General features: G+C 42.5%; 7 protein-coding genes, 2 long non-coding RNA genes and 1 pseudogene across 13 annotated transcripts; 3 read left to right on the top strand and 7 right to left on the bottom strand.

The window, feature by feature from the left end:
- Positions 1 to 17,923: 17,923 nt before the first annotated feature.
- Positions 17,924 to 19,678, bottom strand: LOC311136122 (frizzled-9-like; the record flags this gene model as incomplete). The annotated part of the gene is made up of 1 exon (XM_084170206.1): positions 17,924 to 19,678. One exon carries the CDS (start codon positions 19,676 to 19,678, stop codon positions 17,924 to 17,926), a length of 1,755 nt encoding a protein of 584 aa, XP_084026332.1.
- A 25,470-nt stretch (positions 19,679 to 45,148) lies between these two features.
- On the bottom strand, positions 45,149 to 60,257 carry LOC311135889 (inactive peptidyl-prolyl cis-trans isomerase FKBP6-like; annotated as a pseudogene). Its single transcript has 8 exons — positions 60,152 to 60,257; positions 49,507 to 49,624; positions 47,191 to 47,280; positions 46,909 to 47,109; positions 46,466 to 46,603; positions 45,930 to 46,100; positions 45,298 to 45,434; positions 45,149 to 45,221 (listed from the first exon to the last, which is right to left on the bottom strand). The product of its transcript is annotated as an inactive peptidyl-prolyl cis-trans isomerase FKBP6-like (transcript).
- LOC311136253 (uncharacterized protein) lies at positions 50,967 to 57,266 on the top strand. 3 transcript variants are annotated; one of them, XR_014613860.1, is made up of 13 exons: positions 50,967 to 51,210; positions 51,316 to 51,437; positions 51,544 to 51,850; positions 51,938 to 52,017; positions 52,292 to 52,344; positions 53,424 to 53,460; positions 53,539 to 53,606; positions 53,729 to 53,818; positions 53,918 to 54,231; positions 54,378 to 54,556; positions 54,786 to 54,958; positions 56,112 to 56,324; positions 56,400 to 57,266. XR_014613860.1 is itself a non-coding variant. In XM_084170385.1 (12 exons), the coding sequence occupies exons 1-12, from the start codon at positions 51,042 to 51,044 to the stop codon at positions 56,194 to 56,196; spliced, it is 1,677 nt and encodes a 558-aa protein (XP_084026511.1). In that variant the 5' UTR covers positions 50,967 to 51,041; the 3' UTR covers positions 56,197 to 57,266. The 3 variants fall into 3 exon arrangements, 1 of the variants encoding a protein (XP_084026511.1); XM_084170385.1 differs by having other exon boundaries at positions 56,112 to 57,266; XR_014613861.1 differs by lacking the exon at positions 54,378 to 54,556 and having other exon boundaries at positions 50,971 to 51,210.
- LOC311136254 lies at positions 57,265 to 58,940 on the bottom strand. The gene is made up of 3 exons (XR_014613862.1): positions 58,155 to 58,940; positions 57,691 to 57,909; positions 57,265 to 57,596 (listed from the first exon to the last, which is right to left on the bottom strand). It is a non-coding gene; the product is annotated as an uncharacterized lncRNA (long non-coding RNA).
- A 2,346-nt stretch (positions 60,258 to 62,603) lies between the features above and the next one.
- Positions 62,604 to 75,038, bottom strand: LOC311136076 (E3 ubiquitin-protein ligase rififylin-like). Its single transcript, XM_084170148.1, has 7 exons — positions 74,933 to 75,038; positions 72,968 to 73,146; positions 66,815 to 66,952; positions 66,138 to 66,461; positions 65,634 to 65,844; positions 65,412 to 65,435; positions 62,604 to 65,144 (listed from the first exon to the last, which is right to left on the bottom strand). Exons 2-7 carry the CDS (start codon positions 73,136 to 73,138, stop codon positions 64,963 to 64,965), a joined length of 1,050 nt encoding a protein of 349 aa, XP_084026274.1. The 5' UTR covers positions 73,139 to 73,146; positions 74,933 to 75,038; the 3' UTR covers positions 62,604 to 64,962.
- LOC311136075 (replication factor C subunit 2) lies at positions 74,219 to 89,911 on the top strand. 2 transcript variants are annotated; one of them, XM_084170147.1, is made up of 11 exons: positions 74,219 to 74,398; positions 80,838 to 80,907; positions 81,005 to 81,046; positions 81,189 to 81,295; positions 83,987 to 84,088; positions 84,176 to 84,276; positions 84,412 to 84,569; positions 86,636 to 86,701; positions 86,819 to 86,899; positions 87,085 to 87,198; positions 89,552 to 89,911. In XM_084170147.1, the coding sequence occupies exons 4-11, from the start codon at positions 81,255 to 81,257 to the stop codon at positions 89,660 to 89,662; spliced, it is 774 nt and encodes a 257-aa protein (XP_084026273.1). In that variant the 5' UTR covers positions 74,219 to 74,398; positions 80,838 to 80,907; positions 81,005 to 81,046; positions 81,189 to 81,254; the 3' UTR covers positions 89,663 to 89,911. The 2 variants fall into 2 exon arrangements, with proteins under 2 accessions (XP_084026273.1, XP_084026272.1); XM_084170146.1 differs by lacking the exon at positions 74,219 to 74,398 and adding an exon at positions 76,299 to 76,439.
- A 258-nt stretch (positions 89,912 to 90,169) lies between these two features.
- On the bottom strand, positions 90,170 to 104,390 carry LOC311136077 (uncharacterized protein). The gene is made up of 12 exons (XM_084170149.1): positions 104,355 to 104,390; positions 94,538 to 94,642; positions 94,248 to 94,290; positions 93,936 to 93,979; positions 93,623 to 93,668; positions 93,175 to 93,191; positions 92,421 to 92,462; positions 92,220 to 92,250; positions 92,042 to 92,100; positions 91,502 to 91,558; positions 91,292 to 91,351; positions 90,170 to 91,154 (listed from the first exon to the last, which is right to left on the bottom strand). The coding sequence occupies exons 2-12, from the start codon at positions 94,638 to 94,640 to the stop codon at positions 91,123 to 91,125; spliced, it is 534 nt and encodes a 177-aa protein (XP_084026275.1). The 5' UTR covers positions 94,641 to 94,642; positions 104,355 to 104,390; the 3' UTR covers positions 90,170 to 91,122.
- A 9,749-nt stretch (positions 104,391 to 114,139) lies between these two features.
- On the top strand, positions 114,140 to 118,358 carry LOC311135962. Its single transcript, XR_014613834.1, has 3 exons — positions 114,140 to 114,403; positions 116,009 to 116,065; positions 117,947 to 118,358. It is a non-coding gene; the product is annotated as an uncharacterized lncRNA (long non-coding RNA).
- Positions 118,359 to 121,469: 3,111 nt separating this feature from the next.
- LOC311136271 (thread biopolymer filament subunit alpha-like) lies at positions 121,470 to 127,828 on the bottom strand (the record flags this gene model as incomplete). Its single annotated transcript, XM_084170401.1, has 10 exons — positions 121,470 to 121,567; positions 122,248 to 122,696; positions 122,819 to 122,925; positions 123,048 to 123,161; positions 123,362 to 123,487; positions 123,865 to 124,041; positions 124,789 to 124,884; positions 124,996 to 125,056; positions 125,809 to 126,020; positions 127,247 to 127,828. The coding sequence occupies 10 exons, from the start codon at positions 127,826 to 127,828 to the stop codon at positions 121,470 to 121,472; spliced, it is 2,022 nt and encodes a 673-aa protein (XP_084026527.1).
- A 2,988-nt stretch (positions 127,829 to 130,816) lies between these two features.
- LOC311135640 (uncharacterized protein C11orf87 homolog) lies at positions 130,817 to 131,302 on the bottom strand (the record flags this gene model as incomplete). Its single annotated transcript, XM_084169667.1, has 1 exon — positions 130,817 to 131,302. The coding sequence occupies one exon, from the start codon at positions 131,300 to 131,302 to the stop codon at positions 130,817 to 130,819; it is 486 nt and encodes a 161-aa protein (XP_084025793.1).
- Between the last annotated feature and the right edge of the window lie 12,877 nt (positions 131,303 to 144,179).

Here is a 144,179-nt window from a genome sequence, read left to right as displayed (position 1 = left end):
GATAGGTGGAGCCAGGTACTCAGACCCTGCTGGCTAAGGTCTGTCACAGAGAATAAATGTCTATGTACTCAACTTCCAGTTTACTGTGAATGAAGCTCCAATTAATCTGAGCAAACAGGGAGTTAAGTAATTCCAATTTGGATCCATGTACTGTATTGTTTAGATTTTGCCTAGCTACAAAAATTGCTTGCTCTGGCCAAACGCTACGCCATGCCCATGGACATTAGTTTCTTCTCCGCAGTGAGTCTGGATTTGAGTACCTGCCCGAAGATTTCTAGAACGCAAACACATTCTAACCGTTCTGATTGGTCCCAGAAACCGGTGGGTTGGGCCAGAGCCAAAATTCATAATTCACTTTGCTACTCTGATTGGTTATAGATGATCCAATCGCTGATGACTTTGTTTTGTACAACACCACTCATTTTGACGTCACCACAAAAACTTCAACAATGGCAGTCTCAGTCTGAAGTATGTAGCGAACATAGAGCAGCGGAAGAATTCAGTTTGAGTTGTCAGGCAAGTTTTGATTCAAGTTCAGCTCATATTACACCCTGGTTTTTATAATTCTCAAAGGTTTTTGCTGACACTTGACCACCTCAGTTTTCCTAATGCTTTGGCTTAAATGATTCAGGATTGTCAGCCATAACAAACAGCCATAAAGTCCTGATAAACACAACTTATAAACAGACTGCAGAACAATACAGAGTGCCTGAAAGCAGCTTTGCAGAATATGCTGAGGTATAAAATGTGAGACTGGGACCATGTATGCCTAATTAAGCTAGTAAAACACAAAATATTTCTGCCCTGGTCGGTACGTGCTGTATCTTTTCCTTGTCCCGCTTTTCCCAATAACTCAGCATTCTTGGTGAGCCAGGCTGGGGTAGAGGGGAAACCACATCCTCTTGGCTGGGCACCTCCTGGAGCCAACACCTGGGAGGGAGTCCTATCACCTCTCCCCCTTTGTCCCTCCACCGGCCCACACGGCTGCCAGCAAGGGTTGGACTAGACTGGCTACATACTTTCCCATTCTGCTTTTCGTGCAATTACAAAAAAAATATTAATTTACTGTAAACACATATTGTATAGTACACACACATAAACACAGACACACATACCCTTGCAGGCACATGAACACACTCACTGTCTTAGTCAGACATACAGTTGAAGTCGGAAGTTTACATACACTTAGGTTGGTGTCATTAAAACTCGTTTTTCAACCACTCCACAAATTTCTTGTTAACAAACTATAGTTTTGGCAAGTCGGTTAAGACATCTACTTTGTGCATGACACAAGTCATTTTTCCTACAATTGTTTACTGACAGATTACTTCACTTATAATTCACTGTATCACAATTCCAGTGGGTCAGAAGTTTACATTCACTAAGTTGACTGTGCCTTTAAACAGCTTGCAAAATTCCAGAAAATGATGTCATGGCTTTAGAAGCTCCTGAGGCTAATTGACATAATTTGAGTCAATTGGAGGTGTACCTGTGGATGTATTTCAAGGCTTACCTTCAAACTCAGTGCCTCTTTGCTTGACATCAATGGAAAATCAAAAGAAATCAGCCGAGACCTCAGAAAGAAAATTGTAGACCTCCACAAGTCTGGTTCATCCTTGGGAGCAATTTCCAAACGCCACGTGACCATGCAGCCGTCATACCGCTCAGGAAGGAGACGCGTTCTGTCTCCTAGAGATGAACGTACTTTGTTGCGAAAAGTGCAAATCAATCACAGAACAACTGCAGAGGACCTTGTGGAGATGCTGGAGTAAACAGGTGAAAAAGTATCTATATACACAGTAAAACGAGTCCTATATCGACATAACCTGAAAGGCCGCTCAGCAAGGAAGAAACCACTGCTCCAAAATCGCCATAAAAAAGCCAGACTACGGTTTGCAACTGCACATGGGGACAAAGATCTATTTGCCCATAATGACCATCGTTATGTTTGGAAGAAAAAGGGGGAAGCCTTGCAAGCCGAAGAACACCATCCCAACCGTGAAGCACGGGGGTGGCAGCATCATGCTGTGGGGGTGCTTTGCTGCAAGAGGGACTGGTGCACTTCACAAAATAGATGGCATCATGAGGAAGGAAAATTATGTGGATTTATTGAAGCAACATCTCAAGACATCAGTCAGGAAGTTAAAGGTTGGTCGCAAATGGGTCTTCCAAATGGACAATGACCCCAAGCATACTTCCAAAGTTGTGCCAAAATGGCTGAAGGACAACAAAGTCAAGGTATTGGAGTGGCCATCACAAAGCCCTGACCTCAATCCTATAGAACATTTGTGGGCAGAACTGAAAAAGCATGTGTGAGCAAGGAGGCCTACAAACCTGACTCAGTTACACCAGCTCTGTTAGGAGGAATGGGCCAACATTCACCCAACTTATTGTGGGAAGCTTGTGGAAGGCTCCCCGAAATGTTTGACCCCTTTAAACAATTTAAAGGCAATGCTACCAAATACTGATTGAGTGTATGTAAACTTCTGACCCACTGGGAATGTGATGAAAGAAATGAAAACTGAAATAAATAATTCTCTCTACTATTATTCTGACATTTCACATTCTTCAAATAAAGTGGTGATCCTAACTGACCTAAGACAGGGAATTTTTACTAGGATTAAATGTCAGGAATTGTGAAAAACTGAGTTTAAATGTATTTGGCTAAGGTGTATGTAAACTTCCGACTTCAACTGTAGTTACTCAATGATAAGAGCACACTCATACAAAAGTTTGTGTCAACTTACACACATGCACGTTTACAGTATGTATGATTAACTGGCCTAGAAGTGGGTTAGGCATTGTAATGGGATTGTGTAAGCCGCATCATACCGTACCCTCTCATTTGAGGTAAAACAATTCTCAGAGTGCAGGACACCAAATGTACCTCAGGCCAAAAGAGAGACTGAGACCGTTCCTGACTGACTTTTCTGACAAACTACTAATCCCAACTGACAACGTTTCTCTCATAACTTCGAGGTGACTGTAGGGCTTTCAGTACGATTCGATAACAGGAAACGGAGGGGAAAAAGTTGCCTCGCCAAAGTCGCAAGCCACATCATAACACCCCACCGCCTTCAATCAACTTACCGTTCCAATTTATAGAAAAGAAAACACACTATATCAGTGGAGGTAAATGGAAGGCAGGTTTTCCGGGTAGGTGTGAGTCTAGCTATGTAACAGAGAACCTCGATGGCGATGGAGATCTTAATGGCAAACAGACTGAGAGCGAGCAGATCGCAGTCTCACAGATCCATAAAGGCTCCTTTGAGTGGCGGGCAGAGCGTCAGGCCTGGTAATGCAGCGCAGATGGGAGAGAGGTATTGTAAGACTAGATTAGCTCCTGGGCTGAGCGAATGGCCTTCACGGGCCAGCCAGAGCGAGCAGGAGAAGCCACAAATGTTGGTGCACAACCCAGGTTTGGGATGGTTTGGGTTCCAGACAATGTGATTTGCTCTCGTGTCTGACACGGTCTCGTTGGGCTTTGTTTTTGCTGTACAGGCTATATGTCAGACAGGTATGGATGTCTGTGATGTGCAGACATGGTGAGGTGGTCGTCTATTTATGGGAACTGTTATTGGGTCTGGGAGAATGAGAGCAGCCCTGAATTATTCCAGTTAAACTCGATGCTTCCTGATGGGCCTAAAATTGACCATTTTGGTGCCTGTTAGGGCTGGTTTCCTTTGCACACAGTATGCTAATACTTTAATCTGCGAATCCAGAGACTTGGTTTGAAGTCTTTTATACAAATAATTACAAAGTGAGATGGCATGAAGTTATCAAAAGTCAGATGCTGATTAAAGCACACCTGTCTGTGACCATACTGATTCATGTGAACTGAAAACTATATTTGAATAAATAAAAGTCACTTAGTTTTGTTTTGATTGCTAAGTCTATGATTTACAATACACTGTCATACGGTCTGGTTGAGCAAATCCAGGTCGATAACACAGCACCATAAGGACTGATTTAGGGGTTTCAGATCAAAACAAAGTTAAGATGCTGAGCTTGTCCATAGAACAATTCTCAATGTCTTGGGGAAGCAGAATGACGGACCACAGATGTCATGTGGGTTTGGCCAGTGTCAGAGCTGCTGTCTCCACAAGCTGTGTTGTAATAGTGAGTGGACCGCGGTGAGCCAAGGGGGTGGGCAAGGAAAACAATAGCCACATTCTATCACCCAAGGTGCTCCAGATGGAGGGAAGCGAGTGCTAGAAGAAAAAGAAAGGCAAACAAAAACAAGGGAGAGTTTTTCACACCATCAGCATCTCTAAGGCCCCGGTGCTCTACCCTCCGCTGCAGGGAAACAAAAAACCCTTTCTCATTCCCAGTCCCAGCCAGGCAGCATCAATTTCATTCCGTCTTTTCATTTTCATCCTGTGTTTTCTCTGCCTGACCATTATTGGTTTTATATTGACGCAGTGTTTGTAGAGAAAATGGAGATGTATGTTACAATACACAAACGCAAGTGTAACTTCAGATTATGCATTAAAGTAAAATACTTGACTCCAATGTGCAAAAGCCTGTTCGTCAGACATCTTGATTCTGTTCCAATTTTTTATGCATTTGGAAATGTTTAATAGAATGCTCTATTAATGGCTCTATTCAATGTATTCCCCCAGTAACCTCCCTCTTTTCCCACAGTATCACAAGGACAGCAAGCAAGAAACACAGGTCTGGATCTAATTAAACAGCCATAAAGTGTGTTCTTAACTTTGTACAACAAATGATTGACTGAGGAAATACTACTACTACAGGGGGAATACATTGAATAGAGCCATTAATAGAGAATTCTATTAAACATTTCCAAATGCATGAAAAATTGGAACAGAATCAAAAGGTCCTCAGATCCTCAAAAGGTTCTACAGCTGCACCATCGAGAGCATCCTGACTGGTTGCATCACTGCCTGCTCGACCTCCGACCGCAAGGTACTACTTAGGGTAGTGAGTACGGCCCAGTACATCACCAGGCGGTGTCAGAGGAAGGCCCTAAAAATTGTCAAAGACTCCAACCACCCTAGTCATAGACTGTTCTTTCTGCTACCGCACGGCAAGCGGTACCGGAGCGCCAAGTCTAGGTCCAAGAGGCTTCTAAACATCTTCTACCCCCAACCCAAAAGACTCCTAAACATCTAATCAAATGGCTACCCAGACTATTTGCGTTAGGCAGGAGTAGCAGGATTTTGTGAAACAGCACCACTGTTCGCCCCAGCACCTTTGTTATTGTTTTGGTTTTGTTGATGAGCGTCTGGCAGCATGGGAAAAAATTGTTTTTCCGCAGTACATATTCTAGTGTTCTATCACGTGTGCAATGATGTCAAAGGGGGAAAAAAACAGTGTTCGTTGTTTGCAGTAACTTCTTTGTTGTTGTAATATCCCAAACAGACGTGGCAGTTTTACCAAGTGCGGATTCCAGCTTTAAACGCACATTATTAACTGTTTTTGAAATGGTACTTGATAGTTTCGCTTACTTTTGTAAGAAAAAAATTATATTTTTCCCACAAACCAATTAGCTCACTAGTTATAGAAAGGTTAACTGGCACCTCACTGGAATTTGTCCTCACTCAACATTAGACTGACTATGACCACTTTCACACTCAAGGACCTATTTTTCAGCCAGCACCCTGAAACTGTTACATTACAAATATAGATAATGACTACACCTCAACCATCATCCACAATTTAATCACCTGCCCCATTACTCTCTAACCGTGGAAAATCTCACCGCAGCGAACTCTCACAAAACGGCTTCCGCTCTAACGTTCAGACACCATAATTTCCCTTACGTGCCTCTTCCTGGAACCGATGCCAGCCAACCAGTTGTCTGGCCAAGCGGTGGGCAGTTAAACTGACATGGGACATTGCTAGCACTTTAAACAATCATACCCCCGACTCATCATCTGAGCTGGCGCTCCAGGGGATGCTACGCTGGGTGCCAGCAGAACCGGTCCCACTTTGCGTGAGCACGGCTAATGGGCTACATATGGCCTAGCAGGATTTTTTTTTTACTACAACACCGGTGGGTCTGGACTCACTAATAAGAGTAACACTGACACAACCCCCCCATGGGAAGTAGTGTTTACGAGGTTCTGTGTTTTTGTATACACAGGCCCAGACATAACACACACAATAATATGGTCTCTAATGAGGTTAGAGATTTCCATGCTGTTGCTAGAGTCTATAATATATTGACAGAGGACCTTATTTGGCTCCTGTCTAAAGTGGATGGGAAAGACACATCTGAGGCTGACAGTTAGGTTATCAACTGCTGATACGTTTCTGATAACTTCTTCTGTATTGTGATACTTCCGCTCCAAATGGACAAGAGCTCCTGTAAATTGTAACCCTGTTACATTTCTGGGTGTGTTGTGTTGTGTGGACCAGAGCCAGATTCGTATGTGTAATACTCAGTGGCCTGTTGTCTGGCCTTTATAACATGTCACCCCTGTGCATTGATGTGCCCAGTAATTAAAGAGTGAAGTGGGGGCAGGGGCCAGACCTGGCAGCATCTGGCTGCTTCAAGGTTTTCACTCCCCTGGTGGACCTCACTCTCCCTCTTTCTCCCTCTCAGTACAAAGCCCACTCTGTGCTACCCATCTCAGCCCAGAGCAATGGCCCTTTGTAAAGGGCGGCCGATGTCTCTGGGTTTTGAGGGTTGCCTAAATTATACATGCCTCTCAACCACTGTCAACTTATCAGCACAGCCTCAAGCCCAATGTTTGTCTCGGGCCCTACTTGGTCTGAATTTGGTCGTAATCTGCACAAACAACGTCCCACTGGCAGCTGCCACAAGCACAAAGTTCCTTTCTAAGAGGAGCAAGGCCATGGACACAACCTTGGATATATCTGAACTCTATGGCAATTATATATGACATACTCCTACATCACTCAACAGGTGCAGACCTAACTTGTATGGTATCTAATGGATCTACAGCCATTGACATCATTCCTAGACTTGGAGGGCCAGTGTCTGCGCGCTTTCTTGTCTAACAGACTCTCAATTGATCACTTAATGTCAGTGATCAGTCCACTCCTTTGGTCTCCCAAGTCTATGCCTACACAGTGCTCATTGTACATAGCACTGTACTGTAGTACAGTTTACTACCTAAGTGATCAACATTGCACAACTCTCTGGTGAAATACAACTCTCCCTAAATCTAAAACATATCTTTCAATGAGAATGTCATTTTGCACACCAAGAGGGGGGAATGTCAAGGGGGGCACGAATACAATAACTGTCTGTTAATACTTAGGCCAACGCAGCAATGCAAGTGAGTCAAGTGGCCGACCCAAAACAAACTCAGTGAGAATTGAGTCTTTATCCCAAATATGTTTCAGTTTGTTGATTCCTTATATACTGTATGTGTGCTCCTTGGTTAGTCCATTCCTGAATAAATTCTGTTTGTTTTATTTGGTCCGACTTCTGGGAGGACAAACAGAAAAATGGAGACGAGGGTGTTATCTAGCGCAGTTGAAGGACAACAGTGTTTGCTCACAGGGTTGCCAAATTCAAAGGCTAAACATAGAAAGTGAGAAATGATACACTACATGAAGAGAAAACTCCATACATAAAAGCAGACATTGATATATGCTTGTCATTATTGCATTTGCAATTGCATATGTACTGTATACATACAGTGGCTTCACAAAGTATTCATACCCCTTGAATTATTCCACATTTTGTTGTGTTATAGCCTGAATTCAAAATTATTAAACATACATTTTTTCTCACCCATCTACACACAATATCCCATAATGACAAAGTAAAAAAGAAATGTTTAATGTTTGCACATTTCTTGAAAATGAAATACAGAAATATCTAATTTACATAAGTATTCACACCCCTGAGGCAATACATGTTAGAATCACCTTTGGTAGTGATTACAGCTGTGAGTGGTTCTGGATAAGTATCTAAGAGCTTTCCACACCTGGATTGTGCAACATTTGCCCATTATTATTTTCAAAATTCTTCAAGCTCTGTCACATTGGCTGTTGATCACTGCTAGAAAACTATTTTAAGTTCTTGCCATAGATTTTCAAGTAGATTTAAGTCAAAACTGTAACTCGGCCACTAATTAACATTCACTGTCTTCTTGGTAAGCAACTCCAGTGTAGATTTGGTCTTGTATTTTAGGTTATTGTCATGCTGAAAGGGTAATTCATCTCCCAGGGTCTGGTGGAAAGCAGACTGAACCAGGTTTTCCTCTAGGCCTGTGCTTAGCTCCATTCCATTTATTTTTTATCCTGAAAAACTCCCCAGTCCTTAACTATTACAATCATACCCATAACATGATGCAGCCACCACCATGCTTGAAAATATGGAGAGTGGTACTCAGTAATGTGTTGTATTGGATTTGCCCCAAACATAACACTTTGTGTATTCAGGACAAAAAGTAAATTGCTTAGCCACATTTTTTGCAGTATTACTTTAGTGCCTTGTTGCAAACAGGATGCATGTTTTGGAATATTTTGACTCTGTACAGGCTTCCTTCTTTTCACTCTGTTAATTAGGTTAGTATCTTGGAGTAACTACAATGTTGTTGATCATCCTCAGTGTTCTCCTATCACAGCCATTAAACTCTAACTGTTTTAAGGCCTCATAGTGAAATTCCTGAGCGGTTTCCTTCTTCTCCGGCAACTGAGTTAGGAAGTACGCCTGTATCTTTGTAGTGACTGGGTGTATTGATACACCTCCAAGTGTAATTAATAACTTCACTATGCTCAAAGGGATATTCAATGTCTGCTTTTTTTTTTTTTTTATCCATCTACCAATAGATGCCCTTTGCGAGGCATTGGAAAACAGTTAGACTGAGGGGACCTTACAGACAGTTGTATGTGTGGGGTACAGAGATGAGGTAGTCATTCAAAAATCATGTTAAACACTATTATTGCACACAGATTGAGTCCATGCAATTTATTATGTGACTTGTTAAGCACATTTTTACTAATGAACTTATTTAGGCTTGCCATAACAAAGGGGTTGAATACTTATTCACTCAAGACATTTCAGCTAGTGACACATTTCAGCCAATTACACAAAAATCAGGCTGTAACACAACAAAATATGGAGAAAGTCAAGGGGTGTGAATACTTTCTGAAGGCACTGTACATACTGAAGTATAAACATTGACTGAGAGCCTGGTGCTGTCACGATCGTCAGGGAGAGACCAATGCGCAGCGTGTTGAACGAACATGGTGAACTTTATTATCTTTAGTGATAATCTACACAATAAACAAAACAAGAAACGACTCGTGAAGTCCACGGTGACAATGACCGAACACGGAACAAAAACCCACCAACACAAAGGGAAAACATACAGTTTAAATATGGCTCCCAATCAGAGACAACCAGCCAACAGCTGACACTCGTTGCCTCTCTCTCTCACTCGTCACTCAGGCAAAACATAGAAATAGACGAACTAGAACCCCCAACATAGAAACACACCACATAGAACAAACACACCCTGGCTCAACAACTAGAGTCCCATAGCCAGGGTGTGACAGTACCCCCCCCTAAAGGCGCGGACTGCAACCGCGCCTCAAAAAGAGCAAAACAGGGGAGGGCTGGGTGGGCATACCTCCTCGGCGGCGGTTCTGGCTCCGGGCTTGCCCACCACCCTCCAACAAACCCCCCATAGCGCCCCTGGTCCAGTCTGGCCCCGCTGGCTGGAGCTGGACTGGATGTAGCAGGAGCGGTTAGCTTCAACTCCGTAGTGGAGCCGTTGACCGGTACCTGGTTAGGCACCGGTGACCCAGGCACGGGTTGTGCCGGACAGACGACGCGCACCCCTGGCTTGGTGCGTGAGGCAGGAAAGGACCGGACCTGGCTGACGATGCGCACCCCTGGCTTGGTGCGTGGAGCAGCAACGGGCCGGACCGGGCTGACGATACGCACCCCTGGCTTGGTGCGTGGAGCCGGAACGGGCCTCACCGGACTGACGACTCGCACCCCTGGCTTGGTGCCTGGAGCAGCAACGGGCCGGACCGGGCTGACGATGCGCACCCCTGGCTTGGTGCGTGGAGCCGGAACGGGCCTCACCGGACTGACGACTCGCACCCCTGGCTTGGTGCGTGGAGCAGCGACGGGCCGGACCGGGCTGACGATGCGCACCCCTGGCTTGGTGCGTGGAGCCGGAACGGGCCTCACCGGACTGACGACTCGCACCCCTGGCTTGGTGCGAGTGGCAGGAACAGGCCGGGCCGGGCTGGCGACGCGCACCGTAGACTTGGTGCGAGTGGCAGGAACAGGCCGGGCCGGGCTGGCGACGCGCACCGTAGGCTTGGTGCGTGGAGCAGGGACAGGCCGGGCTGGGCTGGCGACACACACCGTAGGCCTGGTGCGTGGAGCAGGGACAGGCCGGGCTGGGCTGGCGACGCACACCGTAGGCTTGGTGCGTGGAGCAGGGACAGGCCGGGCTGGGCTGGCGACGCACACCGTAGGCTTGGTGCGTGGAGCAGGGACAGGCCGGGCTGGGCTGGCGACGCACACCGTAGGCTTGGTGCGTGGAGCAGGGACAGGCCGGGCTGGGCTGGCGACGCACACCGTAGGCTTGGTGCGTGGAGCAGGGACAGGCCGGGCCAGGCTGGCGACGCGCACCGTACACTTAGTGCGGGAAGCAGGAACGGGCCGGGCCGGGCCGGCGACGCACACCGTAGGTTTGGTGCGAGGGGCAGGAACAGGCCGGGCCGGGCTGGCGACGCACACCGTAGGCTTGGTGCGAGGGACAGGAACAGGCCGGGCTGGGCTGGCGACGTGCACCGTACACTTAGTGCGGGAAGCAGGAACGGGCCGGACCGGACTGGTGACGCACACCACTTGCTTGGTGTGAGGAGCGGGACTGGGTTTCATCATAACCCTCCGCTCCCTCAGCTGCCTACCGAGTTCCTCTCGCCGTGCCTCATTTCTCACCCTTTCCCTTATCGCCTCCAATAGCTCCATCCTCTGCAACACTAACTCCTGCTCCCTCTGGGCCAGTAGCCCCCTTAACCTGGTGGCCTCCTCACCTAATCGCCCTGTGGCAGCCTCCTGCTGCCCAGTCGCCCCTGCCGTGTGCCCCCCCCTAAAAAATTTTTTGGGTTGCCTCTCGACCGTCTGACGCTGACACTGCTTACGCCGTTGCTCCTCTCTCCGTCGCCTCTCAACTGTCTCACTCCATGGCCGGCGATCCATCCCGGCCAGGATCTCCTCCCAGGTCCAGGACCCTTTCCCGTCCAATATCTCCTCCCATGTCCAGGCTGCCTGCTCCTGGACACGCTGCTTGGTCCTGGTAGGGTGGGTTTTTCTGTCAGGGAGAGACCAATGCGCAGCGTGTTGAACGAACATGGTGAACTTTATTATCTTTAGTGATAATCTACACAATAAACAAAACAAGAAACGACTCGTGAAGTCCACGGTGACAATGACCGAACACGGAACAAAAACCCACCAACACAAAGGGAAAACATACAGTTTAAATATGGCTCCCAATCAGAGACAACCAGCCAACAGCTGACACTCGTTGCCTCTGATTGGGAGTCACTCAGGCAAAACATAGAAATAGACGAACTAGAACCCCCAACATAGAAACACACCACATAGAACAAACACACCCTGGCTCAACAACTAGAGTCCCATAGCCAGGGTGTGACAGGTGCATTCCTTTAACAAGCACACACACACACATGCATGCATGCACACACACGCCAAATTTAGATTAAAACAGAAAATAAGATAAAAATAAACTACAGAATCCATACACACTGTAGAGAATAAAACAAACATGTAATCCACCCTCAGAAATATAATAAATAAATAAGATTCTAACCAGGAAAAACATAACAAAAAATTAGAGAGGAGAGGCAGAGGAACTGGCTTCATAAGAGGCAGAGAGAGCCCAGAGGGACAGCTTTTGAGATCAAAGAAGTGTGTGTGTGTGTGTGTGTGTGTGTGTGTGTGTGTGTGTGTTCAACTCTCCTGCAGAAACCTTAGTCAGGTTATCCTATAGCCTGATGCATGTACCTGTCCAAAGACTCCACCTGGTGTGTGTGTGTGTGTGTGTGTGTGTGTGTGTGTTCATATAAGGAAATCAGTCAATTGAAATAAATGTATTAGACCCTAATCTATTGATTTCACATGACTGGGAATAAAAAGGTAGGGGCGTGGATCAGAAAACCAGTCCGTATCTGGTGTGACCACCATTTGCCTCATGCAGCGCGACACAACTCCTTCACATAGAGTTGATCAGGCTGTTGTTTGTGGCCTGTGGAATGTTGTCCCATTCTTCTTCAATGGCTGTGCGAAGTTACTGGATATTGGCAGGAACGAGCCAGAGCATCCCAAACATCCTCAATTGGGGACATGTCTGGTGAGTATGCAGGCCATGGAAGAACTGGGACATTTTCAGCTTCCAGGAGTTGTGTACAGATCCTTGTGACATGTGGCCATGCATTATCATGGTGAAACCTGAGGTGATGGTGGCGGATGAATGGCACGACAATGGGCCTCAGGATCTCGTCACGGTCTCTGTGCATTCAAATTGCCATCGATCCATTTGTGTTCGTTGTCCATAGCTTATGCCTGCCCATAACATAACCCCACAATTGGGCACTCTGTTCACAACGTTGACATCAGGAAACTGCTCACCTACACGACGCCATACACGTGGTCTGCGGCTGTGACGCCGGTTGGACGTACTACCAAATTCTCTAGAACGACGTTGCAGGCGGCTTATGGTAGAGAAATGAATATTACATTCTCTGGCAACAGCTCTGGTGGACATTCCTGCAGTCAGCATGCCAATTGCACGCTGCCTCAAAACTTGAAACATCTGTGGCATTGTGTTGTGTGACAGAACTGCACATTTTAGAGTGGCCTTTTATTGTTCCCAGCACAAGGTGCACCTGTGTAATGATCGTGCTGTTTAATCAGCTTCTTGATATGCCACACCTGTCAGGTGGATGGATTATTTTGGCAGAGGAGAAATGCTCACTAACAGAGATGTAAACAAATTTGTGCACAGAATTTGAGAGAAATAAGCTTTTTGTGCGTATGGAAAATTTCTGGGATCTTTTATTTCAGCTCATGAAATATGGGACCAACACTTTACATATTGCGTTTATATTTTGATTCAGTGTATATGAGGAATAGATACCCCAGTGAAATAAACACAGAAGTATGACATCAAATACTCTGCAACATTAGAGTATAAAAGACAGACAGTTGTTGGCCTGAATGTCGAGAACCAGGCTTCCCTAAGGCATGACAACGATGTGATTTTGGAGGTATGGCAACATGAGACTAGGCCAAATGTGATATCTAGTAACAATAAGGAGTGGCATAGGAAATCAGAATGTCCAAGCCACAGCAACAGCATATTGTACTAACAAAATGAATGATGGAGGTGTTTGAAAGGTGGGTTACAATGACTCAGTAATCAGTCCACAGAGAAACTACAGTCTATGCTTCACTATACCACTCCCCTAATCTGAGTTTAAAGAGATGTTCAATGTTACCGCATACTTCAACAACTTGGTGAGTCTTGGCGGATACAAGTAACACAAGGGGTGCTCAGCTCAGCAGGTGGGACGTGGCCAAGCCAGTGGCACAGATGGCTCGGGGGGACACATTTCAGTGGGACACCCTTTCTGAGAGGCTGCAGCTTTTCAATGGGCTTTTTCAATAGACTCATTTCCACATCAAAACCAGCGCAGGAAAGGGATACTGCCTGGGGGAGGGGAGTAATGAGGAGCTCTTTTTCCCTCCCTTTCTCTATTTTTCTTGCATTTGTTTAAAGAGGGGGGAGAAGCCCTGATGCTTTAATGATCTCCTTTAATCAAATGTATGGGCTAACATAGCCTTTTCCTTTCAGAGTGCACACAATTACACAGATACTCTATATTGTCCGCTCTCCTACAATGCCGTTAGGAATCTCTATTACAGTGGTGTCTCCCAAAGGGTTTCTGTCTTTGTAAATGATTTGGCTAAGATACAGTGGGGGAAAAAAGTATTTAGTCAGCCACCAATTGTGCAAGTTCTCCCACTTAAAAAGATGAGAGAGGCCTGTAATTTTCATCATAGGTACACGTCAACTATGACAGACAAATTGAGAAAAAAAATCCAGAAAATCACATTGTAGGATTTTTTATGAATTTATTTGCAAATTATGGTGGAAAATAAGTATTTGGTCACCTACAAACAAGCAAGATTTCTGGCTCTCACAGACCTGTAACTTCTTCTTTAAGAGGCTCCTCTGTCCTCCACTCGTTACCTGTATTAATGGCACATGTTTGAACTTGTTATCAGTATAAAAGACACCTGTCCACAACCTCAAACAGTCACACTCCAAACTCCACTATGGCCAAGACCAAAGAGCTGTCAAAGGATACCAGAAACAAAATTGTAGACCTGCACCAGGCTGGGAAGACTGAATCTGCAATAGGTAAGCAGCTTGGTTTGAAGAAATCAACTGTGGGAGCAATTATTAGGAAATGGAAGACATAAAAGACCACTGATAATCTCCCTCGATCTGGGGCTCCACGCAAGATTTCACCCCGTGGGGTCAAAATGATCACAAGAACGGTGAGCAAAAATCCCAGAACCACACGGGGGGACCTAGTGAATGACCTGCAGAGAGCTGGGACCAAAGTAACAAAGCCTACCATCAGTAACACACTACGCTGCCAGGGACTCAAATCCTGCAGTGCCAGACGTGTCCCTCTGCTTAAGCCAGTACATGTCCAGGCCCGTCTGAAGTTTGCTAGAGTACATTTGGATGATCCAGAAGAGGATTGGGAGAATGTCATATGGTCAGATGAAACCAAAATATAACTTTTTGGTAAAAACTCAACTCGTCGTGTTTGGAGGACAAAGAATGCTGAGTTGCATCCAAAGAACACCATACCTACTGTGAAGCATGGGGGTGGAAACATCATGCTTTGGGGCTGTTTTTCTGCAAAGGGACCAGGACGACTGATCCGTGTAAAGGAAAGAATGAATGGGGCCATGTATCGTGAGATTTTGAGTGAAAACCTCCTTCCATCAGCAAGGGCATTGAAGATGAAACGTGGCTGGGTCTTTCAGCATGACAATGATCCCAAACACACCGCCCAGGCAACGAAGGAGTGGCTTCGTAAGCATTTCAAGGTCCTGGAGTGGCCTAGCCAGTCTCCAGATCTCAACCCCATAGAAAATCTTTGGAGGGAGTTGAAAGTCCGTGTTGCCCAGCGACAGCACCAAAACATCACTGCACTAGAGGAGATCTGCATGGAGGAATGGGCCAAAATACCAGCAACAGTGTGTGAAAACCTTGTGAAGACTTACAGAAAACGTTTGACCTGTGTCATTGCCAACAACGGGTATATAACAAAGTATTGAGAAACTTTTGTTATTGACCAAATACTTATTTTCCACCATAATTTGCAAATAAATTCATTAAAAATCCTACAATGTGATTTTCTGGATTATTTTTTTCTAATTTTGTCTGTCATAGTTGACGTGTACCTATGATGAAAATTACAGGCCTCTCTCATCTTTTTAAGTGGGAGAACTTGCACAATTGGTGGCTGACTAAATACTTTTTTCCCCCACTGTATGCCTAAAAGCTAGGACGTGAATGTGGCACATTTCAGTAGTTTTGATTGGTTTAATTAAGACTGCTGTTAAGAACCACCCACGTTTGACTTGACAAACCCTCGGAAAGAGCAATTCCACATTCATAGTCTGAGAATTTTACTTTATGTCTGGGGAGGTACTATAAACATTACCAATGCCATTTCTCCAATTTCTTAATTAACTTTTGAAAGACTCCACGTACAGTATGTGAATTACAATGTAATTGTCAATTCCTGTTAGCAATTTGCAGTGAATTTGAATTACATGAATTCTTACATAATTCTAAATTACTTATTTGTAAAAAGTTGGTTGGCTGCAGATCTTTGGCTTTTCCATTTTATTTCAATGCAAATAAAGGCTTATAAACCAGCTTACCATCTTGTTTTTTGCTATTGAATGCTCTTTCTGCCCCAATAATGTTTTTTATGTACCTAATATGCCCTTACCACAAAACCAGGAGCAGGGGGCTTTAGCAAGGGGATTTATCAGTTGCAATGGCTGATGCAGAGCAGACTGTTAGTGTTATGAGAACCAAGTGTTTATGCATGTCGCCCATGTATAAACTTGAAAGCTGGCGCGCATTAATTGCGCTTTATTGTGACTGGTACATGTGGTTTACGCACCGCAGCGGTGTCCCAGCATGCAGCTCCAAGACAAACACAGCTTTTTATGGAGAAATGTAACAGTGGTTTCAGCTCCAGGGGGAGATGTGCTGCCAAGCCATGGACAATGTCTGCGGAGGCAGGAGGCAGGCACCAGCAACTTGGGAGAGGGGATATAACAATTTTAGGATATGCTGGTGGGCAGGACCAGCCCAAAATCTAAATATCATCATTGTTAAAGGCCTAATATGAAATGATGGTGTAAAATAGGTCTACAACACAGTAGCAGAAATTTGATAGACCTATTAAAAAGGGATAAGGTCATGTATGCTTTAGCTTTAGAGAAACTGAACTTATGAAAAGCCTGACATTTTGACTGCCTGTGTTATATTTGGGAAACGCAGAGAAAAATGTTCTTAAAGGCAGTGTCATGACTCATTATTAAAACTCTGTCTCTCTCTTTCTCTCACCATGGAATGCTGTCACCCCATGTAAGTTATTATTGCTGGAGCTGATGTTTCAATAGAAAACAGAAAGTTGAGCATATCTTCACAAACATGGGCAGGCAGAGAGGCCTGGAGGCGCTGACCGTTTTCCGCCTCAACCGAGGCTGCAGGTTAGAAAAATATTAACGCTTTTGTCAACTAACCAGAAATTTGCTGCGAGGCTCAACTGCGTGGAACAAACAGCTTTTTGTTCGTAGTTTCCTCAAGCAGTTTGAATTCCTCAAATGTGACAGAACACTGATGCAATGCAAGGACAGAGTTATACATGAAAGGGCATATACAATTAACAGCTGATGTCACTTGGGAAAATATGACTAGTTTTGCCAGTGAGCGCTTCATACAGTAGGTGGATCCACAAGGTAATCAGTCTACTGAAAAATAAACTTAAATGAATACTTTTAAAATGTCACCTGAAGCTAATGATGTCTATTTAATTTATACAATATATTATTGCATCTTAAAAGGTACCATCTTAGATCATTATTAGCTCAAGTAAATGACCACTGTCAATTTGAAGAGGCACTGTAGCAAAATGTTTCAGGTACAAATGAATATTTTCTTAAACCAAAAAAATAGTTTGACTATTGTAGGATGTCTTTGCTTTGCTTGTGTTTATGACCACTACACTTAATTTTACATGTATTGTAAAGTAATGAATAGAGTAAAGTCATCAGTGAAAATATATAAATATGTTTTATTAATGTCCATTTTTTTGAAAAATATGCATTTTCAAAGGCACTTATACATCTCAACAGGCCCTATATTCAGAACTCATAACTCTTTAGTACATGTGCTTTTATATACAATATACAAAACCGTAGGAAACACCATGAAGAACCTGCAATTAAATATACAACACAATAAATACATTTACAGGGAGAGAACACTAAACAAAATGTTGATAATATCCATGCAAGTTCTATTTTGCATTCATGTTCAGTTGGTTAACCAGAAACATCCAACTAACTCTATGGCATGCAATACAAGAAATGTTCCCTTTAGAAGCATATCTGATTCTGCTTGCGCACCGAACTATGTGAGGTTTAACTGAAAGCAATGTGGATCATCTGTCACCAAACGAAAGCACAACCACTGTTACGTTCAGGTATTGCTACTAATCGAACATTAGATGCAGTCCAACCTGAGCTTTTCAAATTATCATATAACAAAATAGCATTCTTTGGCATTGTCAATACAAGACACTGTGAGAAGTGCTACTTGAAATGTCAGACATGTGTGGGGCTCTCTAGGTAAGAGTCTGTTTTGGACATGTGGAGCACCACGGCTGGGGACTTGTAGTGACAGTGGGAGCTGCTGCAGCTGACGCTGCCACAAGGCTTCCTGCTAGTCCGCACCGACAGCTTCCTGTTGCACAGGACCTGCCAGGTCTGCAGGGTCTTGGAGCACCAAACCCACACACCGCTGGTGATGCCAACCACCAGAGACATGAAGATCTTCAGCATAAACACCGCCACGGTGGGCACCGACTCCTCCAGGGAGCAGTCCTCATTCCGGCGCCCGGGGAACGACACACACTTGTTCTCCAGCGCCTGGAACTTCCAGTACCCCATGTTGAGCCTCTCGTAGAAGTAGCATATGATGACGCAGGTGGCAGGCACCGTGTACAGGATGGAGAACACACCAATCTTCACCATGAGCTTCTCCAGCTTCTCTGTGTTGGTGCCGCCCGTCTTCATTATCTTGCGGATGTGGAAGAGCGCCACGAAGCCCGTGAGGATGAAGGAGGTGCCGATGACCAGGTAGCAGGACAGAGGGATGAGCACAAAGCCGGTCAGTGCGTTAACGTCCATGCTGCCCACATAACACAGCCCCGTCAGCTCGTCCCCGGCCACCTTCCTCATGGTGAGGATGACGATGGTCTTCATGGCTGGGATGCCCCAGGCGGCCATGTGGAAGTAGCTGCTGTGGGCCTCGATGGCCTCGTGGCCCCACTTCTTGCCAGCGGCCAGGAACCAGGTGAGTGTGAGGATGACCCACCAGATAGATGAAGCCATACCAAAGTAGTAGAGGATGAGGAAGACGATGGTGCAGCCCGTGGACTCCAGCCCCTCCTGGATGATGTAGAGCTCGCCATTCTCCCGGTCGCAGGCGATGTTCTCGGCCCCGGCCACCGAGCGGATGACGAAGGCCACAGAGTAGACGTTGTAACACATGGAGAGGAAGATGATGGGCCGCTCTGGGTACTGGAAGCGCTGCGGGTCCAGCAGGAAGGTGAGGACGGTGAAGGCGGTGGAGATGAAGCAGAGTGTGGACCACACCGCCATCCAGATGAAGGCAAAGTCCTTATCCTGCCGCGACCAGAACACGTCTACCACCGAGGAGCAGCGTGGGGCACACGACTGGCTCTTTTCCACGTACTGGAACTTCTCTGGGTTCTCGCAGGAGCCCAGGCTGGTGCCCGAGCGCCCGCTGGTACCCGAGCCGGGCTGCCTGGGTCTGGGGGGCACCGGGAGCATGCCCTCCCCCTTCTTGGTCTCCTGCTTGGTGTCATTCTCAGGCGCCTCCATGCACAGCGAGTTGGGGTTGTTTTTAGTGGGCAGCTTGGAGCAGTCCAGTGAGTCAGGCCAGCCGAAGCTGAATTTCTCCATGATGGGAGAGCACTTCTGCCTGGCCTGCTCACACATTGGTCGGCAGGCAGGGATGGTGGTGGACACTTTGTCAGTGCACATGGGGACGTAGAGGGAGCAGAGGAAAAAGCGCAGGTGCACATCACAGCCGTATTCCACTAGAGGGGCAAACTCATTCAGTTTTATGCTGGCCTCTGCTTGGCTTTCATATTTCATGAAGTTGGGCATTCTTGTCATATTGTAGCCAATGCCCTGGCACATGGGGATGGTGATGGCTTCACATTTTGCAGGTCTGCCCCTCTCTATATCATATGCTCCGATATCCAAGCTGGATGCAGCAATAACAAGTTGGCACCACAGTAAAATGACAATCCTCAAATGGAAAATATCCATGGTGATATCAGGAAAGTTAATGTATCACAAAGTACTTATTGTTTTAGAATAGAAAAGTAAAATAGAAAGGAACAGTGGTTGTAATAATTCCAGACTGATGAGTTGGTGCCCAAAATGTGTGCATTTCCCCACTGTCAATTCTGATAGTTCCAAGGTGAGTTCATTTAGTACCCGACCATAAGGCTTTCCTATGGTCAAAATTCTAAATTCAAAACGTCTTGTTTTCCCTGAAAACAGTATCCGAATTACAAAAGGAATACAAATACGCTTGTCGTTACAGTTCCAAATCCAGTCGGATATGTTTAAGCACGATACGCTTCACATGTTTAACAAAGTGACGGCAACATGCTGTGAACGTTCGAATGGTAAACAATTAGTCTATACCATCCGTAGCACGCGTATTAAAATATCCAGCCAGACAGTTGCGTTGAGCCGTTATTTACCGTAATAAGCCTCAGTAAAGTCCTTATTTTCCGAACTGATTTTAAGATGATATGCTATTCAAAATCACATTTTAGTTGGCTCCTGTTTGTAACCACACCAGCACACAACACGCTGGGTTTTTGGATCGTTTAAAAAGACTAAAGTCGTCCAGCTCTGTCTGTCTTGCTCTCCCTCCATCGCTTGAGTGCATTAACTTTCTCTGCGCTCTGCTCTCTGCCTCTTCAATAAAGGGGTGGGAGTTGGGTGACGAATTTGTTGCGCCCCGCCTTAAATCATTCTCAAATGTTTTTTTCTTACCGAGGTAAAATATATTTTATATTACATATTCTGTTCTCTCGTTAATAGCTATTAAAACAAGCATTGTCATCCATGACTGTGAAAATTGTATATTTTGAATCAGTTGTGGACGGAGAACAATCCACACTTTTTCTGTTTGTCAAGTCACATACTGTTGAGTTGATTGAACATTTTATTTGAGAAAGTGATAGATGAGATGGCAATTAAGCACAAAATATTTACATATTCATACAATGGAGCTCTTATGCTACAGTTAGGTTAACTAAAGCCATTGAGCAATGACTAGTGGAAGCCTGACTCTCCTCTGTCTTCTACAGCATGTCTGCAATGCACTATGGATGGATGCTGTGTGGAAAGTGACCACTAGATGGGAACAATAGTCTATCAGGCCTTCAACATTACTGTCACTGCTCAATGATTGCGTTACACACAAGGTAAACTTTGTTATATATATATATATATATTTATATATATATATATATATATATATATTTTTTTTTTTGGGGGGGGGGGGGGGGGGGGTGGATCAGCTTAATATTGCAGATAGATTGTATCTTCTATCAATGTAATTGTCTGCATCACTTCCAATCCCCCATGTTTTTTATATATATACACTCCCCTTTATTACTTTTCAACCCCGCCATCCTTTCCCTACTTGGAGTAAATTAGTGAACAACAATGCCCAGGCCTCTACTTCGATCTATACTTACTATCTACACCTTATGGACAGAGTTAATTTTACAATAATTATATTATATATATATATTATTTATTTATTTTTTGCTCCTGAACTTCTTCTACTCTCAACCTCTCCGATCATTTTCATGATGTCCATCCGGTTTGCTTCTATATGCCATATCTTTCTAACTGTGCTCTTTCCCAAAAGCTCCCAACATACAACCTATATACTTATTATGGACACAGTATGCTTACATTATTAGCTATCTTTGTTATTATTTGTTGTTATTTGTTATTAGTCCCATCCTTCAACTCTATTCAATACTTCCCATCTATCTCTTAACACCATCCATATAGGATTTCTATTTGCCATTTATATTTCAACCGTACTGTGATGTTTTACAAAAGTTCTGAACCTTTCTATTCTCATTGCTTCTACAGATTGTGAATTAAAATTAAACATTTTTGCTAAAAGTATTATTATATTATTGATTGATTGACTATGACTTTTCAGATCACCCAGTAATGCTATCTGCAAGGTTAGTTCCAGGTAAATATTGCAATCCTTTAGCCATTCCTGGACCTGTGTCCAAAAACAAGCTACAAATGGACAGAACCAAAACAAATGATCTAATGATTCTGTCTCTTCACAGCAAAATCTGCAGAGCTGGGAAGAGTGTATCCCCCATATAAATAACATTCTATTGGTAGCAAGAATTTTATATAATAATTTAAATTGAAAGATTCTAATTTTTGAATCCGGTGTCGTTTTGCGTGTCAGTTCATAAACACTATGCCATGGGATCGGTACGTCAAAGATCTCTTCCCAACTATTTTGCAATCTATATGGGACGGCTGTCAATCCTTTGGTCCTTAAGTGAAACTGATATACTTTTTTATTTATCACTAACTAACTTTGTTATATATTAGATATTCGGATGGATATTAGTTTTTTTCTCCTGAATAGCTAATGAACCAAGCATGCCATGACTATGAAAATTGTATATTCTGAATCGGGGTGGATGGAGAACAATCCATGGCTTTTTTTGTTTGTTGAAATGTAATTAAAATGTTGTTGTCAGTCAGAACACCCTCACATCTTTTCCTCCCCGAGCCATACAACAGGGGCGAATGGGACAAAAATTCAGCCCTGGCATTTTAGCCACACTAGCACACATACCCTCGCACGTGTGACGTTACCCATCCTAGTGGTGAATGAATGGACTCATATTAGACAAAGAAGAAAATCACTGAATAAATGCCTTATAGATGACCATTGGCTTATATATATATATATATATATATATATATATATATATATATATATATATACCTGCAAATAGTCCGGGAGGCCATTTAGTTAATTGTTCAGCAATCTTATGGCTTCGTGGTAGAAGTTGTTAAGGAGCCATTTGGACCTTGCGGTAGCAGAGAGAACAGTCTATGACTTGAGTAACTGGAGTCTTTGACAACACCGCCTAGTATATAGGTCCTGGATGGCAGGAAGCTTGGCCCCAGTGATGTACTGGGCTGTAAGCACTACCCTCTGTAGCGACTTACGGTCAGATGTCGAGCAGTTGCCATACCAGGCGATGATGCAACCGGTCAGGATGCTCTCGATGGTGCAGCTGTAGAACTTTTTGAGGATCTGGGGACCCATGCCAAATCTTTTCAGTCTCCTGAGGGGGAAAAGGCATTTTCGTGCCCTCTTCACGACTTTCTTGGTGTGTTTGGACCATGATAGTTTGTTGGTGACGTGGACACCAAGAAACTTGAAACTCTCGTCCAGCTCCACTAAAGCCCAATCGATGTGAATGTGGGCGTGTTCGGCCCTCCTTTTCCTGTAGTCCACGATCATCTCCTTTGTCTTGCTCACGTTGAGGGAGAGGTTGTTGTCCTGGCACCAAACTGCCAGGTCTCTGACCTCCTCCCTATAGGCTGTCTCAAAGTTGTCGGTGATCAGGCCTACCACTGTTGTGTCGTCAGCAAACTTAATGATGGTGTTGGAGTCATGTCGTGGGTGAACAGGGAGTACAGGAGGGGACTAAGCACACACCCCTGAGGGGCCCCCGTGTTGAGGATCAGCATGGCAGATGTGTTGTTACCTACTCTTACCACCTGGGGGCGGCCCGTCAGGAAGTCCAGGATCCAGTTGCAGAGGGAGGTGTTTAGTCCCAGGGTCCTTAGCTTAGTGATGAACTTTGTGGGCACTATGGTGTTGAATGCTGAGCTGTAGTCAATGAACAGCATTCTCACGTAAGTGTTCCTTTTGTCCAGGTGGGAAAGGGCAGTGTGGAGTGCGATTGAGATTGCATCATCTATGGATCTGTTGGGGCGTTATGCAGATTGGAGTGGGTCTAGGGTTTCCGGGATGATGGTGTCAATGTGAGCCATGACCAGCCTTTCAAAGCACTTCATGGCTACCGACGCGAGTGCTACGGGGCGGTAGTTATTTAGGCAGGTTACCTTCGCTTTCTTGGGCACAGGGACTATGGTGGTCTGCTTGAAACATGAAGGTATTAGACTCGGTCAGGGAGAGGTTGAAAATGTCAGTGAAGACACTTGCCAGTTGGTAAGCGCATGCTCTGAGTACACCTCCTGGTAATCCGTCTGGCCCCGCGGCCTTGTGAATGTTGACCTGTTTAAAGGTCTTGCTCACATCGGCAATGGAGAGCGTGATCACACAGTTGTCCGGAACAGCTGGTGCTCTCATGCATGCTTCAGTGTTGCTTGCCTTGAAGCAACACTCTCCCTCTCGCTCTGTTTTCTTCTATTGAATTCAATATACAACCTTCTGTGTTTGTCATAGAACGATGCCGGGACTAGTTTATGTGGATGCGGATAGATTTTTAGCGTTGTGCTTCGTTTGACACATTAATAAACCATTTACTAATCATTAATAGTATTTTTTTCTACCAAGAAGTGACTGTCCTTTCAGCAAATTAAATAAGTGGGAGATAGGTGGGACTTTCCAGTCTTCAGTGGCGGTGGCCATGTAATGTAAGCTGACACCAGAGTCACTTGTTGCAACAGCTCATAAACCCACTCGCTGGGCTGAAGAGACAGAATCAGAAGTGAATAAACATTGATAAAATAATTAAAATACAGAGACAGTCCCCAAATTGATCTTTAATAAAAAGCACTGTATAAATGTCTAGCAGATGGCTATTGCCTTACCTACAGTGCATTCAGAAAGTATTCAGACCCCTTGACTTTTTCCAAATTTTGTTACGTTACAGCCTTATTCCTAAATTGATTAAATCTACACACAATACCCCATAATGACAAAGCAAAAACAGGTTTTTAGAAATGTTAGCAATTTTTTACTTCTTTTAAACACAAAAATGAAATATGACATTTACATAAGTATTCAGACCCTTTACTCAGTACTTTGTTGAAGCACCTTTGGCAGCGATTACAGCTTCAAGTCTGGGTATGACGCTACAAGCTGCAGATCCTCTCAAGCTCTGTCAGGTTGGATGGGGAGCATCGCTGCACAGCTATTTTCAGGTCTCTCCAGAGATGTTAGATCGGGTTCAAGTCCGGGCTCTGGCTGGGCCACTCAAGGACATTCAGAGACGTGTCCCGAAGCCACTCATACGTTGTCTTGGCCGTGTGCTTAGGGTCGTTGTCCTGTTGGAAGGTGAACCTTCGCCGCAGTCTGAGGTCCTGAGCGCTCTGGAGCGGGTTTTCATCAAGGATCTCTCTGTACTTTGCTCCATTCATCTTTCCCTCGATCCTGACTAGTCTCCCAGTCCTTGCCGCTGAAAAACATCCCCACAGCATGATGCTGGCACCACCATGCTTCACCGTAGGGATGGTGCCAGGTTTCCTCCAGACCTGACGCTTGGCATTCAGGCCTAAGAGTTCAATCTTGGTTCCATCAGACCAGAGAATCTTGTTTCTCATGGTCTGAGAGTCCTTTAGGTGCCCTTTGGCAAACTCCAAGCGGGTTGCCATGTGCCTTTTACTGAGGCGTGGCTTCCGTCTGGCCACTCTACCACAAAGGCCTGATTGGTGGAGTGCTGCAGAGATGGTTGTCCTTCTGGAAGGTTCTCCCATCTCCACAGAGGAACTCTGGAGCTCTGTCAGAGTGACCATCGGGTTCTTGGTGACCTCCCTGACCAAGGCCCTTCTCCCCCGATTGCTCAGTTTGGCCGGAAGGCCAGCTCTAGGAAGAGTCTTGGCGGTTCCAAACTTCTTCCATTTAAGAATGATGGAGGCCACTGTGTTCTTGGGGACCTTCAATGCTGAAAACATTGTTGGTACCCTTCCCCAGATCTGTGCCTCGACACAATCCTGTCTCAGAGATCTACAGACAATTCCTTCGACCTCATGGCTTGGTTTTTGCTCTGACATGCACTGTCAACTGTGGAACCTTATATAGACAGGTGTGTGCCTTTCCAAATCATGTCCAACCAATTGAATTTACCACAGGTGGACTCCAATCAAGTTGTAGAAACATCTCAAGGATGATCAATGGAAACAGGATGCACCTGAGCTCAATTTCGAGTCTCATAGCAAAGGATCTGAATACTTATGTAAATAAGGTATCTGTTTTTTATTTTAAATAAATGTGCAAAAAAAACAACTGTTTTCACTTTGTCATTTTGGGGTATTGTGTGTAGATCGATGAGGAAAAAAAAAAGATGTAATCCATTTTAGAATAAGGCTGTAAACGTAACAAAATGTGAAGGGGTCTGAATATTTTCCAAATGCACTGTATATGTCTTATAAAAGCTAATCTAACAACTTGTTAGGCTAAATTGCAAGTAGCCTAGTGTCCAAATGTTCCCCCGAATCCACCCAATTCCCTAATTAGCCTACTATACAGCCAGATATTAGGCCTAACTGGCAGCAGTAGGCTACATGATCTGTATCAGTGTGCATGAGTGTCTTTCTCTGTTTTCAGATCAGCAGCTGATCTGTCATTTCTCACAGACATAGCACTCGGACCAGCAGAACCAGACTTTTTAACAGATAAGTATGTCAATTTCACACATTTACCAACATCGGCCTCAAGAGCCCTTTTTTTGGTCTCTAACTTTTTCGGCACCACCTTTCTATTTGTCTATTCTGACTGAGTGACTGACAAAGCTTCAGAGCGGGTCTCACGCTCTTTGATGATGCGCGTTTGACTTTGAATGTGAATTCGCGCCACCTCAGCTCAGCCAATCAGAAAACGGGCCGGTCGTTGCCCACTGGGCAGTCAAATGCTCAATATAGATTATTGTAACAGAGAAATTGAGCAAACATAATACAAAAACAAGCCCATGGGCCGATGGCCGTGTCATTTAATTTTGTTGATAGATTATTATTTTTAATTTCGACCAGCCCACCACAATACAAGATCGTCCGGCCCTTCTGGCATTTGCCAGAATTGCCAGATGGCCAATCCGCCCATGGCCTACAGCCTTGTGTTTTGACAGATTCCAATCAATGGTACAGTAACAAAACCTAAAGGTCCTTCTATACACAGGGTTGTTAGATTGTCCGTTTTGTTTGGAGAAAATCACTAGGGCCATGTTTCCCATTTGAAAACCCAGGGGCGCAACTTTGGTTTTAGAAGTGGGGGGGGGGGGGCATTTTTTTAAAAATCTAGTCGGATAAACACTCCAAACAGCCTACCCAACGCTTGGAGGCGTCCGCATGGTCCTAAAGCACACAGTGCCACGTTTTGTATCACATTCCAATGATAAAACTGGGGAGGACAAATATGCAATTTCAGAATGTGGGGGGGGAGGACATGTCCCCCTCGTCCCTATTAAAGTTGCGCCCCTGTGAAAACCTTTCCCTCCATCTCTGGGCCTAGGCCTAAACAAGGCAGGGTACCTCTATTAGGTTAACCCATATTGATTCCCCTCTTGGCCAAACTGTGGGTCGGAGGGGTGATGAGAGCGGCACCTGCTTCCAAGAGCCCATCTCCCAGCTCCATTGTCATGCTAAGCAGCCTTGCATAGGAGAATACACTCTGAGTGCCAGAGCGAGACTCCCCAAAAACTGCCCGGTTCCAGAAGGCACTTAGGGAAGGAAGCAGGCCCACTTGTCACGTTCCCACAGACTACGGGATCGGTTCACCACTCACTCGCTTCTTGTTTTTTTCTCTTTCTCCGACGGGTCAATTTCCTGCTCATATAAATGAAATGGGATTATTTTTGGCGGCTGTTTTTGTTTTGGCTGAGAAAGCTGTTTAAGCAGCGCTTTCCATTTTCCACGTCCTCCTTCAGCCTTCCATGAAAGGTGCTATTCTTTGCGCTCCCTGAATTAGTAGAAAATAAAGGGAAACCGCAGCTACAAGGGCAATCAGTCAATGTTACAATTGCAGGCATCAGGATGGGGAAGAGCTTTTCCACGAACTTCACCATTAGCTAACTTATTTAAAACTAACAGGCTGCTGCACTGACATAAAGGGAGTGTGTGTGTTTCAGAGGACTAATCTACCATGTTAGTCAGAGGCACATAGTGATTCTGTAGTTTAAGATAAGCTTGGGTTATATATGCAGAAAATGCAAAATAAAAACATGTATATTTTGATGTGATGCTAGAGCCAGGGTCAGACACCACAGTGTGGCGAAATCCTGCACGGATCCTCTCTAACAATACGGCTACAACATGTATTCAACTCTGATCCATACTAATCCAATTACAAAACCTAATCATTTTCTACAGTAATGTTGGCCCAGACTCACTCAATGCGCCGATTTGCATACTTTAATATCATGGGTACATTTTCAGTTTCCGTTTTGGAGCTGTAAAATATCCTGTTCTAAGACATACATAAATATTTATGTGGTATTGTGATTACTGCTATCATTCTTATGGTGAAGTGTTACGATTGGTATGTTTGCCTTTATGGTTGTGGTTGAGTTAAGAAATATGACACACAGAATCCATACATGAGGGAGGATATTTTTTTATTTTTATATAATGTCCAAATTACATGACATGCTTAATTTATACTGATAAAAAATATAAACGCAACATGCAACAATTTCAAAGATTTTACTGAGTTACAGTTCATATAAGGACATCAGTCAATTGAAATAAAGTCATTAGGCCCTAATCTATGGATTTCACATGACTGAAAATACAGATATGCATCTGTTGGTCACAGATACCTTTAAAAAAAAGTAGGGGCATGGATCAGAAAACCAATCAGTATCTGGTGTGACCACTATTTGCCTCATGCAGCGCAACACACCTCCTTCGCATAGAGTTAATCAGGCTGTTAATTGTGGCCTGTGGAATGATGTCCCATTCCTCTTCAATGGCTGTGCGAAGTTGCTGGATATTGGCGGGAACTGGAACACGCTGTCGTACACATCGATCCAGAGCAGCCCAAACATGCTCAATTGGTGACATGTCTGGTGAGTATGCAGGCCATGGAAGAACTGGGACATTTGCAGCTTCCAGGAATTGTGTACAGATCCTTGCGACATGGGGCCGTGCATTATCATGCTGAAACATGAGCTGATGGCGGCGGATGAATGGCACGACAATGGGCCTAAGGAACTCGTCACGGTATGTCTGTACATTCAAATTGCCATCGATAAAATGCAATTGTGTTCGTTGTCCGTAGCTTATGCCTGCCCATACCATAATCCTACCGCCACCATGGGGCACTCTGTTCACAAAGTTGACATCACCAAACCGCTTGGACGCACTGCCAAATTCTCTAAAACAACATTGGTAGAGAAATTAACATTAAATTCTCTGGCAACCGCTCTGGTGGACATTCCTGCAGTCAGCATACCAATTGCACGCTCCCTCAAAACATGAGACATCTGTGGCATTGTGTTGTGTGACAAAACTGCACATTTTAGAGTGGCCTTTTAGAGTGGCCCCAGCACAAGGTAGGCCACACCTGTCAGGTCGATGGATTATCTTGGCAAAGGAGAAATGCTCACTAACAGGGATGCAAACAAATTTGTACACAACATTTGAGAGAAATAAGCTTTTTGTGCGTATGGAACATTTCTGTGATCTTTTATTTCAACTCATGAAACATGGGTTTATATTTTTGTTCAGTGTAAATGAAAGAATTCCTACATCTACACTTCATAAACCCACAGTGTGGGAAGAAAATAAAACTTGAGGAGTGGCAGTTGGCACCATAACTTTTTTTTAAGCCTAGAGAAATGTGACAATCTAATTGATCAACACCCGTGGTAGCCACTTGGATTTCAAGGGTTAATCTCTTCACCACCCCATTACCCATCTGCCAGCTGTCATACACACTAACTCTAAAACACAAGTGTACTCACAGCAGAGCACAACGCTGCCCTCACAAAAAACCTACTGTCTAGTCGTAGGAGGTGGAATTATTTACAAGACAGGTTATTGGTCAGATTCATGAGGTAGAGGGACATGCTCTGTATACTATTCTATGCCAAATCTTGGTGAAACAAGGCTATATTGTTGTATGAGAGATTATGGGTACATACATGAATATGAATTAAGAGAACCAAGAGTAGCCCAGTCATTTAACTTATTAAACTACTTGGCTGGAGATTCAAAGCCAGTGTTGCACAATTAGCCCTGACCACATTTTGTCCAGGTTTCAGAAGATGAAGGTTTCCCACAGTTTCAAGCAAAAAAAAAATGGAACCAGGGACATACGGGAAATATTTGGCAATGGCTAATTAATCTGTTCAGAACCCCTCCTACTTAGGAAGGCCAGTCCACCCAACAGAGACCACATTTCAACAAGGTAGTTTCCATCTTGGCTCTGTGAAAACTCAATACCGGTATTCTTACTTTTTATTTTTACAAGGTGTCTCCAGACAGACCTGCCTTTTACAACATGTGTGGTGTCTTTCCCCTGCTACTTGTTTTCATTAAGTAAGAGGGTGTTTGTGTAGCGTCTCGCGCTAAACGCTTCGCACATAAAGTCATCCATTTCCCTATTGAGTGACAGGCCACAAAAGCGGCCAATTCTTTAGCTTGCCAAAACACATCTGCCTTCTCAATCAGACTTGGTGTGGCACCACAGTGACCTGCATGGCTTTAGGGTGCAGATGGAGTAGAGAGAGGGTGACTCGTGAATGTGCCTATTTCAACCACTGGCCAGGACGACATGGTGCTTGCGGTCTTCTGCTGGCCTCTGTCCTGAAATAGAGCCACTCTGGCAGAGACCGCACGCGCTTTGGCCTCCTCAGAACTATGAACAGAATGCAGGATGCCAAGGAAAGCAAATACTTTGAGGAATTTGAACAGAAATGGGCAGAAGGAGTCTGGGCTCTGGATGCAGCAGACTCCATAAAATAGTCCCCCTCTTGTTACTGGAGAAATCAGATGTCGGAGGGAAAAATAAAAAAAATATGAGATCTTTACCAGCACAGTGTGGCATATACAGCCTCTCTCTTCTTCCCATTTGCTACAAGCACAGTTTAGGTGAATGGGAGGGGGGAGGGCAAAAGGTCTCAGCCCAAGAGGTCTATACTCTTGGTTTTGAGAAGCCCAGCTTTCTAAGCAAACACACACTCACTCTCATCCCCCACCGGAACCTGAGGGATGGAAACACACACGTCTGTGTAGCCGCAGCAGCAGTTAGCCAGACCGTGGGGAGGTTCGGGAGGAGGGGAAAGAGGGCACAAGGCAGCACTGAGTGCATAGTGAAGATGCCTGGCAGTCTTTGGAGACCTCATATTTCTATGCGCTCTCATGGGTTGGCCTGGCGTACGTCTGCCCTCTTGGCATGGAGGAGAGACATGTTCCCAGATTGTACATGCTCCACAGGGAGGCCATGTTCATTGACTCGGGGCATGGTGACTCTGACCTTTCGGTCGGGGGGGGGGGGGGGGGCCAGGAAGTCAACCCTGTTCTGGCTCTTCCCAGGAGGCCCTGGTTGAGCTGAGGCTGAAAGAGCCAATCAGAGTACTGACAGAGAGATGAGATGACTGTTGGGGGTGGGTCTGTTTTTTCTCTGTCACCTTTCATACAATTGATCTGTTATTGGGATGAGTGTATAAAAGCATGTTCACGTTTGTCTACAAGAAGTTCTTGTTTACTGTTAGGCCTACTTGTAAGCACTCGTGAGGTCTTCAGAGCTACAGTTTATCACCTGGTTCAGACAGACCATAAGCTGTAGCTCTAAAGACCTCACGAGTGTTTCCAAGTAGGCCTAACAGTAAACAATAACTTCTTGTAGACATACAGAACTAGTCAAAAGTTTGGACAAACCTACTCATTCCAGGGTTTTTCTTTATTTTTGCTATTTTCTACATTGTATAATAATAGTGAAGACATCAAAACTATGAAATAGCACATATGTAATCATGTAGTTACCAAAAAAGTGTTAAACAAATCAAAATATATGTTATATGAGATTCTTCAAAGTAGCCACCCTTTGCCTTGATGAAAGCTTTGCACACTCTTGGCATTCTCTCAACTAGCTTCATGAGGTAGTCACCTGGAATGCATTTCAATTAACAGGTGTGCCTTGTTAAAAGTTAATTTGTGGAATTTATTTCCTTCTTAATGCGTTTCAGCCAATCAGTTGTGTTGTGACAAGGTAGGGGTGATATACAGAAGATTTGATAAAAGACCAAGTCCATATTATGGCAAGAACAGCTCAAATAAGCAAAGAGAAACGACAGTCCATCATTACTTTAAGATATGAAGGTCAGTCAATACGGAACATTTCAAGAACTTTTAAAGTTTCTTCAAGTGCAGTCACAAAAACCATCAAGCTCTATGATGAAACTGGCTCTCATGAGGACCGCCACAGGAAAGGAAGACCCAGAGTTACCTCTGCTGCAGAGGATACGTTCATTAGAGTTAACTGCACCTCAGATTGCAGCCCAAATAAATGCTTCACTGAGTTCAAGTAACAGACACATCTCAACATCAACTGTTCAGAGGAGACTGCGTGAATCAGGCCTTCATGGTCAAATTGCTGCAAAGAAACCACTACTAAAGGACACCAAAAAGAAGAGACTTGCTTGGGCCAAGAAATACGAGCAACGGACATTAGACCGGTGGAAATCTGTCCTTTGGTCTGATGAGTATAAATTTGAGATTTTGGGTTCCAACCGCCTTGTCTTTGTGAGACACAGAGTAGGTGAACGGATGATCTCCGCATGTGTGTTTCCCACCGTGAAGCATGGAGGAGGTGGTGTGATGGTGCTTTGCTGGTGACACTGTCAGTGATTTATTTAGAATTCAAGGCACACTTAACCAGCATGGCTACCACAGCATTCTGCAGCGATACACCATTCCATCTGGTTTGCACTTAGTGGGACTATCATTTGTTTTTCAACAGGACAATGACCCAAAACACACCTCCAGGCGGTGTAAGGGCTATTTGACCAAGAAGGGTGATGGAGTGCTGCATCAGATAACCTGGCCTCCACACTCACCTGACCTCAAACCAATTGAGATGATTTGGGATGAGTTGGACCGCAGAGTGAAGGAAAAGCAGCCAACAAGTGCTCAGCATATGTGGGAACTCCTTCAAGACTGTTGGAAAAGCATTCCACATGAAGCTGGTTGAGAGAATGCCAAGAGTGTGCAAAGCTGTCATCAAGGCAAAGGGTGGCTACTTTGAAGAATCTCAAATATATTTTGATTTGTTTAACACTTTTTTGGTTACTACATACTTCATAGTTTTGATGTCTTCACTATTATTCTACAATGTAGAAAAATAAGAAAAACCCTTAAATTAGTAGGTGTGTCCAAACTTTTCACTGGTACTGTACGTGAACATACTTTTGTACGCTCATCCCAATAACAGATCAATTATATGAATACTGTAGCCCTTGCAGCTTATATTAAGAGTACACACCTTAGATCTATTGTTCTTACAGAGGGACGATACATGTGGATCCTATTCAAAGCCTTCTTATGGGGAGCTCTGCAGCCATTAATGACTATGTCTAGCATTGTGTTGAGAGGCAAGAGACCTGACAAGCCCTTGCAGGGCCTAGAACAGGCTAGGGCCCAAAAAGCAATAATCCAGCAAGCGTGTCCATCGTTAAATCATCCCCCCCCCCCACTGTCAGAACCATAAATAGTTGACAAATCGGTCCAATTAACGGGAAAATATCTAGAATGGGTGCCTCCGCCTCACCCGTCACCGCCTCTGGGGCTGTCTCTTTACTCAAGGGCAGTGTTTTTACAGGACACACACAGTCACACACACACAGTCACACAGTCACACAGTCCCGTCTCTCATGCCTGAACAGACAGCAGATATTTATATCATAGCCACGGGAATACATTTAGATCATGAGCCTGGCCTGTCGACTCCATAGAGGGGCTACAGATACTGGACATGTGAGCTGTACGCTCTGGAGCGGTGTGTACACGGCAAAGGTGTTCTTGAGAACAACCTGAAATAAATAAAACAGTGTAGATCAGCTGACTGAGCATGCCCGTGCAAGCTCACTTAACAGAGATGATAAAGTACTCCGATAATTATCATCATATCTAAAGTGTAACCTTGTCCATAATAATCAACAATAAGCCACATCCCACCATCAATGTTGAGACAATCGGTAAAACAGAGCTGTAAACTCCTTAGCCCTAAATTGATATTATGCACTTGTCCTATTGTGTTATTCAGCTTGCGGCCCAGTGGAGGATAAAGACGAGAGCAGAGGTGAGAACAGGGGCTGTGGTGACAGGGGGGGCTATATTAGCCCCAGCTGAAGGAAAGGAAAGGCCAATGGGACTGACTGCTGGAGGACAAGAGAAGCCTGACAGGACGGCAGCTATCTTTTACTGGCAGATTAAAATACATAGCCCTCCTCCTCCTCCCCCTCTGCTCTGGCTCCCCTGTTTTCTCCCGCTCCCATCCCCTCCTAATCCCATCACCCCCCTCCCCAGCTTGGGTTACCAGCAAGGCAGGCGCGCCAAACAAGTCCTATTAATACAGTGTGGACGGACAGAGGGGTCAGGTGGCATCTCCGTGGCTGGCAGTGTGGCTAGGCCAGGGCGTGGCAGGCAGCAGGGCCCACTGAGGGGGTGGATGGTGACAGGGGGGCCAGGCTAAGTACAGGCCCGCCGCTCAGTCACTGGGATGTGACATTTACGACAGAGAGAGGGGTAACTGGGTAGAGGCCTAGACCCCCACGGAGAGGGGAGAGACATACACAGTATAGTCAGTACATAGGCCAATATCAACTCAATCTCAATATGTTGTCCAAGCTAACAGAGTCATTCAAATTAAAAGGATAAACATGAATACATCTAAAGCTAAGTGTACATTAATTTCAACTGATAAAATTGTGATAGGCAAAATCGAACTCAATCTATCAATTCAAACACTTTCAAATAATGGGGTGAATGTTTCATCTTACCTACACATTGAAAAACTGATGGACACATGCACACACTGTACACACACACCAACGCAGACAGAGTACAGTAGAACCATTGGATGTGGCCAGTAGTTTCCCACTCCTACTACAGTACTCCTCTCAATGATGTCTTTGACTTGAACCTCGGCGCCATCCCCCCTGCTCTCATGGTGTTTTCCTTGGAGCTGGAGGCTCCAACACACCGCTCCAGGTTCCCAATGTCCTGTCACTCAAATAAGTATCTCTCTCCCCCACCTCCTCTCTCATTTTCCCTCCCTTTTTCTCCCTTCCTAAACGCTCTGTCCCTTCGTCTCACCTTCCTTCCTCTCCTAATGCGCTGTTCCCCCTTGTTCCCCCTTGTTCCCCCTCTACCGGTGTTCTTGCATAAACACCAGGCCCTCGCTCGCATAAACCTTTGATTCTTCTCCTCCGTGTTGGAAAGAGGGGAGAGAATGAGAAAAAGAAAAACATATGGTAATATTTGGCATGGGATGGTGGGGCCATACAATGTCACCCCTTGTTCTCGGGAATTGTTGCCATACTTTCTGGAGAATGATGAAGTGGTGGAATGGAGTCTACATGGCCTGCTAAACCTTTATAAAGGTTTACAGTATAATTGTTTTGCTTCCCATTTGTTTTGGAGCAGGACACATTTGACTTTCTGAACACCTCGAGGGCAGCTGTGCCTTAAACAGATATTATTATGTTTTCATGGTGGACGTATGGGACAAGCAGTAGAAAAATAGGGGGTTATGTTGAAATTGAGGCCATACCTCCAGTATTGAGTTTTGAGTTACATAAGTTGGGAATTCTCAAAAATTACTTAAAACTGTGAAACTACGCCATTATCGATGCCTTGTACCCTTGGCCAATACCTCGTACCCTGCACATTGACTCTGTACAGGTACTCCTTTTATATAGCCTCATTATTATTTTGGCACTATTTCCTTTTTTATTTAGCAATATTTGTCTTACTTTTTAACTCAGCATTGTTGGGAATGGGCTCGTAAGTAAGCGTTTCACTGTAAAGTCTACACCTGTTGTATTCGGTGCATGTGATCAATAAATGTTGATTTCATTGGCCGAATAAAAATCCTCCTTACTTAGTTGATCAATTAATTCACACTGGATTGCCAGTCAGAAACTGCCAGAACACCAAAGGCAACACGGCTTTGAGGACACACATTCAAGCACTGCACAGGTCTTTCCTCAGTTCTGTCTTGGCTAAGCTAGGCTACCATGTCTGAACATGCCTGTGATGACACTGATAACAGCCTGCTTCAGATAAAAGAAAATAAGCATCTCATACCCAGATCCTTTCCCTTCCCAAACGGTGCCAACATCCCTGTCCCCATTATTGGGCACCTTCATGGACAACAGTGTCATGCATATTGGAATTCAGGAGGTACAGTACAATATGCCCCCTTGGTTTCATCCAGTTGTAGCTTCGAGCTACACACCGTACAAAGATATCAAACGTATTTACGGTAACACTGATATTTACCGAAATACATTATTTTGCCTGCAGGTATTGTGTATTGTTCAAATCTTACACAGTTCTGACCGACAAGTCATAATTTGTGTGGGGGTTTAAAAAACACTGATGCCAAGAAAGGTCATTTGAAATAAAACCACAGCCTTGCAGGTCACTACAAGTGGACACGAGATTGGAACAATTATTTCTCTTTTTATTAAGTGGCCCCTTTTTATAGGTTTATTGAATACAAAGCGTGTATTCAGTTGGAGCCAGCAGAAATGGGGCATATATACTGCAGGGGGCATGTAAAAACAGAAACTTGTGTTTCTCTGGTAATTGTCCTAAATGCTGGGGACTAGAGTGGGCATTTAAGGGAGAATTGAGCAGCAAACATTGGAAACAGACCTGGGGCTATATTTCGCCATGCTGCTTGCTACGTATCCAATGAGAAAATGTTGCATTTTGATGTGTCCACACTGAGGCTGGAGCTGCATCAAGTGGTCTCAGATGGCCAAGGAAAGCTGTGCGGGGTAGCTTTGGCATGTGGAATAATGACCTCTCAGTAGGCCAATCAAGAGGTTGAGATGAGGACCATCTACTGTATTTTACTGCCCTGAGGTGTACATTTAAGCCCCCCCATGAATTTTTTGCTTAAAACCTAGGACGCTTAGCCTTAGGACAAAGATACTGAACATGCCAAAGCAACAATATTCTATCATTGTTCGCAATTTCACAACAACAAAACTATTAAACTCCTTGATACTATTGGTGATTTTCAAAATTGACAGTGGGATTGCAAATAGGCCCCTCAAATTTTCTTTGTTCTGTCCATCTCATCAACCTTCTCCTCCTCCTGTATCAATCCTTGCCTGCGCAACCCAACCCTGCTATGCCAGAATAAACAGCTAATCAAACCACAGAGCCGGCAGCATCATTTTCAAAGGCCCTCTGTGCCCAACAAGGTGTCCATGTCGGAATTCGTCTGCCCAAAAACCAATCACCCGTTTGAAAAATGAGCGTTCAAGGTGAAAATGTTGCAGTCTTTGGAAGAACTTGCTTCAGCTCCATTTGAAATCCTTCAAGAAAAACATTGGGGGGGGAAAGCTGAGCTGTCAAATCTGCAAGTAATTATAGAGTGTCCGAGAAAAGAAAGGGCCCTCCGCTTTATATGTGAGGAAAGAGGCCTGAACAAAAACACCACTGTTTTTATGACATCCCCCTGAAGGTTACTCTGCCCCTCGACACATAGGCCTACATATACTTGACCCCCAACAAAGGAGCCCTCATTCCCTGCTGGTGGTGGCAGGAACTGAATCTCCGAGATATGGCGATAAGCAATCGGCTCCTTGACAAAGCCACTGCTGTATTGGAGGAGAAGAGAAAGGCAACATCCACCTTTCATCCCGTCCTCCTCCTCACTCTCTCCACTCTATATTTAGAGCACTGCTATTCCAAGTGGCAGGGAGTGTGTTTAATCAGAGGTGGGAGAGCAGCGAGAGGAAAAGAAAACACAACCTTTTTCCTAAACCTGAAAAGAATGGGGGGATGGAAGCACCACCAGATGTTATGAATAGGACATTGATCCGCCAAAAGAGGTTGAGAGGAAGTGGTCGAATATACGCAAATGGCCTAGGAGTGTTTTCATAAATTATTACTTGTGAATCATAATGCCAGGCAGAGTTGATTTAAGAGTAGGGTGTGTTTCTTCTTTCTCATCAGCTTGTTCCCTATGCGCCTGGTTAGACATGTTTCGGAGGCTTCTCTATAGCGTGGCTGTCTTCTTGGCCATGATACTGGCTGGGGCTGAATTGGATGGCTGACTTGGCTGGTTCTCTCACCCTGTGAGTGCCACAAACCCTAATGCTCTCTCTGGCTCATACACTCCAGGGGAGTGAGGGTTGACACACACAACAGTGAGAGCTCGCACATCTCAAAGGCCACGTTTCTGTCAGCACCACTGGTATATTAAAGTAGACCCAGCAGAACAGGCGCGGTAGAGTGCCTGTGCCGCTCTGGTCATCCAATTCCCAGGACACAGCTAATCTTAGCCGTTTCTTGGAGCTGTTTGATGTGCCATCATCACCGGAGTGATTTTGACCTTATCTCTACGTACTCCAGGAGAGCATCGGCACCCATGGGATGTGTCACTAAAAGCATAGGTCATCAATCACTTCTGATGTTGCTGTAGGTTTGGGAGTGTTTTTTCAACTATCTATCTACTAACCCTAGCTCTAACCCTAACCTTAACCCTTATCCTAACCCTAAACTTAACCATTACCCTAACCTTAGAAAGCAGTTGCTTATCAACAGATAGCTTGTTGATAGTATGACCATCTGTAGAGCATCTATCCAAATAAAGTGTGACCGTGTTTTTAACCCACTGTATCCTCTTCATCTTTAAGTACATACAAACTGTCAAGTGCGTCAAGCCCCTAACGCCACGTCTCAGCTCGGTGCGGTCTCCCTCACCCAGAGAGTGAATGGTATCCCAGTCTCTGATAGTGTCTTCAATGTTGTTGGGTGGCTCCGCTGGTCCTGCCTCTCTGCAGACTCCATGGCAGCGCTATCTTATCTGGCTGGCCTTCCTCTATGGTCGCTCATTGGGTTCAATAGTCTCCTCCTCAGGAACAAACTAGAGCTCAGGCTGATCCCTTTGTATTGACCTTATCAGCTTGTTCCATCTGAAGGCGCTATCTGTTCTGAGTCCTGTGAACACAAACAGATCAGGCCCTGTTATTTCCGCAATGCCACCTTCTAGACATGCAATTGGCTTGCGTTGTGGTAGGTCCAAAACTTAAGAAGGCTTTTGATATTCATTATCAATACAGTTTTTCCGTTTCATCGCCATACATATAAATGACACTTATCATATAAATATTATACCCGGAGACTACTATCTGTAACACACACCTAGGGTATCCAAGTTAGACAATTGAGATGCACCTTTAGTTGCACACTAACCTGTGTAATTAGTGTATAACTTAGATGTAAGCACACTCAGTGGATAAAACATGCATGATAGACAGACCAACCCTTTGACAGGGTGTCTGCCTGGAGAGAATAACTGTATCAAGTCAAAAACACACTGCTCTATGCAGCCAACCATTGGCACCAAAGAAAAAAAAAAAAAAAAACGGCCCTTTGGGACTGAGTTAGATAGATGTGGATGGGGTGAGAGTTCCAGCGCATTCTCCAGCTTTCAGGGGGGCTTTACATACAAACCCTCAGTGTATTTAACTCATTTGAATGGCAGTCTGTTTCTCAACTTAAAGGGGAACTTATTAGGGGAGTAATTGACTTTGACAATTCTTGGATGATAGGTCAGTAACTTGATGGAGCGTCTCGAACGTTTGAAAACAAATCTAGCCAGTGGTTAGATATACACTACATGACCAAATGTATGTGGACACCTGCTCGTCAAACATCTCATTCCAAAATCATGGACATTAATATTGAGTTGGTCCCCCCTTTGCTACTATAACAGTTTCCAATCTTCTGAGAAGGCTTTCCCCTAGATGTTGGAAAGTTGCTGCGGGGACAAGAGCATTAGTGAGGTCGGGTACTGATGTTGGGCGACTAGGCCTGGCTCGCAGTCGGCGTTCCAATTCATCCCAAAGGTGTTAGATGGGATTGAGGTCAGGGCTTTGTGCAGGCCAGTCAAGTTCTTCCATACTGATCTCGACAAACCATTTCTGTATGGACTATGCATTGGGGCAGGTAGCGTTCTCCTGGCATCCGCCAAACCCAGATTCGTCTTTCGGACTGCCAGATGGTGAAGCATGATTCATCACTCCAGAGAACGCATTTCCACGGCTCCAGAGTTCAATGATGGCGAGCTTTACACCACTCCAGCCGACGCTTGGCAATGTGCATAGTGATCTTAGGCTTGTGTGCAGCTCCTCGGCCATGGAAACCCATTTCATGAAGCTCCAGACTAACAGTTCTTGTATTGACGTTGCTTCCAGAGGCAGTTTGGAACTCGGTAGTGAGTGTTGCAACCGAGGACAGACGATTGTTACGCGCTATGCGCTTCAGCACTCAGCGGTTCTGTTCTGTGAGCTTGTGTGGCCTACCACGTCACGGCTGAGCCGTTGTTGCTCCTAGACGTTTCCACTTCACAAAAACAGCACTTACAGTTGACCGGGGCAGCTCTAGCAGGGCAGAAATTTGACAAACTGACTTGTTGGAAAGGTGGTATCCTATGACGGTGCCACGTTGAAAGTCACTGAGCTCTTCGGTAAGGCCATTCTACTGCCAATGTTTGTCTATGGAGATTGCATGGCTGTGTGCTCGATTGTATATACCTGTCAACAACGGGAGTGGCTGAAATAGCCGAGTCCACTAATTTGAAGGGGTGTCCACATACTTTTGTATATATAGTGTACATAGGCACTTAGCCTTTTGCACAGGAGGAAGTCTACCGAGAATGAGGTGAAAACTGCATTTGTACAACATTACATTAGGTTATTTGTCAACTTAAATTAGAATATGTATTTACTGGAAATTATATCCAAAGACATAGTATATCAGTAGTTTAAAAATCTGAAAACGAGCACATACGGAATGTTGCTGATATAATATTGTGGGTGTTGATTTATGCCTTTCATGTGGACAGGGTGAGAGGGTACAGAAAGTGGAAGGGTACACATTTTACCTTCGTCGGATGCCAACAAAGAAAACAAAACCCCTCCATTCATTCAACAAGCCTAAAATATCCTGTATTTAATTTCAATTAAATGCAATTACGACCCAAGGAAAACAGGGTTCGGTTCAAATCAGCTTCAGAACCCTGAATAAGACAAGCTTTCCCTTCAGCCCTCTGCAAAACTGCCTTTTAGGAACTGAAGAGGGGCTTGTCTGACTGGGTTTACAACGATCACCTCTAATTCTGGTGTGTGTGAGTGAGTGAGTGAGTGAGTGAGTGAGTGAGTGAGTGAGTGAGTGAGTGAGTGAGTGAGTGAGTGAGTGAGAAGGGGGGAAGAGTGTCCACAGTTCATAAAGGCAGCCTTATATGGTCTGACCTCTTTCTGAACTTGTCAGAATGGACACTGTCACAACCCATGCATGACTGTAGAGCAACCTAAATGAGAGTGGTTTCACACCACCACAGGCTAATGTAATGGATGCAAATATATTCACAACTGACTAAAAACTCTCCACCCACAAAATACCCAAATCCAAAGCCTTTCAAGTTCCAAAGACGAGAGTACAAAGCCTAGTGTTCCGTCTTGATCACTCAAAGACAAGCGCTTCAGATACTTTAGAGGAAATGTTAATGGTTAGACTTCCCAAATCTCTAACTAATCCCCAAAATCCTACCTCGACAACACTCCTCCTCTGTTCATTACTCCGACTATTCTCACCAAACAGAAAGTATTCATCAACCCAAAGGAATTACTCTAACCCATTATTTGGTATAAAATACAGTAAATTAACAGAAAGTCCAAATATTGCACTTTCCATACAATGTAAATGGATAGATTCAGTGCACTCCACTGCATTTTAGATGCTGATTGAATCCCGTCATTTTTTATTAAAGACTATCCTGTAAACATAGATTACTCAACAGCATTCATGGATTATAAATAAATGTGGTTTCTCACCCTCTAGCATAAATACATCTTAAAATAGAATAACTTTGCAATTGACAGACTTTTGAAAGTCAGGCTAAAGTGAATTTGGATGTCCTGATTCAAATATAAGCCTGCACTCCTCCTTTTAAAGTCAATAGGACAGGCTCACAGGGGGGATGACAACTAAAATGACAGGCAGAATATATCCCTGAAATGTAACTGAGTAACTGTTACTGAACAGTAAGAGAGTGAGAAAAAAGGGTTGACGTTTTTTGTAGCTCCAAGCCTGAGACATGTGGACCATACCAACAGCATAGCACTGAACCCCGGCCTTCTGTCCTCACAGATAGGCCCATACCTGTGCATGAGCTGAGCAGGATTGTGAACAGATCTGCATTGTCTCTGTCTTGCATCTGTGTATGATACCGCGACGCAACAGAAAATATACATCAATATTGAATTTGCGAGTGCTGGAAGTCTATTGTTGAAAGGTGAAAATGTAACTGGCAACACCCATTCCACATTTAGCCAGAAGTTTTCAGAGCACATTTTACAAAGCATCAACTACATTTAAATGATCTCATCCTAGTTAGTGTTGTTGAGAATCTAACCGACAGAGAGGAGAGTGGCTCTCCACAACATCTTCCCACCCTACTTCAAATGCCTGATTACATTATAAAACGGGTTGTCTCAAACCTGCACCAATGACTATAGACCTAGACATTATAAAATGAGCGGCTCTAGCCTTTTAGACAAGACTTCATTGACTTAACTCCTTTAGCAGTAAAAACATAATGGTTTCCCTTCCAATCATAATATAGAGTAATTGGAATGGCTCTGGGTCCACTATAATGATGGAGCCATCTCACGATCAGCAACCACTTTAAACAAACACTGGGTGGGAGAGTTTCTCTGCTTAACGTGGTTAAAAGCCAAACACTTTTTTGCCGAAGGTCTCCGACAAAGATCCTTGCTGAGGCACACTCACTAAACACACATGGCACGCTCGCTTCTGGACGACGATGGTAGACGGAAGCCACATTGTCCGCAGAGCACCCAGCAATCATGCCCCACGGTCAGCCTAGCGGAACAGGTGAACATTTAATGTGGCTTCCTCCCTTTTTTCCCCCCACTCCACACAGATCTGAAAACACAGATTAAAGCAATATGGTGGATAACCTACAGGAATGTGCATGCACTTGTCCAGTTCTTTCACACCAGTGTAAATTAAGGAAACACCATGAGGAGAGGAAGGTAGGTAGACACTTCAGACGACTTTTGAGACGCACCCTTCAAGTTCCTCAGCGCTTGGGAAGTGGGTACTGCCAAGGCACACTGCATGGCAAGGAGTGGAGAGAGTAAAAGGGGTCCTAGTGAAAGGCCTAGCCCTGGGCTATAGGATGTGAAGGGCTAAATAACCGTAGACACAGATTCCATTTTACACTGCACATACATCTTACCCAAAAGAACCACCAAGACTCTTTCGGACTGTCAGATTGTAAACAATTAAATAAAACATCCACCAGGCCACCGTCCAATCAAAGCACCACAACTCTTCCCAAAACCCGATATGATGTTAGAAAAAGGCACACATGTAAATTGTAGTCAGCTTAAAGAAATTCCTCGTTTATGGCTTCTGAAACCGTAAGGCTAATTTGGTAGATGAAGTGATAATGCTCAGCCATGGTCAATGCCCAGAGTTGTGTCATTCTTTCCAGTGCTCACATACTGGGAACACTGGATGTAAACCGACAGAGCTGAGTGAAGAGACTCACTGGCCACCATGGCAAACAAGTTCTACCAATAGTTGGATTTAAATTTAATACAAATATATGGATGTGTGTCTGGATTTATGGGAGTTTCTAGAAGTACATTTTCTTGCCCCCAACACTAAATACATCATTAACTTGTCAGAGTACAGGAGAGTATTATGATTGATTAAGAGCCGAATACAATCAGGCATATGATCCAAATATGGTTTTAAGAGTTTGGTTATGAGTGTCAAAACCAGACTGTTTTAATGCATAATGAAACAGCAAATCAATAATTGTAACATTGAATTTGTTGAACAAGAATGCCTAAAAGCTACTCCTAGTGTGGGTGAAGAGTTTGCCAATGGTATCAAGAGATTTAAATAAAAATCTGCCTTGTAAAACCAGCATGTTATTTCAACTGGCTTCCATGAACAAAGTCCTCCAATTCAGGTTTCCCCATGAATACTTTGTATTGATAATTTTTCTGAGAATTCCTTGAATCACTGGGAGAAAATGCTTATTCGGACAAGTAAGACAAGATAACGGTATGTTTTGGAAAGAGGCTTTACTTCTTGAATATATCTCAATAAACAACCGTGGCCCCTGAAAATGTTGTAAGAAGATGAACACAAAAATACATTTTTCATTATGAAGTAATTTCAGTGTCCCAACTGCAGTTGGATTTGGTGTACAGAACAGCTTTGTACATTTGGGTACATTCCCCTTACACCATCACCTGCAACAGAATGAGTCCAAAATGTAGCTCCAGACACCTATCTTTTCACACATGCACACACTTCTGGTACGCAAACAGGGCAGATCCCACCTTGTGATACAGGGAGGATACCTCAGCAGAACTGGAGTGTGCTAAAGCTCTTTGAAGAGCACCCAGAGCATGTAGTTAACATGATTCCCAAATTACCCTCTGAAGCCTTTGATCTTGAGAGAGCGCTGTCACTTGAAGCTGAAAGAGCAAGCAGAGGCCTTTCTGCACTGCAGCCATTTTCTGCTGCGCCGGGCATTTTATGTACAAGTGTCTGGAACATATGCATATTTATGTACCCCCGGAAAAAACATGTTCCGACAAATCACACTCAAGATTCAGTCTGTCATCGGGTTGAGTATAGATAACTGCAATATCTCTTTATGTGAGCTGCCAGTGGATCTCATGTTGCATCTTCCAATTCCACATGAGCTCTCTCTAAGCCCATAGCACACTATCATGGCCATTACGCTTCTTAGCACCATTAACTCGCTTCTCACTAGAAATGATCGCTGTAAATATCCATACCCTAAAAACAAGGTGGATGTCTAATAGTCTACACATTGAGATATAAAATAAAATTTTTGACATTGTGTTTTACAAAATGTACATTAGGGTTTTAGGTTTTGTTTCTGGGTTTCATGTTTTGGTGGGGGTATTTCAGCTTGGGCGCACAGTGAATATCTATCGTGCATGATCAGATACTAAATCAGGATAGAATTCCAATGCAATACAGGGAATGGCATCTGTGCCAAGCACTACAGACCAACACATGGTACTGAAAATCACTGAAAATTATACAAATCAAATTCAAATATATTGCCCTAAAGCCTGTAATAATGGGCATCTAATTTAATTAAAAATAGACAAAAACTGTATACAGCCAGGAACATGGAAATATGACTATACAAATACGACATTAAAAACCGCTAGAGGGTTGAGTTGTCTTAGATGGGCACATTATCTCTTACTAAAACAGAGTGAAAAGGGGCAACTATGTGAACTGGATACCAATAATTAGAAATGTACTGTATGTGGCAAACATCAATCAATGCTTTTGGATTGCACTGTTCATACAGCGCCCTCCTGTGGCTAGCACAGAAATAACTACCACAGAGCGTCAGGGAAACGGATAGATGCATTTTCATGACAAAGGACACACTTAATAACAAACATGTCACCTTCACTTCTTCACAAAGTCTGCAAACATCTTGGAGCACATCTCTTTCTCTTTGTCCAAACAGTCCTTGTAGCGTCTGCAAAAATAACAATAATTTAGTTGAGTCATGTGTCGCTAGGGAAAAAACCCGAATGTCAGAACTATTATCTTACATGGCAAGCTTCCTCAGGAGATTGTTGATATCGATGTCAAAAGCTTTGTTGGCCTGAGCCATCGTGATGTAATCCTGGGCTTTCTCATAGTCAAACAACTCCAAATAGGCCTGAGGAAAACCCTCTGGTTGAAACATCTGTGGGAAGATCTCAATTGCTACACCTCGCGTCCTCTCCTCGTCTCCTTCTCAAAACCCATTGGAGGAGAAGGTCAGAGGGGCGGGACCTCTGGCTTTCTCCTGCAATGGGTTTTGAGAATGAGATGAGGCGAGAGGATGCGAGGAGAATACAATTGAGATCTTTCCTGTGACTGATTCTTTCCACAAGTGAGCTTGCAAAACTCAAATGTGTGAAAATGGGAACATGTACGTTTTAGGATCATTTTGAGACGCTATTAATTACATGCAGTGGTTATCCATTAAACATATGGTCATATGGTCATAGTAAATGCACCACCTGAAATATTTGTTTTCTTACTAAATAAAGATAACATTTGTGTGTGGATCCCCTTTAGCTCACCTCATATCCATAGCACAAACCATGGTGCCAAAAACAATCACATATACTGTAGGCACACACATGAACCCAGCTTATTGACAAGAATATGACTTCCCCCACCCTGAGGGTCTGACCTGACCACAGTGGAAAAGGGCCTTGGTGTTGTTGGGGTTGATTTCCAGGGCCTTGTGGCCGTACTCCATGGCTTTCAGGTGCCTGTCCAGGCGGACCTGGGTCAACGACAGGTTGAGGTAGATGGGCAGCTGCACCGCCACGATGCTCCTCTTCTCGTCCTCGCCCTTCGCCTGGCCAGACACAAGGAGAGGTTATACGTATAAATCAATACAGAAACTCTTTCTATCACATGCACACATACACTTGTATGTGGACACAGTAGTGCGTGTACACACTATTCGCACTCACACACACGACAGTGTGCTTGTCAAATATCACACACACGACAGTGTGCTTGTCAAATATCACACACACGACAGTGTGCTTATGAAACTCAACACTTATGACAGGGAACCAAAATGTAAGCATCACAATCACCATCATTCCTCTCATTTATTCACATACATGGAAAGTTGAAGTGATGCTTCATCATAAAATAATGCTGAAACTAAAATGAAGGGGTTCATTTGAGGACATAACATTTACGACATAAGACTTGTTTTGCTGACGCTACCTGCTTGTAGCGATCTTTGGCATCCTCGAAGCGACTCTGGTTGAAGCAGTGGTTGCCAAATCTGCGCTCTGTGTCAACCACGTTGAGGAGCATGGACAGAGGAACAGTGTTGTGCTCCACCTGGCGGGAGAGAGGGGTTTGGGAATGGCAGCCAACAAAGTCACAACTAATCCCCAGTAAGCAGAGATGCATGACCAGAAATAGTCACTTCAGTCCACGTAAAATGGCACACCACAACATGTTTTTGCATCTCTATTTAACCCAATAATATATATTAGCTACTTCCACTAGGTAGGTTGACATTATCTGTTACAAAAATTCCCTGGTCCTGGAGGTTATCACCACCAAACTTGACGGAACTCTAACTAGTTTTGATTGAGTTGTGAGATACAGCCCTGACTAAATAAGGCCCCTAGTGTCCTCACCACACTCATTGAGAAGAACTCATCCACTTGGGCTGAGTCGAGGAAGTCGAGGACCTGCACCTCGTAGAGCACAGTGGCTACAGGAGGAATGTGTGGAGGGCAGCCCATCGCTCCATAGGCGTACTCAGGCAGGAAGAGAAAACAAGAGAACTCTCCCTTCCTCATGGTCAGAATACCCAGCTCCAGGCCACACAGTCACGTCTGTAAGGTAAGGTGTATTCATTGTTTATGAAGCCACATATGAAAACCAGTTATCTTAGAGTGCCATAGGCTACATCTTACCTCTTCCAAGCTTCATAATTCAAGGGTACTTCAGATGGCTGGTGGTCTCAAATGGTCGGTCAGAGTACTCCAGAAATCCAGAGAAATGGACTGTGAAGGAATATTAGCAGGGGTTCAAATTGGCACATAAAACACGTGGTGTGTCCCTAAGGTGTAATTGATTGCATTATGTCTGAATAAATATGCAATACATACAGTGAGGGAAAAAAGTATTTGATCCCCTGCTGATTTTGTACGTTTGCCCACTGACAAAGAAATGATCAGTCTATAATTTTAATGGTAGGTTTATTTGAACACTGAGAGACAGAATAACAACAACAAAAATCCAGAAAAATGCATGTGAAAAATGTTATAAATTGATTTGCATTTTAATGAGGGAAATAAGTATTTGACCCCCTCTCAATCAGAAAGATTTCTGGCTCCCAGGTGTCTTTTATACAGGTAACGAGCTGAGATTAGGAGCACACTCTTAAAGGGAGTGCTCCTAATCTCAGTTTGTTACCTGTATAAAAGACACCTGTCCACAGAAGCAATCAATCAATCAGATTCCAAACTCTCCACCATGGCCAAGACCAAAGAGCTCTCCAAGGATGTCAGGGACAAGATTATAGACCTACACAAGGCTGGAATGGGCTACAAGACCATCGCCAAGCAGCTTGGTGAGAAGGTGACAACAGTTGGTGCGATTATTCGCAAATGGAAGAAACACAAAAGAACTGTCAATCTCCCTCGGCCTGGGGCTCCATGCAAGATCTCACCTCGTGGAGTTGCAATGATCATGAGAACGGTGAGGAATCAGCCCAGAACTACACGGGAGGATCTTGTCAATGATCTCAAGGCAGCTGGGACCATAGTCACCAAGAAAACAATTGGTAACACACTACGCCGTGAAGGACTGAAATCCTGCAGCGCCCGCAAGGTCCCCCTGCTCAAGAAAGAACATATACAGGGCCATCTGAAGTTTGCCAATGAACATCTGAATGATTCAGAGGAGAACTGGGTAAAAGTGTTGTGGTCAGATGAGACCAAAATCGAGCTCTTTGGCATCAACTCAACTCGCCGTGTTTGGAGGAGGAGGAATGCTGCCTATGACCCCAAGAACACCATCCCCACCGTCAAACATGGAGGTGGAAACATTATGCTTTGGGGGTGTTTTTCTGCTAAGGGGACAGGACAACTTCACCGCATCAAAGGGACGATCGACGGGGCCATGTACCGTTAAATCTTGGGTGAGAACCTCCTTCCCTCAGCCAGGGCATTGAAAATGGGTTGTGGATGGGTATTCCAGCATGACAATGACCCAAAACACACGGCCAAGGCAACAAAGGAGTGGCTCAAGAAGAAGCACATTAAGGTCCTGGAGTGGCCTAGCCAGTCTCCAGACCTTGATCCCATAGAAAATCTGTGGAGGGAGCTGAAGGTTCGAGTTGCCAAACGTCAGCCTTGAAACCTTAATGACTTGGAGAAGATCTGCAAAGAGGAGTGGGACAAAATCCCTCCTGAGATGTATGCAAACCTGGTGGCCAACTACAAGAAACGTCTGACCTCTGTCATTGCCAACAAGGGTTTTGCCACCAAGTACTAAGTGATGTTTTGTAGAGGGGTCAAATACTTATTTCCCTCATTAAAATGCAAATCAATTTATAACATTTTTGACATGCGTTTTTCTGGATTTTTGTGTTGTTATTCTGTCTCTCACTGTTCAAATAAACCTACCATTAACATTATAGACTGATCATGTCTTTGTCAGTGGGCAAACATACAAAATCAGCAGGGGATCAAATACTTTTTTCCCTCACTGTATGCTTTAGGCTACATTGTAAGGCAGAGGTCTCCAACCTTTTCTAGCATGAGGGCTTCTTTGAAAAAATTTAACATGTTATGAGCTACAATAAAATGTCTAACTTTCAATTAGGCACATTCTTCTTCTCTTCTCATCTCCCCTGCAACTCTTCCCTGGGTCAGTAGTGAACAAGAGAAAGTAGTGCACTATGTTTTCTGTTTTATATTTTCCCAAATTATGTTCTCTCAGTTTTATCTTTCCAGGTTTTAGATACTTTTGTTAAACTCTCAAAATTACAATTGTTCATGGAGAAACAACGAAATTGGAAGTTCTGAGTCCATGTCATGGGGAACACTGGATTAGATCGTAGCTGGGAGCTTGCAGTGTCTGATACTGGTCAAATTGCATGTACTTTCAGAATTGTTTGGCGAGCTACTCATAGGTGGGCTGCGGGCTACTGGTAGCTTACGATTGACCTGTTGGAGACCCCTGTCGTAAGGGAACCTAAAGAATGCAGTATTCTATGAAGGTGCTTGACACAAATGTATCTCTTCGCACTGGTGGGCCTTCTCCAGGTTGGACCACTTCCTTCAGGATCTCTCCATCGCCCAAGATGTCCTGCATCTGCTGGCCCAGGTGGTGGAAAGGGCTCTGACAACAATAGACAAAAGTTTTAAAGTTAACACCATCACTGACCTTTAGTTAATTGTTTTCAACCCTTAAAATTGTTTAACAAAGGGCACAGAGAAACCAAGTAGTCAAAACACAGTTTTATATTTTAGATAGCTAGTTAGTTGAAAATAAATTCTGCAAGGTGGCACATTGAGCAAAAATAATTTTGCATGACAGCGATCAAGCTCGTAAGGCTGCAGCAGCACAGTATCTTTGGCTAGTCTTTGCTAGTTAGCTAGCTAGCGAGCAAACTATGCACACAGATTTGTATACATTTATGTTATGCAACTTAAAGTGTAACCAATTAGCAATAGATTGGTGTATGAAACCTCCCTATTAATATGAAGGTGTGAAGTTTAGCAAATAAGTGTTAAAATGTTGACATCACATGATGTAGCTAACGTTAACTCGCTGGAGATAATTAGCGCTAGCCAGAGCCATATATTTAGATACAAATAAAGAAACTCAGCAAAAAAAGAAACGTCCTCTCACTGTCAACTGCTTTTTATTTATTTTCAGCAAACTTAACATGTGTACATATTTGTATGAACATAACAAGATTCAACAACAGACATAAACTGAACAAGTTCCACAGACATGTGACTAACAGAAATTGAATAATGTGTCCCTGAACAAAGGGGGGGGGTCAAAAGTAACAGTCAGTATCTGGTGTGGCCACCAGCTGCATTAAGTACTGCAGTGCATCTCCTCCTCATGGAATGCACCATATTTGCCAGTTCTTGCTGTGAGATGTTACCCCACTCTTCCACCAAGGCACCTGCAAGTTCCCAGACATTTCTGCGGGGAATGGCCCTAGCCCTCACCCTCCGATCCAACAGGTCCCAGACGTGCTCAATGGGATTGAGATCCGGGCTCTTCGCTGGCCATGGCAGATCACTGACAGGAAATCACGCACAGAATGAGCAGTATGGCTGGTGGCATTGTCATGCTGGAGGGTCATGTCAGGATGAGCCTGCAGGAAGGGTACCACATGAGGGAGGAGGATGTCTTCCCTGTAACGCACAGCGTTGAGATTGCCTTTAATACAGTGGCCGGGAAGTGCAAAGCAACATTACAAAGAATGAAACACTTTTACAAAGCTCGAGACAAATTTACATTTTGGAAAACAAATTTACATTTTGGAAAACACATTTACATTTTGGAAAACAAATTTACATTTTATAAAACAAATTTACATTTTAGAAAACAAATTTACATTTTAGAAAACAAATTAACAAGACGCAAAACACTTTTACCAGTCCCGAAACAAATTTACAAACGACAGATTCGTCACGGAAAGGGAATGTACCATATACCGGAAGTGACGAGCGTGGTCTTTTCGTGTTTTTGTTGTGGAGTTTATGGCGTCAAAGAAGTTTATGGTGACCGCCCGAACATGGACTGCGGCCGAGGGATGTTTTGCCCGTTTTGTGGCAAACACATGAACAGCTTAACGCGGTTTTGCTTTACGTGTGGTCGGTGTTTGGAGTTTTTAAAGGACGCGGACAAGACGGAAACATTGGAAACACAGGGGACGTCTCGACAGCCGGACAGTGCTATGCAAAGTAAGTTTAGCAAAACCAAAACGCTAGCTATCTAAGGACAGTAACGCTAATGATTTTTTGAGCGGCTTCTAACTTTCTGTTTCGGAACTCTGTCCATTTCTGCAGAACAACCATGCCCATCATACAAACAGTTCATGGAGTACAGAAGCTCGAAATCAAAAGAACGACAGTCTTTTAACTATGGGCCAAAAGGAAGATATAGGCCTAAAGAAAGAAAACACGTCCAGGTAAGGTGTACTGACCGTCCTATACAATTTTGCAATGCTCTATATGTATTTGTGTGTATTTATTTTACCTATGTATACATTAATTATATCTTTGTTATTTTACTAGATAAACGTAGGATTGATGGTGCCAAGTGGAACTGATTTAAAACCTCTAAGAGGGAAAACACTACAGTTATTTACAGACCCAGAGGTAGCAGCACCTGATCTACTGAAACAAGCTGTCCAGAAAATGACAACATTTAACAAGGACATGCACGAAGGACCTTATGTCCTTTTGTATCCAGACTGCTCAGAGGTGGTTCATGTGCCTGGGTCAGAAAGGCCATTCAAATTGGCAGAATATAAAAAGGAAATAGGAAAGGCATATTCCAGGATCACTTTTTTCATTTGCCTAGAAAAACACTATAAAAGAGGTTAGTGGATCTCATGATTCAATATTTTTACATATTTAGATACTCTGCTGGAGGATAGATAATGGTTGTTTGAATTATTTTTTTCAGTGGATGATACCTCAGACTCTGATTCTGAAATTGTCATCACAACAAGGAGCACAGCTGAACTCAATCGTGCTGACACTTTGGTACATCAGTTATTTCTCTTTTTTAAAATGTTTATGTATGTTTGTATTTATTCATTTTCATATAATTTATTAATTAGATGTACATTGGATTTTAAGCATAAAATCAATGTCCTGGTCAATATTTTAGTGGAAAAAGGCTTGTTTTGATTATTTTGCAGTAACTATTATACAGTAACACAGACAACCATTCAGCATTGATATATACTGTATGTGGTAATGGAAAAATAATGGAACCTGTTGAAAGTTGTTGATCATTTTATCCGTTTCCTCTCAGGTTTTTGAACCACAAAATCGAAGTACTCCCAAACACAAGCTGGACGATGAAAGGTAGGTGTTGCACACTTGGACACAAAGGAATTTTCACACGTGGAATAATAATTCATATTTTGTTGGGCTACAGTGCTTTCACTACCAGGTAAAGTGCAATTTCACCTTTTTTTTTTTATTTAACTCACAAAACTGATAAAACTACTAGCAGATATTTCACTACTTATTCACATACACATTATACATACATTTATATTGCTGCACATAAGCTCAACGTTGCTACATGCTATCAGCTGTTTCTGTAACTGACTGCGGTGCCCCCTCGCTCCCTACCTAAAGGACCCACAGCTGCCTGTGTGAGCAGAGCTTTACAGAATAAACCCACTGAAATACAGTTGCTCTTGCAGTTGAATAAACAAAAATTAACCAAACCATTAAAAAAAACACGTGAGAATGAAGTGGGGGGTATCCACTGTCCATTCATATGTCCCACATCACTGTCGATCCTGCATAGGTACTATAGGCCTTTACTGAAGTGGCACGGTCATCCAGAACCAACTTAAAGAACTCCAACACGTTTCGGCATCTAGCCTTTGTCAGGGAGTCAAATAGATGTAATGAGAGACACTGGGTTTTTTCTAGTGGTAATCCACCAATAGGAAACATGGGACACATCCATATACATAATGTTTACATGATTTGACTATTGTAGGCCTGAAGGACACCTACTGGTTTTAAGATGTCTACAACACCTACTCTAGCCCAGAACACCTTGGACACTAGAAAAGACCCATTGTCTCTCATTTCATCTGTTTGACTCGCTGACGAAGGCTAGATGCAAAAACGCATTAAAGTTCTTTTAAATTGGTTCTGTATGGCTTGGCCACTTGCAATACAAGCATTTTAATAGTTAAAAAATAGTAGTTTGAGCTTTCTTTTATTTTATACCTTTTCCATTAAAAAAGAAACTCAAACTAACTCAGATTTGAGTCCAGGAAACGCTCCTATCCACATGTTCTCAAAATAATCTTTTTTTTAAATACATCTTTCTGTTCCCTCTACTACTACATGCTACTCAAAGCTACATTATAGCCTTTATCATGGAGCTAATCATTTTAATATGTTTTATCATGTTTCAGAGATGCACCAGGACAATCAACAATTCAGCCTGGACAGGTAATAAGGCAGAGTGTGGCAGCATGACATTTCTTGCTTTCAGTGTTGTTGTTTCAGACATTTTAATCTTTTTTTCAGATAGTAATATCTGATGCTGAGGATCTGGATCCACCGGAAGCAAATCCAGAAAAAATTTCTTGCTACAGGTAAGTAAAAAAGAAAAGAAAAGATAATGACTGACATAATTTAAATGTATTGAACTGATTACATGGGGAAGACATTTTTGTTTGTAAGATGTTTTAACATGGAAATGGCAATTTCCCAACAGTAAATACACAGACCTGTATTCACCAAATGTTGAGCAGGAGGACGAAGAGCCGGTTGCTGTCAATGTGAAGAATTTCCAACACACAGCAATGTAATATGCTTTTGACTATAGCACTCCAGTTTTTTCACTGTACAATAGTTCTTGTATATCTGGAATATCCACAAATGAATTAACTTTTTGTCATTACAGGGAGGAGACGGACATTGCATTACCTGACATCGTAGCAAACCTGTCTCTTCCTATTGATCATAAAAAAGTCAGCCGGTTTAACATCTCAAGGGATAATGTTTGGGATGGGGCAGTCAGAGGTTTCAAGCGTACAACATATTCTGAAACCTGTGACATGCTGGTGAAATTTACTGATGATACTGGTGTTCTGGAAGAGGGAATTGACACTGGTGGTCCAAGACGAGAGTTTTTAACTCTACTGATGAAACACCTAAAAGACCGGCCCATTTTTGATGGACCAGAAGGACATCGGTTCTTGGTCTACAATGCAAAGGGTATGCATATTGGTTGGATGTGTACTATAGGCTACTAATGGTTGGTTAATGCTCATTGACCAGATATATCACATGACATATGCTTGCATATTACAGTATATACAGTAATGCATTGTTTTAATTTTGCAATATGAATTCATTCACAGCTGTTAGGGAGGATGAATACTACTTGGCAGGAAAGATGATTGCTGTGTCAGTTGTGCATGGAGGTCCAGGACCCCATTTCCTGTCAGAAGATCTTGTACATTATCTTGCAGGCCAGCCTTCATTCAAAGCAACAAATAATTTAATAACTGATGAAGAAATAGGGAAAGCTTTGCAAGAGGTGAGAATAGCATAAGGGTATGGTAGGGCAGAGTTTTTCATACTTACTGCAGTGTTTTTGAGACAATGTTTACTTCCTATATCACGTGCGGAATATATTTAATTAATTTATTAGTTTTTGATAGTGTAAGATTACACCTTGCTATGTACGTTATTAAAAAAATAGGCAAGGAGATACAGTGTATACAGTTATTGACTGGGGTGTTTTTGCCCATTTTCATGTCTTTCAGATTGAGAATGCTGCTTCATTGGATGCTCTGCAAGAATGTATGATGAGACACAGCACAATGTTACAGACAGCAGGTTGTCTGAGACATGTGGCTACTGTGGAAGAAAATAAAGAAATCGTGTCAGACTACCTCCAATGGTATATCATTGACCGCAACTCATCTGTAATTGACAGGTAAGATGATATTTGTAGTGATGAGATTTTTATTTATTTATGTATGAATTTTTTGTTTGAAATGCCTCATGGTCCCCATCTTTGGTTTATGCAAGTATGTATATCTGTTATCAATTTGTCCTTAATCAGAATTTGTACCTTAGTGTATTTCAACGGATATGTGATGTCACTTCATTCTGTGTCAAACTACAGTGCCTTCATTAAGTCTGCACACCTTTATAGATTCAATTTAAAATATATTTAAATCCTTTTCCTCATCAATCTACACACAATACATCATAATGACAAAGCAAAAACAGAAATTAGATCTTAGGTTTCTCCTCCTGACTAACTCTTCCATAGAGGAAAATCAGTCCAGTTACCCCTTAAAGTGATCCATCCACCTCTGCTGCACATCTGGCAGCAGAGTGATGGTTTGAGGCTCACTTTACCCATCAAACCCTTGATGACTTGCTGCTGTTTATCCAACCACCTGCTCCATACTGTAGCAGTGTCATTTACATATGGATCTATTTCTGCCCTCAGTTCTCATAAAGATCCTGACATGCAGAGAGGTTTTAGTATCTCTTGTAAATGTCCTTGAAAATCAGATATAAAGAGTGTGGTGATGTTGTGTGTAAAGCCTGTAGCTTCATACACGAGGAATCCAGGCTGGAATTACTTCCAAAGGTGCTTCAACAGTGTACTGAGAAAATGGTTAATTAACTTGTGCGAATGTGATATTCCAGTTTTAAATTTTTATTAAATTTGCTACAATTTCTAAAAACTTGTTTTTGCTTTGTCATTATGATGTATTGTGTGTAGGCTGATGAGGAAAAATATTAATATTACTATTTTAAATTGAATCTATAACGAAACAAAGTTGTGAAAAAGTGCAATGGGTGTGTAGACTTTCTGAAGGCATCGTGTGAGTGCTCAAGCCACCCATCCGTCTGTGTCATTCCAGTCTTTTGTTTCTGTGTGTTATACTTACAGTTTGTAACAATTAACGTTTAATGTGCAATGCAAAAATAGGGTTTTTGAAATCAATTTTCAACAATGTTAAGGTGGATAGTAATTGTAGAGAAGAGAATATTTAATAGTTTTCTTTAGATAATTTTAAATTCAATTGGCACTACACAGCAGTGAAACAATGTTTGTGTTCACTCTGTAGATTCAGATGGTCTTTCAACCCTGGAGTTTTTGACTGCACTACAGCAACACCCTACTTTGCTGGCCCCTGTCATGTGCCACTCTGAAAGGCGATTCACTGCTTTTGAACTTGAAAGACTCTTCAAACCTGACCTCAGTCCTTCGGGGAGTAATCGAAGACTTAAAGAAAGTCAAACCATGGCCTACTGGGCAGACTATCTCCTTGATTGTGAAGGTTTGTTAGTTTGTTTTTTATAACTAGTTAAGAAAACACATGGCAGTGATGTATCTGAATTGTTTTTCTTTGCAGAAGGCCAGGCTGCTGTGTCTGTGGAAGATGTTTTGATGTTTGCTACTGGGCTGTCTTCACTTCCCCCATCTGGCTTGGAACCACTGCCTCAAATAGAGTTCCTGGAGGACTCTGCGTTCCCAATGGCAAATACATGTTCAAACTCCTTGAGATTACCACTCCTAGACTCATACACTTTGTTTAAGTCACAAATGGACTTTGGAATTCAAAATAGTCCAGGATTCGGCTGTTTCTAAGCTATATGATGGATGACCCCTAGAGTTAAGACTCTGAAAAAGTTGTTGTTGTTAAAGGTTAGGGTTGGGCATCATTTAGATTTTAACGATTCTGATTCCAATTCCGATTCTTCCTTTTGATTCCGGTTCTTATCGATTCTCGATTCCGATTCTTTGAGTGGTGGAGTTGAAACGGGTCACATGCTTATTTCACAAATAAGAGGAAAGTTTTATTTTGATTCAAAGGTGGGTTGCAGTTTGACGGGGCTTTTTCAATGTAAAATAAAGCCACACTAGAGCACCGCTTACTGTGCTCCATGGCTGCAACACAACAAGCACCTGGCCGCTACAGAAACCAAAACTTGCGCATGTTAAATTTGGAACCCATGATCAGATTTGAAACCCAATCCTCCAAAACGATTCCAATAAAGAAACAATTCCGATGGAATCGTAATTTTTTAAACTATTCCAAGTAGGAATTGGTTCTTGATGCCCAACCCTATTAAAGGTGCACTTTTAAAGTGCAGTTGCCAAAGTTGTTTTTATAATGTTACTGTATGTGAGCATGTTCTTTTCTCACAGTAAACATTTTGAAAATGTTTTAGATCCATTACTCTCAATACTACAAAAGTGTAATAAATACTGATTACTATTTTTGATTAATTTACTTCACACTTAAAAACAATTAAGCTTTGGGTGACAGATTCATAAATATTGTGTTCAGACAGACAGCAGTATTCCACCACTACAAAAAACCCTCCCTTTTTGATCATTTCATAGCTGAGCCATTTCTTTTAGTTTCATGTACAGTTCGGATGCAGACTCCCAGTTGTCTGGCTTCTGTAACTGATTGTGTTCCATGGCAAAGTCCAAGTACTCCTGCATGTTTGGGTCCCCACAAGGAGTCATTGACAGGCTAGCCTCAGGAAGGGCATCCAGTTCAGCTTGTTCACTTTGAAATCCGCAGTCTCTGGAGCCAAACCTATGTTAAATAGAATACATAATTGCATTTATTTTCATTTAAGCTAAAACGTTACATTAATGCTTTTATCTGTTTATTATCACCAATGTATCACCTGTGTGGTAAGTAGTAGAGTTCATTGGGCACTCCTCCTGGACATGCTGCTGTTCTGGAAGGGCGAATCCTGTGGCTGTTCCACAGTCTCACACACTCATCCAAGTCCTTCTGAATAACATCACCAAAGCAATATCTCAATAGGCATTGATGCTCATGACTCCCGTTGAAGTATCCGGCATCTCTAAGGTCGGCAAATAACTCCATCCAGAACTGAGACCTATAGAAATGGATACAAATGTTTAGTTATACTATAAATAATAAAGGTTAGTTATAATGAAATGTATGGTCTGTGCATCTTTTGGTCATTCGATTTGCTTTTCAGGAACAGCTACTTTTCCTGACGGGCAGGATTTGCTTTACAAATTTGTATTGATAATTATTGTGCTCGTTTTTCATTAATCGTTCCTGAGAAGAAAATCGAATGACCAAAAGATGCAATGACCCTTTATGAAGACAACTCACCTTCCCTTTCTAAATATAGACCACCAGGACTCAATACGCTGGTTATTTATAGATGAGCCGTACATGTGGCTGGACGCTCCAGAGTAGTAGTCACTGTGATGGTGGCGTAGGGTACATTGAATTGCAGCCATTATGCCGTTCTCAGTGCCGCAATCAGTCCTCAGTCTCATGGGGATGACACCGAGGTTTCGCACACATGACATGAAATAGTGAGCAATCACTGTTGGGTTATTATTTGTTGGTCCACATTGAAGCCACAATACTTTACGTGAAAATCCATCTATGCATCCCGAAATGGCCAAACCGAATGGCTTAAGTTTGTCATAACCATCTGCGTGCCACATATAGTTAGGTCCCATTGAGTAGTTGTCCAGGTCCACGAAGTTCAAATCTGATGGCGTTACTCACGGCGTTTGGCGAGGAATAATCCTTTCTGCGGTACAACCCGGCTTCGTTCAGTTTACTTTTAAGAGTCCTCAAGCTGATGTTTACACCGTGTAGACTTGACATCATGTCCACGATTACAGCGTACGAGTGACCCTCGTTAAAATATTGAACGCAATAATGCAGTATGTCTGGTGTTTCCGTCTGGTCCGCGTCCTTTAAAAACTCCAAACACCGACCACACGTAAAGCAAAACCGCGTTAAGCTGTTCATGTGTTTGCCACAAAACGGGCAAAACATCCCTCGGCCGCAGTCCATGTTCGGGCGGTCACCATAAACTTCTTTGACGCCATAAACTCCACAACAAAAACACGAAAAGACCACGCTCGTCACTTCCGGTATATGGTACATTCCCTTTCCGTGACGAATCTGTCGTTTGTAAATTTGTTTCGGGACTGGTAAAAGTGTTTTGCGTCTTGTTAATTTGTTTTCTAAAATGTAAATTTGTTTTCTAAAATGTAAATTTGTTTTATAAAATTTAAATTTGTTTTCCAAAATGTAAATTTGTTTTCCAAAATGTAAATTTGTTTTCCAAAATGTAAATTTGTCTCGAGCTTTGTAAAAGTGTTTCATTCTTTGTAATGTTGCTTTGCACTTCCCGGCCACCGTACTTTAATGATAACAAGCTCAGTCCGATGATAAACCGCCCCAGACCATGACGGACCCTCCACCTCCAAATCGATCCCGCTCCAGAGTACAGGCCTCGGTGTAACGCTCATTCCTTTGACGATAAACGCGAATCCGACCATCACCCCTGGTGAGACAAAACCGCGACTCGTCAGTGAAGAGCACTTTTTGCCAGTCCTGTCTGGTCCAGCGACGGTGGGTTTGTGCCCATAGGCGACGTTGTTGCCGGTGATGTCTGGTGAGGACCTGCCTTACAACAGGTCTACAAGCCCTCAGTCCAGCCTCTCTCAGCCTATTGCAGACAGTCTGAGCACTGATGGAGGGATTGTGCGTTCCTGTTGTAACTCGGGCAGTTGTTGTTGCCATCCTGTACCTGTCCCGCAGGTGTGATGTTCGGATGTACCGATCCTGTGCAGGTGTTGTTAAACGTGGTCTGTCACTGCGAAGACGATCAGCTGTCCGTCCTGTCTCCCTGTAGCGTTGTATTAGGCGTCTCACAGTACGGACATTGCAATTTATTGCCCTGGCCACATCTGCAGTCCTAATGCCTCCTTGCAGCATGCCTTAGGCACTTTCACGCAGATGAGCAGGGACCCTGGCATCTTTCTTTTGGAGTTTTTCAGAGTCAGTAGAAAGAGGCTAAGTTTTCATAACTGTGACCTTAAATGCCTACCGTCTGTAAGCTGTTAGTGTCTTAACGACGTTCCACAGGTGCATGTTCATTAATTGTTTATTGTTCATTGAACAAGCATGGGAAACAGTGTTTAAAGCCTTTACAATGAAGATCTGTGAAGTTATTTGGATTTTTACAAATTATCTTTGAAAGACAGGGTACTGAAAAAGGGACGTTTCTTTTTTTTATGAGGAGTTACATGGCTCTGACACTGGCTAGCCTCCCATTCATCTCTTTACTCGAGTAACGTTACGTGCGCGTGGGGATCCAAAAACTGCTGAATTCTGGTCGACAGTCCACTTGCTGACATAATTTTCATTGAAAGATGATTGTAAATTTAAATTACCCTGTGTTAGCATTCAATTCTATAAATGAATTCTAGACAGAATTCCCACGGCGAATGTAGCCAGAAGGTCATTAGGGTCACCCCACGTGAGGCGCAACAGAGATTCTGGTCACAGAGTTTCTAAACCCAGAGGCGTAACATCCCATGACTATCTCGAAATATAAAGGCACAACCTATATTTGATGTCTTAAGTAGTTGAACATGGTATTACTCCAACCTTGTGAAAATGACAAACTGACACGTTTGCATTTTAGTCAAAAACAACTTGGAGTACGAGACGGTGCGAGACGACCTTTAGACCGAATGACGTGATTCTACGCATGAGCTTAGCTTGCCAACGTCGCCGTGATTTGCCTACAAGTGTGATCTGGGATTTCTTCAAACTGTACTGTCTTTGTTATGGTCTTCCTCTTTGGGTGAACTGATGGTCATTGCTATCTGGGATCCTTGGGACGTCACCTCATTGAAGTTGACGGTTTTAGGGTAGGGACGTCCCAAGGATCACTGACCTTTTGACATTATTCAATCACATCCGGAAACCCATTAAGCGGTCAACGTCTCCTTTTGCACAATTCTTATTTTTCTGTTTTTTCATAGGCTTAATTATAGCCTATGGTCATAGAAAAGCCCAAAGTCTGTTGGAGTACTTTATTATATTTTTATCAATATAAAAAATGTCCAACAAAATATATGCACAAGAACATCAATATGTTTAATAAATTTTCAAAAATATATGTTTTTCTGATTTATAAATCCTATTAGCTTCCATTGTAGTTAAGAACTGATCCAGCATTTAGCTCATTTAGCCAATACTGCTGAATACATATTTAAAAACTACAACAAAGGCAATAGTCCATGCTGGTAATTTGACAAATGTACAACACACTCAATAATATTTAAAATGATACTGTGGCATGGGATTATTCTATACATTTTCAGTTGTTGAACATAAAGTGAAATCAGAGTATACAAAACAAATAATTATCCAGTTATGAGTCATTCCAAGTGTTTTCAAACTGACTTTTGCCAGACAGTATTCCTTTTTTTTTTTTTTAAAGAATGCATGCAAATATTTCCATTAAAGTTTAACTTCATATGCTAATAATGAACCTTTTTTCCTCTGGGGTGGGATAGTGCAGACTAATTTCCCTGTTCTAATCTAAAAACTGGTGGAGGTCTTGTTAAACGTGTTTAGAGCAACTCTCCATAGCAAGGCATTTGCTAAAGATAAAACTCACTGTTAAAGCATCAAAGATATGATAGATTGTCTGATTTTTCAAAATACGTCCAACATTTCACAATAGTAGATTGATTAGTATTCCAAATTACCTCAATTTTAAAGTCACCAAATCACAAATTCACATGAATATCTAGGTCCTCAGACAGCAATAAGAACTACAGGACTCTCGGGGTAGACTAGGGACACCAACATCCCACACACGCATTATATTAAGATTATATCTTGTGCCTTTTGAGGCCAAAGTTCAAGTTTACATTTAAATACCACCAGGAAGAAGGCATTATTTAGAAGGCATTTCTTTAAATACTCTAATTAGTAGTTTGTTACATATTTTACATACTGTTAAAGGCTCAGTGCAGTCAAAAACTATATTTCCACACTGAGGTTGGAATAATGCCATTTTAGTGTAAGAGCTGTTTGAAAAGACTGCCTGAAATGTTAGCCTGTTTTTGTGGGAGTTTTGGCCTTCTATGGTGTCATCACCATGGGGCAAATTAGTTAATAGTTCCAAACCTCTGCCAATAATAAAACATTTTCAGTTTCCCCCTCCCCACACAAAACCACTCCCAGACAGTCCTAGCAAAATTCTTGCTTGAGAAATTGCTCTATGCTAAAAAGCTATTTTTGTTTATTTTCGACAAATTTAAATGAAAACAATCAGTCAGGTCCTTAAATTGTTACCCAGAAATTCTTTGATAAATAAAACACGTCTGCATTGGACCTTTAACAGACCTTGCCTTTAAAATCAGGTACTCAAGCAGCATTACTACCTATGTGGAAAATATGAGCTTTCTTTGTTGAAGAGTGTTCTGTTAAGGTAAATTCTATTGTATGGAATGTTTAGATCTTGGGTTGGGTTTAGCTAAATGTATGCACACGTTTTCACATGCACAGAAAACACTCCTCAGAGAGAAGGAGTGACTTGACTGATGGCCTGGCTTGTATAAACTGATGTCCAGGGTAAAAACAAGATGGGTGACGAGATGTTTGTGAAAAGATCCAGATCTAGTCTCACGACACTGACATATCTTATTTCACCTGCTCTCTGCAAACTACACATGTGAGATGATTCATATTGTTCTTGCATGATATTAGCATAGTTATTGACAACAGACATATCAAACGGACCAGTGTAAAATCTATTTGCGATATTGGCAATTTGGCAGTCACAGTAAGAAATGGTTTTGTTATTGTAAACAACTTAAACCAGTTACATTCAGTTCAGGCAGACCAAGTATCTGGGATAAACGGAGTCTATCCCAGCAGATATGCATTCCCTAAAACAGACACATGAATTAGTATAAGTGCATTTTCCTCATATGAGCAGTTTTATGGTACATTCATTAGCTATAAAACAAGATGTACAGTAGAAAGACCATTTAAAAGTGAACCGTTATGTTTCTGTATGATTTTAAAACAACATGTTCAATCAACATTAGTTGCAGAGAAGGCTGCCAAACCATTTCAATTCCAGGCAATTTGAGAAATGCATTGTAATTGCCTCTAATTTCATATAAATTCAATCTCAATCCATTTACTGAATTGCCTAGAGTTGGAATAGAATTAACCCAGATCCTCCTTAAAGCTAGAATCCTTAGTTGCTACATCCATTTAATGAATATTATATACCCATTGATTCTTGAAGAATATAACTTATAAATGCTTCATGAGCTTAGTTTAACTTGTCGTACCCCATGAGAACCCAAAATATAAGCTTGTTTTACTTCAATGTTTGTAAACAATGTAAATGTAAACAAACACTGTATAGCCTCAAAACATGGTTAAAACTATAACTTTGATATCATGGATGGTCAGTCCTTAGCTCTGTCTATGAATCTGAGAGTGGTTACATTTCTCCAGGCCCATCCCTCAGCTTTATACTGAAACAGAGGCAGGGTGTCGCTTTGTTATTGGTTCAATTAAGGATTCTAGCTTTAAAAACACCCCCACAAACAAAGTAAATTTGCAGAAAACTGTGATGTTCTGATAAACTAGTAGTTAAAACAGTTCATCAACTTGCCATTAGGAAATGAGTGCATTCAGTACACTACGTCAGCTAAGTCAATGAGCACTCTGTTCTGGGGCACTTGCTGATAAGAGAGAGGTTGTGAGAGCCTTGGAATGGAGACATTCTGCTAAACGAGGTCAGTTCTCTTCACCCCAAACCTAATTTGGGGTAAGGTCATGGAACCAACTTCAAACAACAGCAAACAATTTATGATATACAGAGAATTTTAAAAAATGCATATCTACTGTGTATGGTTTACATTTCAGAAAATGTCCCCATTGTGGCTCATTTACAGAACTATTAACTGTCTATTACTGTCAAGTCAATATGTGTTCTGTTCCTGTTTTTATACAATATCTGCAAGTTAAAGAGTAGTTTGACCATAAAAGGGCGAATTAAACCAAGCATTATCCCCTCCTTGACCCTCCTCAAATACTTTCAGTGAGCTACAAGCAGACACTTGTGTTTAAACCATCACACAGCTCTGTGTCTGAAGGATAGCCAATAAGACAGATAAGGCCTGGGTTCTATGCTTAGCAAGTGCACTGCAACCTCAAGATAGCTCTCTGGACCACAAAACCAATTAAAAGAACAGCTGGGTTGCAGGTAATGAACTCGGAGTGTGACAATTGGAGGGCGCAAAACAGACCTTATCACTTCAAGTATTCCGTGCGGCACCTAATGCACAAATTACACACACTAATGCCGCTTATTTGCAAGGTCAAAATGGGGCCCTGAGTGTTGCTTACCATTGGTCAAGTAGCACCATTTTGGCCATTCTCTCTGTTTTGTTATGAGTGTTGTTCATCACTGGTCAAATAGCACCATTCTGGCCACTCTGTCTGTTTTGCTATTGATATGAACAGAGTAGCCTAACATGTTCCCTCTCTTACCAGGATTCAGCATTTCATTCATTGCTAGAACAAATACTTTTGAGTGAGCACATTGCTTGTTATTCGATGCCCTCTCTAGTAAGGCCCTCTGTTTCTCAGCTATGGAACTTAGTTGTGTTTCTCCATGCACACAAATGCAAAGACAGAAAAATGCAATATAACCTTGCCTGTGTGTGGGGTTGAAAGAAACATGATCTCTACCCAATAACCTCAGTATTTGAAAAGGTACTGCTGCCCTCCCATGCAAAGTGCCAATATAGTTTGGTGTTTGACTGGCACCAATGTGAATACATGATACCTAACTCTTTTGAACAACAAAGTTATTGTACTGAAATATTGAGTTCTTGTAAAATGCTGATAGTGCAGAAATAATAGGTTCAGGTGGAGTAGAAAAACAGAGAACCCAGAAAAGTGGAGACATGTTATTTCTCTGGAATGCCAGTAAGAGGAAGACTGATTGAATGAGTGAGAGTGTGCATTATAGAGTGTATTCTTGTAAGATATACCATCTCTGAGCAGTAGTGGCAGCAATGCCATTTTGTCCTTTGTCCACTGTGTCCCTCCTTGTGGCCATGCATCAGGACCTGAAGACGTGCACCGCCCGTACCACGTACTGCCTGCAGATGGGGCACTCGCTCATGCGCTTGCCACACTTGCTGCAGGTGACCATGTGGCCGCACTCCAGCAGCACACAGTCAATGGGAGAGTCCATGCAGATCCGACAGATGTTCTCCTCCTGGCTCTTGGGAGCCGCTGGGTCTATGGCACAACGACAGGGGAAAGAGGAGAGGTCTCTATTGAGTGGGTTCTAAATAACTCTATTTGGGTCATTTTTCATTGTTTCATATTTGGCAGGTTGCCCATAACGGGATACATTTCAGCAGTGTGGGACCACATTTTTACTTCGGATCAGTGCTTGATTTACATGAACTTCAAGTGTTTCTCAAATTGTGTTCCAGCCCTTTGGCAGTAAAATGCTGTTGATCACGATTCTCTTGTATTTTGAACTTGAAACAAGACCCTTACCTTCTTCATTTTTTGTATTTGAAACTGGAAAAAAGAAACAACAAATCAGTCATCCCCAGATATAATACAGTATACGCCATTTAGCAGACACTTACAGTAGCCTACAGTGAGTGCATACTTTTTAATACATGTGACCCCAGCAGGAAATCGCATCCACTTCCCTGGGATTGGTAGCGCTTTTACCAAATGAGCCTCACAGGACCACATCCTGGAAATGCTCACCTAGGTTCTGGAGGTCCTTCTGGTCATTGTAGAGGCGGGTGACCCTCTCCATCAGCTCCCACTTCTCGCAGCAGCCTTTGTAGTTGACAAAGTTGCGGGCCAAGATCTCCTTAAGCTGGCGCACGCTCAGGCCCTCGATGTCCTCCACGCGGCTCAGGTCAGACAGAGAGGCCCTGCGGCCGGGCATCAGGGTCTCCTCGCTGTCCGATGACTGCAGGAACAGGACAACAATGGAGGTGGGTCAGAATAATAATTTGAATTTTGTCTGGTTTTACTTTTGTTTGGCCAGTGTATATTTTGTTGCGTCTTTGAGTTTGTCAACAACAGTGGTTTGCTAAATTAAAAACAGGGACAACTTGATGAATCATAATAACATTGTATTTTGTCTGGTCTTTGCGTCTGTTTCTGCTGCTGTCTGACATTATCCCCTTGGTGGTCATAAGCATCCATCCATCGAACAGCTACTGATTAAATCTATTCCAAAACCTTGAACTTAGAGTTTACCTCTTCATCATCGTCCTCCTCTTCTTCTTCATCATCCTCCTCCTCAGAGATCTGCTCTGACTCCGGCTCTGCCTCAGGGGCTGATTGTTCTGGCTGCTCTGGGCTCAATGTGTCGGGGCTAGTAGGGCCCTGTGTCTGGGGAGGGGACGGTGTGTCTGAGGAGGGGATGTTGTTGTGAGCCCCGGGCTGGGAGGATACAGTCTCACTGCTTCTGCTCGTGCTGGGGGTCTGCTGGCCCAGGACCAGCTCAACCAGCTCCTCCTTTTCTCTGCACGTCTGGGTGGGCACCTCGTGCAGGTGGAGGTAGTCGCGCAGCTCCCGCACCTAGTTGTTGGGGTTATTGTTGAATTTCATCTGACGCACACTATTTACATTTTTCCTACTCCTTGTGTAATTACAAAAAAAGCTCAACTATATTACTATACGTATAATGCAGTTACTAAAGTACTTACGTAACAACATCATGTCATCTTGACAACATCTTAATACAATTTAGTAACTAGAGTAATTAAAGTGTTATTACACAGATATAAGAGTAACAGAATGAAAAGTGTTACTGCTTCAGCTTTCACCTGACTTAGCTACAATATATATAGTTTGACATGTAGCTTAACCTAATGCATTTGTCCTTATTTGGCTATTTTTTTTATATACACAAAAAAAGAGCAGCGGCACACCTTGAGTCGCATCAACTGGGCGCGGTCGAAGAGGGTTCCATGAAAGCGCTGACATGTGTGGCAGAGGCGCGGGCGTGGCGGCTCCAGCTGCACCGAGCAGCGGCCACAGAAGTTCTTCTTGCAGTCCACACAGACATGCTGGGGTAGAGAGAGGGGAGGACAAGACACGGTGAGGGTGAAACTCTTACCAAGGAATGAACGGTCACATTAAGGGTTGCGACAGAATAACACTCAGTGTGTGTACACCACACAGGCTTTTGTTCCAGCTGAGCACTAGACTAGAACCTTATTGTTGAGAAGTTGAATCAAAAGTGTTAGCCATAGACGCGGTAAAGAGGTCAACGGAACTCGACCAAAACAATGGAAATGCCATGGAAACGCATGGGGGAAAGATCCGGAATCTCCTCATTGCCCCCCAACAAAATTAGCCTCCATTTAGGCTATTGTTTATACAGTATGTGTATTTCACACTATGTTGAGTCAAAAATCAGAGTACAATGCTTGTATGGTTGTCAACCTCAATAAAATGTTCATGTCATCGTCACCAATCAACTGCATTACAGTTAAATACGACTTTGACTACCACCACCAATTTCTCTATGCTAGCTATGCTACCAGCTTATACGAACGGGAGTTAGCATTTACCAGTCACTTCTTCTAAACCTGAAAATGGACTACTTCTAAATGTTATGCAGCAAAAACAGCCAACATATCCAAATCGGACTTTAGTAACCACATTATGGGCCTGTTACAATCCATCAATCTTGACGGATTTGACGAATATTCACTTTGTCAGATCAGATTTGTTGAATGTATGCCAATCTGGCGTCCTCCTATCCCCCACGGTCTGCGTTCCAATGACCTCTTTACCGCATCTATACTGTACTAAAACTTATTCAAACACTTCTCACAGAAATAATTGTAACCTCTGGCCCACAGCTCTTGGCAAATGTATAGCAAAGATGAGATCTTACTTCCATGTAAACTGGCAGTTCCATGTAAACTGGTGATGTAAGTAGGGCTGACCCCAATTAGTCGACTGGCCGATTATTTGGTCGATAGATTTTTTTTTGTCAAGCAGTAGCAAATACACTACCGGTCAAAAGTTTTAGAACACCTACTCATTCAAGGGTTTTTCTTTATTTGTAATATTTTCTACATTGTAGAATAATAGTGAAGACATCAAAACTATGAATAACACATATGGAATCATGTAGTAACCAAAAGTGTTAAACAAATCAATATATATTTTATATTTGGTACGCTTCAAAGTAGCCACCCTTTGCATTCTCTCAACCAGCTTCACCTGGAATGCTTTTCCAACAGTCTTGAAGGAGTTCCCACATATGCTGAGCACTTGTTGGCTGCTTTTCTTTCACTCTGCGGTCCGATTCATCCCAAACCATCTCAATTTGGTTGAGGTCGGGGGATTGTGGAGGCCAGGTCATCTGATGCAGCACTCAATCACTCTCCTTCTTGGTAAAATAGCCCTTACCACAGCCTGGAGGTGTGTTGGGTCATTGTCCTGTTGAAAAACAAATGATAGTCCCACTAAGCCCAAACCAGATGGGATGGCATATCGCTGCAGAACGCTGTGGTAGCCATGCTGGTTTAGTGAGCCTTGAATTCTAAATAAGTCACAGACAGTGTCACCTGCAAAGCACCCCCACACCATAACATCTCCTCCTCCATGCTATACGGTGGGAAATACACATGCAGAGATCATCCGTTCACCAACACCAACAAGCAAGTCTCTTCTTCTTATTGGTGTCCTTTAGTAGTGGTTTCTTTGCAGCAAATCGACCATGAAGGCCTGATTCACACAGTCTCCTCTGAACAGTTGATGTTGAGATGTGTCTGTTACTTGAACTCTGTGAAGCATTTATTTGGGCTGCAATTTCTGAGGCTGGTAACTCTAATGAACTTATCCTCTGCAGCAGAGGTAACTCTGGGTCTTCCATTCCTGTGGCGGTCCTCATGAGAGCCAGTTTCATCATAGTGCTTGATGGTTTTTGCGACTGCACTTGAAGAAACTTTAAAAGTTCTTGAAATGTTCCATATTGACTGACCTTCATGTCTTAAAGTAATGATGGACCGTCGTTTCTCTTTGCTTATTTGAGCTGTTCTTACCATAATATGGACTTGGTATTCTAAAACGTTTGACCGGTAGTGTATATATATAAAACATTTTATTGCACACGAGACACCTGTCTGATTCGCGCCCATCTCAGTGAACTAATCCATTGCGGAGGCTGACACTAATCCATTGCGGAGGCTGAGTGTCACGCCCTGACTCAGGGGACTCGTATTTGTTGAGTCAGGGTGTGTATTTTCTGTGTTGTGTTTTGCTATGTTGATTTTCTATGTTTAGATCTAGAATGTGTAGATCTATGTTGGCCGGGATGGTTCCCAATCAGAGGCAGCTGTAGCTCGTTGTCTCTGATTGGGGACCATACTTAGGCAGCCTATTGGCACTAGTGGGTTGTGGGATCTTGTTCCGTGTAGGTATGTTGTTTGTATGCTACCTTGGACTTCACGTTTCGTTTCATTTGTTATTTTGTCGTTGTGGTGTTTATTCTATATAAATAAACATGTACGCATATCACGCTGCGCCTTGGTCCTTCCTGTCTATAAAAACGAACGTGACACTGAGACTATTCCATTGCGGAGGCCGCGTCGATGGCACAGTCCAAGAAGAAGGGGAGTGTGGCTAAAATGCACGTCTCTCTCCAGAATGCACTCTCCCTGCCAATTTGTGCACATTCATTGTTTCATAACTTAATTGAGTGAATTGTTTGCCTTGATTGTTAGTGTCTATCAATTCCCCATGACATATATCACCAGTAGTAGCCTACATTTACCATGAATTCCTAAATCTACAATGTTTGTTTGGTTATGGTAATTTCTGTTAATGCATTCAATATATTATTATTCCAGTCTTTTACTGTTCTCATTGTCAGAGTGGACACGTTGTTTGCAGAACCCACAACCTATGCTACACTTGTGAGAAACAAGTTTTGGTTTATTTCATTCCATTTACGAGTTTTGTCAATTTAGTCTGTCTTTTGTTTGGAGCGCTACTGTCAATGTTGAGTAAGGACGCACACCTGATTACACATAGAAGTAGGCCTATAGGCTGCCTGGACTGCAAGCAAATGTAGGCATAGAAGTGTTCCCATTTGGGGATGTGATAGTATTTCTGATTGGCTTAACGCACCACCACTAATGAGCTGTGGAGCTACTCAAAGTAATGTTTTCTTCACCTCAAACAGCAAGCAAACGAAGTCTGTTTTTAAATCCATTGAGAATGACAATAGTTCCTCAATGTATTTCAAAAATCTTTCCAGCTCTCCCTTTTGATAACCCCTTGGCATGAAAGGGAAAAATGACATGCTCTGATCGAGTGGAAACGTCATAAAATAGGTCTACCTGATGAGTTCTTATCCCTTGCACAAAATAGCTGACAGCTGTGTCTGTCCCGAGCTCACTGGTGCAGGAAATTCTGAAGGCCCAAAATATTTTATACAATGTTGCAAGTTTGCTAGCATGAGCTTCGGGCTGGACCCAAGTTGATAGTTGATACAATGTTTCAAGTTCGTTGCAGACAGGCCATGTGTAGCCAATGTGATTTACAGTGGCTTGCGAAAGGATTCACCCCCCTTGGCATTTTTCCATATTTTGTTGCCTTACAACCTAGAATTAAAATATAAGATGCAAAATATATTTTTTTATTATTGTGAAACAAACAAGAAATAAGACAAAAAAACAGAGAACTTGAGCGTGCTTAACTATTCACCCCCCCCCCCAAAGTCAATACTTTGTAGAGCCACCTTTTGCAGCAATTACAGCTGCAAGTCTCTTGGGGTATGTCTCTATAAGCTTGGCCCATTCTTCAAGGCAAAACTGCTCCAGTTCCTTCAAGTTGGATGGGTTCCGCTGGTGTACAGCAATCTTTAAGTCATACCACAGATTCTCAATTGAATTGAGGTCTGGGCTTTGACTAGACCATTCCAAGACATTTAAATGTTTCCCCTTAAACCACTCAAGTGTTGCTTTAACAGTATGCTTAGGGTCATTATCCTGCTGGAAGGTGAACCTCCGTCCCAGTCTCAAATCTCTGGAAGACTGAAACAGGTTTCCCTCAAGAATTTCCCTGTATTTAGCACCATCCATCATTCCTTCAATTCTGACCAGTTTCCCAGTCCCTGCCGATGAAAAACATCCCCACAGCATGATGCTGCCACCACCATGCTTCACTGTTGTGATGGTGTTCTCGGGGTGATGAGAGGTGTTGGGTTTGCGCCAGACATAGCGTTTTCCTTGATGGCCAAAAAGCTCAATTTTAGTCTCATCTGACCAGAGTACCTTCTTCCATATGTTTGGGGAGTCTCCCACATGCCTTTTGGCGAACACCAAACGTGTTTGCTTATTTCTTTCTTTAAGCAATGGCTTTTTTCTGGTCACTCTTCCGTAAAGCCCAGCTCTGTGGAGTGTACGGCTTAAAGTGGTCCTATGGACAGATACGCCAATCTCCGCTGTGGAGCTTTGCAGCTCCTTCAGGGTTATCTTTGGTCTCTTTGTTGACTCTCTGATGAATGCCCTCCTTGCCTGGTCCATGAGTTTTGGTGGGCAGCCCTCTCTTGGCAGGTTTGTTGTGGTGCCATATTCTTTCAAAAAAAATTATAATGGATTTAAAATGGTGCTCCGTGGGATGTTCAAAGTTTAAGATATTTTTTTATAACCCAACCCTGATCTGTACTTCTCCACAACTTTGTCCCTGACCTGTTTGGAGAGCTCTTTGGTCTTCATAGCAAAGGAGGTGAATACATATGCACGCACCACTTTTCCTTTATTTCTTTTTTTGAAACAAGTTATTTTTTTCATTTCACTTCACCAATTTGGACTATTTTGTGTATGTCCATTACATGAAATCCAAATAAAAATCAATTTAAATTACAGGTTGTAATGCAACAAAATAGAAAAAACGCCAAGGGGGATGAATACTTTTGCAAGGCACTGTATAGGATATTTATTTTTATCAGGATATTTTCTACCTGCAGGCTGCAATGTTTTTATTTGTTGGCTTTATGTAGGCTATTTTTACTTATTTGGCAATGGCAATACTTTTTAGGTTTATCATTTTCATTTAGATTTTGATAGAATTTTGATTAACCACATGACAATGATTTTGAGATTCGAAAGTGTTATTATAAATTCAATTAAACTGTTCCACGAAAAGCTGCATATGAATACCATAAGTGGCACGCAGATCGGTAGAAATTGTAAGATAAATTGGCATTCCACATGAGAAAGATTGCTGACTCCTCGTGTAGCCTATTACCGGCAACTTCAGGAGAGTAACGGCAGAATCTGCAAAAGCCAGCAGGAGGAGGATGGTCGGTCAGGTTTTTCTCTTCTGGTTATCTTGATCTCTGGCTCCCTCTTGAGTAATTTGTGTCTTATTTCATCAAACAGCATCAGACAAGCATATAGTTGATTTTATTAAAACACATAGGGTGTGTATACATATCGAAAAATACACCTTTCAAAATTTCGACCAATCGATTGGTCAAAAGAACAGACGGCTTTCGGTCGACCAAGATTTTTTTCAGTCCGGGACTGCCCTAGATGTAAGTACAGTAATAAGTTATATAACAGGCAATTAAACACGTGGCTGTTGTTTACTTTGCAGGTGAGCTTGTGTTTGGCAACTGGCAGGCAAACATGTCAGGAGGGCAAGGCCTGTTGGAGGAGAAATCCCCAACCTACATTTGCTAGTGATTTAAACAGCCCTCAACTTCCTGCTTTGATTGACTCAGAAATACAGTCTCTATTCTAGAAGTGTAGTCCACTGCTGTATTGCACATTCCAGAATGTGAGCATCACTGTGTTTTAAGACTGACTAGTACAGGCCCAGTTACTGATATCGTGAATCTGTGAATCATAGAAGTCTAAATTCTAGTAACTCTGTTGACAAGGAAATCTGTTACTTTGGAGTCTGTAGCAGCACATCTTTATCAAATCCTCTTGGGTCTATGCTGTTCCAGAGTTTCAAGTCTCACTCTGCTACCCACATTCCAGACGAGAGCTGGCCAGCCGGCCCTCCTTTACAATATTAATCAGGGTTTTACCCATTGGTTCAGTGCCTCTTACCTTTATAGCGATGGTGTCAAAATGGCCCCCGCAGGCCTTGCACAAATGTTCGGGAGAGGTCGGGGATTGGCTGTTGCCCGAGTTTGTGTAGGCCTGGCGCCATGAGCTGCCGTTTTCATCCACTGTGGCGGTGGGTTCCAAACAGGACCAGCTACAACAGGATGTCCACATGCTCCTGTCTGTTCACACAAAATACATACACAGGAAATTACATCACTTTCTCATGGAGAGACTTGCACATGGAATTAGAATCTTAATTCTAATTCTATGGACTTATTACATCACAAAGGCGCATAGAAAAACAGAGTTGCCTAGTAGGGAAATTGAAATGCAGAATAGTGTAGCATTGCTTTCAGATGAATTATGTAGATATGCATATACTGTAATTCAATCCTGTAACACCTGCACTGTTTGTATTTGGAACAATCAACATTGAAGGGGCAATACTTCACTCTCTAAATAAATAATATAATCAAACAGCCAAACCCAAGATTATAAAGACTTTGTATTACATTCCTTTTGCTGCAATCAAGTGCAGGAGATTATATCAGTGGTGTGCAAGGGAATTATTGTAATCAAATAGGACAGAGCTAAGAAACCTTCAGCCATCATTTCAGAATTTAAAGTAAAGCACAACCTGAAATGAAAGCAACCGATACCCTGTAGACTTGAATTCACTGAAAAACCTCACAATTTCAACAACTCTTAGCTACATTCAGAGCTGTTTCCATAATGGCCTATAATTTTCTCCTACGCTCAACTGAACCACAGTAGGAGCAAATAGGAACAAATGTATTATCAGATCTGTGGCCAACTGAGTTCAGGAACAATGAGGGTGCTGTGTGTCATTGTTATCAGGGCTAGAATTATGCAGGAAAATGCCAGAGACTCTCCCTCAGTTAAAAGGGGCCAAATGGGGAAGTCTGAAAATCGAGACTTCTTAACTGTTAAAACGTATGTGTGAGGAGAGTGAATGCTGATAGCTACATTTTACACTGTATGTATAGGCTGCTGTACAACATGTACTGTAGCCTTACCCAATTCATAGATGCTAACTGCTTTAGCGCCTATTGACGATAGTATCTTCTGGTCAGGGGCGTTTTGTTAAGATCCCTGGCCCTAGATCTGATCGTTAAAACGCATCGCTTGCAGTAGGGGTTTGAAAACATAACGAATGTATCTTTCATATCAGTGAGAAATCATAATAATAATAATAAAAAGTTAAATGACACCACACCTTTATAGGGTTAGGGTTCCTACAAGGACATATCTCCATGTTGCATCGCTTGTTTACGAAAGACAGACGGAAGGCCTGTGCTAATTAGCTATCTAGTTTGTTCTGAACACCTGTGTATAAGGGTAACTGGGGAGAAAGTGTAGTTCTACAAATGGAGGCACACACAGCCTGTGGATCTGTGCAAAACTGCTACAGTAAGTATATCTTTATTTGAAATATTATTTATTGCTGATATGAAAGATAAGGGGCATATCAGCATGTTTCTAAACCCGGTTTGAACGCGATGATTAACGTTCTAAACATTAAAACACTGTCGGAATTGTAGTTCACATGAAGTCAACAGTGGGCGAATGCAACAGCTGAAAACCCTACATACGGAGAAGGGTTTTCGAGAGCTATGGTAGCCTAAGCCTACAGTATGTTGTCATATTAAAATATACTTTGGCCCATTGCCTCTAATCATAGATCCTACTCTCTTGTTACAACTTAATCCCCCTTCCTGGATTTTATTTACAACCCGTACTACCTGTATTTGTGATCTTAACGCTAAAACTTATGTGGAAGTTACGGTGATGCGCCTGCAGTTAAAGTTTCTGGCAATAGGTTGAAGTTATATTCCTGGTATGAAAATGCAGTATGTTGGTTGCCAACTGAACTGTAGCAATGTATCAACTCTGTGGCTCTCTAAAAGAAACCTGTCGACAAGTTTATTACGTGAAAATTCTTACCTGTCGACAGGTAGGCCTACGCACAGAAAATTGTCGTGTGGCCCTATTTAGAAAAGTCTACGAGAAATGCAGGCAACCAAGAGACTTTTCGGTAACAGCAAACTCCAGGAAGAAACCAACACAACAACCCTCCCCAGCGCTTCCTCTCCCGGCTTAGCCTATCATCAACTCCTGTTGCCAACCTTGCAAGAAGCACACGCCCGGTATTTGAAATTGCACCAAGAAAAAGTAGCAGCGCACCTGTGAGTCACAAACTAGTCTGTCTAGTAGTTCTTACGAATTGTGAAATGGTGGATCAGGGCAAAAATAATGAACTAGTAAATCAAATAAAAAATGTTCATGCTCAGAATGAAAAAATATTTTAGTAGACTATCATTATTTTAAGGCAATTAACGCGTCATTATTTTGTATTGAAATCGTCATACATTAATCTAATGAATAATGCGGGGTATTCTGGCTATGTCTTCTATACCGGTGTCTGTTGTACATGGCATCTTATTGAGAGAAACTAAAATGAAATATTCTAAAAACACAACAATGAATAGGCCTATAGGCTTCTTACCTAGCCTATTTTCTAAATACAGTAGGCTACTTCTCTCCCACTTAGGATCGATTTAGGCTAAATATACTGTACAGCAGGTGTTGATTTAATACAATCTATAATAATTGCTGTTTTAATTAGACTACAATGTGCCTCTGTAGTGGTGAAGCCTACAATAACTTGGACAGTGGTGAGTAGGCACTTTTCAAAATGCTAATCAAACCATCATCACTTGATTTTTGTATTTATTCCAAAATAATAGATACATAAGTGCATGCACAATACAGAGAGATACATAGCCTACATTTAACTATCCCTGTGCATGACGCAAGGGCGTGTGATCATCTCTTTAGGAATGGTCCTGATGCTGCATGATGTTTCATTACACCCAGCCATTTCGAATGGGATATCCCAGATCCTTGCCAAGAGCGTGGGACAAAAATTAGGGGTGGCATCTTGGAAAAAATATTGGGGGTATGCCTCCATTTTGTCATGAATTGACACCATGCAACAACTAACTGAGATTTTGAAATACCTCACTCAAACTGGCTTGACAGATCACGGTGATGCGCAAGCGACCTTACCTGGGTGACCCGGAGCAAATCCTCTTTGTAACGGCCATCTCGTATTGCTGAGTTCAGTTTGGCATCAATGTTGAATCAATCACACACATGCGATGTCTCAAAGCCAGGTTTTTGGCGTATGTTTGGTCCACTGTGTTGTTCGATGTCTGGCCATACAACTGGTTGGCAAAAAATCTACTGATGGAGGACGGCTCGCATCGTCAAGGAAATGACGTCAGTTTAGCGCCAGCAGTTTGGTTTCTGTCGTGGCGGGAAGAACTGCAGCCGAAAACATGGACGTGGCGATGAATGAGGCAGATTCTGACCAAATTCAAACAGAAGTTCAACTGAAGAAAGATGAGGCCACTGCGAAAGTGTCTAGCAATGGATATGAGCTGCCATGGTAAGGTTTAAAAGCTATTTAGTTGCAGTATATTTGTATTTATTAGCCGACTCAAATGGCTCATCACGGCTAGCTAGTAGTGCTAATGGTTATTTGAGTACAGATAGGTGGTGGGCAGGATCAAGCTAACGTTAGCTATTTTAGTTTTCGAGCTCTGTCGAGGGAAGAGATGGTTTTTACATATTGTGTATATTTATTTATTCTAAACACTTCTGTTTGTTGGCAATGTAAATTCTAGCATTCTTTTCAAAATACTTGTTTTTATGTTCGCTAGTTGGACAGGCAAACGCCACCGACTACTAAACTGTAAACCAATCAAAACTCGTGTAATATCCATGGTAGTATCTCTGTTGATCACGTCTGCCAATCACGTTATCCATATCGAAGGTAGTAGACAGCAGGTGGCATCTCGAGAAACTGCTATCAGGTAGGTCATTTTTATTTATTTGTAATTAACTATTTACACTGAACAAAAATATAAACGCAGCATGTTAAGTGTTGGCCCCATATTTCATGAGCTGAAATAACAAATCCCAGAAATTTTCCATTCACACAAAAAGCTTATTTCTCTAAACTGTTGTGCACAAATCTGTTTACATCCCTGTTAGTGAGTATTTCTCCATTGCCAAAATTATCCATCCACCTGACAGGTGTGGCATATCAAGAAGCTGATTAAACAGCATGATCATTACACAGGTGCACCTTGTGTTGGGGACAATAAAAGGCCACTCTAAAATGTGCAGTTTTGTCACACAACACAATGCCACAGATATCTCAAGTTTTGAGGGAGCGTACAATTGGCATGCTGACTGCAGGAATGTCCACCCTAGCCGTTGCCAGAGAATTGAATGTTAATTCAAACGTCGTTTTAGAGAATTTCAGTACGTCCAACCGGCTTCATAACCGCAGACCACGTGTAACCACGCCAACCCAGGACCTCCACATCCGGCTTCTTCACCTGTGGGATCGTCTGAGACAAGCCACCCGGACAGCTGATGAAACTGTGGGTTAGCACAACGAAATAAACAGTCTCAGGGAAGTTCATCTGCGTGCTCGTCGTCCTGACTGCAGTTAGGCGTCGTAACCGACTTCAGTGGGCAAATGCTCACCTTCGATGGCTGCTGGAGAAGTGTCCTCTTCACGGATGAATCCTGGTTTCAACTGCCCCGGGCAGATGACAGACAGCGTGTATGGTGTTGTGTGGGCGAGCGGTTTGCTGATGTCAACGTTGTGAACAGAGCGCCCCATGGTGGGGTTATGGTATGGGCAGGCATAAGCTACGGACAACGAACACAATTGCATTTTATCGATGGCAATTTGAATGCAGAGATACCGTGACGAGATCCTGTACCGTTCATCCGTAGCCATCACCTCATGTTTCAGCATGATAATGCACGGCCACATGTCGCAAGGATCTGTAGACAATTATTGGAAGCTGAAAATGTCCCAGTTCATCCATGGCCTGGATACTCACCAGACATGTCACCCATTGAGCATGTTTGGGATGCTCTGGATCGACGTGTACGATAGCGTGTTCCAGTTCCCGCCAATATCCAGAAACTTCGTACAGCCATTGACGAGTGGGACAACATTCCACAGGCCACAATCAACAGCCTGATCAACTCTATGCGAAGGAGATGTCGCACTGCATGAGGCAAATGGTGGTCACACCAGATACTGACTTTTTTTGGTCCACACCCCTACCTTTTTTTTTTAAGGTGTCTGTGACCAACAGATGCATATCTGTATTCTCAGTCATGTGAAATCCATAGATTAGGGCCTAATACATTTATTTAAATTGACTGATTTCCTTATATGAACTGTAAACTCAGTAAAATCTTTGAAATTGTTTCATGTTGCGTTTTTATATTTAATAATGTAGCTAGCTTGCAAGTTACAACAAGTAGATGTGTTGCTAGCTAGTGGGAGCAGAGAGCTTTATCACTAGCTAGCATGTCATTCCGGGACAAGGAGCGTTTTATCTTTCCGTTTATTACAAGTAATAATTTAAGACTACAAAAATCTGTAGGACAAGTAGTGTAAATCTACTACAGTCACCAAGGCAGGACCCACTCATTTCATTCATACTGACAAATATGAAATGCCACATTATCCCTGTCAATGGTTGGAGTAGGATGATTGCAGAGCAGCAGACTGTCAGGATGTTCATTTTCTAGCTCACAAACTACTTTCCTTTGCTGTGATGATTTCTTTCATTCATTCTTGTCTCTCACTTTTGTCTCACATGATCTATTCAGCTCTCCCGTATCCTACTCCCAAAGATCAACCAAGTGCTATTCACCAAGCATGGGCTGATTCATTCACCTGTGAAGAGAGCCATCCTACTGCAGTTTGAACTAGCCCTGCCGTCACTATTTAAACATTGAGACCACATGCATTTGCCTGTTTCGAATCCCCAAGCCAACTAGGTGAAACATCTGTCTGTGCCTTAGTTCCACCTGTAAATCGCTCTGGATAAGAGCGTCTGCTAAATGACTCAAATGTAATGTAAGTCTTTCTCTACATCGGTGAACTACATTGGTGACCAGGGTGGAATCCTTTCGATATGCCTATGGGACCTGGGCACACACAAGCTCCTAGAGCATGTGTTTATGACAGGCTCCATCAGAGGCCTAGGCTTTTGGCATAGATCATAAAGTTCTCATTTCTGGACTGCAACATTGTAAGATTGTGCCCTCTACGACAATTGATTGATTGGTTGGCTACACTATATTTAGAGACTTCAAATACTGTCTGAGACACATTTTGCTATTTGTCTCTGCACTCAATAAATGGTGAAAGACTATTTGTGATGGTGGTCTTTGTTCGTAGATGCATTTGTATGTATATGCATGAAACATGCATTACGGAAAACATGTCTCACACTCAGTCATAGTTAGTAGAATAATGAATGGATTGGCAAGATTTTGGCACGTACCGTTAACTTTTAGAAGGTTAGTAGGAAAGTTAATAATCTAAACCAGGGTTTCCCAAACTCTGTCCTGGGGCCCTCCCTGGGTGCACGTTTTGGTTTTTGCCCTAGCACTACACAGCTGATGCAAATAACCAACTCGCCATCAAGCTTTGATTATTTGAATCAGCTGTGTAATGCTAGGGCAAAAACCAAAACGTGCACCCGGGGAGGGGAGGTCGGGAAACCCTGATCGACACCACTTAAATATACTCACATTTCACTGAACATTTAGTATTTGAAACTAAAACATTCATTTCCCAACTGCTTTTACAGTATATAATCCTACAGGCTCTTTATCATTCTCCATACCTTATATTCCAATGCATCCAACATTATGCATGCCCACGATGGTATTGGGCAGCTGCTATTTGAGAACTCATCTGGTTTAGAAATCAAACGAAGATTGGATTGCAAGATATGTTATATTTCTAGGCTATACCATATGTATTGACTGATATGCATATGCAGCTGTCGTTTTTAAACCTCCATTCTAGCATGCATCTATCTACATGCTTTTATTTGGGTTTCTATGCAAAGTATATGATTTAATGTTTCTTTAAGCCTGCAGCTAGCTACTTGAAATGAGACGTATAATCATGCCAAAACATGACTCAACCATTTAATTCACTGATAGAGCGATGGCTAATGAAACACAAATTGACATTCACAATAGCTACTAGTCTGTAACATTGGCTAACTTTCATGAAATTGGCTAAATGGTCAACGGAATTACCTCTTCATATGATCAAGACAATTCGTATTGCATGCTGCATATTTCAAGTGCACTCAAACAAATATTTATCTTATTTCAGTCTGGGAGCTAGCTAGCAATCGGTGTTTCTGTTTAGACAGCAGCTTGTGTTTTCACAAGCGGCTGTTTACATTGTAGATAGAAGCAGGCCATTGGCTGCCTTCATCACAAGGGGTATGTAGGGGAGTTCTGATTGGTTCCAAGTTTAGCAGTTCGGCAAATTTGCCTGAGCAGCCGTGTTGAAATACACTTATTATGAGAAAATGTGCAAGAATTGAAGGTGCCAACAAATGTTATAGTCATCATAAAAATGTTTTACTGTCATATACAAAAAATCAGCTCTTCCCTCGACGGGGATCGATTAACTTCACGTTTCAAGTCTTAGTTCCACCACCTAAGATCCTAGCATTGTAGCTAGCTAATAGCTATGTAATGAATATTAGCTATGAAAACAAACCGATTCTGCATGCCTCTCAAAAATTAACCAGATAGCTAAAGTTAGCTATGTAATGTTATGTTCTAAGCATTTCATTGGAGCAACAGCTAGCGCTACTAGTGCAAGTAATTGTGTAAATCACTATGAATTGCTTGTTGATTAGCTTTGGTGGCAACTAAGCGAGTCTGTTGGGACATAATGTTGCTGATAGCTATGCTTGTTCTGAATGTCTCACAGGGTTGAAAAATACAGACCATTTAAGTTGAACGAAATAGTAGGCAACGAGGAGACTGTTAGCAGATTGGAGGTAAAGTATCCTCAATATTTTAAGTTACATAGTTTCAATACATTTCTTGCTAAATAATAGCCAACTGTATGATTTGTTTTTCCCTTCTCTCTTACAGGTGTTTGCCAGAGAGGGAAATGTACCCAACATCATTATTGCAGTGAGTGACTGACACAATTCATTCTTTCATCATAACTATTTGATATTACAAACTGACATGTTGGTGCAGCGGAGTAATTGTATGCAAGTTATGCCATCTTTCATATGGGACCTCTTTTTAAACATAACTATTGTTATTTTAGGGTCCCCCCGGTACAGGAAAGACCACCAGTATTCTGTGTTTGGCGCGAGCTCTTCTAGGCCCAGCCATGAAAGATGCTGTCCTGGAACTGAATGCTTCCAATGACAGGTGAGAGCAAGTGATGTCTGCCATGAAAAATGTCACACTGGCATACTTAAAGGAAAGATTCACCCATTTTGAATGTTATATCGTATTTGTGCACATCTGAGCGATGTTCTATATATTCCAGGGGTCATTTCATGTTTTTATGTGTATCTGAGCTATTCTCGGTTCAAGCAGGTAGAAATACAGCCGGGATGGTGCGTTTTTCATCATTATACTAGCTGTATTTCTGCCTGGTTGAACGGCGAATAGCTGATACACGTAAAACCATGAAATGACCCCGGGAATCAATAGAACATCGCTCAGAGATCAAATCAAAGTGTATTGGTCGCGTACATAGATTTGCAGATGTTATCTCAGGTGCAGCGAAATGCTTGTGTTTCTAGCTCCAACAGTGTAGTACTAATACTAGTGCTAGTAGTGTCTTGTAATCCTATATGGGCTTAAATAAATCATATCAATCAAAAATGAATACCTAGCAATACAAAACAATGCACATATAATCCAAAAAGTTAAAATAAATGTCCGAACGAATCCAATCAACAACACAAATAGCACTGTAACAGTAATCCAAATGCAATCTATACGTATCTACACCGAATGAATTTACACAAGATTTACTAGGAATTATATGTACAGCGGTATATATAGGCCGTCATTGTAAATAAGAATTTGTTCTTAACTGGCTTGCCTAGTTAAATTAAATAAATATATTAGTGAGCCATGTCAAAAATCCAGTATATCAATAAATATGCGGTGTGTGTGTGTGTATAAACAGTGTAACTAAAATGCAATGTAGAGTAGTAGAAATATTAGAATGAGCTTTCGAGAATACAGTATATAAATACACAGTACAAAACCCCATAGCAAAATGGATGGAACTGCAGGAATTAGCTTAAGGACCTTTTCATGACAGACTGACCAGATAAATCCAGGTGAAAGCTATGATCCCTTATTGATGTCACTTGTTAAATCCACTTCAGTCAGTGTAGATGAAGTGGAGGAGACAGGTTAAATAATTATTTTTAAGCCTTGAGACAATTGAGACATGGATTGTGTATGTCTGTCATTCAGAGGGTGAATGGGCAAGACAAAAAATGTAAGTGCCTTTGAACGGAGTATGGTAGCAGGTGCCAGGCGCACCGGTTTGTGTCAAGAACTGCAACGCTGCTGGGTTTTTCATGCTCAACAGTTTCCCGTGTGTAACAAGAATGGTCCACCACCCAAAGGACATCCAGCCAACTGGGAAGCATTGGAGTCAACATGGGCCAACATCCCTGTGAAATGCTTTCAACACCTTGTAGAGTCCATGCCCTGACAAATTTAGGCTGTTCTGAGGGCAAAAGGGGGTGCAACTCAAGATTAGGAATGTGTTCCCAATGTTTTGTGCATTCGGTGTATGTGAATGGTGTGTATGGACATTATGTGAATAGAAAGGGTGTGTGTATAGCAGTAGGTATATAGGATGAGCCATGACTTGAATACAGTATACAAATAAAGTGGGTAAAACAGTATGTAAACATTATTAATGAGACCAGTGTTCAATGACTTTGTACATAGGGCTGCGGTCTCTAAGGTGCAGGGTAGAGTACCGGGTGGTAGCTGTGTAGTGACAGTGTCTGAAGTTCAGGGCAGGGCACACTGGGCGGAGGCCGGCTAGTGGTGACTGTTTAACAAATTGATGGCCTGGAGATAGCCTCGGTCACAGCTTTGATGCACCTGTACTGTCTCTACTTTCTAGATGGTAGTGGGGTGAACAGGCCTAGACTTGGGTGGCTGAGGTCCTTGATGATCTTCTTGGCCTTCCTGTGACACTGGGTGCTGTAGATGTCCTGGAGGGCAGGCAGTGTGCCCCTGACGATGCGTTGGGCTGACCGCACCACCCTCTGGAGAGCCCTGCAGTTGCGGACGGTGCAATTGCCGTACCAGGCGGCGATACAGCCCGACAGGATGCTCTCAATAGTGCCTTGCTAGAGGTCGTGAGGGTCTTAGGGGCCAAGCGGAATTGGCGCTGTTGTACCTTCTTCACTATCTGTGTGAAGGGACCATTTCAGTTCGTCAGTGATATGCACGCCGTGGAACTTGAAGCTTTTGACGCTCTCCACTGAGGCCCCGTGGATGTGGATGGTCCACGATCAGCTCCTTCCTTTTTGTTGTCGTTGAGGGAGAGGTTATTTTCCTGGCAGCACTCCGCCAAAGCACTCACCTCCTCCCTGTAGGCTGTTTTGTCGTTGGTAATCAGCCAGGCCTACCACTGTTGTGTCGTCAGCAAACTTGATGATTTGAGTTGGAGACGTGCGTGGCCACACAGTCATGGGTGAACAGGGAGTATAGCAGGCAGCTGGGCACGCGCCCCCATGTTGAGAATCAGCTTGGTGGAGGTGTTGTTGCCTACCTTCACCACTTGGGGCCGGCCCGTCAGGAAGTCCAGGATCCAGTTGCACAGGGAGGGGTTCAGACCCAGGGACCTGAGCTTAGTGATGAGCTTGGTGGGAACAATGGTGTTGAAGGCTGAGCTATAGTTGATGAACAGCATTCTTACATAGGGATGCACAAATACGATATAAAATAAAATAAATGGGCGAGTCTTTCCTTTAAGTGCACCTGTGATTCCAGGAGCCGCATTTTGGGTTAAAATCACATTGTTGCTTTAGAAAGTGAAGCCTACACTAACACATTGTCATCAATCTTCCTCAGAGGCATCGATGTAGTTCGAAACAAGATCAAGATGTTTGCCCAGCAAAAAGTCACCCTCCCTAAAGGCAGACACAAGATCATCATCCTGGATGAGGCTGACAGGTAAGACCCACTGAGGGTCATGACAGCTAAGCTGATCTAGTGTACCTATAATGGCTGTGTCTGTAAAGGCTGTGCTTGTGTCTCCAGCATGACAGACGGAGCCCAGCAGGCCTTGAGGAGGACCATGGAGATCTACTCTAAAACCACACGCTTCGCTCTGGCGTGCAACGCCTCCGACAAGATCATCGGTGAGGGTCCTACAATACAATGATGCTGTCGTATTGAATAGGGACCCAAATGTAAGCGATGGTCACATTACAAAACCAACTTGTCTTTTCTCTGTCCTGATGGTCCTCCATGTTGCTGTGCCCCCTCCTTCATAGAGCCCATCCAGTCACGTTGTGCGGTCCTTCGCTACACCAAGCTGAGGGACGAGCAGATCATGATGCGTCTGCTGGAGGTAGTGGAGAGGGAGAACCTGGTCACCAGCAACGACGGCCTGGAGGCCATCATCTTCACTGCCCAGGGAGACATGAGACAGGTTGGGAAAAGGGCCAACTGTCCTCCAATCCTCCATGTTGACACTAAAGGTTCCATGAGAATAGCGTTCTTGTTCCCATTACGACTAGATTGGGAATGACTTAGGAAGTTTTGGTGTCAACAAGTTACCCATTTAAAATATCAAGTTTGTTGAACACTATATCTATCCATGGGAGGGTTTGCGGCTTGTTGCCGGACAAATTGACCAGGAGAAAAAAACAACCCCATTGCAAAATAATGCTTTTTATTCATTGATGGAAATATCAGTCAATGTAAATACATTTCACTGTCAAGCTTATCGGTCAATTGATTAATAAGCAACATTTGGCGGAATTAAATTGGGGCGTGTTTATTTTCGTTAGTTGTCATGCATCTTATTTATCACACACGGACAGCATACAGAGCGGAATATCACTTGTCAGAAAGCACTAGAGCTGCAGCGCCTCAGCTCCTTGCTGCTTTTTTCAAATCAAATGTTATTTGTCACATACACGTGTTTAGCAGATGTTATAGCGGGTGTAGTGAAATGCTTGTGCTTCTACCTCCGTCAGTGCAGTAATATCTAACAAGTAATATCGAACAATTTCACAACATATACCCAATACACACAAATCTAGTAGGGAATGGAATTTAAGAATATATACATATATGGACAAGCAATGACAGAGTGGCATGGACTAAGACACAGTAGAATATTATAGAATAGAATACAGTATATACATATGAGATGAGTAGTGCAAGATATGTAATGTAAACATTATTAGAGTGACTAGTGTTCCATTTCTTAAAGTGGCCAGTGATTTTCAAATAGGCAGCAGCAGCCTCTAATGTGCTAGTGATGGCTATTTAACAGTCTGATGGCCTTGAGATAGAAGCTGTTTTTCATTCTCTCGGTCCCAGCTTTGATGCACCTGTACTGACCTCGCCTTCTGGATGATAGCGTGGTGAACAGGCAGTGGCTCGGGTGGTTGATGTCCTTGATGATATTTTTGGCCTTCCTGTGACATCGGGTGCTGTAGGTGTCCTGGAGGGCGGGTAGTTTGCCCCCGGTAATGCGTTCGGCAGACCGCACCACCCTCTGGAGAGCCCTGCGGTTGCAGGCGGTGCAGTTGCCGTACCAGGTGGTGATACAGCCCGACAGAATGCTCTCCATTGTGCATCTGTAAAGGTTTGTGAGGGTTTTAGGTGCTGGAGTGAAACATGCTTTTATCAGCCCCGTTATTGTGCAACAATTCTAAATGTATGTTAAAAACAGTTTTGATGACCACGATTAAATAGCTACTATTTTTCTTTCCCAACTGGTAATTGAAGCGCGCCTCCCATTCACCATTCAGGTGCATAGGCAACGGTAGGCAGGATATCAGCACATCACCCACCACTTTACAACTTGAGCTGGAGGCAGTATGCATTTTGAAAATGTATACTTAATTGATTGAAACCTGAACGTTTTACTTCATATTATGAGGCATGTCTTACCTTGCTTCAATCCGACCATAGAAACGTGGAGGCAATTATTTTATTGACTTCCTCATATGCCATTGAAACCAGCATTTCTCTCCTGTTCTATTGGTTTTCATAACTTTCTTTCGTCCAGAAGCCAAAGGCACAATCGTAGTCATATTAGCAACCCATCCTAGTTGTTGCATCTTTAGAGTCCCCCTCTTTCTAAGTTTCTAATGGAGATTTTCATCTGTCACATATGGAACCGCTTGCATAAGGTGCGCTGTTGAGGATGGTGTTTTCCTGCGAAATGCATTTTGGCAAATGTTTGAAAATGACATTTTATTAGCTGCTTCATTAAAGGATGTTAAGATGAATTACCATAATCTAAATGTGATTTCTGTCATTCTGAGCACAGTGGGTGGACACCCTAATGAGCGGTAAATTTCAAATGGCCGGTAAATTAAAACCTTCCCGGTCACGTTGTCCAGCGCCACATTTTCCTAACGGAAACCCTGATCCATGGCTCCTCATTGTGGCTGTACTTTCTGGGGGGCCAATTCAAGTTTGGCTGAGATGTGTGAAACTATATATATAACTTGAGCTGTCTTTTTTTTGCATCATCAGGCACTGAATAACCTACAATCCACAAATTCTGGTTTTGGCTACATCAACAGCGAAAATGTGTTCAAGGTACGGTTCTGTTACCTAACCTGTCTTTTTCAGTCATTTTAGAAGGAAGAAGAAATTGACAATGCGTAGGTCTGTTTCAAAGGAAAGACGAGTAAAGCATTGTTGGTTTTTGTTCAGGTGTGCGATGAGCCACACCCGCTGTTGGTGAAAAGCATGCTGGAACACTGTGTCAACGCCAACATAGATGAGGCTTACAAGGTATTGCAATCCACTTTCAATAACAATCAAGACAGAATAAGTATAATTATATTCCTGTCAATGAATAACACTTATTTCTCTAGCCTTTAAACATGGTTCTTAATTAAAGTGATCAATAACTGCTCAGTTTATAATATATAGTATAATCATATAGCTGATAATATTAATGTGTACCTCTCCCTTAGATTATTGATCAGCTGTGGGCCCTGGGTTACTCCCCTGAGGACATAATCGGTAACATCTTCAGAGTTTGTAAGACTTTCCAGATGCCTGAGTATCTCAAGTTGGAGTTCATCAAGGTAAGAGACATGGTAAAACATTTGCAGTTGTACAGTGAGCTCAAAAATAAAATGCTAATCTCCCCTGTTATTGAATGGTGAGAGGTTAGCATGTCTTGGGAGTATGATACAGTGGGGGAAAAAAAGTATTTAGTCAGCCACCAATTGTGCAAGTTCTCCCACTTAAAAAGATGAGAGGCCTGTAATTTTCATCATAGGTACACGTCAACTATGACAGACAAATTGAGAAAAAAAATCCAGAAAATCACATTGTAGGATTTTTAATGAATTTATTTGCAAATTATGGTGGAAAATAAGTATTTGGTCACCTAGAAACAAGCAAGATTTCTGGCTCTCACAGACCTGTAACTTCTTCTTTAAGAGGCTCCTATGTCCTCCACTCGTTACCTGTATTAATGGAAGCCATGTTTGAACTTGTTATCAGTATAAAATACACCTCTCCACAACCTCAAACAGTCACACTCCAAACTCCACTATGGCCAAGACCAAAGAGCGTCAAAGGACACCAGAAACAACATTGTAGACCTGCACCAGGCTGGGAAGACTGAATCTGCAATAGGTAAGCAGCTTGGTTTGAAGAAATCAACAGTGGGAGCAACTATTAGGAAATGGAAGACATACAAGACCACTGATAATCTCCCTCGATCTGGGGCTCCACGTAAGATCTCACCCCGTGGGGTCAAAATGATCACAAGAACGGTGAGCAAAAATCCCAGAACCACACGGGGGGACCTAGTGAATGACCTGCAGAGAGCTGGGACCAAAGTAACAAAGCCTACCATTAGTAACACACTACGCCGCCAGGGACTCAAATCCTGCAGTGCCAGATGTGTCCCCCTGCTTAAGCCAGTACATGTCCAGGCCCGTCTGAAGTTTGCTAGAGTGCATTTGGATGATCCAGAAGAGGATTGGGAGAATGTCATATGGTCAGATGAAACCAAAATAGAACTTTTTAGTAAAAACTCAACTCGTCGTGTTTGGAGGACAAAGAATGCTGAGTTGCATCCAAAGAACACCATACCTACTGTGAAGCATGGGGGTGGAAACATCATGCTTTGGGGCTGTTTTTCTGCAAAGGGAACAGGACGACTGATCCGTGTAAAGGAAAGAATGAATGGGGCCATGTATCGTGAGATTTTGAGTGAAAACCTCCTTCCATCAGCAAGGACATTGAAGATGAAACGTGGCTGGGTCTTTCAGCATGACAATGATCCCAAACACACCGCCCGGGCAACGAAGGAGTGGCTTCGTAAGAAGCATTTCAAGGTCCTGGAGTGGCCTAGCCAGTCTCCAGATCTCATCCCCATAGAAAATCTTTGGAGGGAGTTGAAAGTCCGTGTTGCCCAGCGACAGCCCTAAAACATCACTGCTCTAGAGGAGATCTGCATGGAGGAATGGGCCAAAATACCAGCAACAGTGTGTGAAAACCTTGTGAAGACTTACAGAAAACGTTTGACCTGTGTCATTGCCAACAAAGGGTATATAAAAGTATTGAGAAACTTTAGTTATTGACCAAATACTTATTTTCCACCATAATTTGCAAATAAATTCATTAAAAATCCTACAATGTGATTTTCTGGATTTTTTTTTCTCATTTTGTCTGTCATAGTTGACGTGTACCTATGATGAAAATTACAGGCCTCTCTTATCTTTTTAAGTGGGAGAACTTGCACAATTGGTGGCTGACTAAATACTTTTTTCCCCACTGTATTTGTGCATCTTTCTCACTCATCATTATTCACATTTCATTCAGGATTATCCGTAATCATGGTAGCATCCACATTAATGTAAAGTGTTTAGAAACATTCAATTCTTATTTACAATAAGTGATTCCGAAATGAGACAATACATTTACCATTCATTTCTATTGGGCACAAAGTAATCTGAAACACAAACAGCAAATGCATCCAACAAATTGTAGAGTCACAAGCTTGATGTATGTGGGACCAAATACTGAACTTTTTACTACTTTAATAGACAAGTGAATTTCTCCCCTAAAATGCGACTATGTACAAAAAGTGCTGTAATTTCTAAACGGTTCACCCAATATGAATGAAAATACCCTCAAATTAAAGCTGACAGTCTGCACTTTAACCTCAAATCCAAAGTGCTGGAGTATAGAGCCAAAACCAACAACTGTCCCAATACTTTTGTTGCTCACTGTACATTATGTACATGTCTGGTTATGTCAGATCCTTTTCTATGTTTCCTCATGTTCCTCATCTTAGTTGGGTATAACAGAATGGCAGAAAAGTGCCAAACTTGGCATAGGAAAGTAAGCCACACCATAATATTAATCAATTTTGCCTCGGCATCGCTCTCCTTGTTTACTTGGTATTGTTCCTTTTCTCAGGAGATAGGATACACCCACATGAAGGTGGCGGAGGGCGTGAACTCACTACTGCAGATGGCAGGCCTCCTGGGTCGACTGTGCAGCAAGACGGCCACCCCTGATCCCAGCTAACACCGCACCCATGCTTCCACCCGTCATCTCAGCACTGTCTCTCCTCCCTCCCTCCTGTCTGTCTCTCCTCCCGTCTGTCTGTCTCTCCTCCCTCCCTCCCTTCTGTCTGTCTCTCCTCCCGTCTGTCTGTCTCTCCTCCCTCCCTCCTGTCTCTCTCCTCTCTGTCTCTTTCTCTCCTGGGTTGTGTTCATTAGGAAAACAAAACATTTTGTAACAGAAAACATAAATGAGCGTTACGTATTGAGCATGTCCAGGTTGTCCTTCCCTGTTTCAGTGCAGTTTCTTGCATTTCGTTCCTGAACACCACACTGCTTCCACCAATCTGAGTGACGCCCCCATAATTACTCTGACTCAGAGTCCTGGGGAGTTGTTTGATGTTGAAACATTTCTGGATTAAATACATTTGTATTTTATAATGTAAATACTACTCACTTTTGTAATAAATCAATGTTTCATTATGACTTGACTTACCGAACACATTGGTCTATAAAGAGGTTGTACATTTAAAGGTTTTGTAGTAAGGATTTATTAATACAGACAGATGTTATCTACATTTTTAAAAACATTCTGAGCTGTCTCTTGTATTAATTTTGTACCACTAGATGGTGACAGTTACACAGTAACACTCAAACAATGAAAAATACTCTACATCAGGGATGGTCAACATTGATGGGGGTCGGGGCCACAAAAATCGGAACTCCTCACGAGGGGCTGCTGTGGCTCGCCGGGTCTGTGTACCCACCACACATGTAGTCCGAGCCGGCCCTAGCCTTTTTGGGTGCGTAAGCAACATTTTGTTGCGCCCCTCCCCCCACCTTGTGAGCAAAAATGTTTTGCCCCACCTTGACAGAACGGGGACAAATTACGTTTTAGAGTTAATTTCATGTTATTCTACTAATTTTTCCATGGGGGGGGGGGGGCGAAAAAGTAGCCGTTTTCATGCGAATTTTCTGCAATTCTACACATTTTGCCATAGGGTAGAGACATTTTAATATGATAACTGATTATCAATGGGGGCCCAAGTCAGTAATTCGAACATGATTACTACATGTTTAGATGGCTGGCCGCTAGTCTAATTTACCAATCTAAAAAATGTTAGCTGACATGAGCTAATTGAGTGACTGACATAACTGGTGATGCACAACTGCACATTTCGAAAGTGCACCTTGTGTATTCTGCTATTCTCTCAACTGTAAATTGAGACCCCGACTGAGTTTTGGAAATTGATCCGTGGGCTGCCAGTTGCCCATCCCTGCTGTACATGGTTCCTCACATTTTTTGACTCAAGGGAATTCATGATGAAGTAATAACATTTTGGGTGTTTACCCTAAAATGGCATTGCTCTGTTATAGCACATTGACATACATATTATCACTTAACATTTATCCAAGCATCTCAGCAAAGATCGTGAGAAAGTCCATTCCCATAGACATCTACTCGTAGAGCATGTAGTTTCCATATCAGTCAGTGTCGTTCACATAATCTGGTTCATCTGTGACGAGAGTAGAAGTCTCAATTCCTAGTTCATTACATTTTAGTCATTTATCCATAGCGACTTACAATTAGTGCATTCATCCTACGTTCATAGCAGAAGTGTTCTCTTCGTTATAAAGCATTATGGTGACTTACCATCCTCTAACCCCATCTTCACTTGCGCCAGGAATTCAGAGTTCTCGTAATCTGATCCATCTGTTGTGAGGTGGGGGAAAATAATCTTAGTTCAACATAAAATAAGAAATCTACTCCAAGTAGGCAATTAACTTTTCTAAAAACAAAATGATCTTCATAAATTACTATTTTCAAAGGAAGGATTACATTTATTCATTTTAAAGTACATACCAGAGTCACGGCTGATTGTATCAATAGATGGAAAAACATTCTCATATTGATCACCATCTAGAAAGTAGAAATGTGTTTTTATCAAATTATACTTACATTTCTGGCAAGTGACAATCAGAACACATACGAATAAGTTACTACGCTTGTCTTGAGGGGATGTTAGATTGTGTGACTGTATGTAGACTGCCATGTATTGTTGCCTGTACCTTTTGATAATGTGGTTTTAGCTGAAGCGTGACATTACTTTCAACTGCAACAGATTACATTATTTGAGTGGATATCAACCCCCGTCCCTCTCTGCCTTTTTTTTGTTTTGTTTTTTACAGTAAATGGCTACTGATCAAAATGCATCAATGGTGGGGCTTCCCATCTTTCTTTTCCTTATGTTTTGGGTTAATAAAAAGGGAGTGGGCGAGAGGGACGGGGGTTGTTTATTTGTTCGTTTTGAGTTTTTCTTTTTTATTCCATCTGGTTCTGTCTGATAAACCATAGACATATGCCTACATACTGTATTCACATCATTGGATAAATCATACTTACCCGTTTCTGCATTTGTACTCTCATTAACATTCTGGTACACTAACGCTGGGATTGGATCTCTGTAAAAACAATAAGCACATGTATTATTTTTCACAGAAACTAAAATACAGATTAATTGTAAGTAGACTATACAGAATATTATGTTTTAAATGGAAATCAAGCATTGATAGATACTTACACATATGTTGGTTCAATGCTTCCCATCTGAGCTAATATAACACAATTGAAAAGTCTTAGTTAGTGCTGAGGAATTTGGTGCAGGCTGAAGCTGTAGTGAATTAGTGATACTGTTTCCACATTGAAAGGTCTCAGTGTTTCCAAAATGGAAATGTTTGGCATTCATATATACCTAATACAATTACTAACAGATCATATTTACCTGTTACAACATTTTGATATTTCGCTTGCTCCTCATTCACAACTGTAAAGATACACACATACAGTACACCTACAGGTAACTGCCAAAATAATGGAAACACTTGAGGAAATGAGGGATACAAAGTAGGTGGTTCCACACAGGTGTGGTTCCTACGTTAATTAAGCAATTAACATCCCATCATGCTTAGGGTCATGTAAAAAAATGATGGGCAGCCCATTATTTTGGCTACCATGGCTATGCCCCCATAGGATGACAATCCCCCCATCCACAGGGCACGAGTGGTCACTCACTGAACGGTTTGATGAGCAATGCATGAAAACGATGTAAACCATATGCCATGGCCGTCTCAGTCACCAGATCTCAACCCAATTGAACAGTTATGGGAGATTCTGGTGTGGCACCTGTGACAGTGTCATCCACCACTATAAACAAAACACCAAATGATGGAATTTATTGTGGAAGACTGGCGTCACATCCCTCCAATATACTGTAGTTCCTGACACTTGTATCTATGACAAGGTGCATTGAAGCTGTTCTGGCTCGTGGGAGCCTAACGCCCTATTAAGACACTTTATGTTGGTGTTTCCCTTTTTTGGGAAGTTACCTGTATGTTGAAACATCTGTAATCTGTTCAAATTCTGGGTCCAGATGGTTCAGTTTTGTTTATAAGCTTTGTCTACAGATTCTTTAGGCACTGACCCCATGTAAGTGGATGGAAAGGTCTGCTGGACATTAAGAATTAAATAAAACCTACCTTGTGGTGTTTTTTCCCTGTAAAAATAAATTACATTTAAATTATTTATTGTGAGTGTTGCATATCTGTTGGGCCACCTAAGGAAGAAACAGACCATAGACAATATGTGGTCAGGGAGTAAGTCCCCACTGGGCACAGACGTCAATTCAATGTCTATTCCATGTTGGTTCAACGTAATTTTGTTGAAATGAGTGGAAACAACATTGATTCAACCAGTGTGTGCCCAGTGGGTCTGTGGTCATTACATCACACATGACAACCAACAGGTGTGAGCTGGAAGTTAAAAACTAAACTCCAATGCTCTTTTAGATTTTCTCCAACTGTAGAAACTCTTGTTTGCTTGTATAAAATATTTATACAAGTATATATTTTGTTACCCAGCTGTCGTGTTGGAACAAGACAAAAGCAGGATGGGCATAAGACCTAAATGTATGAGTAGCCTACTTACACTGGTGTTGGAGGCAGGTCTCTTACAATCTGGTTGGGTCGTGTGACTAGAAAAGCCCAAGAGATTCAAGAAGGATTCAGTAGTGAGAACATATCATTTACTGTTGATCAGCACACGATAGCCATAAAGAACAACCATCACCATATTAAATAGATTCATTCAGTCATTCACTATGAGAAGAGAATTCACAATAATGAAGCCACTTGTGAAATCCTTTTTGAATTTTTTATTCTGTATTAATTAAAGTAGAATAAGGCTAGTTCTGTCCGGGAATCCGCCCCAAAGGGTATGATGAATCACAATGTAAGTTTACCTGTTTTAGATCGCATTACTGCAAATCTGCTACCTTCGCGATGGCTGTGGAGTGGGCAGAGTTACGTGATGAAAATTTATATTGTCATATAGTAGCCAATAGTGAGGTTAAATTGTTTTACAACATGGGTTAAAACTGTAATGTTAGGATAGAAACGGCTATTTTATGAATTATAGAACATTACAATTGTACATTAGGAATTACATACAGTATTATACCATTCATCTATAATACTCTTCACCACATCGATAAGATCATGCTTGGTCTTACAGTGCATCAATTATTTAATATCTATGTTAATGTTATACTTACAATATTTGAGGGTCATAAATTTGATTCTCTTCATGTATTATTTCTACAGCCAAGGAAAAGGGGGACACTTTTATTGAATGGAACACACTACTGATTGATTTTGTACAATTATTTCACAAGTCAACCTAGCAAATGAAGTATATTAATTTAGCTTAAGTGCTACATGACAAATATATTTTTACTTTAAGAGGATTTCATGATATTTGAGTAGATGTACAGGTTGATTAGTGTGACATGTAGCCTAGGAAATATGTAATAAATGTCATAATTTGTAATACAGTGCCACTCACTGGTTTTCCTCCTGCACCACAGACAGAAAGTGAAGAAGACACTGAGAGATGCCACAGACACAATGGCCAGGACAGCTCCTTGTAGGCTGAAGATGGTTATCATACCTAAGGGAAAATTAAACAACAATGCATTTGCCTTTGGAATGATCTAATTTACACTACCATTCAAACGTTTGGGGTCACTTCGAAATGTCCTTGTTTTCGAAGGAAAAGCTTTTTTTTTTACCATTAAAATAACATCAAATTGATCAGAAATACAGTGTAGACATTATTCATGTTGGAAACGGCTGATTTTTAATGGAATATCTACATAGGCTTACAGAGGCCCATTATCAGCAACCATCAGTCCTGTGTTCTAATGGCACGTTGTGTTTGCTAATCCAAGTTTAGCATTTTAAAAGGCTAATTGATCATTAGAAACCCCTTTTGCAATTAGCACAACAGTTTTCAGCTGTTACTTGTTCGGCCATTAGAACACAGGACTGATGGTTGCTGATAATGGGCCTCTGTACGCCTATGTAGATATTCCATTAAAAATATGCCGTTTCCAGCTACAATAGCCATTTACAACATTAACAATGTCTACACTGTATTTCTGATTAATTTGATGTTATTTTAATGGACAAAAAAAGCAGCTTTTCTTTGGAAAACAAGGACATTTCTAAGTGACCCCAAACTTTTGAACGGTAGTGTAAATCCTCCATAGTTTTCTTCTGTATAAGTAATTCACCAAGAATAGTTGCTTACTGCTGTTTTTCACTTTACTAAATAGAACTTCTCTCTTTCACAGGTGTTGGCCAAACTTGTTACTTGTTCGGCTGTAACAGCACAAATCTCCTGCTCATCCAATGTTGTCATGAAAATACCTTAAGTTCATCAGATACTGACCAAGGGTGTAATGATTACTTACATATCATCTCTATAGGCACCAAAACTAAGTGAAACAAAAGACTAAACTGTAGGAAATAAACCCCACGCTTGGTAGAAATTGCTAATGTGTTCCTGTAAACAACCTAAGCCTACAGCTACCCACAGGATGTGCGTGGTCGTCACAGCGCTACAGTGAGGGGAAAAAGTATTTGATCCCCTGCTTGTACGTTTGCCCACTGACAAAGAAATGATCAGTCTATAATTTTAATGGTAGGTTTATTTGAACAGTGAGAGACAGAATAGCAACAAAAAAATCCAGAAAAACACATGTCAAAAATGTTATAAATTGATTTGCATTTTAATGAGGGAAATAAGTATTTGACCCCCTCTCAATCAGATAGATTTCTGGCTCCCAGGTGTCTTTTATACAGGTAACGAGCTGAGATTAGGAGCACACTCTTAAAGGGATTGCTCCTAATCTCAGCTTGTTACCTGTATAAAAGACACCTGTCCACAGAAGAAATCAATCAATCAGATTCCAAACTCTCCACCATGGCCAAGACCAAAGAGCTCTCCAAGGATGTCAGGGACAAGATTGTAGACCTACACAAGGCTGGAATGGGCTACAAGACCATCGCCAAGCAGCTTGGTGAGAAGGTGACAACAGTTGGTACGATTATTCGCAAATGGAAGAAACACAAAATAACTGTCAATCTCCCTCGGCCTGGGGCTCCATGCAAGATCTCACCTCGTGGAGTTGCAATGATCATGAGAACGGTGAGGAATCAGCCCAGAACTACACGGGAGGATCTTATCAATGACCTCAAGGCATCTGGGACCATAGTCACCAAGAAAACAATTGGTAACACACTACGCCGTGAAGGACTGAAATCCTGCAGCGCCCGCAAGGTCCCCCTGCTCATGAAAGCACATATACATGCCCTTCTGAAGTTTGCCAATGAACATCTGAATGATTCAGAGGAGAACTGGGTGAAAGTGTTGTGGTCAGATGAGACCAAAATGGAGCTCTTTGGCATCAACTCAACTCGCCGTGTTTGGAGGAGGAGGAATGCTGCCTATGACCCCAAGAACACCATCCCCACCGTCAAACATGGAGGTGGAAACATTATCTTTGGGGTGTTTTTCTGCTAAGGGGACAGGACAACTTCACCGCATCAAAGGGACGATGGACGGGGCCATGTACCGTCAAATCTTGGGTGAGAACCTCCTTCCCTCAGCCAGGGCATTGAAAATGGGTCATGGATGTGTATTCCAGCATGACAATGACCCAAAACACACGGCCAAGGCAACAAAGGAGTGAATCAAGAAGAAGCACATTAAGGTCCTGGAGTGGCCTAGCCAGTCTCCAGACCTTAATCCCATAGAAAATCTGTGGAGTGAGCTGAAGGTTCGAGTTGCCAAACGTCAGCCTTGAAACCTTAATGACTTGGAGAAGATCTGCAAAGAGGAGTGGGACAAAATCCCTCCTGAGATGTGTGCAAACCTGGTGGCCAACTACAAGAAACGTCTGACCTCTGTGATTGCCAACAAGGGTTTTACCACCAAGTACTAAATCATGTTTTGCAGAGGGGTCAAATACTTATTTCCCTCATTAAAATGCTAATCAATTTATAACATTTTTGACATGCATTTTTCTGGATTTTGTTGTTGTTATTCTGTCTCTCACTGTTCAAATAAACCTACCATTAAAATTATAGACTGATCATTTCTTTGTCAGTAGGCAAACGTACAAAATCAGCAGGGGATCAAATACTTTTTTCCCACACTGTATAGCCAAACGCCATTGTGTAATGTCTTGATTCCCCTCAGTGAGGAGTGACATTAACTTGAAATGTCCACTAAATTTTCAAAGAAGAATTATGTTGGTATTGTATTGAATACCCATGTTGGTTCAGTGATACAGTATCTGCATCAGAAGATACAGTGAGGGAAAAACGTATTTGATCCCCTGCTGATTTTGTACGTTTTCCCACTGACAAAGAAATGATCAGTCTATAATTTTAATAGTACAGTGGGGAAAAAAAGTATTTAGTCAGCCACCAATTGTGCAAGTTCTCCCACTTAAAAAGATGAGAGAGGCCTGTAATTTTCATCATAGGTACACGTCAACTATGACAGACAAAATGAGAGAAAAAAATCCAGAAAATCACATTGTAGGATTTTTAATGAATTTATTTGCAAATTATGGTGGAAAATAAGTATTTGGTCAATAACAAAAGTTTCTCAATACTTTGTTATATACCCTTTGTTGGCAATGACACAGGTCAAACGTTTTCTGTAAGTCTTCACAAGGTTTTCATACACTGTTGCTGGTATTTTGGCCCATTCTGTCACACCCTGGCTCTGGGGACTCTATATGTTGAGCCAGGGTGTGTAGATTCTATGTGTTTGTGTTCTGTGTTATAGTTCTAGTTGTTTCATTTCTATGTTGGCCAGTGTGGTTCTCAATCAGAGGCAACGAGTGTCAGCTGTTGCTGGTTGTCTCTGATTGGGAACCACATTTAAACAGGCTGTTTTCCCACAGTAGTTGTGGGATCTTGTTCCTTTTGGTTTGTTCCGTGTTGGTTGTTTAACCTAGGACGTCACGTTGTTCGTTTATTGTTTTGTTCGCATTATCACTAAAGATAATAAAGTATGTTCGCTCATCACGCTGCGCCTTGGTCTACTCCGTTCAACGATCGTGACACATTCCTCCATGCAGATCTCCTCTAGAGCAGTGATGTTTTGGGGCTGTCGCTGGGCAACACAGACTTTCAACTCCCTCCAAAGATTTTCTATGGGGTTGAGATCTGGAGACTGGCTAGGCCACTCCAGGACCTTGAAATGCTACTTACGAAGCCACTCCTTCGTTGCCCGGGCGGTGTGTTTGGGATCATTGTCATGCTGAAAGACCCAGCCACGTTTCATCTTCAATGCCCTTGCTGATGGAAGGAGGTTTTCACTCAAAATCTCACGATACATGGCCCCATTCATTCTTTCCTTTACACGGATCAGTCGTCCTGGTCCCTTTGCAGAAAAACAGCCCCAAAGCATGATGTTTCCACCCCCATGCTTCACAGTAGGTATGGTGTTATTTGGATGCAACTCAGCATTCTTTGTCCTCCAAACACGACGAGTTGAGTTTTTACCAAAAAGTTATATTTTGGTTTCATCTGACCATATGACATTCTCCCAATCCTCTTCTGGATCATCAAAATGCACTCTAGCAAACTTCAGACGGGCCTGGACATGTACTGGCTTAAGCAGGGGGACACGTCTGGCACTGCAGGATTTGAGTCCCTGGCGGCGTAGTGTGTTACTGATGGTAGGCTTTGTTACTTTGGTCCCAGCTCTCTGCAGGTCATTCACTAGGTCCCCCTGTGTGGTTCTGGGATTTTTGCTCACCGTTCTTGTGATCATTTTGACCCCACGGGGTGAGATCTTGCGTGGAGCCCCAGATCGAGGGAGATTATCAGTGGTCTTGTATGTCTTCCATTTCCAAATAATTGCTCCCACTGTTGATTTCTTCAAACCAAGCTGCTTACCTATTGCAGATTCAGTCTTCCCAGCCTGGTGCAGGTCTACAATTTTGTTTCTGGTGTCCTTTGATAGCTCTTTGGTCTTGGCCATAGTGGAGTTTGGAGTGTGACTGTTTGAGGTTTTGGACAGGTGTCTTTTATACTGATAACAAGTTAAAACAGGTGCCATTAATACAGGTAACGAGTGGAGGACAGAGGATCCTCTTAAAGAAGAAGTTACAGGTTGTCACGCCCTGGCTCTGGGGACACTGTTATGTTGAGCCAGGGTGTGTAATTCTATGTTTGTATTTCTATGTTGGCCTGAGTGACTCCCAATCAGAGGCAACGAGTGTCAGCTGGTTGTCTCTGATTGGGAGCCATATTTAACTGTCTGTCTTTCACTTTGTGTTTGTGGTTTCTTGTTCTTGTTCGGTTTGTGTTAAACCGTAGACATCACGTTATCGTCCGTTGTTTTGATCGTGTGATCATTCTATTAATAAATATGTACGCATTCAACGCTGCGCCTTGGTCTCTCCCTGACGTTCGTGACACAGGTCTGTGAGAGCCAGAAATCTTGCTTGTTTGTAGGTGACCAAATACTTATTTTCCACCATAATTTGCAAATAAATTCATAATAAATCCTCCAATGTGATTTTCTGGATTTTATTTTCTAAATTTGTCTGTCATAGTTGACGTGTACCTATGATGAAAATTACAGGCCTCTCTCATCTTTTTAAGTGGGAGAACTTGCACAATTGGTGGCTGACTAAATACTTTTTTTCCCCACTGTAGGTTTATTTGAACAGTGAGAGACAGAACAACAACAAAAAAATCCAGAAAAAAACGCATATAAAAAATGTTATAAATTGATTTGCATTTTAATGAGGGAAATAAGTATTTGACCCCTCTGCAAAACATTACTTAGTACTTGGTGGCAAAACCCTTGTTGGCAATCACAGAGGTCAGACGTTTCTTGGAGTTGGCCACCAGGTTTGCACACATCTCAGGAGGGATTTTGTTCCACTCCTCTTTGCAGATCTTCTCCAAGTCATTAAGGTTTCGAGGCTGACGTTTGGCAACTCGAACCTTCAGCTCACTCCACAGATTTTCTATGGGATTAAGGTCTGGAGACTGGCTAGACCACTCCAGGACCTTAATGTGCTTCTTCTTGAGCCACTCCTTTGTTGCCTTGGCCGTGTGATTGGGTCATTGTCATGCTGGAATACCCATCCACGGCCCATTTTCAATGCCCTGGCTGAGGGAAGGAGGTTCTCACCCAAGATTTGACGGTACATGGCCCCGTCCATCATCCCTTTGATGCGGTGAAGTTGTCCTGTCCCCTTAGCAGAAAAACACCCCCAAAGCATAATGTTTCCACCTCCATGTTTGACGGTGGGGATGGGGTTCTTGGGGTCATAGGCAGCATTTCTCCTCCCATCAAACACGGCGAGTTGAGTTGATGCCAAAGAGCTCCATTTTGGTCTCATCTGACCACAACACTTTCACCCAGTTCTCCTCTGAATCATTCAGATGTTCATTGGCAAACTTCAGACGGCCATGTATATGTGCTTTCTTGAGCAGGGGGACCTTGCGGGCGCTGCAGGATTTCAGTCCTTCACGGCGTAGTGTGTTACCAATTGTTTTCTTGGTGACTATGGTCCCAGCTGCTTTGAGATCATTGACAAGATTCTCCCGTGTAGTTCTGGGCTGATTCCTCACCGTTCTCATGATCATTGCAACTCCACGAGGTGAGATCTTGCATGGAGCCCCAAAATAGTTAGGTAGTAGGGGGTAACTAGCCCCCTGTGGTACTTTTTTTCAATATACAAGTAGGAAAGCCTTAAGATAAATAATCCACTTGTTTAGAGAGAATAATTTAGATAATTTTTGAGTAAAGTAGTAATATGTTGGATGAGTGTGTTGGGGGCAACTACCCCCCTACTATGGGGTAACTGGCCCCTGGGGGCTAGTTACCCCTTTATGGTTAAGAATGTGTTTCTACCTGTTATTTAGACAATGACTAGCCCAGTTAGCGCTAGTTTTTGCAAACTTTCTAGCTAGCAACTTCACTAGCAGTAAATGCTAGCCAGCTCGCTAGTTAGCATAAGCTGCTAGGAGTGTTAGCTAGCAACCTTACTACCAGATCGTCTGAGGTAAAATACATAAAAAAAGTGAAACTTAATTTCAGTTTTAAATGTTTCCACTAGTGACTGATAGCTTTACTGTTAATGCAACTTTATAGCCTTTTAGCAATTTTTCACAGCATTTGATGTCATATAGCTAGATAGCTATCTACGTTTTTAAGAGAGAGCTTTTCAATTGGCATCTCTCCCTCTGTTTTCAGTCACAGGTGGGGACTGGATTAGGTGTAAGCAGTACAGGAGGTGGGTTCATGAGTTGTGCTCCAATTTTACTGGGGATAGCTTTATTTGTGACCTACAGGTACAAATTAGAATCGTGCAATAGCAGATCATAAGAGAGTTGCCACATCAATGTTACACTGAGTTAATTAGTTAAGTTATTGTTATTAAATGTTATATTCTAATGTTATTTAATGTTATGTCGGAAGTTTACATACAATTTAGCCAAATACATTTAAACAATTCCTGACATTTAATACTAGTCAAAATGATCTGCCTTAGGTCAGTTAGGATCACCACTTTATTTTAAGAATGTGAAATGTCAGAATAATAGTAGAAATAATGATTTATTTCAGCTTTTATTTCTTTCATCACATTCCCAGTGGGTCAGAAGTTTACATACTCTCAATTAGTATTTGGTAGCATTGCCTTTAACTTGGGTCAAACGTTTCGGGTAGCCTTCCACAAGCTTCCCACAATAAGTTTGGTGAATTTTGGCCCATTCCTCCTGACAGAGCTGGTGTAACTGAGTCAGGTTTGTAGGCCTCCTTGCTCGCACACGCTTTTTCAGTTCTGCACACATTTTCTATAGGATTGAGGTCAGGGTTTTGTGATGGCCACTCCAATACTTTGACTTTGTTGTCCTTAAGCCATTTTGCCACAACTTTGGAAGTATGTTTGGGGTCATTGTTCATTTGGAAGACCATTTGCGACCAAGCTTTAACTTCCTGACTGATGTCTTGAGATGTTGCTTCAATATATCCACATAATATTCCTTCCTCATGATGCCATCTATTTTGTGAAGTGCACCAGTCCCTCCTGCAGCAAAGCACCCCACAGCATGGTGCTGCCACCCCCGTGCTTCACGGTTGGGATGGTGTTCTTCGGCTTGCAAGCTTCCCCCTTTTTCCTCCAAACATAACGATGGTCATAATCATCAGACCAGAGGACATTTCTCCAAAAAGTACGATCTTTGTCCCCATGTGCAGTTGCAAACCGTAGTCTGGCTTTTTTATGGCGGTTTTGGAGCAGTGGCTTCTTCCTTGCTGAGCGGCCTTTCAGGTTATGTCGATACAGGACTCGTTTTACTGTGGATATAGATACTTTTGTACCGGTTTCCTCCAGCATCTTCACAAGGTCCTTTGCTGTTGTTCTGGGATTGATTTGCACTTTTCGCACCAAAGTACGTTCATCTCTAGGAGACAGAACGCGTCTCCTTCCTGAGCGGTATGACGGCTGCGTGGTCCCATGATGTTTATACTTGCGTACTATTGTTTGTACAGATGAACGTGGTACCTTCTGCCGTTTGGAAATTGCTCCCAAGGATGAACCAGACTTGTGGAGGTCTACAATTATTTTTCTGAAGTCTTGGCTGATTTCTTTTGATTTTCCCATGATGTCAAGCAAAGAGGCACTGAGTTTGAAGGTAGGCCTTGAAATACATCCACAGGTACACCTCCAATTGACTCAAATTATGTCAAATAGCCTATCAGAAGCTTCTAAAGCCATGACATCATTTTCTGGAATTTTCCAAGCTGTTTAAAGGCACAGTCAACTTAGTGTATGTAAACTTCTGACCCACTGGAATTGTGATACAGTGAATCATAAGTGAAATAATCTGTCTGTAAACAATTGTTGGAAAAATTACTTGTGTCATGCACAAAGTAGATGTCCTAACCGACTTGCCAAAACTATAGTTTATAAAATAAATAATATGCCATTTAGCAGACGCTTTTATCCAAAGCGACTTACAAGTCATGCGTGCATACATTTTTGTGTATGGGTGGTCCCGGGGATTGAACCCACTACCCTGGCGTTACAAGCGCCGTGCTCTACCAGCTGAGCTACAGAGGACCAGTTTGTTAACAAGACATTTGTGGAGAGGTTGAAAAACAAGTTTTAATGACACCAACCTAAGTGTATGTAAACTTCCGACTTCAACTGTATATTCCATTCCAATATTATATTCCAATGAATATTGTTTTAATGAATTTAAAACAACTATTGAAAACCTTTTGCTCCTGAATGTCATTTTAAAGACTGCTGGGATTTATTATTTTTTAGTGCAATTGTACATAATGGATTGCATGGAAAAGGAACAACAAAAATTAATGTACAGGTGAGTTAAAAAGAGGGACTTTACATCAAATCTCCTCATAGTGCGGATATTAATGCTGACATGTGCAACACCATTTCCCCCCTATATTTTATTTAAATCATTCAAATATGACAACTATTACTTAGCTTTTAAGTATTACTTATAAAATAATTTCTAAAAAACGGATTAAATGGATTTTAACACACTTGTGTGAAACCCTATGCCATAATCTTCTACTGACCCCCCTGGTCTTTATTAGTATTAGTGATGTAGATCATATTAGGTTACTAGTGGGTAACTAGCCCCCCTAAGAACAACGTCTAATTGCTGACACAAAAAAGCAACATTTTGAGAAAAAATGTGGTATGTTGATGAAGGTCATGCTTAGGCGAATAAACTATAAAGGGAAATAAATGACTAGAGTTTACACTTTTTTTGTTATTTCATGAAATGTTGTTTTTAGAAAAGTACTGAGGTACTTTTTTTTAAATGCCCCTTTTCTAGTTTATTCGCCTAATCATGACCTTCATCGACATACCATTTTTTTTCTCCAAATGTTGCTTTTTTTGTGTCAGCAATTAGACATTGTTCTTAGGGGGGCTAGTTACCCCCTAGTACCTAACTATGATCTACATCACTAATACTAATAAAGACTAATAAAGTATTAATGAACAGTCTATAATTAATATACCAAAGAGAAGAGATTTGAAACATATATGAGTATACAGTTCAACAGAATTGGTTACATTGTTTTAATTGTTCAAAACCTTAGCATCAAACTCTTTTTTGCAATGTTCTAAAAAATGCAATGTAATTTTTTTACACACTCAGCTGAACTTCATCATACCAAATACATTGGTGGACTGAACAAGGGGACTCCATGATTGCTGGTAGATTTTTTTGACATTTCAAAGCAGACTCCTGAAGTGGTACATTATTGAAAGCGAATATAATTAAAATTAAGTCTTTACCTTGGTGTGAGGATGACAATAACACAACATGATGCGTCTCTGAAATTGAACCCCTTCAAATAGTCTATCTATCCCCAACCAAGCTGCTCCTACACTCTTGAACATGAGACAATAGAAATACATGTATTTTGCTGTTCTCACCTTTAGTAAAGCCTCTTCAGGCCACAACCATCTAGCTGACAGCTCCACTTACAGACAGGCTGCTGTGACAAAGCTGTGAAGGGGGAGAGCAGAAAGAGCTTCCTGTTTCTAACTGAACTCCTTACCACATCCGTCCTGATCCACGGGCTGGACAGAGAATCTACCACCTCTAAAGGGTGCCCTACATCCCTGTGGTTTAACGAGGGTGCAAGAAATGACACCTTTCAGTGCCTGCTTTAGGGACAGTGCCCATGCACATAGAACATGGTTTTTAAATGGACTTTGTAATTTGCTTTGTTGTAACTGTAAACATATTTCAGTGTTCTTCGCTACTGGTCCTAGGGCGTCCTCACATTGCAGGTGCTGTTGTGTGGCCTTCCGGGACCAGGGATGAAAAACTATACAATGCAATACAGCATGAGAAACACCTGTTGCTGTAGCTTAATAAAAAGTATGTGGAGAAAACATAATTTTTTAAAGATAATCCAAATGGATGCCCTTATAATGTGATTAGGTTATTATTACACAGGTGTAAGCCAGCTGGCATAGCCTATGCCTACTCCAATATGTTTGGGAAATTCTGCCCTGGCTCTTTCTTAATTAAAAGGCAATTCTGCCACTTTTTAACCTCATAATTATTATCTCCAGCACTAAACCAGTGTCTACATATGTGAAAACAATGCGTTTCTGTGATCTGTGGTTAAAAAGATAAGAAGAAAAGTCCTAAAAAATGCTTCTCTGTGACATCACAGGGTAAGATTAAAAGTCAAACAAAACAGTGATTTTCGAAGCTCATAGTGTTTGAAAAGCACTGTTTTAAAAATGTTTAAACTTTTGATGATGTCATCGAGTAGAACTTTTTAACTTAATATTTTTTTCTACAAAACATAGAAATGCACCATTTTCACATATACTGGTATTGTGCTGGAGTTAATGAAAATGAGTTTGAAAAGTGGTGGAATTGCCCTTTAAGTGAATATTCTTAAAGTATGAAAAGCCCCCAAAATAGTCTGTGAATCTGTGAATATGACCAAATGTATATTTTGCTTTGTAGGACACAGTGGTGGAAAAAGTACCCAATTGTCATACTTCAGTAAAAGTAGATACAGTGGGGAAAAAAAGTATTTATTCAGCCACCAATTGTGCAAGTTCTCCCACTTAAAAAGATGAGAGAGGCCTGTAATTACAATCATAGGTACACGTCAACTATGACAGACAAATTTAGATTTTTTTTTCCAGAAAATCACATTGTAGGATTTTTAATGAATTTATTTGCAAATTATGGTGGAAAATAAGTATTTGGTCACCTACAAACAAGCAAGATTTCTGGCTCTCACAGACCTGTAACTTATTCTTGAAGAGGCTCCTCTGTCCTCCACTCGTTACCTGTATTAATTGCACCTGTTTGAACTTGTTATCAGTATAAAAGACACCTGTCCACAACCTCAAACAGTCACACTCCAAACTCCACTATGGCCAAGACCAAAGAGCTGTCAAAGGACAGCAGAAACAACATTGTAGACCTGCACCAGGCTGGGAAGACTGAATCTGCAATAGGTAAGCAACTTGGTTTGAAGAAATCAACTGTGGGAGCAATTATTTGGAAATGGAAGACATACAAGACCACTGATAATCTCCCTCGATCTGGGGCTCCACGCAAGATCTCACCCGTGGGGTCAAAATTATCACAAGAACGGTGAGCAAAAATCCCAGACCACACGGGGGGACCTAGTGAATGACCTGCAGAGAGCTGGGACCAAAGTAACAAAGTCTACCATCAGTAACACACTACGGCGCCAGGGACTCAAATCCTGCAGTGCCAGACGTGTCCCCCTGCTTAGGCCAGTACATGTCCAGGCCCGTCTGAAGTTTGCTAGAGTGCATTTGGATGATCCAGAAGAGGATTGGGAGAATGTCATATGGTCAGATGAAACCAAAATATAACTTTTTGGTAAAAACTCAACTCGTCGTGTTTGGAGGACAAAGAATGCTGAGTTGCATCCAAAGAACACCATACCTACTGTGAAGCATGGGGGTGGAAACATCATGCTTTGGGGCTGTTTTTCTGCAAAGGGACCAGGACGACTGATCCGTGTAAAGGAAAGAATGAATGGGGCCATGTATCGTGAGATTTTGAGTGAAAACCTCCTTCCATCAGCAAGGGCATTGAAGATGAAACGTGGCTGGGTCTTTCAGCATGACAATGATCCCAAACACACCGCCCGGGCAACGAAGGAGTGGCTTCGTAAGAAGCATTTCAAGGTCCTGGAGTGGCCTAGCCAGTCTCCAGATCTCAACCCCATAGAAAATCTTTGGAGGGAGTTGAAAGTCCGTGTTGCCCAGCGACAGCCCCAAAACATCACTGCTCTAGAGGAGATCTGCATGGAGGAATGGGCCAAAATACCAGCAACAGTGTGTGAAAACCTTGTGAAGACTTACGGAAAACGTTTGACCTGTGTCATTGCCAACAAAGGGTATATAACAAAGTATTGAGAAACTTTTGTTATTGACCAAATACTTATTTTCCACCATAATTTGCAAATAAATTCATTAAAAATCCTACAATGTGATTTTCTGGATTTTTTTCTCTCATTTTGTCTGTCATAGTTGACGTGTACCTATGATGAAAATTACAGGCCTCTCTCATCTTTTTAAGTGGGAGAACTTGCACAATTGGTGGCTGACTAAATACTTTTTTTCCCCACTGTACATTACATGGCCAAAAGTATGCTCGTCGAACATCTCATTCCAAAATCATGGGCATTCATATGGAGTTGGTCCCCCCTTTGCTGCTACAACAGCCTCCACTCTTCTGGGAAGGCTTTCCACTAGATGTTGGAACATTGCTGTGGGGACTTGCTTCCATTAAGCCACAAGAGCATTAGTGAGGTAAGGCATTGATGTTGGGCGATTAGGCCTGGCTTGCATTCTGCGTTCCAATTCATCCCAAAGGTGTTCGATGGGGTGCAGGCCAGTCAAGTTCTTCCACACCGATCTCGACAAACAATTTCTGTGTGGACCTCGCTTTGTGCACGGGGGCATTGTCATGCTGAAACATGAAAGGGCCTTCCACAAACTGTTGCCACAAAGTTGTGGGGTTAAGATTTCCCTTCACTGGAACTAAGGGACCTAGCCCAAAAAACAGCCACAGACCATTATTCCTCCTCCACCAAACTTTACAGTTGTCACTATGCATTGGGTCAGGTGGTGTTGTCCTGGCATACGCCTAACCCAAATTAGTCCGTCGGACTGCTAGATGGTGAAGCGTGATTCATCACTCCAGAGAACACGTTTCCACTACTCCAGAGTCCAATGGCGGCGAGCTTTACACCACTCCAGCCGACGCTTGGCATTGCGCATGGTGATCTTAGGCTTGTGTGCGGCTGCTCGGCCATGGAAACCCATTTCATGAAGCTCCCGACGCTGACGTTGCTTCAAGAGGCAGTTTGGAACTCGGTAGTGAGTGTTGCAACCGAGGACAGACGTTCTGTGAGCATGTGTGGCCTACCACTTTGTGGCTGAGCCTTTGTTGCACCTAGACTTTAAAACTTCACAATAGCAGCTCTTACAGTTGACCGGGGCATCTCTAGCAGGGCAGAAATTTGACGAACTGACTTGTTGGAAAGGTGGCATCCTATGACGGTGCCATGTTGAAAGTCACTGAGCTCGTCAGTAAGGCCATTCTACTGCCAATGTTTGTCTATGGAGATTGCATGGCTGTGTGCTCAATTATATACACCTGTCAGCAACGGATGTGGCTGAAATAGCCGAATCCACTAATTTGAAGGGGTGTCCACATACTTTTGTATATATAGTGTACCTTAATAGAAAATGACTCAAGTAAAAGTGAAAGTCACCCAGTAAAATACTACTTGAGTAAAAGTCTAGAAGTATTTGGTTTTAAATATACTTAAGTATCAAAATAAAATGTAATTGCTAAAATATACTTAAGTATCAAAAGTAAAAATATTTTCACATTCCTTATACTAAGCAAAATCAGAATGCACAATGTTCTTGTTTTTTTTATTTAAGGATAGCCAGGGGCACACTTCAACACTGACAATCATTTACAAATGAAGCATTTGTGTTTAGTGAGTCAGCCAGATCAGAGGCAGTATATGGATGACCAGAGCTGTTCTCCAGATAAGTGTGAATTGGACCATTTTCCTGCCCTGCTAAGCATTTGAAATGTAACGAGTACTTTTGGGTGTCAGGGAAAATGTATAAATAAAAAGTACATTGTTTTCTTTAGGAATGTAGTGGAGAAAAAGTAAAAGTTGTCAAAAATATAAATAGTAAAGTATTTAAGTAGTACTTTAAAGTATTTTTACTTAAGTACTTTACACCACTGACAAATGTTACATGAGGGCAAAGATTGTATGATGAGGCAGACAAAATCAGCATACCAGTGTTGTCTACAAAGAGCACTGACAAAAGTATGGAGGTAAAGGATGGATCATGTCTAGATTGGATACAATGTTTGTCAAATTGACGTCAAAAATATATGTTTTATTATATTTGAGCTAATCCTAAATCTTTTGCTAATTTGACAAAAAATCAAATCTGACAAAAACTGTATCCTGTCTAGTCTTAACCCAAGCCGAGCCAGTTACCTGCTTTTGTCTAAAAGGAATACAGCCTTTGACAAAATAGATTTTTCGTATCAGGTTCGGATAATTTACGCAGCAGGTTAAGACAATTGACGTAGGTGGTTAGGAAAGGGGTTAGGGTTAGCTCAAATGCACACAAAATCTATTTTTGACTTCCGTTCAACCCGGAAGAAGTACTTGATTTTTAGCTGTTGGGGTCACGCAAGCTTCTCTCGGGTCATGGCTAAAAGCACAGATTATCCAATATATCTATCGAATACTCTAGTGGGCGCTCTAACAATGAAAAGAAAAGTCTTCAAAAATTGATGGCAGTCGGGAGGAGGCAAGATCAGTTGGGACCATTCTAGCCAATGAGAGGACAGATACGCGTGTGAACAACAGGCAAAACGGTTCCACTAGTTACCAAAGCCACAAAGTCAAAATTGGCTATATCGTAGAAATTAATGAAAACAAAAACAAAATTTGGGGGTCTTAATTTAAGGTTAGGGTTAGGCATAAGGTTAGCTGTGTGGTTAAGGTTAGGTTTAAAATCCCATTTTAAGAAGATACATTGTAAAAATGGGCGGGGTTTATGACTTTGTGGCTGGGGTAAGTAGGGACGACCATTCACAACTCTTTTTATAAAGTGTTTTTTCTCAATGTTGCCGGGATGTCACGTGTCCCACTTATATCAGTACAATCGTAACAACCTACTTACTACGAAACTTCAATTCGATCAAATAAGCCACACGTAGCAAATAAGTCATATTTTTTGTTAACCAAATTCGACACTTTCCATGACCTCCATACAAAAACTCCCCGCTTGGTGATCGAATAAAAAAATAAAACGCCACCTGCTGGAGAAGATAGATTTTGGCCCCAGATATGCCTCGCTTGGCCTTTTCCTCTGTACTAAAAGCGATACAGCTTTTGTCAAAAAAAATGAAAGGTTTTTTTTTTTTTTTTTTTTTTACATTTTAGCTAATCCTATTCGTTTTCCCAAACTTCATCTAATTATCCTAACCTGCTACGTAAATTCTCCTAACCTGGTAAGAAAAGTCAAATCTGGCAAAAGCTGTATCCCGTCTAGACAAAACCCTTCTCTCGCCACTGCAATACATGTAGACATGGGGCAGATAGAAAATGAACCAGTGCGACCGAAAATGGATGCCAAGGGTATTCTCCAACAGAACCGCGAGTTCCTGGACTTCTTCTGAGATATCGCTAAACCTGAACAAGAGATACGGCTGAAAGCCATTGAAAATCTCATACAATATCTAAAGACCAGTGAAAGGGTTGGTGTTTTTGGGACAGCTCTCAGTTGCTAGCTGGCTACGGAGTTAGCTCGCTAATTAACATGTTTTTTATTTATTTTGTATTTCACCTTTATTTAACCAGGTAAGCCAGTTGAGAACAAGTTCTCATTTACAACTGCGACCTGGCCAAGATAAAGCAAAGCAGTGCGATAAAGCTGTGCGATGAGCTCCTGAGTGGCGCAGTGGTCTAAGGCACTGCATCGCAGTGCAAAACTGTGCCACTAGATCCTGGTTCGAATCCAGGCTCTGTCGCAGCCGGCCGCGACCGGGAGACTCATGGGCGGCGCACAATTGGCCCAGCGTCGTCCAGGGTAGGGGAGGGAATGGCCGGCAGGGATGTAGCTCAGTTGATAGAGCATGGTGTTTGCAACGCCAGGGTTGTGGGTTCGATTCCCACAGGGGGCCAGTATAAAAATAAATAATAATATGTAAGTCGCTCTGGATAAGAGCGTCTGCTAAATGACTAAAATGTAAATGTAAATGTATAAAAACAACAACACAGAGTTACATATGGAATAAACAAAAACAAAACGTACAGTCAATAACACAATAGAAAATCTATATACAGTGTGTGCAAATGTAGTAAGTTATGGAGGTAAGGCAATAAATAGGCCATAGTGCAAAATAATTACAATTTAGTATTAACACTGGAGTGATAGATGTGCAGAAGATGATGTGCAAATAGAGATACTGGGGTGCAAATGAGCAAAATAGATAATGTAAATAACAATATGGGGTCTCCTGAGTGGCGCAGTGGTCTAAGGCACTGCATCGCAGTGCTAACTGTGCCACTAGAGATCCTGGTTCGAATCCAGGCTCTGTCGCAGCCGGCCGCGACCGGGAGACTCATGGGTGGCGCACAATTGGCCCAGCGTCGTCCAGGGTAGGGGAGGGAATGGCCGGCAGGGATGTAGCTCAGTTGATAGAGCATGGCGTTTGCAACGCCAGGGTTGTGGGTTCAATTCCCACGGGGGGCCAGTATATATAAAAAAATATGTATTCACTAACTGTAAGTCGCTCTGGATAAGAGCGTCTGCTAAATGACTAAAATGTAAATGTATATGGGGATGAGGTAGTTGGGTGGGCTAATTTCAGAATGGCTGTGTACAGGTGCAGTGATCGGTAAGCTGCTCTGACAACTGATGCTTAAAGTTAGTGAGGGAGTGTCTCCAGCTTCAGAGATTTTTGCAGTTCGTTTCAGTCATTTGCAGCAGAGAACTGGAAGGAATGGCGGCCAAAGGAGGTGTTGGCTTGGGGATGACCAGTGAGATAAAATTAACATAGCCTACTTATCTTGCTAAACTAACTAACGTTAGCTAGGCACATTGTGACATTTATGCTATTGGTGGGTGTTGCACTTTAGAAAAACCGGCAATAACGTTATCCATATCCAGTTTGATACAGCTGTAAACTAAACAACTTATTTCCCACCTGGCCATGTGTGTTGAGTTGAGAGTTTTGATTGCTGGAATGCTAACGTACTGAATTTATATACATTTGAGTTGCTGTCAAACTGTCTGATTAGAAGGTGTATGTGCCACCGCACATGTACATGTTACATTTATGGATCCATACAGTTCTTGACATTTAGCTATAATGTACAGTGAGGGAAAAAAGTATTTGATCCCCTGCTGATTTTGTACGTTTGCCCACTGACAAAGAAATGATCAGTCTATAATTTTAATGGTAGGTTTATTTGAACAGTGAGAGACAGAATAACAACAAAAAAATCCAGAAAAACGCATGTCAAAAATGTTATAAATTGATTTGCATTTGAATGAGGGAAATAAGTATTTGACCCCCTCTCAATCAGAAAGATTTCTGGCTCCAAGGTGTCTTTTATACAGGTAATGAGCTGAGATTAGGAGCACACTCTTAAAGGGAGTGCTCCTAATCTCAGTTTGTTACCTGTATAAAAGACACCTGTACACAGAAGCAATCAATCAATCAGATTCCAAACTATCCACCATGGCCAAGACCAAAGAGCTCTTCAAGGATGTCAGGGACAAGATTGTAGACCTACCCAAGGCTGGAATGGGCTACAAGACCATCGCCAAGCAGCTTGGTGAGAAGGTGACAACAATTGGTGCGATTATTCGCAAATGGAAGAAACAAAAGAACTGTCAATCTCCCTCGGCCTGGGGCTCCATGCAAGATCTCACCTCGTGGAGTTGCAATGATCATGAGAACGGTGAGGAATCAGCCCAGAACTACACGGGAGGATCTTGTCAATGATCTCAAGGCAGCTGGGACCATAGTCACCAAGAAAACAATTGGTAACACACTACGCCGTGAAGGACTGAAATCCTGCAGCGCCCGCAAGGTCCCCCTGCTCAAGAAAGCACATATACAGGGCCGTCTGAAGTTTGCCAATGAACATCTGAATGATTCAGAGGAGACCTGGGTGAAAGTGTTGTGGTCAGATGAGACCAAAATCGAGCTCTTTGGCATCAACTCAACTCGCCGTGTTTGGAGGAGGAGGAATGCTGCCTATGACCCCAAAGAACACCATCCCCACCGTCAAACATGGAGGTGGAAACATTATGCTTTGGGGGTGTTTTTCTGCTAAGGGGACAGGACAACTTCACCGCATCAAAGGGACGATGGATGGGGACATGTACCGTCAAATCTTGGGTGAGAATCTCCTTCCCTCAGCCAGGGCATTGAAAATGGGTCGTGGATGGGTATTCCAGCATGACAATGACCCAAAACACACGGCCAAGGCAACAAAGGAGTGGCTCAAGAAGAAGCACATTAAGGTCCTGGAGTGGCCTAGCCAGTCTCCAGACCTTAATCCCATAGAAAATCTGTGGAGGGAGCTGAAGGTTTGAGTTGCAAAATGTCAGCCTCGAAACCTTAATGACTTGGAGAAAATCTGCAAAGAGGAGTGGGACAAAATCCCTCCTGAGATGTGTGCAAACCTGGTGGCCAACTACAAGAAACGTCTGACCTCTGTGATTGCCAACAAGGGTTTTGCCACCAAGTACTAGGTCATGTTTTGCAGAGGGGTCAAATACTTATTTCCCTCATTAAAATGCAAATCAATTTATAACATTTTTGACATGCGTTTTTCTGGATTTTTTTGTTGTTATTCTGTTTCTCACTGTTCAAATAAACCTACCATTAAAATTATAGACTGATAATTTCTTTGTCAGTGGGCAAAAGTACAAAATCAGCAGGGGATCAAATACTTTTTTCCCTCACTGTATGTGTTATCTTTCCTTTCAAGTCAGATGAGTTGGCATACACCCTGAAGAGACTGGTGGATGGCTTGGCACACACTAGAGAGGCTGCCCGACCAGGCTTCAGTTTGGCTTTGGGACAGGTCTTGTCAAAAGTACTAATGGCTCACCAACATCCTATTTCTGTTTGTATATGTCTTACGAATGAGTTATGAAGGTGCTACTACATAACATATAAGAGGTTGTTACTGATGCATAATTTCTGTGATTGCTTTGGTTGTCAGGTACTGAGTGTGTTCGAGGAGGTACCTCTGCGTACAGCCTTTGATCAAATCAAAGAGAAGCACAACTTGGCGAAAGTGAAAAAGGTGAGCATGTGATGTGACTAAAGTTAGATGCTGTGTACCATGGTAAATATTTACTAGTCATTTCACTAACATCCATATACTTAATGTAATCAGCCAATGAAGGTCTCTATTTTGTACAGTATCTTATGTTGACGTTTATATTCATGTTGACAGAAACTTCATGTTGGCACTATGCATTCGGACAGGTAGCGTTCTCCTGGCATCCATCAAACCCAGATTCGTCCGTTGGACTGCCAGATGGTGAAGTGTAATTCATCACTCCAGAGAACGCGTTTCCACTTTTCCAGAGTCCAATGGTGGCAAGCTTTACACCACTCCAGCCGACATTCGGCATTGCGCATGGTGATCTTAGGCTTGTGTGTGGCTGCTCGGCCATGGAAACCCATTTCATGAAGCTCCCGACGAACAGTTATTGTGCTGACGTTGCTTCCAGAGGCAGTTTGGAACTCTGTGGTGAGTGTTGCAACCGAGGACAGACAATTTTTACATGCTACGCACTTCAGCACTCGGCGGTCCCGTTCTGTGAGCTTGTGTGGCCTACCACTTCGCAGCTGAGCTGTTGTTGCTCCTAGATGTTTCTACTTCACAATAACAGCACTTACAGTTGACCGGGGCAGCTCTAGCAGGTCAGAAATTTGTTGGAAAGGTGGTATCCTTCAGTAAGGCCATTCTACTGCCAATGTTGTCTATGGAGATTGCATAGCTGTGTGCTCGATTTTATACACCTGTCAGCAACGGGTGTGGCTGAAATAGCAGAATCCACTAATTTGAAGGGGTGTCCACATACTTTTGTGTATATAGTGTATATCTAGATTTTTAAAAACGTTTACATTTACATTTAAGTCATTTAGCAGACGCTCTTATCCGACTTACAAATTGGTGCATTCAACTTAGGATAGCCAGTGGGACAACCACCCCTTTTTTTTATGGGGGGTGGGGGAGGGGGGGTAGAAGGATTACTCTACATAAGCTTTGTTACACAATTAAAGATCAGTACACTGCATTTCAAACAGGAATAATCTAATTAATTCAGGGCTTGTAAAAGGATATCTAGGCTAAATAAATATAAGACCCACTAATAATGTAATTATTTTATCAAAATAGTCTAACCTGCTTTTTTGTTTTTGCAATAATCACTGATCTGGCTTTTAAGTCTGTCTATGAAAATGCTATTGTTGTTACAAATGTAACCTGCACAATGCACATCCACTAATAATGACCACCTTCTTGTAACCGGCTTTGTAGAAAATGAACACAGGTCTCATAAACACTCAAGTACAAGCACACCTGCTAATGAGTCTTTATACAGTGCATTCAGAAAGTATTCGGACCCCTCCACTTTTTCCACATTTTGTTACGTTACAGCCTTATTCTAAAATTGATTATTGTTTTTTTACTCATCAATATACATAATGATACCCCATAATTACAAAGCAAAAACAGGTTTTTAGAAATTGTTGCAAATTTCCCAGATATGTGCCTCGACACAATCCTGTCTCGGATCTCTACGGACAATTCCTTCGACCTCATGGCTAGGTTTTTGCTCAGACATGCACTGTCAACTGTGGGACATTATATAGACAGGTGTGTGCCTTTCCAAATCATGTCCAATCAATTGAATTTACCACAGGTGGACTCCCAAGTTGTAGAAACATCTCAAGGATGATCAATGGAAACAGGATGCACCTGAGCTCAATTTCGAGTCTCAAATTAAAGGGTCTGAATACTTATGTTAATAAGGTATTTCTGTTTTTTTATATTTAATAAATGTTTAAACATTGATAAAAACCTGTTTTCGCTTTGCCATTATAGGGTATTGTGTGTAGATTGATGAGGACATTTTTATTTATTTAATCCGATTTAGAATAAGGCTGTAACGTAACAAAATGTGGAAAAGGTCAAGGGGTCTGAATACTTTCCGAATGCACTGTATTTCAAGTCTAGCCAACTTGGATCTATTTGCTTGCTAACAAGATAGAATAACAGTTAAAACTGTTATGAATAGACCCTCCTGTCCGTCTCCAACTGTTTAAATAACAGCATGTTCTCTTTGTTTAGATATTGAAATCAAGTGGCCTTCCTGGATAAGAAGATGCCAATTCCTTATATAAATGAGTAAACTTACATTTTGTATTACTATATCATTTTTGTACAGTGGCTTGCGAAAGTATTCACCCCCCTTGGCATTTTTCCTATTTTGTTGCCTTACAACCTGGAATAAAAATTGATTTTTTGGGGGTTTGTATAATTTGATTTACACAACATGCCTACCACTTTGAAGATGCAAAATATTTTTTATTGTGAAACAAACAAGAAATAAGACAAAAAAACTGAAAACTTGAGCGTGGTAGGCTCAATACTTTGTAGAGCCACCTTTTGCAGCAATTACAGCTGCAAGTCTCTTGGGGTATGTCTCTATAAGCTTGGCACACTGGGATTTCTGGCCATTCTTCAAGGCAAAACTGCGGGTTACGCTAGTGTACAGCAATCTTGAAGTCATACCACAGATTCTCAATTGGATTGAGGTCTGGGCTTTGACTAGGCCATTCCAAGACATTTAAATGTTTCCCCTTAAACCACTCGAGTGTTGCTTTAGCAGTATGCTTAGAGTAATTGTCCTGCTTGAAGGTGAACCTCTGTCCCAGTCTTAAATCTCTGGAAGACTGAAACAGGTTTCCCTCAAGAATGTCCCTGTATTTAGCGCCATCCATCATTCCTTCAATTCTGACCAGTTTCCCAGTCCCTGCCGATGGAAAAACATCCCCACAGCATGATGCTGCCACCACCATGCTTCACTGTGGGGATGGTGTTCTCGGGGTGATGAGAGGTGTTGGGTTTGCACCAGACATAGCATTTTCCTTGATGGCCAAAAAACTCAATTTTAGTCTCATCTGACCAGATTACCTTCTTCCATATGTTTGGGGAGTCCCACATGCCTTTTGGCGAACACCAAATGTGTTTGCTTATTTCTTTCATTAAGCAATGGCATTTTCTGGCAACTCTTCCGTAAAGCCCAGCTCTGTGGAGTGTACGGCTTAAAGTGGTCCTATGGATAGATACACCAATCTCCGCTGTGGAGCTTTGCAGCTCCTTCAGGGTTATCTTTGGTCTCTTTGTTGCCTCTCTGATTAATGCCCTCCTTGCCTGGTCCGTGAGTTTTGGTGGGCGGCCCTCTCTTGGCAGGTTTGTTGTGGTGCCATATTCTTTCCATTTGTTAATAATGGATTTAATGGTGCTCTGTGGGATGTTCAAAGTTTCAGATATATTTTTATAACCCAACCCTGATCTGTACTTCTCCACAACTTTGTCCCTGACCTGTTTGGAGAGCTCCTTGGTCTTCATGGTGCTGCTGGCTTGGTGGTGCCCCTTGCTTAGTGGTGTTGCAGACTCTGGGGCCTTTCTGAACAGGTGTATATATACTGAGATCATGTGACACTTAGATTGCACACAGGTGGACTTTATTTAACTAATTATGTGACTTCTGAAGGTAATTGGTTGCACCAGATCTTATTTAGGGGCTTCATAGCAAAGGGGGTGAATACATATGCACACACCACTTTTCCGTTATTTATTTTTTTGAAACAAGTTATTTTTTTCATTTCACTTCACCAATTTGGACTATTTTGTGTATGTCCTTTACATGAAATCCAAATCCATTTAAATTACAGGTTGTAATGCAACAAAATAGGAAAAACGCCAAGGGGGATAAATACTTTTGCAAGGCACTGTACCAATATACCTGTGAGACTCCCAGGCAGACCAGGGTTAGGAACATAAATTGTATATTAATAATATTACATTGTACCCTCTATTCCTCGGATCTACAGAAAATGTTTAATCTGTTAGTTTTTTAGAATTTAATTTATTTAATGAATATTACTAACTTTTATTTATATTTTGAGATATGGCAGTGGACCCTCTGCAGTACCGGGTCCGCAGACACCACTTTGAAAACCCCTGCTCTAATACCATGTTTTGTGGCTCCATCTTTAACAGAAAGCCCAAAAGGGACAGAACCAGGAAAACCAAGGAGGACCAGGTGAGCCGACCGCTCCCAAGAAGAAGAAAGGATTCCTGCCCGAGACCAAGAAGAGAAAGAACCGCAAGAAGAAATTGCCTGTCTCTGAGCAGTGGGCAGCAGATGTCAACACAGTCCCCTTGGGGAAACCCAACAAGAGGAAACAGCCAGGAGGAGAGACACCTGGACTGGGCCCGGCCAAGAAGGCCAAGACGACACAGCCTGCAGGCAAACGGAAGAAGAAAAAGAAGCAGGGAGGAGAATAAAGTGGACTCTCTAGACCAGGGGTATCAAAAGTCCGGCCCGCGGGCCGGATCAGGCCCGCAAACGGGTTTAATCCGGCCCGCGAGATGATTTTGTAAAGTATAAAAATGCGCTGCAATTTTTCAATAAAATAAACTGCTGTTCCAATTGCGTCCACTGGATGGCGCAATAGCAATTGTGTTAAGCAAGCAAACTGTTTATACCGGGGCAGAGCAAGTAGGTCAAGTCTGTGTTTACTCACAGCCGAGACATCAGTGACGCTGCAGTGAAAGCTAGCTACCTCATTGCTAATGAAATCGCAGTGGCTTCAAAACCATTTAGTGAAGGTGAATTTGTAAAAACATGCATGATGAAGGCAGCTGAGATTGTGTGCCCTGAAAAGCGTCAGGCTTTTGTAAATATCAGCCTGACAAGAAACACAGTTGCAGACAGGATTTCCGATCTTTCAGTGGATTTGGACAGCCAGTTGAAGCAAAAAGTAAAGTCATTTATTGCGTTTTCGGTTGCAATTGATGAAAGCACGGACATTACAGATGTTGCACAACTGGCCATTTTCATCCGCGGAGTTGATGACACATTGACCGTCACCGAGGAGTTCGTGGAGTTGGTGCCGATGACAGATACAACGACAGCAGCTGATATTTTTACCGCACTCGTCGGCGCACTGGACAGGGTCGGAGTGGACTGGTCCCGCGCTGTCAGCCTGGCTACAGATGGTGCGCCCTCAATGATCGGGAAAAAAGCAGGCGTTGTGACAAAGTTCAGAGAGAAAGTGCAATCTGCAAATGGAGGACGTGATATTTTGACTTTTCACTGTATTTTGCACCAGGAGGCTTTGTGTTGCAAGTCATTAAAGATGGATAACGTCATGAAGGTGGTCATCCAAACTGTTAATTTCATCCGATCCAGAAGCCTGAATCACCGTTAGTTTGACAGCCTTCTCAGAGAGAAAGACCACATCTATGGCCTGCCATACCACACTGAGGTAAGATGGTTAAGCCGAGGTGCTGAGGCGTTTCTTTGATTTACGAGAAGAAATTGAACAGTGTTAGAATTCCATTCCGCAGAATGGATGCAGGACCTTGCATTTATGGTGGATGTTACAGAGCACCTAAATAACTTGAACAAACAGCTGCAAGGGCGCAACAAAGTTGTCACGCAGTATTATGACAGCATACGTTCTTTCAAGTTGAAGCTGTCATTGTGGGAGACGCAACTTGCCGGTGGTGATGCAGCTCACTTCCCCTGTCTGAAAAATGTGTGCGCGACCCAACATGTGGCAGACATGAAGCGGTTCAAAGATAAAATAACGGGACTGTTACGGGAGTTTGAGCAACGCTTTCAGATTTTTGGTGAACTGGAGAAAGACTTCAACGTTTTTTGCTCGCCATTCACCGTGAATCCCTCTGATCTGCCCGTCAGCATCCAACTTGAAATAATAGACTTGCAGTGTGACTCGGATTTGAAGGGCAAATTTGGCGCAGCTGGCTTGGACACATTTAATCAGAATCTCTTGCCAGGTTACCCCAACTTGACAGCCCTCGCTGCAAAACTGTTGTGCATGTTTGGAACCACATATCTTTGTGAGCAAGTTTTCTCTGTAATGAGCATAAATAAAACAAAGCTGCGCTCAAGGCTCACGCACAAGCACTTGAATCACATCCTGAAGTTGGCTGCCACTCAGGATGTGACGCCTGATATTGATGCGCTGGTGAAAGCTAAAAGATGCCAGGTATCAGGAGTCAAATAAACTATGCAACCCCACTTAAAGTGCTACATGAGACACCCTGATATAGTTCTGTGATCTGTGATATACTTCTGTGAATCACTGAGGCATTGTGTGTTTGTGTGTTCTTTGTCCTCAGAACTTTCAAATAACTTGAGGTGTTTTATGATTAATAGTGATGTTGTGCTTTTGGACACACTGTCCTCAGGCTCCAGCTTTATGTTTATATGTTTTTATGTTGATGTGCTATTGTTTTTAATTGATTTTATTTTATTTGTATATTTAACCTATTCTACTCTGTGGTTCTTGCACTTGTTTGGGGAACAGGATTTCATTCTTTTTATCTACATTTCTGCCTGAGAAATGACCCCCTGATATAGTTCTGTGATCTGTGAAACAGTTCTGTTAATCACTGAGGCATTGTGTGTTTGTGTTCTTTTTCTTTAGAATTTTCAAATAAACTTGACGTGTTTTATGATTAATAGTGATGTTGTGCTTGTACTATTTTGGACACACTGTCCTCAGGCTCCAGCTTTATGTTGTATGTTGATCGTATTAAAACAAAGAAAACAATCTGAAGTTGTTGTTTTTAAGTTATATATACCATGATTTTTCCGGTCCGGCCCACTTGGGAATAGATTTTCCTCCATGTGGCCCCTGAGCTAAAATGAGTTTGACACCCCTGCTCTAGACCGTATTTGTGTGTACACACTCGGGTTGTACAACTGATGTACAAACATATTTTGTTGTATCCCAGTTCAGTAAAATGCGTTGCACAACCTGTGTGTACAGGGCCAGAGAGAAAGCCTGTGTTGTGAAGATGGGGCCTCGTGCTCTGGTTTTGTAACTTTGCTCTACGAAGTGCTCCTGTTGATATCCTTTTCTTACAAAGGAATGGTGAGGTTTGTTAGTGGCCTTAGGCTGTGGACATTGCTAGATTGTCTCTTGTGCTCTTCAGGCTGTATGTTCCCTTTGCTTGCCTCCCTACCCCCTCCCGACACACCAGTGTGAATCTTATGCATAATGTTCTCTCATCTGGAGTGTTCACAAGCCTCTGAACTGATAAGATATGTATTAAAATAATAATTGGGAATTGTTTTGTATAAAATGTCAATGTCCAATCCGATCACGCTTTGTCTGTTATGCACCATTTCAAGTCAATTTCGGATTTAGCCGACATATGCAACATTTTCCTTACATGCGTTCTCGGCGAACAAGGGAGCATTGCCTTTAAAAGATGCATAGCTGACATGGCGTAATCAGATTGAATCCCGGGCTTTGGCATTATGCTAGCAGACCTCAAGCCTATTGAATGTGTTGCACATGGTGAAATTATACAGCTTTTATTTATATAAAACATTTGTTACATAGGGTATTATTGAGTATGGCAAGTCGCAGAACAGAATTTGGGACTGTGTTCATTTGGTTGCTAGTTAATTTTTTTTCTTAGTAATTCTGCCAATACAGAGTTTCATCTCAGTCTGGTTCCATCTCAAACCTATGGAGCTGGGTCACTGTAGGCAGATGGAGATTCTCTGGTCTGTCCTGTTTATCCTCAGTACACTGTTGAAGAGACTGGAAGGGAAAGAGTGGTCCAATGAGGAATGGCCTGCGTTGCACCCATAGAGATAGAGACAGCATGGGCAGCACCATTGAGGCAATCTCCATTTTGAAATAGTCAATTTCCTTCTTCACGATTGGCTGATCCCTCCTGATGACCCAGTTGGACATGACGCCAACAAGGTCACCAGGAGGGATCAGCCAATGAAGTTGGAAGTCCCACCCAGTTGACTACATTCAAATGGTGGAAACCGTCAATGGCGCTGCCCACGCCAAAATGGCCTTTTGGCTACTAGAGGCCTCTATCATTCTCTATGGTTGCACCTCAGAAGGTAACGGGACAATACACTCCCAAGTTTGACATTTTTAGACCTCAAAATAGTCTAAGATGAGTCCATGACCCAAGCAATCAGTTGTGTAGACCCAGCTATATGCCTCAACCTCAAATAAATTGAAAGATACGTACAACAAATCTGGAAATAACATGGTTCGTTTCCATTCATTTTTGCTTGTGGATCTACAGCATGGATGACCTGTGACATGGACTCATCTTGACATTATGATTATTTTGAGGTCAGAAAACATCTGACAAACTTTGATTTTGGAGTGTGATATCCCTTTAAGATGGCGCCTGTAATAGTATAATTGGATTGTTACTGGATAGGTAAAGTTAAGGAGCCATTACAGATAAAAGTAATACTAGTTCATAGAGATGGGAGCTGTACTCACTTGCACTGCTGCTCAGGCTGGAGGACATGTAGCTGCTCCCGCCTCCAAAGGACCCACTGCCTCCACCTCCTCCTAACCCCAGACCCCCTCCAAAGCCACCTCCTAGGCCTCCACCCATGCCCATTCCGTAGCCACCGCCCAGACCCATCCCACTGCCTCCTCCTCCTCCCAGGGCCAGCCCAGCCCCACCGCCTCCTCCTCCCAGGGCCAGCCCAGCCCCACCTCCTCCTCCTCCCAGGGCCAGCCCAGCCCCACCTCCTCCTCCTCCCAGGGCCAGCCCAGCCCCACCGCCTCCTCCTCCCAGGGCCAGCCCAGCCCCACCTCCTCCTCCTCCCAGGGCCAGCCCAGCCCCACCTCCTCCTCCTCCCAGAGCCAGCCCAGCCCCACCTCCCCTTCCTCCAATGGCTGTCTTAGACATGTGCACGGTCACGCCTCCTCCTGACTTCAGTCTGAAACGATACGCATCACAAATACATTACTATCATAGATATAGGCGTAGTACTTCAGAGAGCGTCAATCAGCGCTTATATGGGTGAACATTTGGATGATGTATGAGACCCTACTCTCTTACCTGGTCTCCTCACTGTCCAGAAGCTTCTTGTATGCAGTGATCTCAACATCCAGAGACATTTTACTGGCCAGGAGTTCCTGGTACTCTTGACCATAGTGTGTTATTTGCTGTAAGAAGAGCATGATTCATGGGTAATACTGCACATGAAAGTGGCTCATATCAGTGTTGAAATTAGTGTATGTTTTTTAGCTGGTGTATACTTGTGGAGGACTCTGTACCCCATCCTTACCTTTCTGATGTCATCCAGCTGTGACTTGAGGGTCAGCACTTGCTCCTGATAGGTCTCTGTGTGGGAGCTGGAGTGGGACTCTGCCTCATCCACCTGAGATTCCAACTGGATGTTCTACAACGGGAGAGATCCGTCCTGAGTATTAACACACTGTGGTGAGCATTAGGTTGTCATGAGATACTACTGGGATACTTACCCTCATACTGTAATTTATTAAATCAATTAAACACATTTTCTTTGAGACAATGTATAATTCCAGTGAATTGCATATACAGCTCAGATTGGCTTTAGGATAGACAAGGTAATGTTCCTACCAGGGTCTTGAGCCTGTCGATCTCCCTCTGTAATGAGTCGATCTGGAGTTTGTACATGCGCAGCTCCTCCTTGGTTTGGGTCAGAGACTGGATACTGGGCTGGGATGTCATGGACATCATGGAGAGCTGGGATTTGAAATGATAAAAAGGAGATGTTACATTTTCATGGTGCCTTCACTAGTCTTAGAAGTCTAAGCAAACTTGAGAAATAAACATAACATTTGGGGTTGGATGATGAAGGCAATATAGGCTAAAACAGTGTATTCTGAGTGCAATACTAAGAACATCCACTCGGGGGAGACCGCAACACGGATAGGAATGAGAGATAATGGATGTTGTACTGGTTCCAATGGTGTTTGCAAAACCAGTTATAATTTTTGCAACTAGTTATCGGTAGATACTGCCTGGCACACTTGAGATAATGCCGTATGACGTTAACAATACTAGATGGACCAATAGACAAAATGCAGACTAGATACTGTCGGTCGCTGAAGGGTACATACACTGTCCTGCACAGACACCAGGGCGTCCTGCTTGCTGCGCTGGGCCAGGGCTTCGTAGTGGGCCTTGACGTCCGACAGGGCAGAGGTCAGGTCCTGGGCTTGGGCCGCGTTGTCCACCGAGATGGAGAAGGCTGACCTCACACTGCCCGTCACGATGTTCCTCACCTCCTTCACTTTCTACCACACAAAGCACAACAGGAAATGTGTTATGTCTAATGTGCAATTGATTTAATCTTCCTTGTGGCTATGGCAACATAATACAGCTTTTAAAATATGCGTAGTACTGTATATCTGAGCAGTGACAGACTCACAACTGAACTCTGAAAACACATTAGGCACAACATCTGTTGGGCATGTTGCCTTTATTTGAACACTTCCCAATATCGCTTAGGTAAATGTACCGTACTCTTTTTTGATCCCCATGTATACTGTAATCTACTGCAACGGTGTTGTTAGACTAATAGACCCACACTGTCCCTCCTGTGTACCAATTAAGCCATTTTAGGATGCAGATAGTGTACTGAGAGAGTCACACAGGATCTGTAATGTGAATGAATAATGTTGTGAACACTTATGGAAGGTCTGGGTTCAGCAGCGGTGATCATCTGGGTGATTTTAGTGAGAGCGAGAGAGAGAGAAGCAGCAGTGCTTAGTGTTGAGTGCTGGCTGTCAGCTTGTCTGAATCTCCATAATTGATGGAGAGACATTTTAATGCAGTGCCTGGGCAAGGGAGCATCTCCAGAGGGCTAAGGAAGGAATGCTTTTACTGGTGGAGTACAGGAGCAGACAAGGAACAGTGCATATGTAGAATTCTAATACAAATGTGAACCAAGAGGAAAAAAACGTTTACAATTTTTCATGTTTCCTGTGAGAAAGTTATTCTCTTGAGTTTTCCAGTAAAAGAGTTTGTCATCATATACTCACAGTGTCATACACCTGCTTTGAGAGACCGATCTGATCTTCCAGTCCGCCAATGTTGGTTTGAAGCTCGAAAATGCTCAGGTAGAGATTGTCCACCTCCTGTTAAAGCATGAGAGTAGTGTTTTTAGTAGCCATAACAGAATGTGATTCATTATTTCAATTGTTTGAATAATCCTTTGGTAGTTTCATAACACCATGATGTATCCATACCTCTTTGAATGTGGTCCAGTCCATCTCTAATGACTTGGTTTGGGCTGTCTCCTCCTCAAACCTTTCAACATAAAACCAATAGAAGGTTTTATATCAATTAACTTTCAGTCAAATATATGCATTAGGTTTCATATATCATCAATGGCTACAATTCTGCTTCATGAGTTTAAAGGATAATATATTGTGTACTCGGCTGAAACAAATGTGGGTATTTGTTATTCATTTTCGCAGCATCAATTGAATCTCAAGTTGTGTGTTGGTAGGATGCAGATTCTCTTTGGATCAAAAGTCTAAAGAATCTGCTGCTGGAGACAATGAAGGCTATTATTGGATTTTGCACCAACTGAGCATTAAATGCACTGATCTGCTGAGGTAATTATAAAGCAAAGTCACCACATTTCCATGAGGCTGAGAGCTTTCTCTCCTCAGACCTGGTGCAGCAGGCAGATCAGTGACTTATTAAACACTAGACCCCACTGTATGTACTGTATTGTGGATTCACTGCATTGTGTAATGTGTGGTGTTGTGGGGACACTATTAACTGTACTGTATCGTGTATATAGTCTATGTACTGTATTGTGTATATAGTATATGTACTGTGTTGTGTATATAGTCTATGTACTGTATTGTGTATATAGTCTATGTACTGAATTGTGTATATAGTCTATGTACTGTATTGTGTATATAGTCTATGTACTGAATTGTGGGGTCACTATACTCACTGGATTGTGTATTATAAGGTCTATGTTTATTTCATTATGGTGCCACTGTATTGTGAGGTAATCTACCCTAACCCTACGCTAACCCACCCACCTGCTTTGGACATTGTGGATGATGCTCTTGTAGTGCTCAATCTCAGCAACGATGGCCTCCTTGGTGGCGGACAGGCCATCAATCTGGGTCTTGTAGGTACCGATGGCAGAGGTGAGCAGGATGGAGGTGCTGGCAGGGCCGCTCTGCTCCGGGTTGGTGAACATGGCGATCTTGGTCCTCAGCACAGCGTTGGTCTGCTCCAGAGAGCGAGCCTGGGGACCACAGACCATCGGAGAGAAAGAGAGAGAGAGGGAGGCCAGATCGATGAATACAGTACACACATAGAAATACAGTCTGGTGTTCCTCTTCAAGAATGGGTCTGAATTTCAATGAGCTTGATTGCTTTTGGACATTGATGTTCATTCCAGTGGGTCTGTTCTTTTGTATTTAGTCAGATCAAATCATATGCACAAAATACACTGAGTGAACAAAACATTAAGAACACTGCTCTTTCCATGACAGACTGACCAGGTGAAAGCTATGCTCCCTTATTGATGTCACTTGTTAAATCCACTTCAATCAGTGTAGATGAAAGATGAAGGGGAGGAGACAGGATAAAGAAGGATTTTTAAGCCTTGAGACATGGATTGTGTATGTGTGCCATTCAGATTGTGAATAGGCAAGACAAAATATTTAAGTGCCTTTGAACGGGGTATGGTAGTAGGTGCCAGGCACACCGGTTTCAGTGAGTCAAGAACTGCAACGCTGCTGGGTTTTTCACGCTCAACTGTTTCCCGTCTGAATCAAGAATGGTCCACCACCCAATGGACATTCAGCCAACTTGGCACAACTGTGGGAACCATTGGAGTCAACATGGGCCAGCATCCCTGCGGAACGCTTTCGACACCTTGTAGAGTCCATGCCCCAACGAATTGAGGCTGTTCTGAGGGCAAAAGGGGGTGCAACTCAATATTATGACGGTGTTCCTAATGTTTTGTACACTCAGTGTACAACCGATAACAATGTTGACTGCCTACATGAGCATTGCTGTCAATTCCAAAACCAGGACAATCTAATACTATCCTCAACTGGTTTAAGCACAAACATAAATTATGCATAGGTCAATCCACATCTGTATGAGAAATCCTCCTAGGTTATAAAAGGTCACGCCCTGAGAGGATTAGGGTGTGTAGGATGTTGATGGGTAGAGGATACTGATCAACATAATGTTCATTAATTTGATCAAGCAGAAGTACATAGAGTTTAATTAATTTGGTGGTTCGAGTACAAATTAAGAAGAAGCATAGCTAATTATTGTATTCTTAAAGTGCACTTAAAATATTAATGTGTAATGGTTTAAAATTAATGAATTAATTAAATGAATTAATGAAAAGTCTGAAGCATAGTGGCTAAATACCAACATAAATGTTCATTGATGATTAATTATAGACATTAAAGATATTGCCTGTATGCCGTGTGTAATGTTTGCGTGACATACCTTGTCAATGAAGGTGGCAAACTTGTCATTGAGGACCTGCAGCTCCTCCTTCTCCTTTAGGCGGGTCACCTGGACTGTGTCAAGGGAGGGCAGCGAGGGGTCGATGCTAGGCACGGGGCTGATACCACCCACGTCACCACCCACTGCGGCGGTGGAGCTTAGGAAAGACGGGTTGAAGCCATAGTCTCCGATCTTGAAGACGCGGCCGCCCAAGCGAGCCCTGAGTGGGGCCACGCCGGACCTGAACCCTGCTGCACTGACACCTCCACCGCCGGCTCCTAGAGCCAGGGCACGTCCACCCATTCCCATGCCCATCCCAAGACCGCCTCCACCTCCACCACCCATTCCCAACCCCATACCCAGGCCTCTCCCATTTCCCATGCCTAGCCCCATCCCGAGCCCTCCTCTCATACCGAGTCCCGCTCTTCCACCCCCGCACATTCCAAAAGATCTGGAGAGGGCCATTCCGGCCCCTACGCCGCCACCTCCACCACTCCTGCCCCCAGAGAAGAGCCTGTTGCCCCCATAGGTGGCCCCGAACCTCACCGCCCCGCCACTGATTCTCAGGTTAGTCTCCGCCATTTTAGCAGCAGCCTCAAAGCTGGGGTGTCCAAGCTCAGAGTGCTATAGTCACAGGCAGACAGACTGCCAGGCTCCTAGTGTTTTATATACACTAGGGCCCTGTAAGGGGGAAGCTGGCCTCCCAGGCTACCCATTCCCTGGGGAGGTGGCTCACGTCACTGCAGGTAGCTGGGCTCACAGGCAGGACAGAGTCTGCCCGACAGGCACTCTACTCCCACAAAAGTGTCAGGAGTGATACTGCTGCCCCCCAGGCACTGATGTCTTTCCAGAAGCTCAGCCTCCCTGACTCATGTTGCCTTTGCACTGGATGGATGTTTATCATGGGTTTTCTCCACACCAAGGCTTCACTTACCACGGCTGTTAAATTGCCTGGCAAGGACTGATCTCCGTTTTATCTTCGAATGTCGTCCTATCGAGCCCTCATTCTTTTGAGATTTTACCGCTTCACTGAGGGCTTCGCTCATAAATCATTCCCTGGGCTTTGCCTGTGAGGGGATGGTGAATATTATATCACTGAACATTCTTGGATGAGCATCCCCTAAGGATGAGTAGCAGGGCTTTTGACAGAGGCATATGGTATGCAACATGCTGGAACAGACTATATAGGAGCTTTAGCATTCAACCCACCAGGTGGGTGATAGTGGATGGGGCGGGTATCCACTCCATACAATGTACAGTAAAAAAGCTGTAAACACCTAGAAAAGTGCATTCCAAACCGATCATCTTTCTTCATGTAAAATTGTTCAGTTCTAGGTAATCTCCTTTGTCCACTCCATTGAGCTCAAACTTGTCCATACCCATATCAGCCCTAAAAAGAGTAATCAACTAAACATGCAGCTCGCTTTGAGTTTTCACCTTCCTTATAACCTTGTAATGCAAATCCAATCACAAAGAGTAAATAGCAGGGATCTATTTGTCCCAACAGTCCCCAATAAGATTAGTCTGGGGCCAGCTCTGCTGAGAGACTCCCAGCAGCAGTGTGTCCAATAGGAGCTGGAGCCCAGCCAGGGATGAGGGCCCCAGGGCTTGTCTTTGAGGAGACAATTAGGAACATGCTCTCCTGGCACCTGGCCATGGGCCCCAGTCTCACTGGGAGTGACTGCTCCTGGCCCGCCGCCATAGACTCCTCTTAGAGGAGAACCTGTCAAAGCACTCAACTCCCCAATGAGCCAGCCAATCAGAAGAGTGGTAGGCGTGGCATTAGACTCAATTAAGTCAAGGGTAGGGCTGTGGTTATGGGTAGAGCCAAGGTTCTTTGAGAGGATCCATTCTACCCTCAAAGTGAAGCTCAGAATGCATTGGGGGTTTCCAATGTCACAATGTTAAATTATGTTACAGGGTACATATTTAAAAATAGTTTGTTTTGAGGTATAAAAAGAGACATAAAATGTCACTTGCATTACAAAGAAAAAAAGCATTAAGAAATATTTGTTTATGATTCCCGATTTATTACATTTCAGAGGATACATTATAAATACTGAAACTGCTAAATTAAGACCCACAGCTACCATCTGGCACATGAAAGTTAATGAAATCTGGAAGAGTGCATTATTACAAACCAAACGCAGATTAGGATGTCCTTTATATCAACTACCAATACAAATACATCATTTAAATGAAACTATGTAACTCTGATAATAATGATTTGTGTATATTTTTTAATTGCAACAGATTACAACTTAAGCCTCTTGCCACACTTTTAACAAAGCCAAAAGCCTGAAGTAGGTTTGTGAAACCTTGTCAAACATGACTTAAAAGCTATATTTGATAGCTCCTGTAAAACTTTGTAAAAGGGTGCTATACATAGCACATGCCAATCAGAGTCTAGTTCCTCTCAAGGTATCTTCTGACTTCTACTTGCTCTTCGTTTGAAAGCGTTGTCGAAATAAAATAAAATAGATTGACACTAAGAGGAATGCATGGTCGCCAGAGCATATTACATAAAATGTGCTATGTCACCCATTTCAAGCCTAACAGTAGCTACTGAATGATGTATAAAGTGAATCTTGTTATGTGGTACTGGTTTTAAAGTAACTGTCCAGTGTTTTCAGATTTCTATTAAATATGACCTATAATTATTTACAATATGAGTGAAATAGTTTTCCTTCCAAATAAGTGTAATTAAGTATGTTAAAAAGCAGTTTTTCTATGTTGGAATGGTGTGGGTGTACCCCAACAACAGAATGGTGCGCATATCACTATTAAAAATATTCATGCGGGTAGACTGTTGATTGGCCAGCTCATCCTCCTCAGGAAGATGACATCATCCTCTATAAGGAAATAGCAAGCATTCTTTAAAATGGTCTGTTTGAGATACAAGTTTGAGGTTTATTTTTATGCTTTGGTCACAAATACGAGTATAGGATGAGTCAACAACATTATTTGGGTATGAGATAACATAATATGAACTTTTAAAAGTGAGATTTTCACTGGACAGTTACTTTTAAAAGGGTTGAGTGAACATGTGGGAATAGTCCTTTAGGTAGAAATCTAATTCTACAATTTGCAAGTTCAGGAGTAGAATAGTAGTTGTAGAAATAAATACTTTAGAATACTTTAAGGACAACTAGCAATTTACATCTACACAAGGAAATATATGAATGTACAGTATCTACATTTCAGCAATATGGACAGCGCTCTTTCTAGTGGACATCATTATCCTTCACCCATAGGCTTTCTTCAATTTACAATACTTTACCAAATGGTCCTTTGCTGAAATTATCCCACAAATATATTCTAATATACTGAATTATTCTACTTTTATACACGATTTATAAACGTGGCACAGATATTAATCCACTGAGTGTGATTTATGATGAAATGGCAAACATAGTTCCTTGAGGTCATAGTGTTTGTTTTTGTGCCATATTGCTTATCCCAGTTTATCCCAAATTGACGTTGAGAGTTTCTTTCAGTCAGTTACAGCTGAACGATAACGTGGATATGTTGTCTATTTACAAAGTCCCAACATTTTCAACTGCAGCGTTATCAAGACAAGACGACCGTTTCCAGGACTTGTCCATCTCCTTGCTCAATGTGTGCCATATCCAATTCTGACTCATTCTTTGCAATGGGTAAGGTATCAGGGTCCTCCTGAATGTGACAACTGGTATTTTGGACAACGCAGTGTGGCTGGTGTTCGCTATCTGGAGGCGACGGTCGGACAATAATGCATGGTCTCGTGGGTTCTCTCTTCGCCTTGGTGGACGGGCTGCGGTTGTCACGCTCGTATTCCTCCTGGGCACGCTGGATCTTCCTGTTCTTCATCCTCCTCTTGTTAAAGTGAAATGCTGCCAGGGAAACCAATATTATCCCAATGATCATGGCCAACAGCACCATGAGCGCAAAGGTCGAGGAGAACGGTTGGAAGAAGCGGTCCATTTGGTCCATGCAGGTGCTGTTGGTTTGGGAAGCCCCGTTGTAGATGCACAGTGGTATGGAGAGACTCACATCCTCGGACTCCTTGGTTGTCATTTCGTTGGGGTTTGATTTTCACTTCGGGGTGGTAGGCTAATGTCCTCCTCTCCAACCTCAGTGCGACGAGGCAAATGGAATCAAACGCCTTGATTGTCCCATTAGATTTACCTAAATGGAAATTAAAACCCCTTTGAGATCAGTAGCAAAATGTTACTATACAATACGCCAATGACATTGAGTAGGGGGACTTACATTAGCCTATATGCCCTCCGTGTATAGGCTCACCATTCATGGCACGCCCGATTAAATAATTGAAATAATTGAAAGGACTATTAGGCGTGCGTAATTGCGCGTCAATTTTGAGATAACAACAAATTCATGGCTCTAATGAACAGAAATCAGAATTATTATTATATTTGGACGACAGAGACATGATTAAATTCCATACAATTCCAATCAATTTACCGCAAAAGTTCCCATGTGAATAGTTTCAATATGAGAAAATGGAAAGGATGCATTTAAGCCCTGCATCTGCAGCATATCTTATATCATATACTACAATTCTTATAGCCCAATTAAACGAATTTCCTTACATGAAACACAAGACATGGTCATTACCATGACGTAGGGTAATTTCAAGAGACAGACATTTAACAGAACAATAGGAACGTACCTATTTCAGACTGTTTGAGGGGAAAATATATGCTTTAATCTCTTACCTGGTGATACTGTCTAGTCGAAGCCGTTTCAGAGTCGAGGACCGGCCGGAGTGACGATATGGGGAGCGGAGAGAATTCTCATGGATCACAATGACGTAGCCTAGCACACAATGCAAAAGCTGTACTCTGTTCTTTTTACAGTCTATGGTTCACACACACACACACACACACACACAGTGGATGCACATCTGTGTTCCACATTCATCCCTTGAGTCTACATCGCCTCTTACAGGCTCCTCTGCTTCTGAAAAGCATAGAGGAAATTAAAGTAGAACATCAAGGGTATACCAACAGATACGCGAACAATAAACGGAACAATTTTGGGTAATATATTCAGGCGAAAAACTGAGTCCACATACAGTACCTATGCGCCTTGAACACCTACTTACTTTCTATTAGTCATCACATGCGTGCACGCACTTCAGCACTAGCATGTAAAATAGTGTGGAGCTGTTCCTGCGCTAGTGGTGCTGAAATCATCCGCACGACCATAGTCAGTCGATTTACGACTATCAACATTTAATTTCGCGCACTTTAAAATGTTCACATGATCATGCCTTAAATTGCTAAAACAAAGCTTTTGACCTTAAATGCGCAATCTGCAGTTACTACATCTATTTTTGGAGTTATAAATTAAAGATACTGTAAGCACTCATTGATTCTTGAAGAATAGTACACAAATGCATCATGAGCTTATTTTAACTGTCTAACCCCATCAGAACCCCAAATATATATATATATATATATATATATATATATATATATATATATATATTTTACTTCAATGTTTGTTAACAAAGTAAATGTAAACAAACACTATACAACCTCAAAACATGGTTAAAACTATAATTGTGATATCATGGATGGTCAGTCCTTGCATCCATAGCTCTGTCTATGAATTTGAGAGTATTTACATTTCACCAACCCCATCCCTCTGCTTTTTGTCGAAACAGGGGCAGAGAAATGACTGTTATTGTTTCAACTTTTGATTGCCCCTATAAGTTGACCTTATTTAAATGCATTCGGACTGCCATGGTGATGCAGTTTGGCTGGTGTCAAAGGAATTGATAAGAGATTGACATTCATAATGAGGGAGAAAGCTGGAAAACCTCTAAATCAATCCCTTCACATCATAAGTCAACATGAAGTATCCTATTGGTTAACAATACTGTAATCACTGGACTGTATTTGCAGTAGGCTAAATCAGCATTTCCTTGTCAAGAGAGGTTACTGACTCAATTTGACACAGCCAGTTACGTTAGTAGGGTAGGCCTACATGGCCCATTGCAAAAATGCTAGACTTGGCCGACAGCAAAGGCCGACATTAGAACAAGAGTATACTCCATAAACCATGTTCTGAGGTTAAAATAGAGATAGTGGTTACATTTATCCATCCCCATCCCTCAGCTTTTTACCTAAACAGTGGCGGGGAATACGCTTTGATGTGTTAACTGCGGATTGCCCCTTTACTCCTATGAATACACTCTAGAGAAGCCACAGAGAACAACATTACAGTCATTACTGTGCACCCTCAGGATAACAAACCAGACCTCATAATAACATCAACAAGGTCATTTGGAAAATAAAAGTCTACAAATGGAACCGTCTACTCAATGCTATGCCAATGTGATATGCTATGGCAATGGTATTTGGAGGAATGGTTATTTTCTACCCCTCTACACTATTATAATGGCCAGTTGAGATGCAGTGGTTATACTGAGACAAAGAGACGTTGATAATACAGTGCCTTCAGAAATTATTCATACCCCTTGACTTATTCCACATTTTGTTGTGTTACAGCCTGAATTCAAAATGGATTCAAACATTTAAAGAAAATGTTCACCCATCTACACACAATACCTCATAATGACAGTGAAAACATGTTTTTAAGAAACGTTTGCTAATTTATTTAAAATGAAATCTCATTTATATTAGTATTCACACCCCTTTGCTATGACACTCCAAATTGAGCTCAGGTGCATCCAACTTCCTTTGATCATCCTTGAGACGTCTCTACTGTCACGTATACTCCCCCTCTGGCCTCTAGGTCACCAGGCTACTCTTTATTATGCACACCTGTCACCATCGTTACGCGCACCAGCGCCTCATCAGACTCACCTGGACTCCATCACCTCCCCTATATATGTCATTCCATTTGGTTCCTTCCCTAGGCGTTATTGATTCTGTTACTCTGTTCCTGTCTGTACGCTACTCTTGTTTTATTTTATATTTATTTATCATGAAATGCACTCCCTGTACTTGCTTCGCGACTCCCAGCGTACATTGTTACAGAATAACGCCTCTCCAAAGGGAAGCATCAGGGAGTGTTTTTTGTTTTTGTTGGTGACGTCGGGTCCGGGTGCGGCTGCCGAAGCAACCGGCGATGCCTCAGCTGGCTCGTCAGGCTTCCATGCCTCGTTTGGCTCGTCAGGCGTCCGTTTTCGAAGCTACCGGGGATGCCTCAGCCGGCTCGACAGGCTCCCACGCCTCAGCAGAGGTGAACGGTTCGCTCCTGATCCCCGGGATCGTCTCTTTGGTAGGCGTCCTGCGGCTGGAGCACCGTGTCAGGGAGGGGGATACTGTCACGTATACTCCGCCTCTAAGTCACCAGGCTACTCTTTATTACGCACACCTGTCACCAGCGCCTCATCAGACTCACCTGGACTCCATCACCTTCCTTACCTCCCCTATATATGTCATTCCATTCGGTTCCTTCCCTAGGCGTTATTGATTCGGTTCCTGTCTGTAAGCTACTCTTGTTTTATTTCATGTTTATTTATCATTAAATGAACTCCCTATACTTGCTTCCCGACTCCCAGCGTACATTGTTACAGCTACAACTTGATTGGAGGCCACCTGTGGCCAATTCAATTGTTTGGACATGATTTAGAAAGAAACACACCTGTCTATATAAGATCCCACAGTTGACAGTGCATGTCAGAGCAGAAACTGAGGCATATATCTGGGGAAGGGTATAAAACAATTTATAGAGTGTTAAAAGTTTCCAAGAGCACAGTGGGAAAAATATGGAACTACCCAGACTCTGCCTAGAGCTGGCTGTCCAACCAAACTGAGCAATTGGGCAAAAAGGACCTTGGTCAGGGAACCCAATTACCACTCTGACAGAACTACAGAGTTCCTTGGCTGAGATGGGAGAACCTGCCAGAATAACAACAGTCTCTACAGCACTTCACCAATTTGGGCTTTATGGGAGAGTGGCCAGATGGAAGCCACTCCTGAGAAAAAGGCACGTGAAAGAGATCAGGCAAAATATTCTGTGGTCTGATGAGACAAAAATTGAACTCTTTGGCCTGAATGCAAAGCGCTATGTATGGAGAAACCCAGGCACAGCTCATCACCCGTCTAACACCATCCCTACCGTGAAGCATCATGCTATGGGGATGCTTTTCAGCGGCAGGGACTGGGAGACTGGTAAGGATAGAGGGAACAATGAATGGAGCCAAATACAGGGAAATCCTTGATGAGAACCTGCTTCAGAGTGAAAATGACCTTAGACTGGGGCAAAGATTCACGTTCCAACAGGTCAATGACCCCAAGCATACAGCCAAAGCAACGATGTAATGGCTTCAGAACAAGAATGTGAAAGTCCCACCTAAAGCCCAGACTTGAGTGGCCCAGCTAAAGCACAGACTTGAATCCCATTGAAAATCTGTGGAAAGTCTTGAAGATTGCTGTTCACCACCGCTCCCCATCTAATTTAAGAGCTTGAGAAAATCTACAAGGAAGAATGGGAGAAAATCCCCAAATCCAGATGTGCAAAGCTGATACAGACATATCCAAGACGACTCAAAGCTGTAATCGCTGCCAAAGTTTCTTCTACAAAGTATTGACTCAGGGGTGTGAATACTTATGTAAATTAGATATCTGTATTTCATTTTCAATCAATTTCACTTTGTCATTATGGGGTATTGTGTGTAGATGGGTGAAAAAATTATATTTAATCCATTCTGAATTCAGGCTGTAACACAACAAAATGCGGAATAAGGGGTATGAATACTTTTTGAAGGCACTGTAAGTGACCAAAGAGGAGCTTGAGGGCTATGGTCTGTCGGCCATATCAGTGGATCGAAGTGGGTCAAGTATGTACAGTGAGGGAAAAAAGTATTTGATCCCCTGCTGATTTTGTACGTTTGCCCACTGACAAAGAAATTATCAGTCTATCATTTTAATGGTAGGTTTATTTGAACAGTGAGAGACAGAATAACAACAAAAAAATCCAGAAAAACGCATGTCAAAATGTTATCAATTGATTTGCATTTTAAATGAGGGAAATAAGTATTTGACCCCCTCTCAATCAGAAAGATTTCTGGCTCCCAGGTGTCTTTTATACAGGTAACGAGCTGAGATTAGCACACTCTTAAAGGGAGTGATCCTAATCTCAGTTTGTTAACTGTATAAAAAACACCTGTCCACAGAAGCAATCAATCAATCAGATTCCAAACTCTCCACCATGGCCAAGACCAAAGAGCTCTCCAAGGATGTCAGGGACAGGATTGTAGACCTACACAAGGCTGGAATGGGCTACAAGACCATCACCAAGCAGCTTGGTGAGAAGGTGACAACAGTTGGTGCGATTATTAGCAAATGGAAGAAACACAAAATAACTGTCAATATCCCTCGGCCTGGGGCTCCATGCAAGATCTCACCTCGTGGAGTTGCAATGATCATGAGAACGGTGAGGAATCAGCCCAGAACTACACGGGAGGATCTTGTCAATGATCTCAAGGCAGCTGGGACCATAGTCACCAAGAAAACAATTGGTAACACACTACGCCGTGAAGGACTGAAATCCTGCAGCGCCCGCAATGTCCCCCTGCTCAAGAAAGCACATATACAGGGCCATCTGAAGTTTGCCAATGAACATCTGAATGATTCAGAGGAGAACTGGGTGAAAGTGTTGTGGTCAGATGAGACCAAAATCGAGCTCTTTGGCATCAACTCAACTCGCCGTGTTTGGAGGAGGAATGCTGCCTATGATCCCAAGAACACCATCCCAACCGTCAAACATGGAGGTGGAAACATTATGCTTTGGGGGTGTTTTTCTGCTAAGGGGACAGGACAACTTCACCGCATCAAAGGGACGATGGACAGGGCCATGTACCGTCAAATCTTGGGTGAGAACCTCCTTCCCTCAGCCAGGGCATTGAAAATGGGTCGTGGATGGGTATTCCAGCATGACAATGACCCAAGATTTGCAAAGAAGAGTGGGACAAAATCCCTCCTGAGATGTGTGCAAACCTGGTGGCCAACTACAAGAAACATCTGACCTCTGATTGCCAACAAGGGTTTTGCCACCAAGTACTGTCATGTTTTGCAGAGGGGTCAAATACTTATTTCCCTCATTAAAATGCAAATCAATTTATAACATTTTTGACATGCGTTTCTCTGGATTTTTTTGTTGTTATTCTGTCTCTCACTGTTCAAATAAACTTACCATTAAAATTATAGACTGATCATGTCTTTGTCAGTGGGCAAACATACAAAATCAGCAGGGGATCAAATACTTTTTTCCCTCACTGTACTTTGCTCATAAAGGAATGAAGATAAGGATGGAAAAAGTTGAACAAATTGGGGCAAAGGTTTTCCTGTAATCAAAAGGTCCGTCCAAGACGCCGTTGGCTGTGGCTGGCTGGCTGGCGAGTGGCGAGGGCACTTCATAAACCAACACCACAGCACTGATGGATGACTGTGAACCCTCCATCCCCCTCGCACACAAACTTCATCAGCTCCATTTGTCACTGCCGTGAGCAGGGCCCCGACTGTTTGCTGCTCCCGCTAAGTTTCATAAGGTCATTGTGGGAGAAACTCACTTCGCTGTGCCGTCTTCTTCAGTCTCAATTTCCCCCTCTCTATTTATGTAGATTTAGTTGGAAAGGACAGGCAGAGGACTCTGCACTAAAACCCGGTAATGCAGTTTTCCCTGGATCACTCACTTACTCACTCTGAGCATGGCAAAAGGGGGAGTCAACGACAACGCCACAAAAAGGCCATCTGCTTCATTTCCAAAATTGGGGACAGACTTCAAGCCATATTTTTCAAAGGGCAAGAGCCAGATTCACTTCAAATAAGTGGGTAGCATCAAAACATTAAGCCTTCCAGTCTTTTGCTGTAGAAAACCCCCAGATGGCATTGAAATGGGGATATACAGCTTTGCAATATTTAGGTCTCTGCAATCTGCAGTTGCTACATCAATTTGTGGACTTACAGTGCCTTCAGAAAGTATTCATACCCCTTGACTTATTCCACATTTTGTTGTGTTACAGCCTGAATTCAATTGATTTTTTCTCTCTCACCGATCTACACACAATACCCTATAATGACAAAGTGAAAACATGTTTAGACATTTTAGCACATTTATTGAAAACGAAATACAGAAATCTCATTTACTTAAGTATTCACACCCCCTTTGCTATGACACTCCAAATTGAGCTCAGGTGCATCCAATGTCCTTTGATCATCCTTGAGATGTCACTACAACTTGGAGTCCACCTGTGGCCAATTCAATTGTTTGGACATGATTTAGAAAGAAACACATCTGTCTATATAAGGTCCCACAGTTGACAGTGTATGTCAGAGCAGAAACTATACCATGAAGTCCAAGGAACTGTCTGTAGATCTCCGAGATAGAATTGTGATGAGCAATGTTCCCGCAAATTTTGTTCGGCACTGAGCAAATTTCACGTTTGCTGAGTGCAAACTTGAACGTTGTGAACATTCTGTGCAAATTCCAGCGTGCGTTTACTGTGAACACTGAGGCTGTACCCGCTTTAAGTTACAGTTTTAACAGTGGCCATGTAGGCTACTGTGGCTATTTGATCATAATGTAGGCCTACCAGAGTGGTCTACCATCAAAAACAATGGAGAAAATGCACCCCATAACATTCTAACAAGGAAATAGCTGTTCTATCATTCAGCTTACAGTAGCAGCAAATGTGTGGTGTTCAATGTAGGCCTACCTTCCATGAGATTTGGAGAAAAAGACACGCAGAGCTTGACATTAACCTGTTTATCCACTTGTCCTTCAGACAAGGAGGTGACTGAAAATGTGTTGTTTGATGCAAGAAACCACTTTACAAAATAAAATGCATTATTATTCCTATACCATTATTACAGAGAATCAGACAAATTATTCCACCCTCTGCCTATTGGTTACTTAGCTTATTCAAGCCTGTCTCAAAATACAACACTGCCCCTTTAAAGACCTGACTTGCTTTTCAAAGATGTCTGGAAATGTACACATTTTGTGCTCTTGTAGGAAGCAATCAGTCCCCTATTGCTGACTACAAATGATCTATAACTGGGCTAATAACTCACTTACTACCAAAGGATTTGATCTCAAAACAAGCGCACCTACTCACGACTGCTCATGCTGTAAACAGGGTCCTGTTCAAAGTAAATGGCACAGATCCATATATGGCAATGGTCTATTTACATGTAGGCCTACTGCAGCTCTGATTGCTTATGCCGCACAGTTCTGTGTAGAGTACTGGCTGAGTAGTGCGTGTCAATGCAATAGAATCCTACTCCAATGCGTTCTGCCTACAACAAAATCTCTTGCATAGTTCGCTTTGTTTCGGAATGTTGCATTGAAAGTGGCTAATATTACGTTGATTCGATCACAATTGCCAAAGCAAAGTGAAACGTTGATGGTGTTAACATGGAAAACTCTAGAACAGTGGTCACCAACCTTTTCTGAGTCAACATCACTTTTAGACAAAATACAAGCTGAGATCTACCACTCAATATTTGTTTTTAAAAATGTAAGCCTATGCAACATTAACCATTTAAAAACAGTACTGTAGCAATGAGGTTTCTGCAGTAAGCTATAGGCCCAATACATTATCACCGCATATTGGCTTTGCTTGAATTGCCCTGCCAATGCACTGTTGTTCGGGCCATTTTTAAAAATTATATTTCAAAATCTGAGGTAGGCTATATGATCACACCGGTAATAGATCTGTTGTTGTATTACTTGTGAAGCACAGCTGAGTGAGCATACATTTAAATCATACGTTTTTTTATTTTACTGGGATGATGGTTTCTCTCTCGTCATTGTTTTAAATGTTTTGAAAACTCACAGTATCAACTTTGCTGTAGCTTTCTTTTATGCCTGCTACGTTACTGCAGACACAGACATCTGAGCCATCTGATTGGCCAGCGGTAGGCCTATGGTGCACTTGATTTGCTCTCTGGGCCCGCCGGGAAAGCAGAGTTTGTACCTTCAGACACATGAAATGGTTAAAAATGGCAACAGTTCGCCTACCCGGCACGCTGGGCACCTGAATCGGGTGCACCTACTGCCAACAGCCAGAGACAAATACCATTTTTTGGGAACACAAGGCTTTATCGTTGGTCTTTTACAGAAATGTTTGGCGATCGACTAGGAATGCCTTGGAGATCGACCATTCCTTCGCGATCGACCGGTTGGTGACCACTGCTCTAGAAAGTTCAAACTCGTGTTTCTCTCTGTGGGCTGATATTTCTGCATGGCAGTCCTGGGGAGCTGCGTGGCATTCTCGGGCTACTGCCCATGCGCGCAATCTAGATGGAACATTGGTGATGAGGCATATATCTGGGGAAGGGTATAAAACAATTTCTAGAGTGTTGAACGTTTCCAAGAGCACAGTGGTCTCGATCATTGGGAAATGGGAAAAATATGGAACTACCCAGAGTGCCTAGAGCTGGCCGTCCGACCAAACTGAGCAATCGGGCAAGAAGGACCTTGGTCAGGGAGGTGACCAAGAACCCAATGACCACTTTGACAGAACTACAGAGTTCCTTGGCTGAGATGGGAGAACCTGTCAGAAGGACAACAGTCTCTACAGCACTTCACCAATCTGGGCTTTATGGGAGAGTGACCAGACTAAAGCTACGCCTGAGAAAAAGGCACATGACAGCAAGCCTGGAGTTTGCAAAAAGGTAAGTGAAAGACTGCGATCATAAGGCAAAAGATTCTGTGGTCTGATGAGACATTTTTATTTTTTGGCCTGAATGCAAAGTACTATGTCTGTAGAAAATCAGGCACAGCTCATCACCCATCTAACATCATCCCTACCTTGAAGCATGGTGGTGGCAGCATCATGCTATGGGGATGCTTTTCAGCGGCAGGGACTGGTAAGGATAGAGGGAACAATGAATGGAGCCAAATACAGGCAAATCCTAGATGAGAACCTGCTTCAGAGTGCAAACAACCTTAAACTGGGGTAAAGATTTACGTCCCAAAAGGACAATGACCCCAAGCATACAGCCAAAGCAACGCTGGAATGGCTTCAGAACAAGAATGTGAAAGTCCTTGAGTGGCCAAAGCCCAGACTTGAATCCCATTGAAAATCTGTGGAAAGACTTGAAGATAGATGGGGACCGGTGGTGAACAGCAAAATTAACAGAGCTTGAGAAAATCTGCAAGGAAGAATGGGAGAAAATATCACCAATTCAAGATGTGCACAGCTGATAGACATACCCAAGACGACTCAAAGCTGCAATCGCTTCCAAATGAGCTTTTACAAAGTATTGACCCCAGGGGTGTGAATACTTTGTAAATGAGTGAGAGAACTGCATTTCATTTTCAATACATTTGCAAAAATGTCTAAAAATATGTTTTCACTTTGTCATTATGGGGTATTGTGTGTAGATGGGTGAGAAGAAAATACATGTAATCCAAGTTGAATTCAGGCTGTAACAACAAAATGTGGAATAAGTCAAGGGGTATGAATTCTTTCTGAAGGCACTGTATAAATGAATGATACGTACCCATTGATTCTTGAAGAATATAACGTGTAAATGCCTCATGAGCTTAGTTTAACTGTTAAACCCCATTAGAACCCAAAATAAGCTTGTTTTACTCCAATGTTTTTAAACAAAGTAAATGTAAACAAACACCATAAAGCTTCAAAACATGGTTAAATCTATAATGTTGATATCATGGATGGTTAGTCCTTGCATCCATAGATCTTTGAATAGCTTTTCCACAAAAATGATACAATGACAAAAGGAGGCCATTTTCAGTAGTGAAGCAACAATAGTGTCTTGCTGTCTTTATTTTGAAAGTACATTACTGTAAACATCGCTGTGAAGATAATACAGCTCCCCTGGTTAACGGAGGCAACCCACTGACGTGTTAAATGGGGAGTGAGATGAGTGTATGCGTTTTACAGAAAGGAAAAACAAGTACTGCAGTGGAAGGTGACCGTTCTGGCGCACTAAGTGGGTTTCATACATAACTACTAATATAACTAAATGGGAAACTATTGGATTTCAGGAAGGAAAATCTGTCCCAAACATATTTTGAAGCGATCCGTTTTGTCATGGTGACAACAAAAATCTATAATAGGAGACAACAAATGTAGAAAACACAAAAATACACTCTGGGTTGGACAGATTATGAAAAAGCCCATCCTAGCATTCTACAGCATTCGGGATCTGCTAAATTAAGTTATGTCAATCACAGGGGAGTCGAGAGCAAGGCCTACGCCCATGTAATCTTACAACATAAAGTGCTGGGAGCCGGAGGTCTGAAAGCTGCCCCTTTGGCTCCAATCCAGGTGAGCCTCAGATGACATCAAACCACTTCCTTCTCTGTGAGAGGCATAATAAGGTGCACCACCGATGCCAATAACAGTAATGGAATACCTTGAAGTCGCCAACTGTGCTCCATTATTCTGAACAAATGTCTGGGGTATCTCTGGAGGTAGTGAGTGGGATAAATGCACTACTGATACAGTGGACAGCTGAGATCAAAGTGTACAAGCGGAGGTATACTATGATGACATGTCACACAGAAGTTGAATTGTGTGAGGTCCCACAATTTCCATTGGGTTTTGTCATAAAGTAGGATAACAAAATTCCAGTAACTTTCCAAAAATCCCGGTTAGAATATTCCTGTAATCAGGAATAAGAAAAAAAATCAGGGACTCCTTCATCCAGGATTTCTGGAAAACCTGAGAATTTTACCATAAAGGGACTTTTGCAACCCTAGTCATACCTACACTACATGACCAAAAGTATGTGGACACCTGCTCGTCGAACATCTCATTCTAAAATCATGGCCATTAGTATAGAGTTGGTCCCCCCTTTGCTGCTATAACAACCTCCACTCTTCTGGGAAGGCTTTCCACTAGATGTTGGAACATTGCTGCGTGGACTTGCTTCCATTCAGACACAAGAGCATTAGTGAGGTCGGGCACTGATGTTGGGGGATTAGGCTTGGCTCGCAGTCTGCGTTCCAATTCATCTCAAAGGTGTTTGATGGGGTTTAGGTCAGGCCTCTGCGCAGGCCAGTCAAGTTCTTCCACACCGATCTCGACAAACCATTTCTGTATGGACCTCGCTTTGTGCACAGGAAACGGCCTTCCCCAAACAGTTGCCACAAATTTGGAAGCACAGTATAATCTAGATTGTCATTGTATGCTGTAGCGTTATGATTTCCCCTTCATTGGAACTAAGGGGCCTAGATCGAACCATGAAAAACAGCCCCAGACCATTATTCCTCCACCAAACTTTACAGTTGTCACTATGCATTGGGGCAGGTGGTGTTCTCCTGGCATCCGCCAAACCCAGATTCGTCCGTTGGACTGCCAGATGGTGAAGCATGATTCATCACTCCAGAGAACTCGTATCCACTGCTCCAGAGTCCAATGGCGGTGAGCTTTACACCACTCCAGCCGACACTTGGCATTGTGCATGTTGATCTTAGACTTGTGCGCGGTAGCTCGGCCATGGAAACCCATTACATGAAGCTCCCGACGAACAGTTGTTGTGCTGACGTTGCTTCCAGAGGCAGTTTGGAACTCTGTGACTGAAAGTTGCAACCGAGGACAGACGATGTCTACGAGCTATGCGCTTCAGCACTCGCCGGTTCCGTTCTGTGAGCTTGTGTGGCCTACCACTTTGTGGCTGACCCATTGTTGCTCCTAGATGTTTCCACTTCACAATAACAGCACTTACAGTTGACCAGGGCAGCTCTAGCAGGGCAGAAATGTGACGAACTGACTTGTTGGAAAGGTGGCATCCTATGACGGTGCCACTTTGAAAGTCACTGAGCTCTTCAGTAAGGCCATTATACTGCCAATGTTTGTCTATGGAAATTGCATGGCTGTGTGCTCGATTTTATACACCTGTCAGCAACGGGTGTGGCTGAAATAGCCGAATCCACTAAATTTGAAGGGGTGTCCACATACTTCTGTATATATACTGTA

Source organism: Coregonus lavaretus, assembly GCF_964263955.1.
Source record: "Coregonus lavaretus genome assembly, chromosome: 10".
NCBI classification, from domain to species: Eukaryota; Metazoa; Chordata; class Actinopteri; order Salmoniformes; family Salmonidae; genus Coregonus; species Coregonus lavaretus.
The sequence above is the reverse complement of the archived record's forward strand: the minus strand, read 5'-3'. Positions and strand labels throughout refer to the sequence as shown.

Bases quoted from the DNA above. Each gene is read 5' to 3' on its own strand.
- LOC311136253 (XM_084170385.1), top strand. From the start codon at position 51,042: ATGGACTGCGGCCGAGGGATGTTTTGCCCGTTTTGTGGCAAACACATG. The intron at 51,211-51,315 runs GTAAGTTTAGCA...CCATTTCTGCAG, and splicing joins GCCGGACAGTGCTATGCAAA to AACAACCATGCCCATCATAC. The intron at 53,607-53,728 runs GTAAGTAAAAAA...ATTTCCCAACAG, and splicing joins GAAAAAATTTCTTGCTACAG to TAAATACACAGACCTGTATT.
- LOC311136076 (XM_084170148.1), bottom strand. From the start codon at position 73,138: ATGTGGACATCCTGTTGTAGCTGGTCCTGTTTGGAACCCACCGCCACA. The intron at 66,953-72,967 runs GTAAGAGGCACT...TCTCTACCCCAG, and splicing joins TTGACACCATCGCTATAAAG to CATGTCTGTGTGGACTGCAA. The intron at 65,436-65,633 runs GTGAGCATTTCC...TCTTTTTTCCAG, and splicing joins GAAGGACCTCCAGAACCTAG to TTTCAAATACAAAAAATGAA.
- LOC311136075 (XM_084170146.1), top strand. From the start codon at position 76,330: ATGGACGTGGCGATGAATGAGGCAGATTCTGACCAAATTCAAACAGAA. The intron at 84,570-86,635 runs GTTGGGAAAAGG...TTGCATCATCAG, and splicing joins CCCAGGGAGACATGAGACAG to GCACTGAATAACCTACAATC. The intron at 86,702-86,818 runs GTACGGTTCTGT...GTTTTTGTTCAG, and splicing joins ACAGCGAAAATGTGTTCAAG to GTGTGCGATGAGCCACACCC.
- LOC311136077 (XM_084170149.1), bottom strand. From the start codon at position 94,640: ATGATAACCATCTTCAGCCTACAAGGAGCTGTCCTGGCCATTGTGTCT. The intron at 93,669-93,935 runs GTAAACTTACAT...GGGCTTTTCTAG, and splicing joins AGTAATGCGATCTAAAACAG to TCACACGACCCAACCAGATT. The intron at 91,559-92,041 runs GTAAGTATGATT...TCTACTTTCTAG, and splicing joins GAGTACAAATGCAGAAACGG to ATGGTGATCAATATGAGAAT.